Below are 123,646 nucleotides of genomic sequence, written 5' to 3' on the forward strand. Positions count from 1 at the left end.
GTCTCTGTTTTCTCCCCACCAAATCACACTCTCTAAATCCTACCCTCTCATTCCCAGTCTCAAGAATCTTCCATGCTCCCTAATACCAAAAGAATGGAACGCAAATGCTCCATGAGGCTCTCTGGGATCAGAACACATTACACCTTTCCAGACCCACTTCCTTCTGGATTATCACACACATTTAATTCACTACAGAAGTTGTTGCAACTTTGTCTCCTGCTCTCCCTGTAGACCCCGAGTCCTCGTTTCTGTGTACCAGCGATGACAGTTCACATCAGCTGAGCACCTTCTATGCTCCAGATCCTGTGCTAAGGTCTGAATACCTACATGTCCAACTAATCCTCACCGAGTGCACCTAGCACTCAACGCTAGGAAGCTGATACCATCCTCAGACTCATCTTACAGATGGGGAACCAGAGGCTTTGGGAATCAAGAAATTTGTCCAGCGCCAAATAGGTACCAAGCAATGGTGCTGGCCTTTTAAGCCAGACCTGAGCCTGGAGTTTACACTCTCCAAGATTCTGCCTTCCCAGGGCACTTATGTGGTCTGCACTGCAGATGTTCATTAATCAATATGTAAATAGTTTACATTTGTACTTTGAGAAAATGTGGACTAGAATCATGAAAGCAAGACCTTAAAAATAAAATTTTATTATTATAAAAACCAGACTTTCTCCTTTTTTAGTAAAGTATCTTCAATATTGCTTTGCTTAATTTCAAAACCCTTATTTAATTTATTCTATGCACAGCTCCCTGGAGGTGTAAGATCGCATTTCTTTTCAAACATTCTGTCATTCAGATTGCTCCTCCCCATGTCCCCAAATTAGTCTGAATTATGAGGTGTTACTATGAAGCAATCTGCAGCTGTCATGCCGCATGGTGTAAGAATTAAGTGTCTTCACTCCAGAGTTCGCCTTCTTCAGTGTACAAGTTGGCTCTACCATAAAATTTCTGGGTGATTTTAGGCAAGTTAACTAACCTCTCCAACCCATGCTTCTGCATCTATCAAATGGGGATGATCGTTACGGACCAACCACCCTTGATCGGGGAGGTACGCAGATGACCAGGTATGGAATGGCACAGAGCAAACACTCAATACCAGCCACTGCTATCCTATGCTTTTCCTGGAGACATCGTTAGAACATTTTATTTGTATTTCAAATGGAATGTAAGGTTGTTTTTGCTCAATTTTAGTCAAGAAATTCTTGCAAAAATTGTTTTAAATGAATAAAGTAAAGTAAAAGCACATGCTTGCTTAGACACATGGCCCACTTTCTGTTTCTTCCTTTGTATCTCTCTGGGAAGAAGGGGTCCATTGTGCATCCATGCCGTACTCAGCAGCATTGACTCGTGCTAGAAGAGAAGAAAGCTCAGAACTCTAAATTTTGAGTCTTTCCGACAGTCCTACCATTTTCCAAACATTGTACCAACATCATGAAATACTTTAAAATCAATAGAAATGGATCTGGCAGTAGAAGGTAATCGTTCACACATTACCTGAAAACAATAATGTAAAATATACATTCCATTCACCTTTCAGGACTATATATATTACAGGTGAGTATTTATTTTTAGCTGACTTGTCCCTCCTTCTCTCTTTTTGCTCCAGTTGTTGGTTGCAGGGGGTCAGAGAGAGTTCAGTTGTATAGAGAAGGTACTAACCGCTGAATGGCTCTGTCAGGTTCCTGTATTTAAGGAGACAGAATTGCATATTACAAGAAAATGATTGTTCAGCTACCTTTTCATTAACAATTTGTCTAGAAAGCGACATACTTAACTGCTTCTATTGAAGTTGGGAAGCAACAAATTGAATGTGTTCCATACGGATTATGTCATACTTCAAACATATGGTGAGCTACAGACACCAAGATACCACATTCGGAAATAGCAGTGGGTTCCCGGTCATTTGGTGGCTATTTAATTGAATAGCCATAAATACTACTAAAAAAAAATGGAATCCATCATTATCTGAACAATAATCTCAAGTGAAATACTGCAATGGGTTTTTATATATGTATTTGGTCCATGACACATTAAAGAAATATTTGTTTGGGGGATCTATACCTAAGATTATCAAGAAAACATCAACTACAAAATGCATCCCATGTCAGTTCCAGTAATAGGTTTCCACGTGAAAGCACAGAGAGGACATCCAAAGACGAGGTGGGGAAACTTCAGAATGAGTGCAGGGTTAAGGCAAAAAGGGACTTCACCAAGTACACCGTGAGACTGAGGTCCTGGGGCAATCAGGTCAGCCAGGCTTGTTTCTACACCCATCAACAGAAAGTTCAATCACTTCCCATCATCCCAGAATGTTCTATCTTTTTAATGCACCAAATGAAGGCATTAGCTTGTGTTGTCATAACCTATATGGCCAAAAAGTCCACAACACGTAAAAGCCCCCAAACCCCAACCACCTCTGGCTATATATCCAAAGGAATTGGAAGCAGGGTCTCTAAGAGATACCTGCACACCCATGTTCATTACAGTATTATTTACAATAGCCAACAGGTGGAAACAACCCAAGTGTCCACCAACAGATGATGGATAAACAAAATGTGGTCTATAGATACAATGGAATATTATTCTACCTAAAAAGGGGAAGAAATGCTGTCATATGCTACAACTTGGGTAGCCCTTAAAGACATTATGATAAGTGAAATAAGCCATTCACAAAAAGACAAATTCCGTACAATTCCACTTGAATGAGATATGTAAAGTGGTTGAATTCATAGAAATGGAAAGTAGGATGGTGATTGCCAGGGTCTGAGGTAAGGTAGGAATGGGGAGCGGTTTAATGGGTATAGAGTTTCAGATTGGTAAGATGAAAAAGTTCTGGAGATCTGCTTCACTATAGTGTGAATGTATACTCAACACTACGTATTGTACAATTTAAAATGGTTAAGGTGGTAAAATGAAAAAAGATACACATGTATCTCCTAACATAAACATAATTTAAAAAATAATCCACACATTGCAATGCCTAACTGTAGTAAAAGGGGGAAATAAATTTGTAGTAAAACACACATATACGAGAAGGGGACCCCAAAAAACTGGAATTTATTTATAAAAACTTATGTATCTATTCTTGCATATTTAAATTTCAGTAGCCTTCAAAGTACTTTCCATTTCATGAAATACACCTATAATGACATTTTTTCCACTGCTCAAAACAGTTTTTGAGCTTGTTGATTTTGCTTCCTTTTAGTGTTTCTGCTATTTTTTGTTTCACCTCTTCTACATCATAAAAACATTTCCTTTTGAGGACTTTTCTCAACTGGGTAAATAACAAAAAAAAGTCACTTGGGGTGAGATATGGTGAATAGGGAGAGTAAGGCACAAGGGTCATGCCCTTTTTGGTAAAAAACTGCTGAACAATCATCACAGTGTGGACAGGTGTGCATGTAAATCACCCATCATGAAATAGGCAAACTCATTGAAAGAGTCTTCAAAAAAAAATTCACTGAAGCTGACCGCAGCCTCTCACAACAACACCAGCTGGTACACTGATACAGGTGTGTTCTTAGAACACTCACCTAGCAGGGCAAGCCTGTACTACAAGGGGCCTGTCCTCTAGAAGATAATTCTAGTTTTGAGGGGTCCCCCTCATAGTTCCACATAGAGATGCTCAGAGAACGCAACACTAGAGGATGTAACGCTGCAGCCAGATGCCTACTGCTGTCCCTGGAACATGACAGCCACTGAGGCAGATGGACAGAGGTGGCCTACACGGGTAATTGAACCACCATAAGTGACTTTCCAATCGTTGGTAAAGTTCCAAGTAAAATGATTTACATGGTGGTTGTCTTCCTGGAAAATTTAGGGTACATCATATCTGTGCACATGGAAAACAGTATTTTCACCCATGTGAAATGTCCACCTCATGTGAAAAGTGACGAGACACAAAGCAATCCTTTGATGGCAGTGCCGCCCTACACAGGGCTCCTTGGCTGTGCACATTAAATGCTAGCAGAGCCCCCAGCCATTGTCACAGCAAAACTGTGACAATGGCTGGAACATTGTCACATGCTCCCCCCAGTTTCCATTGTGTAGCCCCCCAGGGAACACCACCCCTGGAGGAAGCAGTGAGAATTGCCCAACTAAATCATGGGACTCAGAGAGAACATCAAAGGGTGGGGCCTCTTATTTGGGGTTCTGTCCCTTGCCAGTCACATAGCTCAGTTCCCATCCCACCCTGCTCCCAGGCTCTTGCCACAAGTCTACAGACCAAAAAGTATATATAATAGTCTTCTTGGTAAAGCCATCTTAGAACAAAATTTAGGTTTTGTGTTTTTTTAAATTGATTTGAGAGAGAGAGAAACATCGATTTGTTGTTCCACTTATTCATGCATTCTTATACCTGCCCTGACCAGGGACAGAACCCACAACCCTGGTGTATCAGCACAATGCTCTAACCAACTGAGCCACCCAGCCAGGGCTAGATTTTTTTGTTTTAATTTCTTTGACACTCAGTTTATGCCCTCCCTACACACATGTCCCTGAAATGGAGCTGTATTTTACTTAGGACCCTTGAAAACAAAAGGCTTCAGCCTCAATGGACTGAAGTACTGTTGGTGAAAGTGGTTATGCTGTTGGACCAGTGAGGAAACCACCTTTGGTCTTCCTGATGATCCCCAAATAATCCCTTGCCTGGAGCCACCCATTCTGCCAACAGTTGGCATTGATCCTGGATTGAATGCTAATGTCCATGTATTTTCCCTCTGTGATGGGCATCTTTATCCCTGCTTTGCTGAACCATGCAGCTGCCTGGAGGCTGAAGAGAAGTGCCACAGCTACAGTGGCACCACCAGCCTCCCCCAGCTCCTATGGCACATGCACTCACTAGTGTTTAGAGGAAACAAAGGGCCTAATAAGGAGTCTCATCAAGGAGAAAATAATCATCAAAACACCAACAGACATTAGTGACATCTTAACCACATGCCATACACATAAGGAGAGGGACAATGGGCCCTCTTCAGAGCTAAGGCCACATAAGAAGGCTCTTTAGAAGTTTCCATCCCAGCTGGTTCGCCCTGCACTCATGTATTTAACATACATTTACTGAGCTCCAACAGTTTGCTGTTACTAATGAGAAACACTCATTACTAAGAGGAAAACCAGTCCCTAAACCCAAGCTGTTCCAAATCAGGGTGCCGATTGCTGAAACAAAGGTAAATGCCACGTTGCCGAGGGTAGCACACAGAGAGGAGTTGACAGCAGGCAGTGAAAACTTACCCCAAACAAAATGCCCTGAAATGATTGTGCCAAACGAGTTTCATATGCCTGAATGACCAAGGACATTAAAAACTGGGCAAGTCTTGTGTCTAGACAGAGCTGAGTCTAGGAACTGTCAGCTGATATGCAATTTTCTACTTAGCAGAGCAGGTACACAGAATTCAATTTGGGGGTGATCTGTATTCTATTCAGTTCCACAATAGCATTCAAATGTAGGCAGGGACAGGGGAATTTATCTTCCTGCTAATCCACTCCCTAGGGGTCCACTGGCTAGCAGCAGGTTTCAGTGCTGGCTAGGTGGGGGGCAGAACAGACAACAGCAAGAAAGTACAGCCACGAATGGCCCTGCATGAGCGGCTGGCTTCTGCCTGCTCCTATAATTGCAGACCCAAAAACACTGCCGGCAAAGGGATAGCCAACCTGGGGGGTGGGGACAATGCTTTTCGAACTGCCCAAGGAGCAGGTCTTGCTCTAGTCTAAAGCAGAAAATTACAAAAGATTTTCTTGTAATATATGTCCTTCAGCTAAAGCATTTTACCATTTCATCGCATTTTATCATTTCTAAAATTTGAAATGAGTGTTGCAGTTAAATTGCACATTTCAAATAGGACTTTGTTTTCCTCCCCACATACAAAAATACTGTTATTAAATTGAAAATGTGTTTTACAGTTAGTGATATCTTTCTATCCATGACTTAAAACTATAAGTATTCTATAGAACAACTAAAAACAAAACCGAGAGGCTAAGCGTTGCTTCACACACACACACACACACACACACACACACACACGTCCATGTCATCAAATATCTTTTGTTCAAATCTCAGCAACCCTGCAGTTCAACTTTTGGAATCCCTGGGGCAATGGCAGTCTTCTGAGACCTACTTCACACTAAGCCCTTGCAAGGTAAGTCCCCTGGCCAAGCTCTTCCCAGGTGGGAACAGCCAGCCTCTCATTAGTCTCGGGGAACACTCAAGACCAAGCCAAGACAGAGGGATGGGTAGACTTGAACCCCTGAGCTCAGCCAGTGTCCAAGAAAGACATGGCCCTAGGCTGCCTCTGACTTCTGCCTCTGGTGGGGGTGGTAAGGGTGGGAGTGAGTTAGATCAGTGGAGGCTAGTGTGTGTCCCAGCACCCCTCCAGTGCTGCGGAAAGGTCAGCAGCCAAGGTTCGTGAATGTCCAGGGAAATAGCATATTTCTTGAAAGTAGTGACTGGTAACTGGAGGACAAGTATGGTGATGGCTGGTCCTGAGATAGAGCCAAGTGGCGGGGAACCACTCGTGACATGGTGATTACCTTTAACCTTTCGGCCTCTTGTTCTCTCATCCTTCATGGCTGTTTAATCCTAGGCCCCTCATCTTGGGCCCCAAAGTGGGTCACTAAGAAAAAAATGATAACAGTAACTTATAGACATTTCTTTTCAAAGTCTTGATCCTAGAACTAGGTAGAATTTTTTTTTTAACCAATCTAGGATCTCCATGATAAGCACCTGAATGTGGATCAAGGTTCAGAAAGCCTTAGGAAGTGCTAGAAATATCAGCTCTGCAACTGACAAACTTGAAAAGGCCAGGGGTGCCTTGAGAGCTGAATTTTGGTGAACCCATTTAAGGAACCATTAGCAGCCTGTGCAGTAACACGGGAGAGCGGAGACGCATCCAGTCTCCTTGGGAGAAGGTCTGAGCCAGACATCTGCCAAACACTGACAGACGCAAACTCCCAAGGTGGGAAATGAGAAGGGGAGTGGTGCTAAAACACAGACACTGTCGGGAAATGCCTTTGTACCGAAAAAACGCTAAAGAGAAATGTAAAGCTAATAGGTGACAGTCTGAAAATGCATTGCTTCTCTGTTTTTTTTTTTAAGTAAAATGGGGAAACAAAAATTGCCAACATTATGTTTTACAAACTTTGCTTTTTAAATGCAGTTAATAGCATAGCACCATATCACAGTACCAAGGCAATAGGAAAATATAAAAATCACCACATGTGGGCACATCTGTGCATATTCATAGGAAAAGGTAAGATTCCAGAATAATAAAAGGCATGAGCTTAGGTAGAAGCCAAGTAGGTACTCCAAGGCCCTAGAGACTAGCAGATCCACAAGACGGAAGGACCCTGGGGACAAAAGAGTCACCCACCAACTTGGAACCCCCAGTTGGGCTATCCCATGAGTGAGAAGCTAAAGTCTGTGTTCAGCCCTGATATTTACAAGTATACTTATTCAGCCACTAGTGTGACCCTAGCAAACATGCAGCTCTGTCTCTATTAATACACGAACTTAATGACGTTTCCTAAGTTCTCTGAGCCTCCACGTCCATGTCTGTAAAATGACACTAATAATCCCTCTTCACAGGTGTGTTGTAATTACATTGGCAAGGAGGTGGAAATATAAACCTGGCAGATTATACACCTTCAATAAATGTTTGTATTTATTTGTTTTTCTCCAAGGAATAGATTGAGAATGACCAGGAACTGCAATGAAGTCAATAAAATTTAACAGCATCACTAATAACAAGAAATCGCTTACTAGAAACAGATATAGGGGAATAAAATTTTTTTAATATGCCTGGTTGGTGTGGCTCAGTGGATTGAGCACCAGCCTGCAAACCGAAGGGTCGCTGGTTTGGTTCTCAGTCAGGGCAGATACCTGGGTTGTAGGCCAGGTACCCAGTAGGGGGCAAATGAGAGGCAACCCACACACTGTTTCTTTTCCTCCCTTCCCCTCTCTCTAAAAATAAATAAATAAGAAATATTGAAAAAAAAGGTTTAAATATGCTTTTGCTCCACATAACAGGAGGTATTGTGTTTCCAGCTTAGAGCTCTTTTCCTGTGAGCAGTTCACAGTGTTGGGGCAATTTGGAATTGTATAGTACAGGATGTGAGGCAGAAAAAGTATTGCTTGTGACCGATTCCTCCTCTTTGGTTCATGTGCTGATCTTTCCCAGCCAAACTGAGCACATCCTGAGAGTGCAGACAGGGACTTTGGAAGGAGGAAGGTGAACAGAAGCAACGAGTGTCACTTCCAGGCCTGGCCCCTGAAACCTTGCATGCCCCCCCATATTCATTCCCCCTTTTACAGTGCCTTGAGTGCCAAGATTAGGGTGGCCTTCAAAGCCACATGTTGGAAACTGCAGTCACTGTCAGCCAAAGTCCCTGAATGACCACACGGAGCAGAGCCACTAACCAACCTGAAAGGCTCCCCTGAGAAAGAAATGAAACAAAACTTTGATATGTGTAGCTTCTCTAGTCTGAGGTCTTTTTGTTACAGCAGCTGGTGTTACCATAACTAATACAGACTTACCCGTATTTGTATCCCCAGTGCCTACAACAAAGTGTGGCTCTGTTATTAATTGAATAACCCAAATGCAACCTGTGAAGCAGAGCTATCAGAATTCTACCAGTTCTAGGAAAAACAAATGAAAACACTGAAGTCTGCAAGTATTTGGTTAAGCCATCTGTAGGTTACATATAATCTAGAAAATACCCATGAATGAAGTAGATACCCCTAATTTCTTCCCTCAGCATTATTTCCATTTATTCAAGGTATAAAATCTCAAAAGTCTTCACAAACCTCCCCTCCACCACTCAGCTCTGCTCCATCCCCATTCAAGGTTTGTGCTTGACTGGCCAAAGTCAAATAGATTATTCCACCCCCCTAGTCATGGAGATTGATTTGGGCATGGTTTTGGGAGCTAAGCCAGACCACAAAGTCTAGCCAGTGTATTAAGACTGACTAGAATTGAAAGCATTAATTCAGTCCACTTCAGTATACTACTGAGACAGCAAACAGTGCAAAAGATATTCCTGAGATTAGGTTATATGCAGGAGAGCAAGACACCCTGTGCTTTCCTGATGTCTCATCCTACAGGGCTGTCAAAGTGGGGGATGATCTGGCCCTTTTGGTTTCCTGCACCATCATCATCTCCCCTGGTGCGGTCTACCCTGAGCCAACCCATCAGAGATGGGAAAAAGATGGCTACAAGATCTAGCGAGCTGTCTGATTTCTCCAATGAGTGCATAATTTAAATGATGCCCTGGGGTGCAGAGGGGGTGAGGCCTTCCGCACAGTACCCCTTATAGAATGCTGTCATGACCAGGTTTGGCTCCGGGCGTGCCCTGAGCTACTCAAGCAGTGAAACTGGGGAAGTGGGAGCAGGGAGACAGGAATGCTTATGTTGAAACACTCCACAGGGAATTCTGAGAGCAATTCACCCCTAGGTGAGCTCTAGGGATAAAATGCAAAATCTTACTTCCTGAATCTATGCTTTATATATTTGGTTTTCTTCTGATAATAGGAAGATACATGTTCATTATGAATTTTAAAAATTAAATAAAGTGTGGGTGAAGTAGAAAATGAAAAGCCTCCAAAATCTGCCCCCACCAAAAAACCCCCTCAAGTAATAGGTGTATGTATATTTTATAGAGCTTTCTATACCTACATAGATATGTGGCTTTTCTAATCAACCACTTAGCCAAGCTATCATTGTGCCTTAATGTTCCAGCAGTAATGAGGGCTTATAATCCACTGAAAATGCAAATTAATTATTACTATTCATTTAAGGGTGGGTCAATTGTTTTGTAATAATGTTCTGGCTTCTGTTATTTCCCACTTTTGTTTTTGTTTTTTTTTCTACCCACCTCCCCCTGGAGTAAAATTCTCCCTGCTCTACACATAGTTTCCTAACTTCCCTTGGGTCAAAGCGTACTCGGAAAACCACTGAGGGTGGAGGGGCTAAAGTGATGAAACCACTCTCAGCAGGAGGACATCCAGGCTAACACACATAACAAGCGCGACAGCTCTCATCTGTGTGGCTGCTATTTATTTTTCTACTTCAGGGCATTTATCTGAACATATTTTCCTTTTCATTTCCAGTCAGTATATGAAAGATGTTTTTGGCTTCATAATTTAAAGTGTTTGAAATTTTGGTATAACTGTATTAGCCATGATATCCTTGTGCTGAATCTTTCCCATAGCAATAAATCTATTTTTTAAAAAAGTAAAATGATGCAGTATAGCATTTCTGATTCCATACTATTCCTGGTTTAACATATGACTCTTACGTCCTTAACATTTTTATCTAGCTTTGTGCAAATAGATGGAAAAATATCTAATGTGGTACAAAATAGAACTGTGAAATAAAAGCTCTAGGTAAAGACACAAAGAGGAATAATCAGCTACAAAAATACCTCTCAAGTTGAATAAAATAGTTAAAGTTTTAGCTGAACTGTCAATGTTGAATACAATTACAGCCCAGTAGTTAGCAGCTCACTCAGAAATGGTATTTTAGTGTGCTACCTCTCATTACAATGTGGAACTTGCAGCAGTAAAGGGCAGTTTGTGAAAGTGAAAAGTCATAGATGGGAAATGTGACACATCTAGCATGAACATGGAAGGTCGGGGCGGGGGGGCAGTGTGTGGAGTTTTACATGGGACTGCTGTCCCTGTAAAATACTAGGAACAGCAACACCTCAGATCTGAAAGTCTCGAGACAGTGAACCATAAGGGAAGGCTGGATGAGTTGAGTTTTTTAAAAAATAGAGTAAGTACTCTGAAATAAACACTGAGGATACAATTACAGACAATGTCTGCTAAAATTAAAATCTGGGCTGTTAAATGGAAATTATCAATAGCCAATTGTTTTGACAACAGCAACTTAAGGATTATTCACGCTACCACAAAAAGTGATTAAATATTCAAGAAAGGCTCATACAGTGATTATTTACTTAAGTTTGGTAAACTTCTTATGTGAATAGGAATGTGTTAATGGATTGAAAGTTAAAATTGTTAAAATATCTATACTACCCAAAGTGATCCACAAATTCAGTACAATCCCTATCAAAACTCCAATGTCATTTTTTACAGAAATATAAGAAAAACAATCCTAAAATTTGTCTGGAACCACAAAAGGCCCAAAATAGAAAAGCATTTTTGAGAAAGAAGAACAAAGTCAAAGACATCACACCTCCTAATTTCAAACTTTATTACAAAGCCAGAGCAATCAAAACTGTATCACGCTGGCAAAAACATATACACATGGATCACAGGAAGAGAATCAACAGCCCAGAAATAAAGCTACACATACACAGTGAACTCATATGTGACAAGGAAGCCAATAATACCCAATAAGGAAAGAATAGTCTCTTCAATAAATACTGTTGAGAAAACTGGATAACCCCATGCAGAAGGATAAAACTGGGCACTTATCTTACATCACTCACAAAAATTAACTCAATGGACTGAAAATTTAAACCTAAGAACTGAGACTGTAAAACACCTAGAAGAAGACATAGGGGGGGAAAAACTCTGTGATATTGGTCTTGGCAATAGTTTTTTCCTATGACAGGAAAAGCACAAGCAACAAAAGCAAAAATAAACAAGTGAGATTACATCAAACTGAAAAGCTTCTGAACAACAAAAGAAACAATTACCATAATGCAAAGCCAACCTTGAATTGGGAGAAAATATTTGCAAACCATCTATCTGATAAGAGGTTAACATCCAAGATATATAGGGAACTCATACAATTCCATAGCAAAAAACACACAAATAATTCAATTTAAAAATAAGCTGAGGACTCAAATAGATATATTTCCAAAGAAGACATAAAAATGGCCAACAGATACATAAAAAGATGCTCAATATCACTAATCATCAAGGAAAGGAAAATCAAAACCACAATAATATCACCTCACACCTGTTAGGAATGGCTATTATCAAAAAGACAAGAGATGAGTATTGGTGAGGCTGTGGAGAAAACGGGAAGCCTTGAGCACTGTTGGTCAGAATATGAACTGGTATAGCCATTATGCAGAACAGTATGGATCTCCCTCAAAAAATTAAAAATAGATCTACCATATGATTCAACAATCCCACTTGTGGGTATATACCCAAAGGAAATGAAATTAGTATCTTGAAGAGACATCTGCACTCCCATCTTTACTGCAGCAGTATTTACAATAGCGAAAGTATGGAAACAACCTACACAAACACACAGTTTCATGGTTAGTAGAGGCTTGAAAGTATTTTTCTTTCTGTATTGGTTAATATAAAATATATACAGTGTATATAGTGGAATGTTATTCATCCATAATAAAGGAAATCCTGCCATTTCCAACAACATGGTAGATGAAGGATGGACGGACCTTAAAGGCATTATGCTAAGGGAAGTAAGTCAGAGAGAGAAGGACAAATGCCATATGATCTCACTTATATGTGGCATGTAAAGAAGCCAAAGTCATAGAAACAGAGAATACAATGGTGGTTGCCATCTGGGAGCAGGGGAAATGGGGAGATGTTGATTGAAGGACACAAATTTCCAGTTATAAGATGAGTAAGTTCTGGGGGTCTAATGCATAGCATGGTGACTATAATCCACTATGGTTGATATTATATACTTCAAAGTTGATAAAAGAATAAATCTTAAGTATCCCCACCCCCCAAAAAGGTGTTTATATGAGGAGATGGGGGTGCTAATCAACCCTGTGCTGGTAATCATTTTCTGACACAGAAGACACTGTACACCTTAAACTTACGCAATGCTTCATGTCAATCACATCTCAATAAAGCTTGGGGAAAAGTCTGCAAAATTTCAGTCTTTTACCAAAGCAAACATCTGAGAGATCTGACCTTGTGGAAAGTTGAAATAAAAGTTGGGGGAAAAAAGAGCTGGTTGAGAGTTTGGAAAGGTAACATCTGAGAGGTAAAGAAAGACAGAACAGGGAGAAGAAACAATAATTTCTTACAGAAGGAACAAAAACTGCACCGAGTAGTGCCTCTGAACTACTACAATATTCTGCGGTACCTTTGTTCATACAGAATTTTTCACACTTTTGTGATTTGTGCAACTGCTCTGAGATGAAATGCTTCAGATTTAGTAAGCTTTGATTTTGATGAACACCAGGAGGACCATACATGGATCTTGGCCAGTTTTTAAACTTTGCTCTATGGAACCCTGGGGGAAGGAAGGAGGATACATAGAAGGAAAGGCAGTACATCAGTTAAGGCATTTCTGCTTCCACAGGTGTGAGTTTATTTTATATTTTATCTCCTGGACTTCTGCAAATGATTTAATATGAGCCAATTTCAAAACCCACACACCCAAGTGCTATGTCAGTGCCAGGCTGGCGAGAGAAACAGGATCCACTTGGGGATGCCTCCAATGTTCATGAGCAGGTGTGATACATTACAAGATACCAAGACCTCAAGGAGACAGGCTCACAGATTCTCAGAGGATAAGCAACTGCACATTTGGAGCAAAGGTCCCAGTTGCAAGCTTGGCTCTCTCATTTCTCTCAATAACAGCTCTGCCACTTTAATTGCAGGTTGTGGATGGTTATAGCAAGGAAGAGAGCACAAAGGTTAGAGAGCTGCCTGTAGAGAGATGGAGGGTGGCAACCTACACAAAACCTTATCCAAATTTGCTCCTTGCACCTGGGCTTCCGATATTTCATCACTGACTCTTAAGATGCAAGCACAGAACTGGAGGACAATGAAGTATTCTATCCCAAGTCTCTACAAGTGTCTCTTGACACATTGTTTCGGGGCAGGAACTACTTAATTTGGGGGGCCCAGTGCAAAATGAAAATGCAAATTTCCGTGTTCAAAAACTATGAAGAATTTTAAGACAGTGAGAGCAGAGCATTATTCAAATTCAAGCACGGTGCCCTTCGAATCACAGGACCCTGTACCACAGTCCAGGCGGCATGGCCCCGTAGCCAGCCTTCACTCCAGACCACAGAAGACCACTGCTAGTGAAGGAGAGAGTACTAGCCTGCTAGGAAAGTGCCTAGAGACCGAGATCCCTCCCTTTTATAATAAATATGGTCAATTCCAGGACTTTGGTTTTCTTATCAAATAACTGCACAGAAATAGCAATTAATGTGAAGGATAAACATTACTAAAAGTAGCCACCTTTTCTCCTCCCACATTCCAGAAGAATAATCAAATCTCTGCTTCATGTGCCCTGCAGAGAACATGCAAGGCAAAAAGGAACAAACTGTAGCCCTAGCTTTAAACCTCCTCTCTCATGAAAGCCATCATTTCCCTTTAAAGGAATGCAGACACCATGTAAGCAGGTACCCACTTAGACTAGAATGAAGGTCAGTAATCCACAATTACTTCTTTGTACATCCCAATGGCTAGGTACATTTCCAACTTAAAATGGCACAATGTATATATGAACATAAATATTTGCCCTTTGGTCATAACCAGTAGCAATGAAAACCTTTTGTTGATGCTGAGTCACAGAGATATAACTTGAAAGTGGCTAAGAGCCCCAGTTCTGGAGTCAGAAAGACTCTTCTGCAGCCCAGTTCTACCATTTTTAATACCTGTGACCTGAGTGAGTTGATAGATCCCGTTAAGCCTCAATTTCCTATTCTATGAAATGAGCATGATAGCAGGTGGGGATTAAATGAGATGGTACATTTAAAACTCACCCACAGACTGGCACATTGTAAACAACCAATAAAGAAACTCTTTCTGCTATCAATTCTCAAGGGTCAACTCAGAAGCAGAAGCAAAACACAACATGTCCAAGTACCTGGGGATGCTCCATTTTGGCTCCAGGGATATTACTCAGAGTCCTGCCCTGAAACTTGCCCCTGGCCCTCAGCCTCCCACTCAACCCTAAAATATGCCCAACAAGTGCTGGGCTCAACCTGTGGCTATAACAGTCACCTCCACTCAGGCTCCCCTGCTCTGTCATCTGACCTCTCTAATCCTTTAGCAGGCCAAACTTCCCAAAACCCAAAGACTGCAGATCTCTATTCACAGGCCTGTTCCTGGTTGCCTTGGCCTGGTATTGAGGGGCTTCCATAGTATGACTACCCCCTTATAAGGGCCAACCTTATTTCTTCTCCTACTCTACTCCCTGCTGTGAACACACCAAGCTCACTCTTGCCTCCAGCATTGCCCCTACTAGGAAAGTCTTGCCCAGTCCTCTGCCTGCCCATCTGGACAAGGGACTACTAGAATCTATGGGTGGGACATTTGGAAATTGTAACTTCTAAAAATCATTGGAAAGAACGTAGTTTCACCTAGAGCCCTCTGTGTCCCTTTAATTCATATAGAAAATATTAAGTTGGATACGTAACACACTCGTCACACAAAAATTACAAATATGTCAAAGATGTAAATTTTTAAAAATCTAAAAATATTGTAGAAGGAAACATAGACAAATTCCTTATGTTCTCAAAGTAAGGAAGGCCTTATTATGCGTGACACAAAATTCAAAAGCTATAAATAAAAACATTTTTTTCCATCTGAGTAAAGAGTATTAAATGTTCTGCATGGCAAAAAAAAAAATTAGCAGTACTGGTGATATATGCTTGCAGCACTATGACAAAGGGCCCTATAAATCAGTTAGAAAAGTACAGCCACATAATGTAAAATGGGCAAAGGATATAAACAGACAGGTCATGGGGGGAAAATGGCTTTTAAAACTACAAAAAATACCCAATCTCATCACGTAAAAATATAAATTACAAACTACAATTGAATATTATTTTCCATTATTAGTTTAGCAAACATAAAATTTTTATGTAGTCCATGGTGTCAGCAAGAGTGGAAGGAAAGAGGCATTCTCAACCTTTATCCTCTTGGCTGGGGAATGTAAATTGGTACAACCTCTTTGAGCAGCGATTAGCCAGCAGTGAATTAAAATTTAAAGTTCACTTACCCATTGACCCAGCACTTCTCTGCAGGTTGTTTGCACTGAATTGTCTGTTGTCAACTCTTCATCACCACCACCCCCTTCTAAAGTCTCTGCATCACAGAAGAAAAGCAAGGACCCCCATTCCCCAGAAGCCGCATCCCAACTGATTGAGTTACTCCTCCAAAGAGGAGCCTTGCAGGCAAGGTGCAGAAAGAAGCCTCCATTATTTGCCAGACACACTGGAAGATGAGAGACAGGTTGATGCCCCTGGCAAGCTCCTGAGAGCCACCCACAATGCCCTGCACATTGAGCCTTACTGAGAGCTTTGAGAGTCCTGGAAAGTACAGCAGTTTTCTAGCGGGCTTGTAAGAATCACCCACTCAGGTGCTTCTGGCTGAGACTCCATTTACTTCTTCCCTGATCTTTGCTGCCCCAGATTTGCCAAGGATGGTTAAGCCCTCACTCCCTTTATTAAACCTTTAACACCAGAACTACATAGACTGCCTTCGGTTTTCCTACCAACCTGTCTGACACATATATCCTTGAGGAATTTATCCTATCGATACTCTTACACATGTTTGAAATCATATATATACCATCCCCCAGAAAATTCATCGTTTCTAATAGGAAAAATTGAAAACAATCTAAAAGTAAATCAATGGTGTATGATTAAAACCATCACAATACATTTGTATGGTAGAGGTCTACTTCCCATTAAAAAAAGCACTTCATGGATTCATATGGACCGATTTTCAAGGTGAGAAAATTCAAATTAGTTTATATTGTATGTTACCATTTGAATAATAAAGAAATGCACAGAATATCATCAGGTCTATATATAAAAAAACAGTGACCATGGGTTCTCCTGAAGAAAAATTAGACAATCCATAAAGGGAGATAGAGCTACATTACCCAAGTACCCTCTTTATTCTTGCATATTCTATCATGTACATATATTTTTTAAACTATTAATTAGTTGATAAGATACCATAATCATTATGAAATGCCAGAGAGGTGTGAACAAACAAGACACTGTGTTTTCTTTCCTTCTTTCTTTCTGTTTTTTTTATTTCTTCTGAAATTTAAAACAAATTAGAAATAAGGAACTTGTAATATAGAATTTTACACCTGAAAGCTATATAATTGTATTAACAAATGTCACCCCCAAAAATTTAACTTAAAAAAGAGAGAGAGAGGGAACCCCTACTCTCATTTTGAGGGTGGGAACCAACAGCAACAACAAAAAATTATTTGTTATTGTTTATCAATTATTTGGTATCGGGTATCAATTATTTTGTCTTTTTGCCTTTATTTTGTCTTTTTTTAATTTCAATCTTATTTTTTTAATAATTTTTATTGTTATTCAATTACAGTTGTCTGCCTTTTCTCCCCATCCCTCCACCCCACCCCAGCCGATCCCACCACCCTCCCCCACCTCTAGCCTCCCCCTTGATTTTGTCCATGTGTCCTTTATAGTAGTTCCTGTAATCCCGTCTCCCCACTGTCCCCTCCCCACTCCCCTCTGGCTATTGTTAGATTGTTCTTAACTTCAACGTCTCTGGTTATATTTTGTTTGCTTCTTTCTTTTGTTGATTATATTCCAGTTAAAGGTGAGTTCATATGGCATTTGTCCCTCACCGCCTGGCTTATTTCACTTAGCATAATTCTCTCCAGTTCCATTCATGCTGTTGCAAAGGGTATAAGCTCCTTCTTTCTCTCTGCTGCGTGGAATTCCATTGTGTAAATGTACCATAGTTTTTTGATCCACTCATTTGCTGATGGACACTTAGGTTGCTTCCAGTACTTGGCTATTGTAAATTGTGCTGCTATGAACATTGGGGTGCATAGGTTCTTTTGATTGGTGTTTCAGGGTTCTTAGGGTTATTTTGTCTTTTTATTATTGAAATCATCCATGTTACTTATAAAAATATTGTAAAGTAGGAAAAATATAAAGAAATAGGAAAATTATTTATGTTCTAAATAAATAAATAAAAAGAAATAGGGAACTTGACTTTTCTGTTAGCATACTTTGGAATAATGTCTATTTTGCCTTTTTGGAAATTAATTTCCTATATCCATCTATACCCATTTAGATTCTAAAGCTCTCTCCTTATACCCCAAAAGATGAAGTAGAAATGTACTGAGATTCAAAAGTTTGTGTTATTCAGGGTGGGGTGGAGGGAAGGGGAGAAAATGCAGACAATTGTAACTGAATAAAAATAAATTAATTAATTTTTAAAAAATTTTTTAAAAGTTTGTGTTATTCTAATATAGGATTACTTAAATTTCAGAATCATGTGCTTTATATATTTAGCTGATGTGGCTACTGTCTGTTGGTTGATAAATTCTAGAGATTGATTTGACTGTCCTCTGACCTTTACTCTAGTTAAAAAAGAATAAAGAAAAGGGGGTACCTTGACTACTTGAGAATAAAATCTACATGTTTTACATTTGCCACCATTCTCACCCTTGTCTAGAGATTAGAAGTGTGAGAAGGGATGCCCTCCGTTGAATAGTGACTACTTGAATTCCAGTAACACTACTGAAACTGGGGTTCAATATAATTAGCCCCCAAAATTCCAGCTTCAAGTCACAATTCACCAAATACAGTTGCTACTTTAACTCCTCCATGAATCCTTTTCTAACTATTCCAGCAAAAATTCCTTCTTCTTTCATTAGACCCCTGCAATACAGGGTGGGGCAAAAGTAGGTATACAGTTGTTCATATGGAAAATAAACCAATAGTTAATAAATAATAATACAAGAATAAACTGTTTATGCACTCACAACAGTAAAGCTACTTTTACTGTTTACTTGTATTATGTATGATTTTGGTAATTATTTCAGTGTCATATCAGCATAAAAATTGGCCATACACCAATATGTTCAAATACGTTTGGGTGACCCCTTTTAAAATGTTATCACTGCTATCATTAATTTCTAGACAATGATAAAGAGAAATTTCCTGGTACTTCCTGATATGTCCACATAAAGACCAATGGTTGTGTTTTATTCTGCTTTATATATAATGTCTCCAATCTTCCCAGTCAGATGTCAGTAATTCCATCTCTCTTTTTTGACTTAAGCCATTTTATGTTGAATTTCTGTGCCTTCCAAAGCTTTGCAAGAGTCCCAACAGTGCTAATTGCATCTTACTGTGGAGCGAATAGTATAAGCAGCTGCACTTACCTCTCCTTTAAGCCATTCTTGTAACTCAGATCCTAATCAAGTATTTCCTCCTGACGCTGATTAATCCTTCTATAATTCATTTCAGTGGCCCTTCCCTCATCCTCACTCTGCCTTCAGACCTCAAGTTCTGCCTTAGGAATCTTCTCTGATTATCCAAGTGAAATTGCAAGAGAGAGAAATTACTTCCAAGAAGCTTAAGGAAGAAAATATAAGACAAGGTGTTATGGATTGAGTTCTGTCCCCAGCACCTGTGAATGTGACCTTATTTGGAAACAGGGTCTTTGCGGATGTGATCAAGTTAAGATTATGTCATTAGGGGGATAGATCCCTAACCCAAAATGACTGGTGTCATAACAAGAGAACAGACAGAGAAGAGACCCACAGCGAGATGACAATGAGAAAAGGCAGGGGAGAATACCATGTGATCCCAGAGAGAGAAACCGGAGTTATGCATCTCCAAGTCAAGGAATTGCCACCATCCCCAGAAGCAAGGAGAGGAGCATGAAACAGATTCCCTCTCTCAGAGCCCTCAGAAGGACTCAGTCCTGACAACACCTTGATCTTGGACTTCTAGCCTCCAGAACTTTAATGTAATAAATTTCTGTTCTTCCAGGCCACCCAGACTACGGCACTTTCTTACGGCATCCACCAGACACTAATACACAAGATACCGGGTTGTCTTGGGATCCTCAAGGACAGGACCATGTGAAGCTAGGCCACTGAACACTGCCAAGCCTCTTTCCCTGTGTCCATCTTTTCCCCTCTACACACCTGCTTTATTCTTCCTTCTCTCACCACAGACCTTCCAGAGGGGCAAGACAACTCTGTCCGCAACTCCAAGCTTTGTCTCTTATGACTTCTGCCACCTGAGACTGGCTCAATTCTCTAGGCCCTTGGTCAAAAATCCTGGGGAAGGGCCCAGTTTGGGTCAAGAGTTCCGCTGCATCAATCAGTTCTGGGCAGAGGAGGAAGGGTCACACCACACAAAATGACGGATTAAGAAAATGTGGCAGAAGACAGCTTCCAGAAGAAAGGGACAATGTAATTCCTTCCAAGAGTTCAAGATTTCTCTCTCTCTCTCTCTCTCTCTCCCTCTCTCTCTGATATGTACACACATACTCAAGAATATGCTTTCTGAAGTACTGTCAGAGAACAAACACCCAACCATACAACAATCAGACAATAATTCATTCTATTTTATAGGATATTTTAAGCTAGTGTGAACTCCCTATTATAGTAATGCACCAGACAATATTCTTAGAGTTTATCAATGAGTTATTGGAATTGCATGTGGTGAAAGTTCCTTGGAAATCTCACTATTCACAAAGGCATACAACAGGAATTCCTCAGGCCACTATACAGCTGGCCCTTGAATAACATTTTTTCATTCAACATCATTTTGATATAACATTAATAAGATGCCATGGGAACTTAACTCTTGTTTATAGCAATTAGCCTATGGTAAAACTGATTTAATATACATTATTTCACGGCAGTTCTAACAGTCTATTGATGACATTAAGTGAGAACTCACTGTATCTTGTTTATAATCTGTGGGTTGCCTGTCCCTGTCCCTGGTTTGTGGTGCATTTTTAAGCTAATCATGATCTGAAGATTCATTGATGATTCTGCCTTCTTGCTGTCAACTGTTCAGGCCCATTTGCTGCAGCACCAAGTGAACAGAACTGATGTGGGTTTGAGGCCCAGGCTTCTTCTAATCGATGAGTACACGTAACCCTTGCCTTCCTAGAGACAGCTGAGTGGAGAAGCGTGCATGGTTTTCAGAGAATCCATTACCACTACTGACAAATTAACTTAAAACATATTCTTCCAACAGTGATGCAGTAGCATCACCTTTGAATACAAAGGACAACTCAGTGATTAATGGGCATCTTCTGATGTCGGCCCTACTTCCTCATCTAATAAAGGACATACTGCAATATATGTAATCGATTGATCATATTACACAATCCAATTCTATGAGAATTTTGGAAATTTTGCCCACTTTTATCGCTGATTAGATCAATCGATATAAATGAGATTATGTCACAATAATAAACAGTCCTGAAAATCTCAATGGCTAAAAACATTATGTCTCACCCATGCTCATGATTATTGTTGATTGGCTGGGACCCGGCTCCACGTCATTTGCATTCAGGGACACCGTTTGACAGACACTCGTACCATCTGAAACATCATGGATGCTATGGCAGAAGGAAGGGGAGATGGCCAATTGCGCATTAGCTCTAAGGGATTCTGCCTAAAGGAAATACCTGTCACTTCCACTCACATTTCATGGGACAAGTGAGTCACATGACCATGCCTATCTTCAAGGGTCACAGATGTACAATCCTACCATGCCAGAATATTGGTGAATAGCTAGAGTCCTAATAATAACTGGAATCTAACTCTCCCTAGTTGCCAAATAATCAGCTTAGTCCTCTTCCCTTAAACAAAATTAACTTATTTCCTACCCAAAAGAGACAAAAGTTCCATCCAATCATAGATCAAGTAATTCTGGGTGATGCACAGTAGTCTCTTCATCAGGAGCTGCATTAATCTGCTTGGGCTGGCACAAAAAATTATACAGATTGGGTAGCTTAAATAACAGAAATTTATTTCACACAGTTCTGGAGGCTGGGCATCCAAGGTCAAGGTGTTGGCAAGATTGGTGTCTCTCAAGGCCTCTCTTCTTGGCTTATAAGATACTACCTTCTTGTGGTATTCTCACATGGACTTTTCTCTGTGTACATTCCTGGTGTTTCTTCCTCTTTCTATGAGACCAGTCCTGTTGGATCAGGGCCCCGCCCTTTTGACCTCATTTAGCCTTAATTACCTTTTTAAAGGGCCTATCTCTAAATATAGTCTCATTGGAAGTTAAGGCTTCAACATTTGAATTTGGGGGGACACAATTTGTCCATAATAATAGGTGACACATAGTGACTAAATGGGGTTTAGATGTAGCTACTCTTACTCTGGAAATTTATAAAGTAATAAGAAAAGTTATCTATCCCATAAATATCCAGTTTACAAGGGTGAAGGAAAATGGGAGGTCTGGTGGACACTGGTCTTTGCAATTCTGGAATCCCCTAGACAAAAACCATGAGGTCTACCCTGGGTGTGGGGGACATTATTTCCTAAATACATTCCATAGTCCTCCAAGGCCCCTGGCTTCTTTTTACATTATGCTCTTTGACATTCTGATGTAGGCATTCTGATGTAGGGAATATGCTTTGCTTGAGGGCTGCATAGCTTAGCTTCCTGCCCTAAATCTTTGGGGACCAAGGGTCATTTTATGTCTTTCATAGTTACAGTCTCTTTTAGTTCAACCTAGTGATTCTTTTGGATGTGCATCTCTTGCAACAGCTTAACCTCTTATCTATTTGATTCTATCTGTCACAGTCACACACACAGCCACCTTTAAGACATCTTATTTGGATCTTTATTCTGATGCACCTCAGTCCTTGCAGAGGGTAGTAAGGGTGTGATAGCCAAGGAAATATAATCAGTTGAATGGTTTTTAACAGTAGGCAGAAAGGTCACATGCAAGACTCAGATTTAACATTTTTTTATCACCATAAGGCTCTGTCGAATTTATTTTCTGTTGTTTAGAACCTAAAATCAGTCAGCCTTTCCCAAATTTCAAAGTCTCAAATTTCCCATCAACTCCTACTTGGAGTCCAGCTAATTCTCTTCTGATTTTGTCTTTTATAAACCTTGGCAAATGCAGCCAACAGAAACCAACAGACATTACTAAGATTTTGTTCTCCTGTCTCTCTCACTAGAGCTACAAATTCATTAGGCCTTCCAAATTACTGTGGGCAACAGTTAACCAAATTCTTTGCCACTGCCTTATGTGAGTTGTCATCTTTCCAGACTTTATATCAATTTTTTCACTGCCTATAACTTGGTTCTTCATGCCAATAACAAATCATAATTTTCTTGCTATATTAGTACCCTGCTCCTTGTAGCAAATTTTCTATCAGAATAAGCTCAATTACACCACGGTAAGAAACAATCCCACAATTTCATGATTGGAAAAAAATAAATAATTGTTTCTCTCTTATGTGCATGCCCATTATGTATTACCTGGTGAGGAAACAAAGCAGGCTCTGCTCCATGTCACCTTCACTACAGAATAATCTGACAAAGACTCTACCATCTGGAACTGTTAAGGCAGGAAGAAGTGAATGGAGTATTTGATGCACTAGATCTCAGCGACATCTGCCCACATTTTATTGACCAAATCAAGTCACATGGCCAACCTAACTTCAAGGGTTTGGGAAAGTCCAATCCTACCATGTGCCTGGAGAGAAGAACATCAAAGTAATAGTAAACAGTCCTTACAATTATCACACTCACTCATTGTTTTTAGATCAAGATACCTAAGAATAAGCTCCAATAAACTTTCCAAAATACCACACCCTAAAAGAAGACACCAATTTTTGTACGTGTTTTTATATATGAGGGAACACTTTAGGAACTCTTCCAGGGTGATCTTCTAAATGCAAGTTCCACTGGATTTTTTTTTGTATCCTTACCCGAGTACATTTTTTTCTTGTTGCTTTTAAAGAGAGAGGAAGGGAGAGAAAGAAAAACATCCAATGAGAGAGAAGCAACAACTTATTACCTCCCGCACATACCCGGACAGGGGATCAGCATCCAGACTGGGGGTCATATGTGTCCCAACCCAGGGTCGCACGTGCTCACGCCCAGATGGGGGATCAAACCTGCAACCTAGGTGTGTGCCCTGACTGGAGATTGAACCCGCAAACTTTCAGTTGCAGGATAATGCTCCAACCAACTGAACCACACCAGCCAGGGCTCCACTGGACCTTAAGAGATGCCATATGAAAAAAAAAAAAAAAAAAAAAACACCTGTGTGTTCCAATAAAAAAGATGGATAAAAAGGTTAACAGCTTTCTTCACTGAAGAACTTCTCAGGAGCATCTCATGGAAGTAATGTAGCTTGATATACACTTTAAGGGGAAATAGCTTTTATTACTAAAAATATATTGGGTTGGCCAAAAAGTTCATTTAGTTATTTTCCATACAATGGCTGTAGTAGGGCTCAGTTGTCTTTAACTTCATTCAAAACAATTATGTTAGATTGCATTGTGACAGCTGTCATACCAGCATGCATTTTTTAAAAACTTATCAAAATTAGTCAATTTTTTGTGCAGCCATTTTAATATTGAAGATGGAAGAAAATATGCAACATTTTCTGTGTATTATGCTTTATTATTTCAAGAAAGGTGAAAATGTAACTGAAATGCAAAAAAAAAAAATGTGTGCAGTGTACGGAGAAGGTGCTGTGACTGATTGAACATGTCAAAAGTGGTTTGTGAAGTTTCTTGGTACTATTGACATTCTGGCCAAATAATTCTTTGCTGCAGGGCTGTCTTATGTACTGGAAGATGTTTGCAGCACCCCTGGCCTCTACCCACTGGAAGCCAACAGTAGGAGATACCTGATGTACTCAAAATATCCAAATCAATAAAGTTATCAGTGAAAATGAAAATTGTGTCTTTTATGGAAAAAACTAAACAGACTTTTTAGCCAACCCAATAATTCAGTAAGTGGATTTATTCTGTGTTATGTCTAAGTTTGTGTTGATAGGTGAATTACCTCTAGGCTTGGTTATTTTAGAGAATATGAGCCATGGAGTCCAAAGAATTACCTCCAATTAGAGAAGATACCTAACATATCTCTATGTTAGGAACCCAGCTCTAGAACTCCAGAGTTCATACTCTGCATGTCCATGGCTCATGGAGACAGCTCACGGCTCATTTTGGAAAGGCTTGATATTTCATATAGATAATTCTATCGCTGAGTCTCTCTGCTCTCAACTTCTGACCATTGATCAGGCAAAGCTATGAAGTTGTTCTTCCCTTCTACACGATGCTCAGGTTTCCCTTTTAGGAGTTCCTTTCCTATAAGCACAATCTTGTCATCCATATTAATTCAACTTGACTCACTTAACAATAGAAGCTACATCTAGATTCCATTACCTCCATGGGCCTGACTCAAACTTACCTGTGCATCCATCCTCATTGATTCTGACCGATTCCACTATCTTACCCAACTACTACTGGAGATTTCTTTACTTTCAGCCACAGTGTAACCCATGCCCTGGTTTTCTCTATGGAGTACAAAGAGGCTCAGCACCCACTTATATCTAGTTCCCATTATGTTTATAACTTTAGAAATGCAAGACTGATTTATCTCCTGATACTAAACTGCATTATAAACAATCTAATCTTTGAAACATTCTCAAGAATGAGTGTCCTCTCTTCTTGCTCTCTCGCCTTATTTACTTCGAGAATAATACTGGGAGCCTATTCAAGGAAGACAACACTCCGTGGTTATGTCTTCTCTGGGAGTTGCAAACAAGACTTCCTCAGCTTGCCAAGCATATGCACAAGTATTCCAATGTGAAACAGAACCTTCACTGATCAGTGAACAGAACAAACCACAGCTGCTAGTTTAGTTCTGGCTCAGATCAGAAGCTGTGACTTATACCATCTCCAAGGGCTGGTTAAAGCTCTGATTCATGCATGAGCTACCCAGTCCATATGGGGTAGGCAACACAGCCTGAGCTGAAACTTCCTATTAGAGTTTTATAGAGCTCAGAAAAACTGGGCTTCTGAAACCAATCCATTGCCATTTTCTGATCATTGCTTGCATAGCATCATTTAAAGCCATACACTTTTAATCTCGAAGACACAATCTGGCTTGCTGTTAAGTAAAATTTGTGGAGAATAGCTAAAAGTTACCCTCCCCACCAAACTGCCATCTCCATCTCTCTTTTTAAAAGATTTTATTTATTAATTCCCACAGGGAAAGGGAAGGAGAGAGGGAGAGAAACATCAATGTGTGGTTGCCTCTCAAGTGCCCCCAACTGGGAACCTGGCCCACAACCCAGGCATGTGCCCTGACTGGGAATCAAACCAGTGACCCCTTGGTTCGCAGGCCCACACTCAGTCCACTGAGCTACACCAGCCAGGTCCCCAGCTCTTTAAATGAAGGCATTAGTTGCTGGGAGTTCCCCATCCTAGCTTTAATATGCCCTCGGGAATAATTCATTAAATCTATGCTTCTCAAACGTCCCCACTAACAGAAGACAATGAAGATGTCCACAAGGGAATGTGGAAGGAATTTCTGAAAAGAAGTGAAATTCCTTTGAAGAAGTCCCTGCTTCATCTTTTAAATGTCAATAAATTTTGTGTTCCACTCCAGAGATTTTTATAATTATTTTAAAAGAACAGTAAATACTGATTGAAGTACTTGTATTAGTCAGTGTCTGAAAAATCAGACCAATTATTGAAACAGAAAATTTAACATAAAAAGTTGATAACCAAGCATTGGTGACCTAAAAAATGCAAATAGGGGACACTGAGGTTCACAGAGATCATAATGGAGAAAACAATTAACATACCAGAAATGGGGAACAAAGGGAAGAGGTTAGGATTGTCAAACCCTAAAAGCAGAGGAAAGAGCCACATAGAAGACCAAGGTCCCTGAAGAGGGGACACGAACCACCCATGTGGCCACTGCCAAAGAGACCAGTGAGACTGGTTCTGGGCACGTGGAAAAAACTGCAACTGAAAGCAATCGTCACCACTGGGACGTCTGATGCTCCAAGATAAGAACCCTCATGGGTAGTCAGTGATAGGAAACAAATGGAAGAAGTAGGGCCCTCCTTCCTCCCCCAGGCTGGCCGGCACCCTCAGCACTACCCCTTGGCAGAGCCTACAAGGGAGCAAATGACGAAGCAGTCCCAAAACCACCACACTGAACATGGAAGGGTTGGGGGAGCTGAGAGACAATAGCTTACTCAGCACCGTACTTATTTTCCAATAATGATTGTAGTTGAATTGATGCTCTAAGATGTGCCGTATTAATTCATCCAATGGCTTTACATACTTCAGCAAAACATTTTAGAGACTTGACACGTGCCAGCATTGGCTTTCAGCTTACTAGTGTGAATTAACCCACCAGGGAATTAGCAAGGTCCAAGACACCTGCATTCCCACTCCAGTCCAGCCACTTTTTGTACGGCCTGGAGCACATCACTTCTCACTTACCTCTCATCTAACATAGAGGAGTTGGATTAAATTTCCTTAAAGCCCATTCCAATTTTATAATTACTGGAGATTAGTATGAGAAAGCTCATCTTTTATAAGCATGGTTTTTGCGGAGAGAGGAATCCAAAACAGTGAGATTTCTAAGATGTTGGTGGGCATCCAGAAGTCATTTGAGGGTTCTGGGAGGAGGGGAGCCTTGGAGAAAGGAGATGAGGGAGGAGGAAACAAACCAGGAATGGAAGAGTGCTGAGGAGGTATCTGTAAGGGATAAGTGAGAACAGACACACCAAGGAAAAGAGAGCACCTGGCACTTCTGTGATTCTCATTACTTGAATTTTTCTCAATAGTTCATCTTATGCTTTCTGGTGGTTGTGATATGTAAGCTTTGTGTGTTCTATAATCCTGTGTGGAAACAAGATAGAATGGGTGCAAGTCCACTCAGGGGAATTAGAATCCAAGGTTGAACACTTAATCTTTTCCCTTCAGGACTGTAAAAATGGAGGGCAGGAGATCTGTACATATTGCCACCTGGCACAAAACATTTCTTGACATCAAATTGCCTTCATATAGATGAAATACTTTGTGCTGCTTGGCAGAATGTTGGTGTTATTTCAATGCAATGTACATGTAACTCACTTCCTTACAGAGAAAAGAACTGCTTGTAACTGAATCACAGAAAAGCCAGGTGAGTACTAAAGGATAGACAATGTTTGTGGTTAGACTTTGTGTATGTAGTGTTGATGTCTAACGCTTACAGTTCCTTTATAACTCTCCCACGAATCTGGTTACAAATCACCCAGTAATTAAATATACTCTTTCAGATATCATGGCTAATTTAATGAGGGCCAAATCCATCACAGCAGACTTTTAAACCACCCTGACTGGTGTGGCTCAGTGGGTTGGATGTCATCCCACAAATCAAAAGGCTGCCGGTTCAATTCCTGGTGAGGGCACATGCCTGGATTGCGGGCCAGGTCCCTGGTTGGGGACATGCAAGAGGCAACCTATTGATGTTTCTCTCCCTCTCTTTCTCCCTCCCTTCCCCTTGATTTTTATTACAGCAAGATATTTGGTAATATTCTTTATTAGGCTGATGAGTTTTGAATTGCTTTCCATTTTATTATCACATTAGTTCCTTCTTAATGGTTTTACTAGAACTCCAATGTCTCCTGAGTTTTAATAACCTCTCTTTTTTCAGTGCTCATAGTCATGAAATTAATTGTATAAAATCATGATCCTTCACTGAATGTGTCACTGGACCAAATCATGATCCTTCACTGAATGTGTCACCGGGCCAAATTTAGTAGAAAGAATTAGACCTTGAAAAGTGATTGAAAATTCATCTTGCTACAGATTTTTCACTATAAGACTTTCATTTGCTTCTCAGTAGCACAATTTCCTTTCTTTCCACCTCTAAGAATATCCTTCAGACTAAGGAATACTTTGCAATTCTCTGAAACTGGATTGTTAAAATTAAACTTTTTAGAGATCAGTTGACTTTTTAAAGTCTATGAAAGACATGATTTTATTCACTTAAGAATACTCTCTTTACAGTTAGCTGTGTTTAAAGGAGAGATGATGATAAAGTGAACTATAAGAAATTGTCAAATTATCAATTAGAAAGTTTTCTTAATCTTATTTTCATATTTATCTTACTTGATCCATGGTGGTAGCAATTCTCTTAAAAATAAATGTCTTCTAATTAAAGTCCTGAGGTCAACTTACCTTTGTTAAATCATAATTAATTACCTAAAGAACAAAATGTCAGATATAACAGACTCAGAAAGAACAGAAATTCTAAATAATCTTTTATCATATATTTTGCTAAACAATGAGGCTATCAAGTAGAAATCAGTGGCCAGGTTTTCAAAAAAGAAAAAATAATCAAATACCCAATAATGAGATAAAGAGTAGGGCAAATTAAAGTCATAATTTTAAAAAATTCATTATCAAATGAACAATTATTTGGGGTGATCAAAAATTTCCACTTTCACCAATGTACAATTAATTAGATCTCAAGTCTCTCCAGCAGCAGCAAATTAGAACATTATCCTCATGTCAATAGTTCTCTTCTAAATTTAACACATAATAGATGTGCAATAAATGTCTACTGAATGAATGGATTTGTTCAATTAATGGTTTTAATCAGTTAAAAGAGAACCAAGTCTATCAAACATAACTCCTTGGTCTGACTAAATTTTGTACCTAGTGAATTACTGATGGATCTGATTTTTTTAACTATTCATTTGGGAAATGAGTTATTTCTAAAGATATTTAAATAAGCAAATTATTAAGGTAATAACCAAACTATTCCACAAGCTATTAATATGTTGATCCTTGATGTATGTAAACGTAAATGCAGACTTTTTCAAAAGCATTGGGTAACCAAATGGCTTCACTGGTGAAGTCCACTGAATGTTTAAAGAAAAATTAACATCAATCCTTCACAAACTCTACCAAAAATTAGAAGAGGAAACACTTTCCAAACTCAGTCTATGAATATAGTTTTACTCTGAAAACAAAACCAGACAAAGCCATTATAAGATTAAAAAAACTACAGACAAATATTCCTTAGGACTGTAAGTACAAAAATCCTCAACAAAATACTAGCAAACTAAATAGTGTAGCATACAAAAAATCACCCCAGGAAGGCAAGGTTGATTCAATACATGAAAATCAATCATTGTAAAACAACACAATAATAGAATAAGAAACAAAGACAATATGATCATCTCAACAGATATTCAGAAAGCTGACAAAATCTAACACTCTCTCATCATAACAATGCAATAAACTCAGAATAGAAGGAAGCTTTCTCATTCTGACAAGTTATCTACAAGAACCCCACAAAAAGCATTATACTAAATGCTAAAAGACTGAAAGTTTTCTCCCTAAGACCAGGAATAAGACAAGGATGGCCAATCCCGCCATTTCTATTCAAAATTGTACTAGAGGTTCTAGCTAAGGCAATTAGACAAGAAAAAGAAATAAGTGTATCCAGGTTAGATGATAGGATCTTGTGCATAGAAAATCCTAAGGGATCCATTAATACACTGTTAGAGCTAATAGACAAGTTCAGAAAGGTTTCAGGGTACAAAGTCAATAGACAAGAATCAATTGCTTTTCTATACACTAGCAATGGATAATCTAAAAATAAAATTAAGATAGCAATTCTATTTATAATAGCATAGAAAAAAATAAAATATTTTCCAGTCAAGATGACAGCATAGGTAAACATGGCTTATTTCCTTGCACAACCACGTCAAAATTACAACTAAATGATAGAACAACCATCACTCAGAAATCATCAGAAATTGAGTTGAATGGAAAAGTCTGACAACTATGGAATTAAAGAAATCACATCCATCCAGACTGGTAGGAGGGGTGAAGACACAGAATGGGCTTGTTCCAGAACCACATGTGGTAGATAAAAATTTGGGAGGGATATCTCGGGAACAAGGAGTCCCAGCCTCATACCAGGGCCATAGCCTAGGGTTCCAGTGCCAGGAAGATAAGTCCCCATAACTTGTGACTACAAAAACCAACAGAGATTAAGTCAGTAGAAGAAACCTCTGGAGTCTCAAAAAGTTCCTCTTAAAGAACCCACACATGAACTTACTCAGACTCACCCCCTCTGAGCTCCAGCACTGGGGTAGCAGCTTGAAGGGCACCAGTGGCATACAGGGAGGAAGGAACTTAAGTGCCTGGCATCAAGGCAAGAGCTGGGGGACAACTTTCTCTCAGACATAAAGGCAGGCAGAGGCCACTGTCCCTTTTCTGAACCTTCCTCCCACAGACCACAGAACCAGCAGGTGGGTACCATATCAGAGAATCAAATCAATGATTTGGAGCATAAGTAAGAAAAGAACAACCAATCAGAACAACAAATCCAAAAAAAAAATGAGAATAGTGTAAGGAGCCTCTGGGACAACTTCAAACATACCAACATTCACATCATAGGGGTGCCAGAAGGAGAAGAGAAAGAGCAAGAAAACTGAAATCTATTTGAAAAAATAATGAAATAAAGCTTCCCTAATTTGGTGAAGGAAATAGACATGTAAGTCCAGAAAGCACAGAGAGTCCCAAACAAGATGGATGCAAAGAGGCCCACTCTAAGACACATCATAATTAAAACGTCAAGGGTTAAAGATAGAGAGAGAATCTTAAATGCAACAAGAGAAGTTGGTTACCTACAGGGGAGTTCCCATAAGACTGTCAACTGACTTCTCAAGAGGAACTTTGCAGGCTAGAAAGGATTGGCAAGAAATACTCAAGTCATGAAAAGCAGGGACCTATACCAAGACTGCTCTACTCAGCAAAGATATCATTTAGAATTGAAGGGCAGATAAAGAACTTCCCAGACAAGAAAAAACTAAAGGGTTCATCATCACCAAACCATTTTTATATGAAATGTTAAAGGGATTTATTTAAGAAAAAGAAGATCAAAATTATGATCAATAAAATGTCACAAAATACAAATCTATCAGCAATTGAATCTAAAAAGTGAACTAAGCAAACAGGAACAGAGATGGAATCATGGATACAGAGAGCATTTTGATGGCTGTCAGATGAGAGGGAATATAGGGAAATCAGTGAAGAGGTGAGGGGATTGATACAAATAGGTAGTTACAGAATAGCCTTGGAGATGTCAAGTACACTGTAGGAAATGGAGTAGCCGAAGCAAGTATTTGCATGACCTATCTGTACGAACAATGGTGTGCGGATTGCCTGAAGGAGTGGGAGGCGCTGGGTGGAGGGGGGCAAAGAGGGAAAAATTAAGACAACTGTAATAGCATAATCAATAAAATATAATTAAAAAATTTTTTTAAATAAAATAAAATACTTAGGAATACACTTAACAAAAAAGTATAAGATTTGAATGTAGAAAACGCAAAACACTATTGAAAGAAATTAAAGATCTAAATAAATGGAACAAGATCCCATTTTCAGAAAGCAAAAGACTTAATATTGTTAAGATGGCAATATTACACAAACCAGTCTTCAGATTCAATATAGTATCTCCTTTTTTGATCCTTAACATTTTACAATCTTGGTCTTCAGTTTTAAATGGTATCCTTCGACTCCCTCCTATTACCTACACAGCAATCAATGATCTGATACCATTTTCCCTCTTCCTCTCCTTTCTTTCCTATGTGTTAGTAACATTTTATTTCAACTTTGTCAGGAGATGAGACTTTCACATATTTTTCTGCGCACATTTCCACTCTTGATTTTGTCTGGATCTACAATGAAATTTATCAAATTGCCTTCATCAGCCCTTTTGCCAAATGTTCCCTGTTTCTTGTGGGTTTGATGACACTCCTCCTCTAGCAGGAGCTGGGGAAAGGTTCCTGGGCAGAACCCAACCCCTGCGACCTCGCGCTTTCACAACAGTTGTTCTGACTCTTAAAGAGCAGCTCAACTGGGCGTAAAATGCTTGGCTTGCACTTTCTTTCTTTGAGTTTCTTAAAAACAACGCTTCCCTGTTAACTCTGTTTTGTGTGTTGCTCTTGAGAAGTCTAATGCCAGCCCAATTTTCTTACCCTTATTAGTAATATTGTCTTTTTTGCATGGAGTCCTTGAGGAATTTTTTTTGTCTTTAAAACTGACTAGTTTTACTAGCATATTACAACCCAGAGTTGGTTGTTACAGTTTATTGTCCCAGACATACAAGGACCATTTCAGTGCTTAGATTTAAATTTATTCTTATTTCCAGAAAGTTGGTATTCACCAGCTTTAACAAAAATTTATATTCACAAAAGAAAGCCTGTTTACAAATGTTTGTAGTGACTTTATTCATAATCATCAGAAACTGGGAAAATCCAAATGGTTTTCTACCAATGATAAAGACAGGTACATTCATACAGCCTTACTCAACAATGAACAGTAACAAACATGCAACAAGTAGGATGAATCTCAAATGACAGGAAGTGAGAGAAGCTGACTCAAAGGGTTACAATCTGTATGATTCCATCTCTATGACACTCTTGAAAAGGTAAAACTACAGGAAAAATGAACAGAGCAGTGGTTGCCAGGCAGTAGGGTGGGCAGAGGGGCTGACCACGAGGGAATTTTGTGGGTAATGGGATTATTCTATATATTGATTGTGTGGTTGATATGGGACTACATGCATTCTCAAAACAGCACTATGAACTAAAAAGGTGAATTTTTATGTATGTAAATTATACCTCAAATTTTTCAAAGCATATAGCTTTCATACTCTACCATTGATACCTTATAATATTACATTAAAATATTTCTGTACTTACATATGTTATCATTATCAGCCTACACTTGAAAGATATTTCTTTCCTTAGGCAATAATATTGGTTTTTCTGAACAGAGGAAAGAAAACTGAAAGAAAAATGTATCAAGCCCACTTTGAAACTTTCTGCTAGTATGGGGGTGAAATGTAAATAGGAAATCATTGTCCTTCATCATTTTCCTCCACACACTAACTGAACTGTAAAATTCTCTTTCTCGTTTTAATTCCAGCAATAATTCACTTGCTTCTGGGAAAGATTTCATCACGATTGGTCTGAACTATTTTCATGTTTGCTAGCAGTTTGCAGGATTGGACCAAGTCATATGGATAATTTGAAATATTTGTTTGTTCATATCAGTCTAAACATAAGCCATTGTGTTCTGTAGCAACATAATTCCTTATGCCTGGAAAAAAATTGGAACCTTGTTTTAATGGAAATTCTCTTTATATAGGATCAAAATTCATATCTTAAAAAACATTGAGTAAAATCCTGAACAAATAATCACCAAACTACTGAAGATACAAAATGCCGACATGTGAACCAAACCATGAAGCAGAGTAAAATGTAAATCCATCATATACTTATCTCAGAGAATTGCTGAGCACTCAAGCTTTTTTCCTTCCCTCTGCCTAACTACTAAGTGGGTGGCAATGTTTTCCTTTCATTTACTGGAAACAAAAGTGATGCTGCATCAGCAGATGGGTTACAAAATAAAACAATAAAAAAAAAAGATGACGCCTACTTAAATGTGAACAAAACAAAATGACAAGAGGCTTTATTAGGGCATGAATTTTGCAATTGGAAATTATATTTGAAAAAATTAAATTGTGGAAGGAAAGGGCTAAAGACCCCATCGAAGGCAGGAAGAGCACGTGGCACGAGCCGGAAACCACAGGGCCCAGGGCCCGGGAGAGTCAGGACGGCAAACACATGAAGGTGTGCGTCAGGGGGGACAGGAGAGAGGTGAGCCCCACTGATCTGATGGATGGGGGAAAAGCTATTTAAGTGGAGCCATTTAATAGTGATAAATGCGTAATTCATGGTTCTATATTTGAAATCCACCACTCCCCAAAAAACTTAGTCTTTAATTGACATACTATAAATGTGAAATTATTAGTAGGGAGAAATGTTCTCTCAATGAGTGATTATGCTAAGAGAAAACTTTTTCATTAAAAATTAAAACTTAAACTCATTTACCTAGGAAGAAACCAGCACTGTGAGAATTTCATAGGCATAAAAAGCTAAAGAAGTTTAAAAAAAGAACTGAACAGATAGCAACATATATTTCAACTGGGTTTTCTTTTTAATCCACCGAGAGACACCTATGTCAGTTAACTGCTCTAAATGAATCCAATTCCAAGCATATAAGGACAAAATATTACCCAGACAACCAAGAGACTGTGTAAAGGAGACAGCCAAATTTTTACTGGGGTACTGGAGACATTGTGTAGAATAGGAGAGGGAGGAGCCACAGATCTACAGTGGCATGCAAACATTAGTGTGAGCTTTGAAAAGGTGAGGACCATCAATTCTGAAAACTACTGACCAGAGAGCTTGACGTTACCTCAGGAGAAAGACTGGCCTGGAAGGCGCCTGCAAGCCTGCAAAAAGGAAGCAGAGATGCCAGCAGTAAATGACTACCTGGGTGAACCGGGAGGACGCTATGCTAAGTGAAGTGTGCTAGTCACAGAAGACAAACTGCACGGCCTCACTTCTATGAGGAATCCGAAACAATCAGACTCAGAGAAACACAGAGTAGAATGGTGGTTGATGGAAGCTGGGAGAGAAGAAATAAGAAGTTTCTCTTCAATAGGTACGAAGTTTCAGTTATGCAGGATAAATAAGTCCTAGAGATCTGCTGAACAATATAGCACCTGGAGTTAACGATTCAGTATTGTACACTTCAAAATTTGTGCAGGGGGTAGATCTTACATTGTGTTCTTCCCAACAACAATAAAAAATAACAACAAACAAAAGGGCAGGAGGAAAAGTTGGAGGTAATGAATATGTTTATGACCTTGATTGTGGTGATGGTTTCACGGAGGTATGCCACGTTCCGATTCACCAAACTGTATGTACATATGCTTTGTAGGGTGAGGAGGTATCAGACAGAGCTCTGTCTCATTTAAAGTTTGTATCTATTTTTCTCAAACAATATAGATGAGGACACTGACAACATGATTATTAAAGTTGTGTGTGGCATAAAGTCCACAGGGACAACCCATTAGGATCCCAGAGTCCCATGAAAACCTATAGCAGTAGAGCAAATCTAACATGACAAAATTTATAAAGGAATATATGTGAGGTTCTTCATTTGTTTCAAAAACATAAAACTCACTTGGGTCAAAATAAATAACTACACTGATGTGTTTTGTATTAGACTATGAGATGGAACAGATGACTTAGAAACATAAGTAAAACTTCCATGTGAGGCAGGAGTGGCTATGACAGTCTCATTTGTAGGCAGGTTCAAGTGCAAGAAAGAGGGGTGTCTGTTCTCCCCTGCACCTGTCGCTGGTTGGACTACACCTGGGAGCTGTGTCTGCCTCCAGGAGCCACAGTTCAGAAAGATTGACATTGAAGTTAAGAACAATCTATCAATAGCCAGAGGGGAAGGGATAGTGGGGAGAAGTTTTCAAGAACCACTATAAAGGACACAAGGACAAAACCAAGGGGGAGGGTAGAAGCAGGGGAGGGAAGTGGGTTTGGCTGGGGTGGGGTAGTGGGGTGGGGAGAAAATGCAAACAACTGGAATTGAACAACAATAAAATAATTTTAAAATTGAAAAAAATATAAAATAAATAAAAAAATAAAACCTACTTCTGTTAGGAGGAAAGTCAGCAACCTATGGACAGTTGAGTTATATGGAAGATTCGTTGGGGACAACAAACTTCGAATCTTTTCAGTGCCTTTATGCCATAGAGGAAACATTAGGTTGGGTAAGGGTGGTCCCCAGAGGGTAAAATCAGAGCCAGTGGGTGGGAAGAGCTAGGCAGACAGGTATACAGAAGGCATTTTCAACTGGGGTGCACCCAGGTAAAACAGGCTGCAATTAGAGTTGGGAGTGAACTGCGAGTCCCCGAAGCATTCTTGCAGGGCCCCATACCACAAAGGAAATGTTTCCCACCAAGGATGGGGTAGGAGACAGTTGGCAATTGGCAGTTATTTAAAGTCAAGATCCTTTACCCTTTGCAATGGCATGGATGGAACTGGAGAGCATTATGCTAAGTGAAATAAGCCAGGCGGTGAGGGACAAATACCATATGATCTAAAGTCAAGATCCTTTACCCTTTGCAATGTCATGGATGGAACTGGAGAGCATTATGCTAAGTGAAATAAGCCAGGTGGTGAGGGACAAATACCATATGATCTCACCTTTAACTGGAATATAATCAACAAAAGAAAAAAGCAAACAAAATATAACCAGAGACATTGAAATTAAGAATATTGTAACAACAGTCACAGGGGAGTGGGGAGAGGGGTCTATAGGAGCTACTATAAAGGACACATGGACAAAATCAAGGGGGAGGGTAGAGGTGGGGGAGGGAGGTGGGACTGGCTGGGGTGGGGTGGAGGGAAGGGGAGAAAATGCAGACAATTGTAACTGAATAAAAATAAATAAATAAAATTTAATAAATTTTAATAAATTTTATTAATAATTTATTGATAAATTAATAAAATATTTTTAAAATAATTAAAAAATAAAGTCAAGATCCTAAAGGTTCTATTCAGCACTGTTTATGTTACTTGCTATCTACCCAATGTATCCCTTTTTCAGACAATATAAAAAGCAAAAGAGCCTGACCAGTGTGGCTCATTTGGTTGGGTGTCGTCCAAGTACAAGGTTGCCAATTTGATTCCGGTCAGGGCATATACCTGGGTTGCTGGTTTAGTCCCCAAACATTTGAGAGGCAACTGATCAATCAATGTTTCTCTCTTGCATCAGTGTTTCTCTCCCTCTCTTTCTCCCTCCCTTCCCCTCTCCCTAAAAATAAAAAATGAAATCTTTTATATATAAAAATATATAATATATATATGTTATATAATATTTAATATATCTACACATTTTGTTATAGATGTAATATATTTATATATTTATAAATTCTATATTTATATATAACATGTATATGTTATAAATATATAAGTATTGTATTACATATATAATATTATATATACATATATATTATATTATATATATACATATGGCAAAAGAGAAAGCACTGTGGCTTTTAACTTGCTGTCAAAATTTGGTATTGGTCATAACCAGTCCTAAAAGTTAGTGGCAAACTCTCAGAGAAGGCAAGAAACGACAATGAGGAAGACCAGTGGGAGGGAGAGAGATGACCTTGACCTAGAGCAGGCAGGGAAGAAGGATGGAGGGGGAGGTATGGCCAGGGAAGAGGCACTTTCCCAGAGCTGCCCCTCTCACCCCTCCACACCAAGTCCATGCCATGGCCCATCCGCCGCCTTCTGTCTCAGTGTCTTTCTAACTTTGGGTTCTTTAAGCTGCTGACCTAAATCTTACAAATCATGTGCTTCTCTCTTTCAGTTTATGATAAAGACATACATGGGGCCGGGGGGAGACTTGGAAGTAGAAAGAAAAATCAGGAACTAACAATATTTAACTAACATCAGTCATTGAAATTCAGGTCTCCATCTTCATAAAAGCTCTGCATGCTGGTGTTATTTGCTCTGAAATGCCCCAGATCTCTGATTTTCCAGAGTCTTATTTACCAGTGTCCACAGTCACAATAGCTGAGCATATCTCAATCCCACGTCATCACTAAGTAGTTCTCCTATATGTTGTTTAAAATGTGGCATCTTATATGTGAATTGAAGCTAAACTTCCATCTGTATATCTGACCTGAAAAATACTGACTTTTCCTTGAAAAGTCATATATGTAATAAAAAGTGCAAGAAATATTCTTAAATGTATAATGAAAGGTATCTTCCTCTCACCTCACATCCCAATCCTCACCCTCCCTCCATACAGGCAACAGCTGTTACCAGTTTCTCGTATGTTCACAGGTTATTTCTGGCAGGATATGCTCACGTGCACCTTGCACAGTCCTGGGCTTGCGACGGGGTGGAAGGCCTCAGTGTTCATCTGCATTCTGTCGATCCCCCAAACCAGACTTCCCACGCTATTTTATTTTATTATTATCCCCTCGGGCAGTCTGCAGCACCACAGAGCTGCCTGTCTGCATTGTCCAAGTAATCTCTGGGTACCAATGACTGTTCCCACTAGTGCTGTGGTTTCAAGGCTGCACCCTTTCTGAGTGGCCTCCTATTAACCCTCCTTTTTCCATTAAGCCAGTTATGTTTAATGTGCATGGTTGCAGAACATGTTGTTACAGGAGAGGAGCGTCTACCTGGCAATCACACATGCATCGGCACAAGTCACTCTGCAGTCTTTTTCACAGCTGTTCCACACAGATCCACCAAAATGTACTTAACTAGTCTCAGCTGATGCACACTGAGGCTGAGCCCAGTTCTTACAGACTGAATAGTCCTCCCACAATTTGTATGTTGAAGCCCTAATGCCCAGTACCTCTGAATGTAACTTTATGTAGAGACAAGACCTTTAAAAAAAAGGTAATTAAGGTTAAATGAGGTCATATGAGTGGATCCTAATCCAAGAGGACTGGTGTCCTTATAAGAAGAGATTAGGACATGGATACGCACAGAGGAAAGGCCATGTAAGGACAGAGGGACAAGGCAGCCATCTGCAAGCCCAGGAGAGAGGCCTGAGGAGAAACCAGACCTGCTGATACCTTGATCTTGGACTTCCAGCCTCCAGACTATGAGACATAAATTTTTGTTGGTTAAGCCATACGATCTGCAGAATTTTTTTCTATGGCAACCTGAGCAAACTAATACAGATGTGTACTTTCACAAACTGCTTATTTTCCAGCATAAATGTTACATTTGCACTAACCTACCCTTAGGTGGGTAGACCTAAAAGGCAGGTGGTAATTCAGGTCTGCTTGTTGGAAGATACTATTTATCTATTTACTTCTGAGTGGGTAGAACAAAATTCTGCATAATCTGCTGCTTTACCCTTCTTTCAGGCTGATGCTTCCAACTCAAAGACCACCCTGTGCCTATGAAGACGGTTATTCTGATTGAAAGAGGCATGAGACTCAAGCTTCAGATTATTCAGATGTTGCTAATGTCTACTGTAACTGAATATATGGGATCAATTCCAGAGCAGAAGAGTTTTTCCCACAAATACCATATCTCCCATGCAGAGCTAATATAAGCATTAAAAACAATGTACGTGAAAGACCTTCAATGTGATAGACAATCAATATATGAGAGCTAGCCTTGTTATTGTAGTTTCTGGACTATGAATATCCATTCATAATTAACACTTACAGATCAAGAGAAACTATGGTAACTACAATTTGCCTTTCCAAAGAGCCAGGTAGAAACAAACAATCTTACATTTCTCCATTACAAACCCATCTCTTTCAGTCTCATGAAAATTCAAACTCATATTAAAGTGCTTCTTAACAGAAGGCAAATGCCCTTGAAAGTGGCAAAACATAATGTAACACTTAAATCAAAGGTGAGTGGACAAGTGGGGAAAAGGCCAGGTGATCACATGATCAAGGGGAAGAGCCTGGGACAGGTAGGTGTGGGGGGTGGGGAAGCAAAAAGAGAAGATTGCCAAAACTGTAGAAAGTTCACCTGCCTCACAACTTTGCTGACTGCTGCTGTGCCGTACCTGCACTCCGCCTAATGCCTTACGACAGGGTTCCTTCTTTAGCTGTGACGTTCTCCAGGAATAACATTGCAAAGTTATCTTCACAGCAAACCCTGCCAGACCTTCCCACTCAAATGTACCCACCAAGTGTGGGATATACGTACCCTCATAAAGTTTTAAATTATTCTGATACTAGAATTCATTCTTACAAAAAATAACTTCGCAGCCCAATTTTTCATCCTACAATACTACAGAGAAGAAAACTAACTTGATTGCTCCCTCCCATCCTTGAATTAAACCTAATGACCAAGATATTGTTTTATCAATCCTTCTTGGATACTCTTCACATCATAATATTAAATTAGAAAAAATAAGACATCAAATTTCCCTCACCTATAAAAGTTATGTGATTTTGTTCATGTTCAATTCGCACCAGTCCATTAAGTCACAAGTGTGCCCATTCCCACATAATTATGTCGTTACAGGAACACTTTACTCTAAAGGAAGAAGGTGTTCTGCCTAAGAGAATCAGACGTCTGAAGTCTGCTATCTGAACACAGAAACTTTGTTGTTTCGATGGAGATTTCCCTACATTTATACAAATAATCCATTTTTCCATTTAACTATACGGCCCATACCATCTTTGGGGATAATAAGTTCCTTGTGTTTAATACCTGTTATGACAATACAATTTTCATTTGTCATAGAATAACCTATTTCCTAAATGGAGTTCTTCAAGGAACACGACACAACAGAACACAAAGGGGAGGCAGGCTGAGACGTTCCAGGGACAGCTCTGCCCCGGCTGCCCCAGCCCTTTGGCCATACTGACAGTGGGTGGGGATGGGCCTGTGGCAGGGCCCTACCTCTCCTGACTGGCCTGCTCTCTGGGCTGAACCCTTGACCCAGAGAGAAACCTGCTATTCTCTGCTCTCTCACAGCTCTCCCAGTGCCTCTGATCTCAGCTTCCTGACCTTAACTTCCACCTGGATGTCCCCAATCTTCCTGTTCCCCAATTTAAATTCTCAGCATGAACTCTTCGTCTCATCTTCACAGCCTGCCGTTGGCTCACATGCCCAACCCTGGTCCTGTCAATGGAAGAGGGGTCAGGGAGCTCTGGATTCTCATAAAGCTGCTCCCTTGACAAGGTTATGGGTGGGGCAGTGTCACTTAGAAGGGGATGAGGCACTATTAGGGACATGTTGCTCCCAGGGCTTCAAGAACTGTCTCTGGTTCTAATCAGTACTGGGGGGCACAACTCCTCTCTGGCACAGCCCTCTGGGGCTTTACAGATTCCAACTTTCTTCTCTGATCATTCAGCCTTACGCTGTAGTTTAGACACAGCTTGTCTTCATTCATCAGCTTCCCCAATATTCTGACTACAGGCATGTCTTGGAGATGTGGGATCAGTTCCAGACCACCACAATACAGTGAGTCTCACAATAAAATGAGTCATAATCTTCTTGCTGGTGGAGGGTGTTGCCTTCAAATTGTAAAAACACATCTGTGAAGCATAATAAATTGAAGTGCAATTAAACAAGGTATGCCTGTACTTTGTTTTGCAATATCAGAGTCAAAAGTTACCACAGCCTCCTCATGCTCAGGGGATGCTAAGTTCTGTTGGAGTTGAACACTTTACTACTCGCGACAACGCTGATGGCTCACAAACCCACAGAGGTCGGCTAAAAGGATGCAGGCAGGTGGCCCTGAGAAGGTTGGAAAACTCACTGTCATTTTGGGTCATTTTAGGACTCTGCACCTGCCTGCAGATGGATCCCTTCTACAACATCCCCACCAAGTGGCTGCCTGGCCTCTGCTCCAATGACTTGAGCGATGAGGAGCTCACCCTGTCCAAAGGCAATGCATTCTAACTTCCAGTGCCTACGTACGACTGCATTACAGACTGAGCTTAAACTTCAGGTCCCTTTAGGACCCACCTAATGACAGAGTTTACAGCCACAGCTGGTCAGAGCACGTGTAATTACAAGGAAGTGAGTGTAGGAAGACCCCGTGCTCCTGTGTTGATGTGACTGAGCAAAGTGACAACTCTCCTTGGTTAAAAAAAATAACAAAGACAGTGTCTCCTCCCCGAGGATGGGAACAGGGGCACACAGTCAAGTTCCTTTCTTCTGCTGCTTGGCAACCCATCAACTATTGGAAAACATCTGTCCTGACTTCTTCAAACATTCTCTCCTCCGGGCAAACATGCACAACCTCTTTAACTGTGCCTCTTCGGGTACGTTTTCAAGGCCTTTACTACCTAGAATTCATTTCAGTTTTTCATTGTGACTTCGTCTGTTCCTTTATTTCCTTTTTTATATCATCCACGTTAGTTTAGGGACAGACCACACCAGAAGCATCTCCTTATGAGCCAGGAAGGGGAGGCTCAAAGGAGATCCCTTCTAGGAAGGCCTTCCCTGTGAGCGTGGCGCCAACTGCACCCCAACTCAGCCAACCAGCTCCCCCCACCACATCAGGGGGATGGTGCCTGCCCTGCCCAGCCATAAATCCTCATGAAGCTTGGCTCCCCTCCCACTACCCTTCCCCATGCCAGCTAAGGAGGTGCTGGCTGGGTCCCGGACAAGTCTGGGTAGTGCTGGCGGTGGCTCTTCTAAGTTTCCAGCTCGACTGCTATAGCAGAACACCAGACCGGGACTCTTAAACAACAAGCATTTATTTCTCACAGTAGAGGGCCAAGTCTAAGATCAAGGCACCAGCAGATTCAATGTCTGGTGAGAACCCACTTCCTGGTTCATAAATGGCCGGCTTCTCCCTGTGTCCTCCCTAAGGTAGAAAGTGTGAGGGAGATGCCTGGGGTCTCTTTATAAGGGCACTAATCCCACTGATAAGGGGTCTCCCCTCATGATCTATTCACCCAAAGGCCCCCTCCTCCTACCATCACACTGGAGGTTAAGCAACATACAGACTTCTCAGGACACAAACACGCAGTCCACAGCACAGCTTCCCTACTTGGCGACCCAACCTGCCAAGGACAGTCTGAAGGTAACCTCTTTCCTGCCTTTTCCTAACTCCTTACTGATCCTGAGAACTCCCCCCTCCCCTGTAAACTCCCTGGGTGTAGGGAACCAGCTGCAGCTCTGCTGTTTCTCATCCCTGCCCACATCTTCAAGAAGGTGATGCCTGCTGGGATGACTCATGTCAGCTCTGAAGGCCCGGTCCAAGCTCACAGCCCACCTGACTTGGTAATTTCCCAGACAGCACTCTGGAAGCTCCCCTGGAAGTAGGTATCCCCACCTCAGAGCTCTCCAGCCCTCTTGTACACTTCAGATGCCCCTTCTGACCTAGCCAACAAGTGCCATCTCCTCTGGAACAGGCAGGGAAGGTGGGCTCACAGGTGCCTGCCTCAGACACTGCTGGGCTCCTCTCACCCCAAGTCAGCCTTACACCCTCCTATCCCTGTCAGGTTACTGCATGGGGCAAATAACACAACACCAAGTCAAAGCAACTTAAAAACAACACATGTTTATTACTTCACTTAACAAGATGTCTTCAAGTCGCAGGCTCCAGGTCAGTTCAGCAACTCAGTGGCATCATCAAAGACCAGAGTCTCTCCTTCTTTCTGCTCCATCAGTCTCGGCACCTTGGCTTTCATCTTTACTGTCCTCCAGTGGTTACAAAGCGGCTGCTAAAACCTCAGGTGTTACTATCCTATGTAGAAGGATGCTCCCTCCTCAAGCATCTCCTTCTATTAGCAACAAAACTGTTCCCAAAGCTACCAGCAGAAGTCCCTCAAACCTCACTGGCAGGAACTGGATCACATGCCCACCACCCACTGTGATGCCCAAGAGATGGGACCAAAGGACTGGCAGGGCCTGTCATCCCTGAAGACATCAATGCCTCACACCTGAAAAACTGGGGATTCTGTTACTAAGGAAGAGGAGCAACGAGTGTTGGGTAGGAGGGAGTGATGTCTGCACACTACCGGCTGGCCCGCTGGCATCCCCTGCTCCAGGACAGGTGGCCTGGGTCAGAGGCCATGTCTTAATGAAGAGCTGGGCATACTGCAGCCCCAACAGGCGAAAGACACAGCACACAGCTAAATTACGTGCTTCTTGTTTGTCGGCTGAAACTTAAGTAGACTCCTGTAGTATTCACTGCAATGACTTGGAAGTCTTTCCTGGAGTGTGCTAAGCCAGGCCTATGCTAGGAAATTCAGGTTATAAGCTTGGAAGACTCCTGGACTTGAGAACATCTATTTCTTTACAGCATGTCTTTGACACAGGCCCTCAGGGAAAGTACTTTGGCACAGGGGTAGTACCTAGACGTGTGGTTTAAATGTCAAGAATCTTGCTTTTTTTTCTATTCTCGTTGGCTGTGACTTGTCATGGTGTACGCCAGTAACCCAGCAATGGTACACACATTGTGTGCAGAGGAGAGTCTCATTTCTTAAACCTTTTCAACTTGGTTTCACACGCACATTTGGAGCTAAGCATTTCAAGAAGTCTGAGTGCCAGACTGACTGAGGGTCTCGTGAGGCCCACCTGGCAAACCTAGGTTGCAATCCTGGGGCCATGCTTTTGGAGAACATATTCAGGTGGGAATGAGCTCAAATCATTGACCTGAGTGTCAAGGGACCCTGCAGGTCTCTGTTTACAACAGCTTCTGTTAGGCTGCATCACCCCTAAGCTGTATTGCTATTTTTATTTGTTTTATTTGTAACTTTAAATTTTATTTATCCCAGATTTCAATCTGCACAGACATTTTTAAACCCTATTTTTGACATCAACATAGTAGCTGTCATTCCCTACCTTGTGTCATGTGCAAATTTACTCAATGTCCTTAACCTACTAACTGATCAAAAAGCAGCCAGTCAGGGAAGCTTCAATAACCTCCACTGGAAAAATCTTGTTGAACAGTTCTTACTTAAAGGCACAATTAAAGATCTTACAGATTCTGTGAATCACAATACTTCTATGAAATGGTCTGTTTTACTCTGAGGTGGCAAGATCACGCATCATCTAATTCTTGGGAAGCTAAAGGAAAAACTCAAGTGGCAACTATCCATGACTCTGCATACAAACCTGATGCCTCTACAAATGGACCAGGAATATAGCTGCCTCTGTCCACCACACTGTCCTGGCAATGAGTTACAATGGGTCCCTCTCCAAAGGGGCCCAGCCAAGTTACAGGACTGGCCACAGCAGAGGTGACAGTGAGGAGCAGACACCCAAGTTGCACGCCAGGGCAGAGAATCTGTTCTTCATCAGGAAATCGGGGCCTAGTGGGAAGGGGAAAGATGGTGGCAGCCAAAAACCTGACAAATGTCCACAACATCCCATCCCCTCACCCGTAACATACACAGCTGCTCTTTGTACCATCACACTGTTACTTCTTTCCAAGAATTTCACACACAGTAACATTCGCTCACCTTTTCTTTGTCTCCCTACTTCCAGAACATACGTTCTTTACAATTAGGGGCCTTGCCTATCCATCCACCATTGAATCGGAAAAGCTCTTTACACAGCAGACACTCGTAAGTATTTGCTGAATGAATTAATGAGTCCCCAGGTGCTTCTCATTTAAATAAAAATTATCAAATTGATCATATTTTTATCAGTTTAGTAAAAGACACAGATCATCTCATTTTATCAGACCTCTAAGACAGTTTGGTATTTAGGTTACAAGGGGTATGGCTGGGAGTTCAATTGTTTTCTGTGAATTAGTCGAGCCACCACTCAATATTAATTTTTCAGATATATGAAGCCTGCCTACTCAAATTCAAAAGTTTTCCTTAACTTGTCTTTATCTAAATCAGTCGTCTCTTCTCATAAATGAGAAATATTCAATAAATGGCTGCTTTCATAAAATAAAGAAGTGACTAGCAGAAATAATCTACAACTTCTGTGAATAAGCTTTTCATTAGCATCTAAAGTAATAATAAATACTATTTACAGACCAAAGACTACACGCCATGAGTTTTACAGATTGGTCTCCCTGTTGAGTACATCATGCCAATGACAAGGGCACGCAGGGAACCAAGGCTCTGGGAATGTCCAAGGCCTCCTGCTGCGGGACCAGCAGGGATCTGAACCCAGGTTCGGCTTACTCCAAAGCTCACGACCATTGCCATTACTATTAAATCATTGCCAGTCACTCCGCTGCATCATTTCCCTTCTCTGAATACCCTATTTCATCAAACCTGAGGTTCTAGCAGTGGTAACTGATTATGCACAACGCTGCCCAATACAGCTGTAAAACATCATCATTTGGAAAGTACCTCGCAATTTCAAAAATGTTAAAATATGTATACCTACACACACACTTACACATCTTAGATTCTATAAAATATGGTAATCTAGCCCAGGAACAAACCATTCCTGATAAATGTTATAAAATATAAATGCCTGTCTAAATCCCTTAGAAAATCAATGTTGCCATGAACATATAGAGAAGAAACAAATCTTAAGTATGAGTAAAGTCAAAGGAAATCCAAACATTTATTAATGCACATCTTTTTAAAATTGTTTCTTCTCTTTCCCACCCACCAACATCCATCACTTACTCATTTCTTCATATATCCAAGGGCATAAAAAACTATAAGCATATTTTTTAGAATATACCATGAAAGGGGACTTCAAATCTACCAACTGTTCACAACTCATTTGTTTCCTCCAACAATTAAGGAAATAACAGTAATTTCTCATGCCATGCCAAATAAACGTACATACTCTTTGCTAAACACACCGCTGTTACGTCTCTGTAGCCTGTCTGTAAAATCAAAGATCACCAACACTGTAGAAGAAGACTGGCAGTAAGTTTTATATTCGAATGACCCATTGAAAATGCACCGACCTTCACAGCCTCTTTTCACTCCCTCTAAAAGTGCTCATGTCATATGCCCACACAGTGTCTATCCCCTCTCCAGTGACCTGGTCTGGGGTCCAGTGTGGGAAAGGAAACCGGCAAGCGATGACTCTAGCATCATCCTGAAGCTCCAGCTCAAGTTTCTTCTCCAACTGCAGCATCTGTGGAGAATCACAGTCACTATGATAAGCAATGAGTCACAGGAAATGATGCCTAAATGTCCTTCTCTATTCGAGGCCCTAAAAATACCCATGCAAAACTTGTTAATTATAAAAAAGATCACTTCAGGGCAGATACGTTTTCAAACAATCCATCAAAATACAGGAGTCACACTGACAACAATTGTAAGAACTTCTTCTGGTATCAACTATGAAATATACCGTTTTTATCACAGATTTCTGGTTTTCTAACTAAAATCATGATGTCACAACAATTAAAATGAGAAGCAGGTTTCAATTGCTTACCTACCTAAACATTTCGCTCTATTCTGTGTCAACTATTTAACATATTTTTCCACATTTTAACATCCCTGAAATCTTACTATTAACATTGTCTTAGAATTGTAATTGGCAATATTTTTCTTTCTTCAACAGCAAAAGTGCACCTTAAAATTAATAACACCTAGGTTCAATAAAATATAAAATAATAAGACTTAAAATTATACACGTTCAACCAACTTGAAATATAAAATATTTCATACTTTTAAAAATATATATAAATAATATACTAATAATTGATTTCTTGATAATCAACATATAAACAGTAAAATCCTCTTATATTACTTTTGTATCGTCTTACTACTATCTACCTGTGGAAAAGTATTTTATTGTTTGCTGAAAGTACTGACATTATAATTATATCAGCAAATTAATAACCACTTAAAATTTATCTTCAGGTCCTAAAAATATATTATCAACTTCACCTCCCAAGAATATTTTTCCACTCTCTCCTTTTAACTTATTTTGCAACAATTTCAAGCTTACAGAAAAGTGGCAAGAACAGCTTGTCATGTTTGCTCTATCCAATTTGCCCTCTTGGAGAAGAGTGCCCTCTTGCCCTCTATGAACATTTTTTCCAATTGGAGAATAGGTTGAATTCAACATGCTCCTTTATTCCTTCATACTTCAGTGTTTTCTAAGCAATAGCCCCAGTGCAGTTGTCGCATTCAGCAGATTTGGCATTATATTCCAAAAATTCCAAAAGTAACATTCCAACTTCATGAAGTGTCTCAGTACTAAATGCCCTTTACCAGGCTTTCCCCCCGTCTAGGACTCCATATTGCACTTAGCTGTAACGTTTCCTCTTTTCATCGAGAACAGTTCCTCCACTTCTCTTTGCCTCTCATGACAATAACATCCTTTGTAATATGGGCCAGTTATTTTTCCAAACAGCCCTCACTGGGGTCCCTCTGTCCCTCAGTGTTTGCTCATGATGACTCAGTGGGTGAGTCTTTGGCAATGACCCATTAGTGGGGCTGTGAACATCTCAGGGCCCCACAGCCAGATGCCCAGGGGGTCCTCCTACTTTGAGGGTGAGGGCCACCACTCGGTTGAGGTGGTGCCTGGTGTCTCCACAGTGTGATCACTATTCTTCCTTTATAATGAATAATTATAATAATTATTATAATGAATAATAATGAATAATGAATAACCTTGAGAGAGAGGACATGCATACCCTACTACTACTCGTCAAGCTGTCCCCCCAGCTAGCTGTAGCACTCGCTGACGATTCTGGCCTGAGTCCATTTTTGAGGTAATGGTTGCAAAGTGTGGATCTGCTAACCCCATCACTCGTTCCAGATGAAATTCCACTTTCTACTGCAAGAAACAGCTTTCCCTTCTCTCTACCTACCTAGCTAGCTATCACTGTAGGATAAACTACTAGATTCCTTCACTCAATGAGTGATAATCCACTACTGTTCCATTCATTCTAATGCTCAAACTGTCCCAGGGAGCTCTTCAAGCGGGCTTCTCTTTCCTTTGGACCTGCTCCTATAAATATTTTGAGCACCCCCTTATATTCAGGCTCAACAAAAGGTTGCAGGCTTTTGAATCTTTCCTTCCTCAGCACGGAATCAGCCATTTCTCACACATTCCCAGCTCCTCTGGGTGGGAAATAGTATTTAGAAACCAAGATCCAAGCAAAAACTACTCCCCGTACAAGTACTAAAGTAAATCAAGACAAACAAATTGACAGTACTTCTATGAAGATTTTATATCTTTAAAATTGGCTTGGAAAAACTTCTCTACATCACTGATGGCTAAAGTGAGCCAGAATTGATTCTTCATTAGCATCAATACCAAGATAACAAAGAATAAATTCCATTAAGGATGGAATATTTCTATTCTTTTAACAGCCAGATAAGGATGACTAAAAAAGAAAAATTTATTCCTTGAGGGAAAAATTAAATAAGCAAGGAATGAGACAATACATGTTTTTCCAAAATATCAGGGGTTTCTTATGGTAATTTTGCTCATAAAAAGGATAATTGTAAATGTATTCATATTACCATTATTCTTTTCTCTTTTACAGTCTCTTTTATTTCCAAATGACTGTCATATGCTAAGTCAAGATAAACCTAAAAGTGAAAGTAGCTATTTCAATCATAAGAAATTAACTGACTAAATTGCACATAAATATGCAACAAATTTGAGTCTTGATATCATACACAAAGAGAAGCAGTGACATGTCATGTACGTCTAATGGAATTCAAACTTACTCATACAATTACAGGTCTCAAAGTAACACGAACTCAACGTATTTTAATTACCTCTTCAAAACTTTAAACCTAAATTGAAACCAGCTCAAAGGCGTATGCGATAAATTAGACATGGCCATGCAAAGCTTTGAGCCCCTTCATCGTGCCCTCCTCCCTGAGGTAGTGGCTTTACCTGGCTTCTTGGTAACACCCGCACTGCCCAAAACCCCAAACCCACTTCATCCTTCCCAACTCCGTCTCTCCAGTCCTTCACTGAGTCCTTCACTGAGTCCTTCACTGAGTGCCCCTCATCTGTCAGAGGTCAGGGCTCAGGCCTTGGGTCGCTCTGCTCCCTGAGTGATGTCAGCCAACCCTCTGCTTCAATATCCTTTGGGCCTTGATGCCTAAAAACCTGATCTGCAGCCCTCTCCCCTGAGCCTCAGACCCCTCCATCCACCACTACCAACCTGACATTCCCCACACACATCTCAAACGTCACTAGCCACCCAGAATTCCTGATCCTTCCCCCAAGCCACTCCACCTGCACCTTTTCCAGCTCTTTAACAACTCCACACCTCCATTTGCTCAGGACAAACACTTGGGAGTTGCCCTCGACTTCTCTTTCTTTCTCTCTCTCTGTCTCTCTCTCTGTCTCTGTCTCTCTCTCTCTCTCTCTCTCACCCCCGAGCAGCCAGTGATCCTTTTCAGCCCTAGTCTGTTCCTCCACTTCTCTGCTCAAACCCCTCATGGCTCCCACCTTACAAGGGTCCAGGGTCCTTCACATCCTGGCCCTATTTTCTCTCTGACCTTACCTCTCCCCAGCTCCCCTCACACACCCTGCCCCTGCCACCCCACCTCCCTGCAGTTCCTGGAACCCAACAGGCACACACATCCCAGTGCCTTCAAAGTGGCTATTTTTCTGTATGGAATGCTGTTCCCCTCTTCTGGACACAAACACACAGCTCCCTCCCTCACCTTCACGGGTCCTTTTTTCAGGGACACTGTCTCTGCCCCATCTCTCTCTTGCTTTAGGTTGCCCCAGAGCACTTATCCTATTCTTTCGCTTGATATATTTTACATAGGCTTCTCGCTTCGTATCTCCCCACTGGCATATAAGCACCCAGGACAGGGAGGTTTTTCTCTTTTATCCACTAAAGTATTCCAAGTGGGCCCCGAATGAATACTGGTCAAATGAATGATGAAGGATAAATAATTCCATTGTGAATGATTTTTCTTCATCAGAACATGCTGATAATATTTTCATTCATCATTTCAAAATAGGATTCACAACTAAAATTAAATTAGTCATTCTTGGAAGTTACGAAATTTAATAGCCCCCTGGGAAAAGTATACTTAATGGGTATGTATGTTTATACCATATTTATTCATCCATTTAGCAAACACGCCCTGAGTGATTACTCTCTGCTGGGGCTGCCACGCTGGAGGCCTGGCCACCAAGAAGACAGGCTGGCCTTCACGCTCAGGCTTGTAGTGCGGGGCCGTAGCCACACTGCCGAAGCCACCACACAAGGAAATGTGCAACGACTCCTGTGAGGACACGGGAGCGGGCGCTGTGCGAGTGAAAAACAAGGGGCACTGGAGCTCGTCGCATTGGGGGTGAGGGACTGTGAGTGGTCAATAGGTGTCCGCTAAGTAGGCCCAGAGCTGGGGGACTGAAGTCAGAGGAGGGACACGGCCCCACACACAGTGGCGTCCAGGGACTGAGAGAAAAACAGGGGACAGGCAACTGAGAGAAGCAGGGGCTATTCCACGCCAGGCCTCAGGGCCATGCTGAGGGTTCAGGCCTTATCCTCACTGCTCTGAAGTAGCAAGTAGCCATAGAAAGGTTTTAAACAAGGATACAAACGATCTGTTGCATATTTTCAAAAGATGCTCTCAGTGGATAAGCTAGTCTTAAATGTGGGTATTTACAGTCCTGCTACAGGATTTACCAGGTCCAGTGGGATTCCTCATTCCTATATGTTAAAGACACACCAGGGTTGAAATGTTAGGCCACCTCTAATTTTGAGCTATGACTGCAAAGAGCTGTTAGGAATAATCAGCCTGCTATCAGAAGCAGGGTGAGGATTTATAACACCAGGGTTTCTACCTCTGAAGTTCCCTAAAGGTCCTCCTGGCTCTCTGTGACCTACAGGTGCCTCAGCTGCCCAGGAAACATTTCACGCCACACTGGCTCTGCTGAACCACCTAGGTAGGACCAGAATACTGACACGTGCTCAGGGAAGCGAAACGCATTTTAATAGAAGAGTGAATGATGGGGCCCAGAGAAATAAAAGGACTTTTCAGGGCTCACACAGCTCACCTCTCTGATGGCAGACCTGGACCCTGGCTCCCCAGACACTGCTCTCCCTCCTGCTCACATCCTCCATGTAGGCAAAGCTTGATGAAGGCAGAAAGCGGGCCCTCCACACATGAAATTGGGCCTCCTGACCCAACAGAAGCCACCTGAGCCTCCTCCACCTGTGATCAATCCACCTTCGTGTAAAACTGCAAGGTGGCTGAATCCCTGCCATCCCAGGGAATGTGGGTGCTTCCTACATGTCAGCTGCTCCCCTTTTCCTTGGTAATAATACTGTAAGTTCCTTATTTAATAAGTTTTCTGTGTACAAAAAAATGGACAATAATTGCAAAAGCACTCATCAAAGTAATAGGACTCTCTCACCAAAATAATAGGACAGCTCCAAAAACTGTCTATACTTCAGCCATGATTAAGAGAAAAGCACAAGGAGCTGGAGCACACAGGTTATGCGGTGACAGTGACTACCAAAGGCCACTGCTGCCCCCTACTGGGACAGAGCTGCTGTGGCTTCATGAGCCCACATCTCAGGCCATCATTTAGCCTCTCAACATTGCATGGAAGTCCCAATAAAAATCAACTTCCTATTTTTAGAAAGCATGGATTTCAAATTAGTTATTTTCCCCCAATGCTTGTTATTCTGAACAAATGCCCAAACATCATAACTAGTAAATAACCATCAAATTCCATAGTAATTCTATGATCCTGAATAGTTTTGTTTTTAATGGCCAACAATCATGCCCTTCTACCTCTTTTCATTTCTACAACAAAAGTGTAGACACCCAGGTTTCATCTTAATTTTAGGCTTAGTGAAAACTACAAACATACACAATCCTGTCACTTTCAAGAATATGTAACACAACACTCCTAAATCAACTTCAAAAAAATAAAAGAAAACGGCATTGCACTGAAGGTTCTAGTGATAACAATAAATTTCTCAAGCATTAAAACTTCTTGAACAAAAATTAAGATATGAAAAAGAAAACAAAACTACAAAAGGGTAAATTTCCCTTTTTTTTTAAACTGAAAACCATATCAGTTTTATAGTGGCATTTCAACAAACATCCAATTTCACCAAGATTATTATGGCTACAATCACAGACTGAAAAGTGAAACAGGATTTCTTTCCATGGTCTGTAAACCAACAATTACAACAAAAGTATCCCATCCTCGTTATCTTCCTCAAGGCTAAACTTAGGACCATTTTTCAGTTCAATGCTGCAGCATTGTCACTTTTGAAAGTACATAATCAAAGTTCAGTACACATCAGTCATCTGAGGTCAACTGAAACTAGTCAGCACTCATCTGCCCTGAAAATTATCTTACTGCAAAATCGGAGGAATGATCAATTCAGAGGGAGCATCCCATTACCTTTCCCAAGTGATTTCAGCTGGACAGAGTTGAGTGACCATGAAAACCTCCAACTACTTCAGACACTGGGAGCTCATAAAGTCTCCGGAGTTTTTAGTGCTTAGATAACTGAGATTTTTATCTGCAGCAACAGTTTAAAAATAAGACTAAATCATTTATGATTAACCTTGTAAGACTCTGAAGTATTCTGTTTAACCAATAAACTGAAATCCAGTGTCCCCTCCGGATATCTGGGAGACCCTCGTTTTGCACGTGAGTTGGAGTTGGAAAGGCCTTCAGGACCTAAAACCAAACAGATGGGGCACAAGTGTGCATACTCACCATCTGAGGCACCCCAAAAATAACAACATTTGAGTACTGCGAAAAAGTAACCTAAAGAGAAGGAAATCATTCATAGGTTAATTTTTAAAAACCAAATATCCAGCTTAACTTTTATTTCAAAATGAGTAGCAATTTTATATTTCACCAAATACTAGCTTTTCACAAAGAGTGGCCTCCTTTTAGATTTCATAAGGAAAAAAGTACATGCTCACTTTCATTCATGTTAGTTCAATCCATCAGTTTTCCAAATGCTTCCAAATGTAAGTCATCCCATCCATCTTCACAGTGACTCCACGCTGGACCTGACCCAGGGGTCATTTGTCAGGTGGCCAGTGACTCAACCAATGACCAGCTGGTGGCCAAGACAGTTGGCCCTGGGCCACTTGTACCCCTGGTCCACACCTTCCTACTCTATACCAAATAGCTTTGAAAGAACTTAAGGGATCTCAGACTACTGATTTTTTATGTTGAACTATCCTTAAAATTCTGTCTCTGTCCTCTTCTCTAAAATAGTAAGTAAAAAATGCAATAAAATAGTCTTTAGTTGAAAAACTGGGGGGGAAGTGCTTTGCCAGTCAAAATTCTTATTGCCCAATAAAAGTCGTCTTTACACAGAGATGTTTATGTATATGGTATTAAAAAAAACTGCAAGCAAAACGCAAGTGAATTTTTAAAAGCTACTGATGACACTATTACAATGGTAAATTCTTATTTAAGAAAAGCTATTTTATGGAGCATTCCTAAAGCAAAATTACAAAGCTTTTTTTTAAGAGTACTAGTAAACTTGGAAGTGTCCTACACTTTATGAAGACCAGAAGAAACCACAGCAACCATGGTTGGTGGACTCTTTCTTTTCTTTGCCCCATCTCTGCCTCTCTCTAAATACACACACACGTGAACACACACAGAAAAGTCCACTATTTACCAAGAATATTAATAAGTTAATACCTATATTACAATTTATAGGATTTCCAAATGAGATCAAAATTTTGAAATCAATAGAAATGAGAACCTTTTTAGTTGGGCAAATTCTTGGGGTTCACACGCTCAATCATGTTGTAAACCTTAAGCTTGTACTCTAAAGTAGCCGATATGCAAAGCTCTCCATTTAAAAGGTGTTCACATTTCATTATGCTAAAATATACACTTGTATTTTAATTATTTTTATACATTTTTCAGTTCGCAGTCATACTAATGATGAAGTTAAAAGTTTCAGTTGGAGTTTCCTGGGACCATTCTCTGCCTTACATACCTTCCACAAATCTGAAATATAAAATTTGGCCAAGTGCTGTACCCCTTCTCGCCAAGCACGGTATCTGGAGTACCAAACTAGCCATGGGTTTAATTCATAGCCAACAGCTGTGAATCCTTCCTTTGCAGCTGCTATCACCTGCAGAAAGAGGTCAGTATTTATTCAAGATAAAAAGATAAACATCAACGTACCTGGGAAATGATATATTTCCTATTTATGGACTACAACCACAAAACATCCAATCAAAAGGCACCTCCTGTGTTCAAGGTAGCATTTAAAGATAGATCTCTAAAATTATGCAGATTTGTGGACAAGATAATGCCAGCCAATTTTAACCCCATTTCCATGTTTTGTCAAAAATTTCACTTCAAGCATCAGAACAAATAGTCAGGTTTGCTTTAGACAACTAATTAATTAATTCTGGACTGGCCAACTTCTGGGTCAGTCGGACAAAAGCTGCTGGAAACCCACAGTCTCTCTCCATCAGTGATATCACACCAGCAGGCGAAATGAATGTATTGTGAACTAGTTGGAATATGCAATAAAAGTAACCTGTCGGTAAAGAACCTGCAATTTATTACATATTTCCTTAGTATTTAAGATGGCTCACTCAAAATGGAAAGCAGGGTAAAGTAAAATGGAACAAATCAGAATAAAGTCCACTGCCAATGCCACCACCTAGGTAAGGTGACAGGGAGAGTGCGCTAGTCTCTCAGCTCATTTGGTCTTGCCACCACTCTCCAAGGCAGCATCCCTGAAGGAGCGGTACCACCTGTAGTAATTTCCAGAGTAACTACAGTGTCGCCCCTTAAGAAGGAACCATATTCTGAGAAATCATAAAGATGCTATTCAAATATGTAAAGCATTCAAATCTGGATTTTAAAACTTCTTCCTGATTAATATACACATCTTCTGATTTCTTTAAAAACAGAGGGCACTTTTTAACCTCTTCCTGATTATTCTTAGGTCACCATGATGAAACTGCAGGGACTATGTGGGCAGGGGCTGCTGAAAGGCATCATGGCAGCCTGCTGGTCTCCACACAAAAGGTCCCCAGAATACTGGCCTTGGCTACTGCTACCCTCACTGTTCAGCTCATTGAATGGAGGCCTAAATCCTTAGGTGTCACCTTGTCCATGAAGGAACATGCTCTGGGACACCCGTTTGCCAGTCACTGACCTTCAGTAACACGGCTTCCCAGCGGTGAGTTGTGGGGGGTGGGTTCAAGTGAGCCCAAGTCACTAAAATCTGTCTGACCTTTCAAAAAGTGGGGGTTAATGTTCTTCCCTATTTTACTGTTACCCCATAGGAATTATACATGTGTAAGTACAGCTCAATGTAGGAGCAAACATACATGGTGAAAAATGTAAAACAGTGAAACTCCATGATTTAATGTTTCTTCCAGTTATACCACCTCTGTTGGCCCAAGTTTCTTAACAGGCAATTTCATAATTACCAATTAATTGTTCCTTTTTACCTGGCATATCTACAGAGCACTTTTTCCTTTAAGAAAAAAAATTAAATCTAAGAAAAATACACTCCAAATTCACACCGGAAGGTTTGACAGTTCAGCCAAATACAAAATGAAATGACTACTTTATATTAAACTGTCAGGTCTAGCAAGTCTTTCCATAAACCTCATAAGAAACGTGAAAGAGAGATTTTAACAATTCTGGCACTAAATCTTAAAATGCGTTATGATCATAACTCACAATCCGTCCGTCACCACTACCGATGTCCACCAGGGGTCCTCTTCCGCTCCGCAGCATTTTCACAACATTTTCAATCTGCTTTGTAGTTGCAGGTACAAAAGGCAAGCAAATTTTTCGGAGGGCCGGTGTTATAAATGGAGTGGCCACGGCATACACAGCCACCAGTGTCCCGCCAACAATCCCAGGGACTAAGAAGCCCCAGCTGCTCTTCTTCAAACTGCTGGCTTCAAGACTTGTAGGGAGAGCACATCCTGACTGACTTTCTTCTGTAAGTGTTTCGGGGGGTTCACCTAGATTGAGAGCAAGCAGAAAATATATAGGTAGCCCCGAACCTGAAATTTAAGGCAGTATTTTTCTACATTTTTTCTGAGTTGTAAATGCATGCTTTTTAAACAAAGATAATTTAGCTGAATACAATTTAAATTACTAGTGTGGGATTCCATAATGAGTTCTAAATTCCATGAACTAAATTAAGGTGCTTTAGACAAAATTATTTGATACTAATGGAAGACTAAAAACTCTTTTCTTTCCAACATTTTATTTTTTGTCTCTAAGAGTCAACTTCGGGAAACAATGTATTTGTACCTATTTGATATTTTATGAATTCAATATCCATCAATACAAATGTTAACCAAAACTCCATATTTTTATGGTTCAGAATGAAGCCTCATAAACAAATAAGCATGAAAATATCTAATTACTACCCTGTTTCAAATAGGATGAAAAGATTTCATATCAAAACTGGTCAGGCATCTCTAGTCCACTTGTGAACAGACAATTTTAAGTAATAGAAGAGACAAGACTCAGGTTTCACTAAAAATCTTGAAGAACTATGGTAATAATGAGATTTTTAAAGCAGATCTAAAAAGAACAAAAAGTAAAATTATCATTTCAATGCTATCACAAGTAATAAAGCAAAAAAATTCCAATCACTAATTACAGAGATAGAGATATGAATGGTATCTTACATATCCTCCTCTTGAGTTTTGTCCTTTAAAACACATTCTTAATGAGATCTCAGGTATTTTAGATCAAAACTGATTCAAAATTAATTTTGAAATTAACGAGGAGCACAGCATACAGGTAAGCGCAGGGGCCTGCTAGCCTGGGCGTGTAGGACCCCAGGCACACACTTCGCTAACAGTGTGATCTCCCCTCTCTGAACCTCGGTCTCCTCATCTGCAAAGTGGGGATCACGACATCATTGTGAGGATGAAACGGCTGGGTGCCCGTAAAGCACTCAGAACAGTGCCTGCCACTTGAACCCCACAGGGAACAAGACTGTCTTGCCCTGAAGAACTGAACCGTCTAGCTGAGGAGCTACGATTAAAAACACAGGAAGCCATAGGAAAGGAGAGAAGAGGGAGGGAGGACAACAGATTCTTGTCAGCTTCAGTAATTAGCAAGCCACTCAAAAGCCCACTGGCTTAGCTTCCTATTGCCACAAATTTAGTGGGTTAAAACAATACACTTTTATTATCCCACAGTTCTGAGAGGTCAACTGTCTGAGATGGGTTTGCTTGCTTCTTCCTGCTTCTAAAGGCTGCCTGATCACATTCCTTGGCTGGTGGCCCACAACACTCCGACTTTTGCTATCATCATAACATTTTCTCTGACCCTCCTGCCTCTGGTTCCTTTATAGAGACCCCAGTAATTACACTGGTCCCACCCTGCTAATCCAAGATAATCTCCCCATCTCAAATTCCTTAACTTAATCCCATCTGCAAAAACTCCTGTAACATATTCACAGTTCCTGGGAATTAGGACATGGGCCTATTTGGGAGTGGGGGTCATTATTCCACATACCACACCCATGACATGTGCTGATGTTATAATTTGGGGAGGTACAAATCTGAACACAAGACACACCAAAAGCTGGGTCCTGGCAGTGTGAGTCTACACTCCAGGGCCGGTGACCAACCACCTGTACCTCTCACACAATGGAGCTTTGTTCTTCTTGATGTCTAAGCTTCCCTAAAGTGAATTTTAAAGCTGGTTCGTGGCAGAAACCAACTCGGAAACAAAAACAACAAAAGTCTACTGCTGGTGCTAGTAATGGAGGTAAAATAAAAGTAAAGTTTAGGAAGATGATGGTGTTTGATAGAAAGCAAGAGTTTTATATACATTTACAGTTAGACTTTTCAGCATTGTATGGAGGACCTCACACACCACAGAAGTCATGGACTTGATTATTTTTTATATACTCAAAGCACATCCATCATGCTTTGTATAAAATTATCCTGGGGGCCTCCCAATTGTGCAGCACCACAGTTAAGAGAATTCGAGTCACACAGTTCTGGAGTCTCAGAACTTAACGAGTTGTGTGGCGTTAGGTAAGCTGTTGCTAAGGCTGGGTCTCCTCTCCTGTAAGATTTGGAAATAATACCATCTTCATAGGGTTATTGAATCAGTTAAGTAAATAATGCACATAAAGCCCTTAGCACAGGCCTGAAAGAGTGGTGACTATTTGCCATTATTATTCTCAATACTATCATGGGTTAGGGTGGGGGGAATTAATAATTTTTAACAACTTTTTTGAGGTGTAATTCATATAAAACTTAATATGCAGAATTAAAATTTTTTTACTATATTATGTCACAAATTTAGAATATTTTCACCACTTCAAGAAGAAACCCCTTAACCTTTAATTACTACCCCTCCCCCTCACTCCCTAGCCCTATGCAACCACTAATCTTTCTGTCTCTATGGAGTTCCTATTCTGGACTTGCACAAGAGTGACACCATATAGTACGTGGTCTTTTGTGACTGTCTTCTTTCACTTAGCATAATGTTTTTAAGGGTCATCCATGTTGTACCGTGTATCCACACTTCATTCCTTCTTATAGCCAAATACTATTCTGTTGTATGGATATACCACATTTTTGTTTACCCATTTGTCCATTAATAGACAGTTTCTCTAGTCAGCATAAGCCAGTAGACAGTTAATTAGACAACCCAAACTCTATTTCACCTGTGTAGACTTGTACCCTTCAACTTAACCAGCAAAAGCTATAAAAAAGAGCTCCTGTCTTCAGGGCCTCCCATCCAAACTGTGTGCATGGTAGGATCCAGTTGAGACATACACAAGACAGGTTGTAGGAAATGCTATGAGGTGTACAAAATGTTGCGGGAACACAGGGGAAGGTGGAAGAAAGACTGATCCCAATGATGGAACCAGGCAGATTCTTATCAGTAAAAAACAGTCCCTGATAATTCAAAACTAAAAACTGTTTGTACAAATTTCTAATCCTTTTTTTAAAGATTTTATTTATTTATTTATTTATTTTAGAGATGGGGGGGAGAGAGAACAAGGAGAGAAACATCGATGTGAGGGAGAAACATCAAGATTGCTTCTTGCAGGGCCCCACCTGGGGACCTGGCCAACAACCCAGGCATGTGCCATTACCAGGAATTGAATCTGTGACCCCCCAGTTTGCAGGCCAGTGCTCAACCCACTGAGCCACACCAGCCAGGGCAAATTTCTAATCCTTTTAATGGAACACATTTGCGGCCATAAAACCATTTACTAAGATATAAGTAAATGACAAAGACTTCTGTCACATGTGCCCTTTGGAACATTGAGCCATTCCATTAAATGAGAGCTGTGGTGACCACCAGCTGTTTTCGTTGAGCACTTGGGAGGGAGTCGGTCCTTGAAAGTAAAGAACTCAGAGGTGAACTTCCGGTGTTCCCACACTTGCCTAGTTACTGACTTCTGTTAATGGTTGAAAATCTGTTTTCAGGGACAGATCTGGGTTACCTAAAGCTAGAGGCAGTGACAGAGATGCACGAAAATGTAGACAGAGTTCTCATCTAAGTTCAAGAAAAAAAGGAGGCTAGAAAAAAAAGAACAAGACTGTTTGGAATTGTGACCTACCACATTGTGTTTTAAACTGGGGTTTACATTTTAATGTCACAGTATTTAAGAGCTATTGTGTACTTGTATTCACATACCAGTTGAAAAACTACAGCATGTATTTATGTACCTTTAACATATTTTTTAACCCTTTAAGAAGGCTTTCTTGTACTGTTCTAATGTCATTTGTGTGCTTTTGACATACAGCACCTAATGATAGTAGGACAAACCTTTCTTCCCCCATGTTTTGACAGGAAATAAAAATGAACTGTATGGGGAAGATCTTTAGACATTTCCTATACTTCACAATCTAATGAGCCAAAGAAATTGCAGAACTCACCATTTGGAATGAGAAAATGCTGAATGGGCCAAGTTGAAGTGAACTGAGATTTGCCTCCAAAATCTAAAATGTCCTTGGACCAACACTCTGTCTTGAGAACTTGAGAGTAAGTGAGCTAAGCACTAGGAGAGGTTAAGTGATCACCAACTTTCCAGTGACAAAGCCAGTTCTTGACTTTCAGGCCAGGGTTAACCATGTTGTAATGCATCCATTCAACATTTGAGTATCTAATAAAGACTGGGAATAAACAAGGGTAAGTCCGTGTTCTTTGGCAGTTGGAATACAGGAAGGATGAAAACTCATAACCAATGTCCATAAAATATGTGGTCATGATCAGTGCTCTTAAAGGAAAAGCAGCCCTGGCTGGTGCGGCTCAGAGGTTGAGTGCGGGCCTGGGAATCAAAGGGTTGCCAGTTTTATTCCCAGTCTACGGCGCATGCCCGGGTTGTAGGCCAGGTCCCCAGTCCGGGGGCGGGGAGAGGCAACTACACAAATTGATGTTTCCCTCTTTCTCCCTTCCCCTCTCTAAAAAATATAAATAAAATCTATATAATAAAAAGAAAGAGAGAAAGAAAAAGCAGTGTAAGGGACTTAGGGGACCGGGTACTATTCATTTAGGGTTACCAGAAAAGAGCTTTCCCAGGCAGGGCAACGCAGGCTTCACAGTGGGACCCTGAGCCCAAGGCTGTGCAATTTTGCTTCTTACTAGCTAGCTGCATAACGGGCAAGTTAGTGGACCGTATAAGCAAAATGGGCATTTCTTAACAAACACTTAAACAGCTTGCTAAGTGCCAGGCACTGTTTTCCCTGAATGCGTAGAGCAGCTACGTAAGATAGATCCTACAATATTATTGCTAGAAGAGCAGACAAGAAAACAGGCACAGAGATGATTAGGCACTAACCCAAAGACATAGCTAGTAAAATAGCAGACATGTGATTCCCACCCAGGCAGTGGGACTGCAGTGCCCATAACATGTTAAGATCGCGCCAAGCACTGCGTGACCTACTCGCCCTAAAGTGTTCCGAACAGGTCCTGGCAGCTAGATGCCAGTACAAGCAAACGCACCCGTAGCCCACGACCCCAGACGGGGCAGCCCGGCAAGCCTCGAAGGGAAAAGGGGCGCGGCGGGCAAGAGTACCGCGCATCCAACGCCAAACACAGAGCTAGTGAAGAACAGCGCCAGGGACTCCCGCTCCCACCCGCACCCCACAGGGACGGGCTACATGGAGGAGACTCTGGCCAACGGCGAGCCCCACGGGGCGTCTGCAACCCGGACAGCATCCAAGGGTCCGCCATGCCTTGTCAACCTCACCTCCTCCTCCTTCCATCGAGAGATTTCGGGCACTGAAACAGAAAGACCCGGAAGTGGATTCTACCATCTTCTTGGAGTAGGGGGTAGGAAGGAGGGAGAAAAGAATGCTCTAAGTAAATGAGTTGCTTGTTGGAATTCAATATTCAAATGCTTTCAATTGTATAACTTCCTGAAATGACTAAATTCTATCACCTCTTGGCTTGTAGTTCTAAAGTTCTCGTCCGTGATTTCGAACTTCCACACCCCTCCACAGCTTTCTAGATGATAGAAGTTTCCGAAGGCCGCCGATTCCAGAAAGTACTGTCTGGCGTTAAAGGAGTCTCAAGTGAAAAATAAGTCTCACTGAGCTTGCACTGCGCACGCGCGAGCTGTGAACCGCCCCCGAGCGGAAGGTGTGTTCTTCGTTCCGGAGTGAACGGCGGGTTGCGGGGAAGTAACCTCTGTTCTACTATGGCGTCCGTCGGGACTCTTGCCTTCGATGAGTATGGGCGCCCTTTCCTCATCATTAAGGATCAGGACCGCAAGACTCGTCTTATGGGATTGGAGGCTCTCAAGGTAACGGGACTGGGACCTACTGGCGCCGGGATGCGAAGAAACGGCGGAAACCCGTGGCTCTGCGCGTGCGCAAACGTAGCAGTGGTTCTGCCATGTGCTCTGGGTAAAAGCTTAGGGAATTTCTCTCGTGAACGGTTCCGCACCCCGCTCCTAGAGTTTGGGACAGGCCAGCCTGTAAGCCTTCAGTGGTTAGGGTGAGCCACAAGCGCCCTTCACAGTTGGATGGGGCAGTTTTTAAGTCACAAGCAGTGAACCCGCGTCTCGCTTGTTTCCCAGCCTGCAGCTTGACGGTTCAGTGTTTTTATCACTAAGATGCAGAGAAAGTATTCTCAAGTCACCAGGACGTTTAAGACTCTGATGCTTAATCTTCTGCTAGTGTATCTGTTAGCAGCCCTAAAAGAAATGAAGGTTCACTTTGTCACTTCCCAAAGGCTTAGTCATTTACAGAATATTTCATTTTGGGTATCTTTTGGGCTTGGCGTTTACTTGGATGCAGTGTTGTAAAAGTGTTCAGTGTACACCCTCAAGGAAGGAAATACAACCTTCCTTAACAATAGCAGTGAGAAATGGACTCCATTAACCAAACTACAAGGTAGTGTGTGACCAGAATCACCAGTAATCAGAGGGATGCAGATAAAAGTTAGAGGTGTCCTTCAGACATTTGATAGAGGTGGCTTTGGATCAGGAATAGAGTCATGTTTTGAATGAGATTGAGCCAGCCTGCTGGAAAAGGGAAACAGTAAAAGCAAAGACCTAGGAAAGAAATAGGAGGGCAGGTTGTAGAGGGAGAGCACATCCTGGTTTGGGTGGTGCAATCTACTTCAAGTTGTGCTCATTTCCAAAGATGGAAGCCCTTGAATGCCCCACAGTCCAGGTGCTGTCCTGTGGGAAGGAGGGGGCTTTGAGCAGAGTCTAAACGTCGGTAGCCCTGTGCCTTAGGAAGGAGAGTTTGGGCTGGATTGAAGGGAACAAGGAGGAGCCCGGGAGTCAAACACACCATTGTGGGAGTCCTGGTAAGGACTGGGCGTCTGAGCACAGACACTGACAGAAAGCACGGAGGAAGCACAGGAGGGCACTGGCTTTAGAGTTTGTTACAAAGGGAAGTGACCCACGAATTGGTATGTGTAGACTTTGCCACCAGGTCTGAGGTGTCCCTGTTCATTTCGTGTCTTGGGGTTTTACTCAGGAAACAGTGCAGGCCTTCCACAGACTGACTTAGAACAAGTTGCGCCACCTCTGAACCTCTTCTCAGGGGAGGTAATGCACCTCTGTCAGGCTGAGAATGAGTGTTCAGTGGGGTAACCTGAGGAGTGGCCACGCAGTATTTGATTCATGGTAGGTACTCGGGCCGCTTGTATTACATACTCAATTCCGTCTTCCTCTGAAAGGGACCAGCAGAGAAAGTAACACTCAACACAGGCCCCCGGTAAAACAGGACAGTAGAAGCTACTGGTTAGTTTTGCATTGGCCACTGTTAGCTGTGTGCATTATGTCATGATAACCCTCACACTCTGAAACAGATACTGTTTTACAGAATTGAAAACTTGGCCCAGAGCAGATAGGTAATTGCTTAAGGTCAGAGAGCTAGTGAAGAACAGGGCCATGATTGAAGACCACCTCTGCCTGACTCCAAAACCGGTGGTCCAGACCCGGAGTCTCAGCCTTGGCGCTTTTGACATTTGGGCCAGATTACTGTTTGTGGTGGGAGCTGTCTTGTGTGGGATGTTAAGCAGCATCTCTGGCCTCTCTCGACCCACTGCCAGTAATAGCTCCCTCCCCAGTTTTGACGACCAGAAATGTCTCCAGGCATTTCCAGATGCCTCCTGGGGGACAAAGCCCTGCATTAGGGACCACCTCCCTATGATTATTATCCTTCAAAAATTCCATTAGACAGCTATACCGGTCAAGTATACTTTCAGGATCACAGCATTTTCACAGATCTAATGAACTTTATGTCTTGTTACCTGTCAGACGGGGTGACCAGGGAAGGCCTCACAGAACATACGCCTTTGAACTGCTTTAAAACTTGGTCAGGGTTTTGGTGGGTAGCAAGAGGGCCTTTTGTGTGTCCATGGTCCAGGGGTCAGAGGATATGTTTGGGGAACAGACATAGACCGTCCTCACTGGAAGGAAACTAGGTCTCAGACTGTGGAGGACTTCGAAAAGCTGCAGCTTTTGGACTTTATTGAGACACTGGGCAGGGGGAGGGAGCCAGTAAGGTTCGGGGACTGGAGTGACAGAACAGTGGATGGCTTAGATGGGTGTTGGATGAATCTGAAGGAGAGGAGGTAAGATAAGAGACCCTGGATTTCTGTAGGGTCCTGTGGATCTGGGTTAGGTTTGACAGCAAGAACAGAAAGGAACCGAGACACGGAGCAAAAATGGATCTAATTACGTGTGGAAACAGGAACAGGTGGTTTCAAGCTTCTGTTTCTCTCAGTATTGATACCCTTGGCAGGTGACAGGCAAGGATGAGTTTTTGTGTACGGGTTATGTATTGGCTGGACCATTTGAGAGAAGAGTGTATTTCGGCGGTAAACCATGGTGTAAGCATTCACGGTGCTGTATGTTTACGGCTGGACTCTCACCTGAAGTTAGCATTGCAAGGTGGTCTTAAAATCAAACATCAGCCGTATGCTTTGAACTATTAAAATTATATGTAACATGAATATTCGCTTTTTCTATTTCATTTAGTCTCACATAATGGCAGCAAAGGCTGTAGCAAATACAATGAGAACATCACTTGGACCAAATGGTAAGAGACTAACATTCTGAGTTCTTTTAACAAAAGTTTTAAATCAGAGACTAGTCAATAAAACCAATTTACAGAAGAGGGTGTCCATTCCTCTTCTGTAGTAGGGTGCTGTCCTGCTCCGCTACTACATCCAGACTTTTGGTGTATTCCATACTCTAAACGTGGTTATGGTCATGACGTGTACAATTTTAGGTCAGATTTGTTTATTCCCACATAACATCGTTTCATTTCCAAATCACGTGTATATGTTACATGCCGTTGAGTCAGCTCTGACTCTTGGCGACCCTATGACGGAGTGATGTCCTCAATGTTCTGTCCTTACCTGCTCTGCTCAGCTCCTGTGGACTCGTGCCTGTGGCTTCTTTTATAGAATCAATCCATCTCATTTGGCTTCCTCTTTTCCCCTTTTTGCCTTCTGTTTACCCAGTATTATTGTCTTTTCCAAAGAAATCTGCCTTCTAGTGACATGCCCAAAATAGGACAGTGGCAACTTTGCCATTTTTGCCTCCAATGGTATATTTAAGGCTTAATGTCCGTTAGAACCCACTTACTCATCATCCTGGCTGCCCAAGGTATCTGTAGAGCTCTCCTCCAATGTCATAATTCAGATGATTTCAGTATTTTCCTGTCAGCCTTCTTCACTGTCCAGCTTCGCGTCCATACGGTAGTAACTGGAAATGCAGGCATTTAGCTGATCCTCACTGTGGTCTCTAATGACGCATCTTTGCTCTTAGGGATCTTTCCTAATTCTTCCATTGCTCCCCTTCTGAGTCTCAGACCTTGATTTCTTGGCCAAGTCTGCATTTGAATTGATGGCTGGGCCAAGGTAAGCAAACCCTTTAACAGCTTCAGCCTCTTCATTGTCTATGTTAAAGTTGTGCGTTTCTTCTGTAGTCGTGGTTTTTGTCTTGGTGGTCGGACGCAGCCCTGTTTCGGCTCTTCTTTCACTTTCATCAGAGGTCCTTTCAAGTCATTGGTATTTTCTGCCAGTGAAATGGTGACATGGATGTATTAATATTTTATCTATCGATTTTCACTCCTTCCTCTTAATCTAGCCCAGTCTGCGGGCAGAATAAACAAATTGGGAGATTAAATGCACTCTTGCCTGACACCTTGCTGATAGGAAACCATTCTGATTCCGTATTCTGTCCTGGCAGCAGCTTCCCGCTCACAGTGCAGGTTATGTGTCAGGATGGAGGGCTGAGGCGTGCCTGTTTCAGAGCAGGTCGTAGCTTTTCACGATTGATGCAGTCAAAGGCTTTTCTGTAGTCTGTAAAACAGAGTAACCTTCTGAAATTCTTCGGAGCACTCCAGGACCCAGCAAGTGCTTGCAGTTGAGTGTGGGATTAGAGCAATGGTCCTATATAGCTACCGCACTTCTTGGCATCTCCTTTCTTGGCGACCGGGAAGCGTATTGAATGTTTCCAGTCTGTAGGCCCTTGTCTTGCTTTCCATGTTGACCTCGTCTTGTTAGGGTTTTGACACATTATCTACCCCTGGTGATTAATTTCTTCCCAATGCTTTCAGGGCAGCTTTCACTTTGCTGTGTAGAGTTCTTCCTCACAGGGCTCTTCAGAAGCACCTGTCATTTTTTTCGCCTCTTCTGTGTGGATTTTCAGGGTACTGCTTCCACCTTGTCTTTATTTTCTCCTCACCAGATAATGTGCTTCGTCATTGGTCATGCAGCATTCCTAATCAAGATTTGAATTTCTCTCTTTTAGTTCTTGAATCTTCTGGTAGAGATCTCTTGTTTTTACTTTTTTGTTCTCTTCTATCTCCTTACGTTGACTGTTTTAATACTGTAATAGTTTTCTTTATTTCTGCATGATAGTCATTGAAAACCGCATTCAGGATTCTAACCCTGCTTTTGTCGCCTTTTGCCTCTCTCCTGTCTCAAACAATTTTCAGGGTTTTTTTCTGTCATCCATCTCAAGGGTTTTTTTTTTCCTTTTTTACTTCCAGCACTGTGTTTTCGCATTCTCTCCATAAAAATATTTCTTGCTTCAGTTCACAGTTCTGGCTCTCAGGCAGTTAAGTCTAACAGTGCAGATCTGTTCTTTATGTGGACTTGAATCCATCACGAATGTTACTTATACTGTATTTTGGCATTACAATCTCTCTTACTGCTTTTCTGCTTTGCCCCAGTGTTCAATATTAACAGTTTGTGGTCAGTACCGCAGTCTGCTTTGGTTTTGTTTTGGCAGAGAGAATACAGCTTCTCCATCTCCTGTTACTGATTACATAGCCTGTCATTTCTATGTTGACCATCTCTGATGTCCACGTGTACAGTTGCCTTTTCAATGTTCGAAGCATGAGCTTGTGGTGGACAAGTTGTTGGTTTTGCAGAAGTCCACGAGCCAATCTCTTGCTTCATTTCTGGCCCCTAGTCTGAATTGTTCAACATTTGATTCTGCTTTTATAAGGATGTCTTATTTTCGTGTGTGATCAGTTTCTTCTTGAATACTTGTATGAAAGTTTTCAATTTCATCTTTAGCCTCTGTAATTGGAGCATAGGCTTGAGTAGTTGTTATGTTCATAGGCTTTCCTAGAAGTCTGGTTGATATTATTCTGTCAGACCTTGCAAAGTAGCCCCTAACTGCCTATGCTACCTCTTGCCTAGTATTAAACCACTCTTTATTCTGGGCTTGTCATTTCCAAAGCAGAATGCTGCTGGAAATGTCCCATTCCAGTCGATTGTAGTTTGCCAACACCTAGCAGTGCAGTGGTGAGGTGTCCATTTCTTGCTTTACAATTTTGTTTACTTTGGTGAGTGCTTCCTGACGTTCCATGTTCCTGTTGTATCTGTTGTGCAGCATTGTAATTTCTTTTGCCTTTGTGCACATCAGCCAATAGGCTCCCTTTCAGCTTTAGTGTGTAGTTGCGTCATTAGCAACAGTGCTGTTGGTAATTGTTCTCTGCTCTTCCCCATTGAGTGTCTGAGGACTTTCCATCCTGGAAGTCTCATCTTTCACCACTGCCTTACATTTCATTTTGGAATGTCTCATTTTAGGGTTTTCAAGGTAAAACGAAAGACTTCTCTTTTTTTTAATGAGAAAATAAGAGCCAGGAGTACGCTGTTGCCCTCTGCTGCACAGTGTGTGGTCCACACCAGAGGTGCTGGGGTCCTTGGTTTTGTGACTTCCGAATGCCTATGAAATGTAAGCATCCCTGCAGGGTTACAAACCAGAGCTGTCCTCTAGTGATACTGCATTTACTGGTACTCGATAATTTTTCTGCCATTTCTTGTGTTTTAGCCATTTTTAGCCAATTTTAGATGGTAATGTTCTGTTTATGATAAATTCCTAGATAGGACCTGGGTTGAGACTTTTAGCACTTTTCTTTAGAGATTTTTGTATAGGCTACCTCTGCCCCTACCCCCTCCCAAAGCCATTCTAACCACTGTCTTTTTAGGGCTTGATAAAATGATGGTGGATAAGGATGGCGACGTGACCGTAACCAATGATGGTGCCACCATTTTGAGCATGATGGACGTTGACCATCAGATTGCCAAGCTGATGGTCGAACTGTCCAAATCACAGGACGATGAAATTGGAGACGGAACCACAGGAGTGGTTGGTAAGAAAGGGCAAAATGTCTTTTCTCGTTCAAGAGATGTTATTTAAAATCACAGGGCTAACATGCCTACCCAGAATCAAATTATGAGGCGACAGACAAGTCCAAGTTGAAGGACACCCTACAAAATAAGTAGCCCAGACCCTTCAAAGCTGTCAGTATCGTGAAAGAACAGGAGGGGGATTAGATTAAAGGAGCTAAAGAAAAATGACAACCAACTGTAATGCATAAAACTTTATCCAAACTAACAGTAATGCATAAAACCAGATGCCAAATTTTATTTTAAGCTGTGGGGGATGTGTGGAACATTTAGGGGGTTTGATTGTGTGTCCTTTGTCACAACATAGTAATATTTTCAGTGTTAAGTTTCCTGAGTGACGGGCACAATACATTGTGTTGATGTAGAAATGCCCTGGTTTCTGCAGCGGTTCTCCAACAAGAGCTGAACAGGAAAACCAGTGCATATACAGAGAAAACGTGTGACAAAATTTTATTAATAAGTAGTGTTCATTTTACTGTCTTCCATTTTTTCTGAGGTTCTGAAATGTTAAGAGGTTGAGGAAGGTTAAAGAATTGAATTGTTTACTATTTATCTGCAGATGGAATTTTAATTTATTTATTCAAAACTCATTTGGGCACCAAACACTGTTCTAGATGTGTTAGAGTGCAGCGGTATTACATAAAACATCTTTGTGGGACTGAGGGGGTGGGAGTAGGGAAATAAACAAACAATTTTTATCATGAGCGTGAATATCACAGAAATAGAAATCCCTGGCCCAGGAAACAATTTTTTTTTCCCTTGTAATGTTTTCACATTATATTCTTTAGTTACGTTCTTTACGTCACTGACAGTTGAACATCCATCTATAATGGGAGACCCCTTAGATCTTTTCCAGAACTGAAACAAGAGGTTCTCTTTTTAAAAATACCTAGATGGTCTCAGCATCTAAGATACCTCCAGCTTAATTGTGGAACCTTCAGGTTTCCGGGGCAGCATCTAATTTGTATTGATTGTACAAGTTTTAACGTTTTCCTGAACCAGTTGTGCGCTGTCTTGTCTGCAGTCCTGGCTGGCGCCTTGTTGGAAGAAGCCGAGCAGTTGCTGGACCGCGGCATTCACCCGATCAGGATCGCTGACGGCTACGAGCAAGCCGCCCGCATTGCTATCAGTCACCTGGACAAGATCAGCGATAGTGTCCTTGTTGACGTAAAGGACACTGAGCCCCTGATTCAGACGGCAAAAACCACGCTGGGCTCCAAAGTGTACGTTTTCAGTGTTATAGGTAGCATTTGTAGAGGTGGCAAAGTTTGTTTGCTTGTTCGTAAAGCGACAGGAAATGACCTCAGTGGTTTTGTATTGATTTGATGAGTTTCTGTTTCTGTTGTTATTTTGGTTTTGCTTTGTTTCTAATGTATGTGTAGACATAACATAAAGTAGAATATTGTAAATCACCTGCTTAGGATACTAACAATACCAAATATATTTTTTAATATTTTTAAAAGATTTTATTTATTTATTTTTAGAGAGAGGGTGAGGGAGGGAAAAAGAGAGAGAAACATCAATGTGTGGTTGCCTCTCACATGGCCCCCACGGGGGACCTGGCCCGAAACCCAGGCTTGTGCCCTGACTGGGAATTGAACTGATGACCCTTTGGTTCACAGCCCGTGCTCCCACTGAGCCACACCAGCCAGGGTGGATACCAACAACATTTTTAGTTTCCTGGTTATCTTCCTAAATGTTGAGATTTCAGACACCATTTCAAATACTAGATTTACCTTGTGGCTTTTCCAGGATCAAAAGTAAATTTATTGAGAAGTCTATTCAGATGTTTCAAAGCTTTCCAAAAGGTAACACCCCACACCTCTAACCATTGTTGTGTTGGAAATTTTTGCAGAGGTAAAACACACCGACTCTCACTTCTCAGTCAGTGCAATAACCTCTTTCAGATAATGGACTTTTCCTGAGTGATTTCTTATCTTTCCCATTCTGTTTTGGACTTTTAAAATATTAATAGTATTCTTAAAAAGTAGCAAAATCTTGGAACAGTCTTTGTTATTGCCATACTTCAGTAGTCTCTTGTGGACCTCCATGTGGAAGGAAGTACTAAATTTAGAGTTAATGAAAATAAAGATGTAAATTTTTCCCATCCAAGTTTCCAGTTCCTGTTGGGTTCTGGGTTAAGAACCCATGTCCTGGGCTATTTAAAGTCTGGGTTGTGGTGGCATTCCTTTCTGAGACTCTGAATGTTGTTAGTTTAATAAAATACTTTCCTGTTACACTATATTAATTTGTATTTGAGTTACCACATTACATTATGTGATCCACTTTGGTGCAGTAACAGTAAGTGAATGCGAACAGTGTGTTTTGTGTATTTCCTTCAGGGTTAACAGCTGTCACCGGCAAATGGCTGAGATTGCTGTGAACGCTGTCCTCACTGTGGCCGACATGCAACGCAGAGACGTTGACTTCGAGCTCATTAAAGTAGAAGGCAAAGTGGGCGGGAGGTTGGAGGACACTAAACTTATTAAGGGCGTGATTGTGGACAAGGATTTCAGTCACCCACAGATGCCAAAAGTAAGTTGTTGCCTTTCACAGCTTCAGGCTTTTTTAATCCTTAAAGCCACCAATTCAAATGTTTCTATTTTTCCCCATAGCAAGTAGAAGATGCTAAGATTGCAATTCTCACGTGTCCATTTGAACCACCGAAACCAAAGACAAAGCATAAGCTGGATGTGACCTCTGTGGAAGACTATAAAGCCCTTCAGAAGTACGAAAAGGAGAAGTTCGAAGAAATGATCCAGCAAGTGAGTCTTCCCATAACTCTTGGTGATATTCAAGCTTCTAAGGATGCAGTTGGGTAGCTGTAGGTAATACCTGTATGTGGTGCTAACCTGTACTATCTTGATATTTCATTGTGTGGCTATAAATAACATTAACAGGCTTGCTTCACTTCTAAATTATAAAAGGAGTAAAAATATTCACAATGAGAACAAATCAAATGGCACAGAAAAGCATAAGGAGAAAGGAAGTCTGATTTTGTCTCAAAATGATAATGTGTCTAGGGTGCCTAAAAGAATGGACTCAGTTACCTTGAGCTGTGCTTTTTATTTTACATACTTTCTTTCCTGAACACATCTACACTAGTAAGTTCAAGGTTCGGAAAATTTTAATATGGCTTACCACATATTTGAGACATCTAAATAGAACTCTTAGACAAAGAAGTGGAGTTCCTGGATACCTGGAATTACACCAGAATGCAATCATAGAAATCCCAGTTCTTTGCTCATACAAGTCAGAGTATTACGTTATAAATACCTTCCCTCTTCCCCCTCTGGCTGTTGCTGTTCTACGTGTGTGCTCTGTGGTGTAGCGGTTCTTCTTTGGCACACCGTCCTTGGGAATTTAAAACAGAACTCAAAGACACATGAACGTGGACATTATCATAGCAAGCAAACTAGAGGATAGTTTGGTATTTGTTTTTCGGAGGAGTATGAAGTCATTCATTCTTTCATGGTATATTTCTCTGTGCCTGCTTTGTATCAGGCACTGTTGTAGGCACGAGGTGCAGCAGTGAACAAAGTGGAGCTCTTGCTCTGTCACAGACACTGATCAGACAGGGCCTATAAAAGGTAACATGTGGACAGGGGCATGAGTGAAGTGAGAGCAGCGTATCTGAGTGAGGAGCTTTCCAGGCTATGGCGGGGTGGGGGTGGGCAGCATGGACAAAGTCCCTGAGGCAGCACTGTGGTTGGCACATGCAGAGAACGACAGGACTGAAGGCTTGGAGCATGCTAGCAGGAGTTTGTAAATAATGGTCCATAACCCGGGGTGGGGGCATGAAAATGCTGGCCAAGGTGCAGTGGAGGAAGAGCAGTAGGATCTGAGAGGCACCAAGGGAGGTAAGAATGAGAGGGAGTGACCCAAGAGAAACAAAGAAGGGCTCCTCTCCTGTTTTGAACATGTGGAAGAAAAAAACAGCCATTTGAGGAGGAGTGCAGGGGACAACCAGGGCCTGTTCCCAGCAATGATGTAATGGGAACATCGCAAGAAGGACTTTTCTGTTCATGGACTAAGTTCCAGTGAGTTGGGGAAGGATGGAAAGAGAGCCAGGTGTGGTAGATTGCCGGAGAGTCTTGGGTGAGAACAGAAGTGAATGGTGGCTGTGGGCTGTGGCACCGTTACAGCGGGTGATCCCCAAAAGGAGGGGTGGCTCTGAGCACTGCCGTATCGGGACCAGTCATGAGCCATTTGCAAGGGGTGGAAGAGGGCTGCTTCTTAGAGGCAGGGATCCCCGTTCTTGGTCTCTCAGTAAGCCTGTATCTGGGTGCACAGAGGCGAGGAAAGCAAGTTGCAGAGCAATGTGTGTGTCACACTTTTTGAGTGAAGCTGCTTCACAGGTGTTTGTGACAGCACAGAGCTGTTAACTTTGATTTCCTGGGAGCTAGCAGGGTACTTAGCTTTGGTGACTCTTGCTTTGATTCATGATAACAATTGAGTTCCATATGAATTACTGGTTTTCTTTCTTTCTTTTTTTTTTTTTTTTTTTAAGATTTTATTTATTTATTTTTGGAGAGGGGAAGGGAGGGAGAGAAACATCAATGTGTGGTTGCCTCTCACAGGTCCCCTAGTGGAGACCTGGCCTGCAACCCAGGCATGTGTCCTAACTGGGAATCGAACTAGCAACCCTTTGGTTCGCAGGCTGGCACTCAATCCACCGAGCCACACCAGCCAGGGATGGATTACTGATTTTTAAAGACTAGTTTAAAAATGAGGTGATTCCCATTGATACATGTTCCTTATTTACAATATGGAGCTGACAGAAAGTAGGCAGTTGTGTCTTTCCTTTCCTGTACTTCACTTCAATGCACCCACCTTACCATCTGTGCCTCTCACCTTTTTTCAAACATAGAGCACAAAGAATACTTACTTGTTCTTAACATGACTGTGGCATTTCTTTTCCCAGATTAAAGAAACTGGTGCTAACCTAGCTATTTGCCAGTGGGGCTTTGATGATGAAGCAAATCACTTACTTCTTCAGAACAATTTGCCTGCAGTTCGTTGGGTAGGAGGACCTGAAATCGAGGTAGGAAACTCCGTGGAAAGAGACTTCTGAACTTACCGGCGGAGCTTACAATGCATTCATGTATCTTGGGGCTGCTTTGATAGGACCTGTCTTAAATTACCACATTGTGCTAAGGCTTTATAGGTGAGAGGATGCTGGGCTGGGAGGTAGAAGTGCGAGAATCTCATTACTAGCAGTGCCGTTTCCAGTGTTCTGTAGCGTGTGCTTTCCTAATGCTATTTCACTTGGCCTCGACTTGGCTCTCAAAGGTGGTCTCACCCACTTTTGTGTCAGCCTCCTAGACACGGTCTAAACCTGGACATACGGCCTCGGTCCTCACTGCAGCCCCCTTTGCAGAGGGATGGCTGTGCAGGGCTCTGGTGCAGGGGCACAGTCAGGAGATGAGGTCCAGAACTACGGGGATGTGTGCAGGGTGTGAGTCAGGCAGCACCAGAGCCAGACCAGGACACTCAGCTCTTCAGAGCCTTGTTCTTTTAGCAAGACTTTGTGGGTTGAACTTGAATGGCCAAAGTGGGGCAGCAGTTCTAGTGAACAAGGTGGTTGGGTTCAGCTCATTTGTGATCCAGTTGTGAACATTCATTGTCCACCAACGGTGTCTTCCCTCTCTGCCGGACTCACCCCAATTAGTTGATTGCCATCGCGACCGGAGGGCGGATTGTCCCGCGATTCTCAGAGCTCACAGCTGAGAAGCTGGGCTTTGCTGGGCTTGTAAAAGAGATCTCTTTTGGGACAACTAAAGACAAGATGCTGGTCATCGAGCAGTGTAAGAACTCCAGAGCTGTAACCATTTTCATCAGGGGAGGAAATAAGATGGTGAGAATTCCGTTATTTTTCCTACATTTTTTCTATTTGTTGATACATGGTTTCGCTTTGCCCATAATATATTTTAACAGGGACACTTTAACCATAAGTAAAACAGGATCATTCTTCTCAAAGTAAGTGACGTATTATGATATAAAATCGCTGAAGACCATGTTTCATTGTCAGTTTTACAGGGCACATTTGCCTTTCTTCTGTCCCTTAGGTAAAAATAGGAAGCCTAGTAAATGACTCATTGTGAGGTTTTTCTTTGTCAGTTTTGTTTTGTTTGACCCTTTGCTTGGTCACGTGTTCTGGAATGAGTCACTGGCTGCCTGTTTCATGCTTTTTGACTATATTGTACGGAGAAGAGCTAAAGATAGAAACCATCTAATAAATATTATAACAAGCTCTTCATTTGTTTGAACCAAGCTGGTTTAAAAATGAGGGCGTTGGGAATATTTTTAGCAAGCACTTTGATTAAACCAGAGGTGCCATGTATCTGGCTCTAAAATGAGTAAGTCGTGAGCACATTAATTTAGGCAGAACTGTCTCCTAGATCATCGAGGAAGCAAAGCGGTCCCTTCACGATGCCTTGTGCGTCATCCGGAACCTCATCCGTGATAACCGTGTGGTGTACGGCGGAGGCGCTGCTGAGATCTCTTGTGCTTTGTCAGTTAGCCAGGCTGCAGATAAGGTAAAATGCATGTGGGACTCACAGAGGGCTAAGGCGGTCTGGACTGTATGTGAGGCAGCGGTGCTGCAGACAAACCAGGTACTGGACTCAAAGTGAACGAAAGCATCAGGAGTTCAGCAGGTGTTCGATGTGGGTCCATTCTCACGCCCATGGAATCAAATTCCTTTGCCTGTAAATTGATTTCTCAGCTTCATTCAGTCATTCCAGCCTTCACAATTATTATTTTGTGTAAATCTCTACACTTACTGTTATTTGAAATTCAGAATTAAGTAATTATTTCAATAGAAACAAATCATGCAAGGCCGGTTCTCAGACTTCTCCCTTACATGCACCTTCCCCGTCCTTACTCTGCAGTGACATTTTAATCTAGTGGATTAAAAGTAATCCACATAGCCTTCACAAGTGCTCAGAATTAATTCTTCACAAGTTTTGGGGGTTGTTGACTTTTTTCTCCAAAGTATGTGGTTGATAATCATGTTTCTAAATTGCTCCTGGGGGTTTGCCAAGCACACTTACCCTAGCCCTGTGCCCTGCAGTGCCCGACCTTGGAGCAGTACGCCATGCGAGCATTCGCTGACGCCCTGGAGGTCATCCCCATGGCCCTTGCTGAGAACAGTGGCATGAATCCCATCCAGACGATGACCGAGGTCCGAGCCAGACAAGTGAAGGAGATGAACCCTGCTCTTGGGATCGACTGCTTGCACAAGGGTACAAACGGTGAGGAGCTGTTGGAGCTGCGGGGCGTGGGATACTGTGGTTTGACTTTAATTGAGCAGTTACACCCTGCATGGCTGTGTAGTATGTTATGCTTACTGTGAGGTGACTGTCTTTTTAAACACTAAACACACTTGAGATACTCAGGTCCTGAATTTCAGATATTTGATTTGATTGCACCTGCAGTGTGGTGTTTATACCAAAGATGGCTTCCATTTTCATCTCTGGTCTTAGAAAGTAATTCTTGTCTTGGTTTTTTTACACAGGTGTTCAAAGTGCTTTGGTTCTGGGTCTCATGAAAGAGCCCTAAAACTGACTTTTAGTTCACAGTTTATTCTGTGTTTATGCCCAATAAATTATGGAGTGTTTTATAAATGTGATGTACTGTAATCTCTGTGGCCATGGGAATAGTTCACCTGCTGAAAGGTAGTACAGCATTAGCTTGTCGAAACACCATGTTCCAGCTGGTCTAGAACACCATATCTGGTGCAGTCGGTCGTGGCCACAGAAGCACCTTTTTTTTTTTTTTTTTTTTTTTACTTAGAAGTACGGTATGTTCTGTCCTCTGTGTCAAAGTCCAAGGATGTTTTAACAGCAGATGTTTAAATTTTAAATTTTCCGGTTTAAATTTTAATGCCTGATTGTGCTTAAATGTACCATTTTTAGGTCTGTCTTGGAATTATCTTGCACTTGAGGTACAGTCAGATTTTGTTTATTTCAGGTTTACTAAATTACATGGTATTAGACACTTTGTGAGGAGAGGTTCCCCCACGCCCATCCCCCCAGCTTCCTGGTAATAACCATGTTCAAATTCCAGAACATCCTTGGGAGTAATGAAATTTATTCCTCTGAGAATTTAACTGGCTTCCAAATTTGTGATTCCTAAGTTTTCAGTATGATTCCATTAGTCAAAACAAGTTTTCAATCTTAAATGTATGCTGTTTTAGAATAATCAATTTATTTGTATTTTTCAGATATGAAGCAACAACATGTCATAGAAACCTTGATTGGCAAAAAGCAACAGATCTCTCTAGCAACACAGATGGTTAGAATGATTTTGAAGATTGATGATATCCGCAAGCCTGGAGAGTCTGAAGAATAAAGAAGAGATTCAGAATAAAATGTGGTAGTAAGATCCACTACTGTGATTAAATAAAAGGGTGTCGTATGATGCATCTATGGTTATTTATTATTATGTTCTTTTTCAGACACTGTAGATGCTGTAATGAAAATAGTTGTTTGGTAACCATAGTTTCACTTGTTCCAAGACATGTAATTGTAGGGATGCTGCCTCACAAGTATTTGTTATATTAAAAGGATCTCTCTTAAAACCACTTTTATCTTTTGCTCTTTAATAAGCATTCACTATAATCAAATGCTGCCTTCATTTGAGAAGTTTGTTGTTTTTAAAAAGCTCTAGGAACTATTTTAACAGCTTAACCGTTGATTTTGTTCTTGGGATTGATTTTAACATCGAGATGAGGATGGGCTTGATCCTACTAAGTACATTTACATGCGCCTATCTAATGGGTGGATCTTCTGAATAGAGACCTGTCGTAGGTGAGAGTTTCTGTCACCTAATTATGGTGTGTCTTAAGTGCCATTAGGTTACAGTTATACCAACATAACCTTGGACATTATCACAGTGCTGCTAAGACTGGCATTGAAAGTTTAATCTTACAGTCCCTCCTGGTCCCACCCTGAGCGCAAGCCAGCTTGTGTGTTGGGAAGGCCCAGACTCCTACAGCACCCACAGATGCTTAGAAGGATAAGTCAGAACCAATTGAGGCTTTCTTATCAGAGGGACAGAACTAGTGGAGGTTAGAGTGAATTCTAGGAAATAAGGGAGAAATAGAGTGCAAGGAAATGTCGTGGAGTTGCCATGTGTGAGTAAACTGCTACTGAATGAATTTTATAGTAAAATAACACTGACCAACAGTGGCTGCTATTACCACAGGCTAGGTCTCGTTTTGAAGAGTTTACTAAAGTTGTCTCTGTTACCCTATGAAGGAGATACATTTCTTCTCATTCACATCCTATCAGTGAGATTGGATCATTTGCCGGACAATGTCATGGCTGGTAAGTTGCAGAGCCAGGTCAAACCCTGCCAGTCTGACTCCACCTAGCTCCACTCACCCCCTGTAATGTCTTGCTTGTGTATGGTTCTCTAGATTGTCTACAAGAATGCTGCTTACAGAGAATCATGGTGATAAAAGTTAACTTACGTGTCACCAGGGGTAGAGGATTGGCTTGTAAGGCATGTCCGATTTCCTAAAACTAGGAAATGGTGATTCTTCCTGACCAAAGTGTCAGGGTTACCTCCTGCGAACCTGGATGCAGACCAGGCTTTAACTCCTGGGTGGTTGTGCTTTCTCTACATGAGTGTAGTGTTGTTTTGCTAAACAAGCATACTGAGGATTTGGGAATAAGTGCTAGTATCAGTCTTCCTAATTTTAGAATGTTTATAGAACTAGACAATTGAGTATGGGAAGCTTAAAACCTATTAAACATACAAACTAGTGTGTATTTCATCATATAATGGACGGTAAAGTCACATTACTATAATATGTGCTAATATGTCCACAGTGCTGCATCAGGATGCACCTGTTCCAACAGCAGGATCTTGACAGAGACCTTAGATCATTCATGTGGTAGGGTGAGTTGATTTACGAGAACTGATGCCAGCCGGCAGAAAAGGTAGAACAGCTGGCTTTGGACCACAGCCTCTTGCCTGAAGGAGTTTGTGCTTGCGTGAGAAGAGCCACTAAGCCAATACGGGAAACCATATAGAGATGTTGCATAACTATTGATCTTATTTCAGGAAAAACACCTCTTCAAGGCAGCATTACTTTATCTTCAGATTCCAAACCACTTGTCAAGCGTCGCCCCCCCCTTTAAGTTAGATTCCCCCTCTCAGGTTAGATCCCCGCTCTCATCTGGTGTGTGGCAAGAGCAACTAAAGGCGTGTGAGCCTGAGGTCAGATTCTCTCAGGACCCACCCTTTTCCTGTGGGTTCCCAATGCCTGCGCTGGCTGGATTTGTTTCAGGTTTAAGTAAGAGCCTGGTCATTGTAAACAAAAGTGCAAATGTGTCTGGAAGGGCCAAGCTAGTCTGTTACATATACCTGAATTCCTTTCATCTTCTTGCCTTGCTCTGTTCTTATGAAATAGCTCCACTAAGGGGTTGGGAGTTTGGGGGTGGGAATGGCAGTAATTAAACAATTAATCATTAGATTGTAAGCACGGAGAAGTGTTTCTCCATCTTAGGTGATCTTGCAGGCAGCCTTGCAAGATGGGGGTCACCTAAGTCACCAGAAAAGGAGACGTCAGAGGCAACTGGCTGCTTAGAAAATGGCCGGTATAGTGAGGCTGTCTCTTCAGTAGAACAGCTGTCTTAGCTCAGGCTCCTGTGACAAGTACGGCACAGACTGAGTGACTTAACCATTAGACATCTCTCACAGTTCTGGAGGCTGGATGTCCAACACCAAGGAGCTGGCTGATCTGATGTGTGGCGAGGGCCCACTTACCGGCTTAGCCAGCCATCTACCTACGTGCAGTATCCTCGCATGGCCCAGAGAGAGGAGAGGTCTCTTATCTCCCAGTGAAGTTGTTCCCAACGCCCACCCCGCCCCTGACTTCTTTTTTAACTTTTTGAAACTCCCTGTGATTTTCATGCAAGTTCTAGTTGTCCTCGTGCATCTCTGGCTGGGATAGAGGCATCTCACTTCTCTGAAGGTATATGAAGTCCCCACCACGACCCAAGGACAAAGCACACCGATGATACTTCCCACAGGAGACTGTTCCCCCAACAACCCCACCCACAAAGAGATGAAGTGATGTCATTGTCCTCATTTTATACATTTTACATGGAGAAAACAGAATTTAGGTATGCACTAGGGCCTGGGCAGTTTGAGCTCTTGCCCTCTACGCCCATCCTGCCTCCCACCTCTTTCCCTCTGCCCATATCTGGCAGGTGGCTCCCGAGCCTATTGGTCCACATGGGGCTGCCTCTGCTGCCCACCCACCAGGCCTCCACACCTCCTTTCTTCCCTGTGCTCAGCCTGGGGACCCAACCAGTTTTGGCCATGGACTTGCCCAACTTCAGCTTATGCTCACTCCCAGCCTCTTTCATGACACTGGAAACCAGCTGGAGGATTTTGAGAAAGAGTTCCCTCCCTAACAAAAACATGCAAAAAGAGAGCCCTTCCCACCCTTCCTGCGTTGGCTGGTGTTTTGTGAGGCGGAGGCCCAGGGCCGTGCAGGTGAGCCGTGCCTGGAATGGCAGGCACCTAATCATGCTTTGACGTCAGTAAAGCCTTGAGCCACTCCCATCCATTTAGGGGTGTCGTGGGACAGACTTCAGTGTTATTCTCTTAGCCACTGCTAGTCGAGCCACTGTTAGTCGGCCTTTCCATCCTCCGCAGCCCAAGAAAGCCTAACTGATTCTCTGGAATGAACCAAAAAGCAAACTTTTCTCCACAGTTGTGCTTCTTTCCTGGCATTCCTTGTCCTGGATTATCTTTAAGATGACCTCAGATACTTAGTTCACTGTGTCAGATGGCTTCCACTTACGTCACAAAATAAGTCAGATAGCAAGTGGAGTCAGGCACTCACCCCTTCCTCATCCCTCCCTCTCCAGAGGGCCCATCTGTCACTCCTGCTCTCACAGAAGGAGCTAAAATCATCAGCAAGCTGGGACCCTGCAGCCCCACCCAGCAATGAAAGAGGAATGGGTACGGGCCCCTGAGGCTGCAGGGCTCCTTGCCCCCATCTTCCATGATTTTCCCTCCAGGAGCCCGAGGGCTAAGAAGGAATGGCCCCACACTAGCCATGGCACATGGGGATGAAAGCCCCACCCTCCACCCAGGACCCAAGCAAACCCCCTTCCCATTCTCCCCGCAGTGGAGGGAGGCTCCTGAGGGCACAGGCCTGAACAGGCTGGACACTAAGCAGCCCTTCTGGTGTCTGCAGACGGAAGAGGGTCCAGTGGGAGGGACTGGGCTAGGCCTGGTGAGCCTTCCAAGTAAACATTCTCAGTAGGAACTGAGGGAGACCAACCACCAGGCTGTCACATGGAGGAGTAACAGAATTAACAGAGAGTCAACAGGAGCAGCTAGAGGATTCGAAGCACCTTCATTAGTGTGCGTGAGCACTGCCCAATACTGTTCCCAGTGGCCACATGGCTACTGAGCGACCAACAGTGGCAGGGCTACCTGGAAGCTGAATTTTTTACTTGATTTAATTTTAATTCTGATTGCATGCATGAGGGATTTTTGATAAAGTCCTAAACCCTGAGACTCAAAAATGCCTAGGAAACGGCTTTTAGGAAAAGCCACAAATGCAAAAACTCAAAAAGTTTATTAGCTTGATATAATTAGGCCCATGAAACCATATTTTCATCTTTATTTTTATAGCGCCATATATGAACATGAAATTTATTTGTATTAAGACAAAGATAAACATCTAATTAAGCTGGGCTTTCAATCGATCTGAATTTACAGTTCATGTCGTCACGGCTTTGCAACGTTAGTCATTTGAAAGGTGGTCCTCCGTTACGGCCCAGGAAAGCCACACCTGGGCCGTCAGCTGGCCGGAAACAGCCCTGGGTCTTTACTAACAGGATATTACTCTAGCAATCAAATTCTTCAGGTACTAACCTACTTTTAAAATTTTTACTTCCTCCTGAATTTGTTTCAGATGAAATCATGAATTTCAGGATTCTTTGATTTATTTTATACAAAGTAGAAATTAAATCAAATGATCTAAGCATTCCCAAGCCCATTTCTGAACAAAAGCTATCCTGAGAAAAGTTTGCACTGGACACTCCTAAACATACTTGTTCAGCCATTCGAGTAAATTCCGTCTTGCCTCATCAACATAGGGCTTGTCTTCGGGGGAACAATCTTCTCTCTTTCGATGCACGAACCCATGAGTTTGCCCAGAAAATGTTTTAATTTGATATTCCACTTTGCAATGTTCTTTCAACTTCTGGGTCAGCGAAGAGACCTGGTATGCAAACATTTTCATGATGAAATGATTCTAACCCTCTAGTAATATTTTCCAATCTCTAAATTTTCTGTAAATGCTCATAAAAGATTTCACATCAATGCTGTAAATTGAGTTCCATAGCCATAATGAATTTTCTACTTTTAATGTTATAACTAACACAGCCCTTACCTCTGGGAAAGGAGAGAATTCAGGGCAATATAAAAATGATATATCAACTATTTGAAATTGTATTAATATATATATTTTTTAATTCTCACCTGAACACATTTTTTTCATTGCTTTTAGAGAGAAAGGAAGGGAAAGAGGAAGGGAGAGAGAGAACCATCAATTCAAGAGAAAAGCATGGATTGGATGCCTTCCACAGGTGCCTGGTCAGGGGATCGTACATGCCTAACCAGGGATCGAACCTGCAACCTTTCAGTTATGGGACAACCACTCCAACCAACTCAGCCACACTGACCAGAGCTGTATTAATATAGCTTATATCATATATTCTATATAATACAATAGTCAATACATAATTTCATTTATTCAAATGTATAATGTTTAGTATACTGAGTATAAAATTCACTATATTCAAGTATAACTATTTGAAATGTATATTAACATAAAGCATGGGTTATGAATAACAGCAATAATTTCTAGATGACTGCTTTTGGATCAGTTTTCTTCTGCATTCTCCTTGTCATCTTGAGGATTGCACATGTGAGGACAGGAGGCGGGGCCTCAGCCATGTCCAGCTCGGGCTCACACCAAGAGCATTTGGGGGGAAATACAATCCCACTCTAAGTCCCCAATGAAATCCAACTTAAAACTTAATGATGCCCCCGGCCAGGTAGCTGTCGGTTGGAGCATTACCCATTCGTTCACCAAAAGGTTGCAGGTTCGATTCCCAGTCAGGAAGCAAATGGGAGGCAACCAATAGATGTTTCATTCTCTCTCTGTCTCTCTCTCTACAAAAAAATAAACATATCCTTGGGTGAGGATTAAAAATAATTTTTTTAGCCCTGGCTGGTGTGGCTCAGTGGATCAACTGCTGGCCTGTGGATCAACTGCTGGCCTGTGAACCAAAAGTCGAGGTTTGATTCCTGGTCAGGGCACACGCCCGGGTTGTGGGCCAGGTCCCCAGCTGGGGGCGTGAGAGAGGCAGCCAATTGTAAAACAATGCTGAAAAATATTCCAAGCAACAAGTGAACCTTTCAGTATGTTTCCGCCAAAATGTCAACTCGTGTTATTAAATACAGGAATGCAAAGAGGAAAGATGCCAACTTACTTGCTCAAGAGGAATCACAGCATCATTCTCAGCAAAAATGAACAAGGTGGGGTTCTTCAAACTGTACACATCTTCAGAATCTTTGACGATGCCTACAGGATGGGGGCAGGGACGCAAGGTATGACTGCCATCCATGCACGTGTCACAGAAAACTACCGAATTTTGCTGTGCATCATGCACTCCTGTGTATACTTCACACCCATATTTTGGCCCAAACTTTCAGGAAAAAAATCTTTCATTTTAGTTTTTCAAGTCAATTTTTTATTTGTTTATATTTAGAAACAAACCGACTTTCATATCCCAGGGTATTATTTTGCATACGGATATCGTTATTGCTTTCTAGAGTTACACTTTTAACACGTAAGCATAAATTAAAAAATTAAAAACATTTATGTAGATATGGAATTAGGACTACTCATGTATAACACGTGTCCTTAGATTTCCATCAAAAATTTGGGCAAAAACACGCACATTATACACAGCAAAATACAGTACATGGCTTTTCTTTGATTTTTCAAAGTAAAACACATGCTTTGGGGGGTTTATTTTCTTTTTAAAAGCAATTCCACAGAACTGGGCTGCACTCTAAAATTAGTCTCAAACAGAAGCTTATCTAGTGGGGATCTGTGGCCAAGGAGCAGGGTGGGGGGCGGTGGACGGATGGAAAACTAAGAGGAAGCATTAGGGTAGGGGGATTCCGGCCAGACAACTTGGTAGGATTCCTGCTGAAGGCAGGCCCGGTGACAAGGTACAGACGATGGCGGATGGGGATCTGATCAGATATCAAAAGTGAGGGATTCTCACTACACTGACCCAGGAGGCCAAGGGCCGGGTCCAAGCTCACAGCCTACACAGAGAGGACTCACAGAGGAGTCTGATTCAAGTGTGGTAAAGGGGAGACCTAGTCAGTAGGTGTGAGAAAATAATGGGTGACTTTTTTTCCTTCATTTCCTGTTGGCAGCACAGCAAAACTAAGTAATCTGGAGAGCCTACCCTCACCTATAAATTCTTTCTAGGAGGCAAGGAGCCACAGGAAAGATGGCCATGCCCCCTGCCCCACTATGTAGCTGGACAGTGATTTGATTCCCCTAGGCCTCAGTCTGCCACGCTCTGCAGCTTGTGCATTGCACAAGAGTCGCCAGAAGGGTGCGCCAGAGAGCTATCCAAGCTCGAGCACCTTTTGCTAATTCGCCGAGACTACTTGTTCTAGCAACCCTGATGACAACTGAAAATTTATTTCTTCTGTGTAAGTAAATACGTAAAGGGATATTTTAATGCTAAAAGGAAGCAAAAATGCCACAGTGAGGAATCAGTAAGCCAAATAAGAATCATTAGTATAACTATGATACACATATTATGAAAGAAGGCCGAATATTTTTTAAACTTTGTGTGTGTGTATGTGTGTGTGTCTGAATGTTTCCACGAGGAGGGCATCAAAAACCCCGTAATTTATTTATAAAAAAGTGAGTACTTATTCTTACATGTTTAAACTTCAGTCACCTGTCAAAGTGCTCTCCATTTGATTCAATACATGTGTCAAGACCTTTCTTCCACTGCTCAGAATAGTTTCTGAATTCATCAATTTTGACACCTTTTAGTGCTTCTGCCATTTTTCGTTTTGCCTCTTCCACATTGGCAAAATGTTTCCCTTTGAGGACTTTATTCATCCAGGAAAACAAAAAAAAATCGCTTGTGGCGAGATCAGGTGAATAGGGAGTGTGGAGCCCTAGGGTCATGTCATTTTCGGTTAAAAACTGCTCAACACGCAGCACTGTGTGGGCAGGTGTGCTCGTTAATCACCCATCATGAAATGGGCAAACGCGTTGAAAGTCTTTAAAAAAAAATCACTGAAGCCAAACGCAGCCTTTCACAACGGCCACCTGGTACACTGACACAGGTGGGTTCCTGGAACACTTAAGCATGGAGGAAGCCTGTACTACAAGGGGCCTGTCCTCCAGAAGATAATCCCAGATTTATTCGGGTCACCCCTCGGATATCATGAACTTAGTATGCCATTTCTACACACAGATGTAGTGTTCTTATCAGTGCCGCGATACCTGTGGATTGCGTGGGCTGACATGTTCATGTTGCTATTGACATTTTAGAGTAGGTTTTTCTTCTTTACAGAGTGTGTGTGTGCATGTATGCACATGCACGCAGTTGAGAATAATTGTGTCTTGGAAGTCTTTGTGTAGCTATTCCTCATGAAAATATTGCTTGGTATTACTAACCACTATCACAGGAATAAATGTTATCCCCTTCATCCTCAGTGAAGAAACTGAGACATCAGGTTAGGTGACTTTCCCAAAGTAACACCGTTGGGACCCAGGTCTCCCCACTCCAAGTGGCATCCTCTGGTTCCTGCATTGCAAACCCCCATCTCGACTTTCAGATTTTTAAAGCCACTTTCATGGCTATTGGGTTTATGTTACACCTGGGACCCTTAGCTTGGGAAGAGGCTCATGGTTATGGTCACCCACAAATCCTGCTGTTTTCACTCTGTAAATCCGTACAAGGCATGTTTACCATAAACGGACACTCCTGCCCTGAATTCTGGGTATTTCATCATCACGTGATGGACAGCAACTCCTCCCCAGCAGAACCCCACGACGCCGATTTTCTGGGCGTGACACTGCTGCTTCAGATACCTCAAGACAGCATCAACCTCTCTAGAACAGAAAGAAAAGTTATTCGAGAATCAAGAGGTCTTGTGTGAGGCCTCAGGAAGGGCACTGGGCAGCTATCAGGACTCTATCACAGCAGCTGTTCCTTGAGGCTCTGAGAGTCTGACTTTTGGAGCTGTCCTTACCACCCCCTGCCCATGTGACCAGTGACGTCCGCCTCTCCTGGGAAGTCTCCCTGCCAAGCCCAGCTCTTCAACCACCTGACGGGGCTGCAGGCGGGCTCTTTCCAAAAGGCCAGCAAATCGGACCAGCTCACTTCCCAGATGAGAGATGAGTGACAGCCTCCCCAGCCTCAGCATGAAGGCCAAAGGCCAAAGGCCACAGCATGGCTCTAAGACCTGGCTCCAAGATCTGCCCCTGCCCAGCACCCCAGTCTCCTCTCGACAGGCACCAGCCACAACTGGGCAGCTCCCCCAACTCTCTGACTTGGCACATTTGTTTTCCCTGTCTAACACTCCACTCTGCATCGCTTGTCTCCTGTATCAAAGAGCAGAGAAAGATTTGGAAAGCCACCAGGACTGTTTACGCCATGAGGGGACCAAGAACAATGGTCCTTGTCTTACAAATGGTTCATTTGCAAATTGGCTATTTGGAACTCAGAAGGCATTTTCAGCTAGAAGCAATGATCCTATTTTGAGGGTCATGGTTATCTGAGTCCTACTTGGAGGAGGGTAGGGGTTTGGACAGTGAAGCCTGGCCCACTTTCCCCTCCGGACTCTGGACTCTGCTCTCCCTGGTGCCCTGGGGGCACCACAAACAGCCACACCCGCCCAAAACTTACTTATCGATATTTCTGGCATTTCTTGTCTTCAACCACTCCGGAAAGGTAGACCAGTCCCCAGAGGGGTGCCAAGGCTCTTGCCCTACAAAGAAGTCTGGAAGGATGGTTCTGTAAATTAGGGACATTAACTGATGTTAGTTTCGTTGCTGTTAGGACTCTGTATTTGTTTATATTCATTAAAAAACTTGCTATGTTGGCAATTCGTGCTCACAGGAAAAGTCACAGCCACAAGGGCCAACTTTGATCGCAGCAAAGAGGCCAAGGGCACTAGGCCAGACCATCTCAGATGTCACAACCAAAGGTGCACGGCCTCTGGCAGACTGCTTATAGCCCAGCCCACCTAAAATGACAAGGCTACTCAGCAGGGCACATACCCCACAAAACAAGGGGACCAGCTAGTGAGGGCCTGGAGCAAGGTGGCTACCAGAGTCCCTCCTGTCCCCAAACCTCTCAGCTGGCCTTTAACATTAGCCTCAGGTCAGAAAGGCACACCTGGTTAGCAAGTCCAGTCACTGTGACCAAGCAATTTCCCCCGGCTCTGCCCAGTATGCCAACAAGGCACAACTTCCTGCCCAGACGGCTCAGTTCAATGAGGGTTCTAAAAGAGGCCGCAGCAGGTAGACAGCCAGCTTGCCTGAGCCCGTGGCCAGTGTAGGGGTGGAAAAACTTTCCTTCCTTCCTTTCTAGGTTCTTTGGGTGGTCTAGTAATTAAAGTGACACAAGACAATGAACAGGTGAAAACAAATTCAATTTTGTGGATGAAAAAAGGAGTTCTATGGGAAGTAACTCCATAGGGTGATCTGATCATAAATTCCTAACTGGGCAGGTCCTGGTGGGTAGTCACAGCCCAGGCACTTAACATTTTAGGAAAAGGTTTACCTTTGCCTTAAGCAAGTCCTGGCCTTTGTTTCTGTGCATCTTGTTAACATCTCTTTGAAATACCCACGACCCACCCTCAAGAGAGCACGTACTCTCCTTATCACTCTTGTAATTCTGTCCCCACCTTCATGGAATTCGCTACATTCCCTTCTTAATTCCAAATGTATAAACAAAGGTGCAGAAGTGTTATTCTGAGAAGCATTTAGATCTTGCTCCCCAGTACATCTTCAGTTTGGCTCAAATAAACTCAGAAATTATCTACAGGTTTGAACGTTTCTTACGTCAACAATTTCAGACCTAGGAGAGCCCCCATAAAAATAGGAGACCCACAGGCAGTGAAGCAATTGAGGCTTAAATGCCATCCTGAGCTAAGGACCAGGTTATGGGTCTGGGGCTTCAAAGAGTAAGTCACAGGACAATAAGAAGAGCAGATATATGGTAATTAGATGTTTGTCCTGCCACACAGGTAGGGCATTCAGGTAAAAGTTATCTTTGGTCATATGTCTCTTTCTGGATCAGGCTCCCTATCTAAAATTTTTTAGGTAGTTAAGGGAGGGGTAAAATTGTTTCTTGAGTCTGCGGGATCTTGATTGCCTTCAGCTCAAAACAATCCGCATGCCCAAGTGGCATAATTGGCGGCAGCCTAGTCTGCTCCCTTTCACAATCTTCCGTGCAAGTCAATCAAGGAGGATGAGGCCAACGCCGATCCAGCCAGAGACCTGTTTCCTAAAATAAAGGGTCATGGCCACGGACAGGGGAACACAGGTCCCCCTGCAGGGGTGGAAAGAACACTGAAATTTGGGTCAAAAGAATGTAAATTCCAGTCCCAGTACTGCATCATCTGCCCTGTATTCCTAAGTCATTTGACCCCTTTTAGCCTCATTTTCTCCTGATAGAGACTGCATGCAGCACCTCACGGTGATTTTGAGGACTCTACAAGTATGAAAGGGCTTTGTAAATCCCAGGTGACCTCACTGTTTTGACGTCAGCTAAAGGAAGCACCTGAAACAACAGAAGCCGCAATCCGGTTCCATCTGCTGGTAGCTTCAAGGTGACCTGAGGCAACTAGACCTCTCTCACCATGCCTCGGTTTCCCAATTGGCAAAACAAAGACAGTGCCTCCCTAGAAAGGTCGTTGGGAGAACTAAGGACAACAGTCTTGGAACTGCCTTAATGCAGGGTCCAACTTAGCCAGAGGCCATCGGGACCTGTTATCTTTTTTGTTGTTCTTTTGTTTTGGTTTTTTTTTGTGTTTGTTTTTGTTTTGTCACTGGGCTTGCCCCTGAGAAGTTAAGTTACCTCATCCTTAAAAAGAAATTGGGGGCTTGAAAACGTGAAAAATCTAATGAAAGTCCTCTTTTTGGTAAACACTAAATGTGCATCCTACGATAGGGGGTCTGCTTCCTTTAAATCGGGTCTCCTTCTTAAGAAACGAGGAAGGTGCACCCTTTGGTCTCCAGCTTCTCTTTTGGAGAAAACAAAGGAAAGTGGAGTGCTCCAAACTCAGGGCTTGCTGGGGTTCATGCTTTCTGAAGCTGGAGGGGAAGGAACGGTTCCTATTCTCTGAGCTTTACTGAAGCTGATAGCAACACCGGGGCTGGGGAAAAGCAAACAGGTAACAGTGTTAGCCCTGCGAATGGACAAAGGCACAACAACATTTGGGGGAGGAGGGAGAGCTCACTGTGCCATTCTGGAATCCGGTCTAGCTCAGACAAGACCCTGACAGTTCGTGTGGGGACCAGGGTGGCTGCGGGTGCCCTGCCCATGAAACCTGACTCAAGGCCGACGTGCTTCAAAGGCCAAGTAATGGGTCCATTTCAGAGCTGGTGACGTCTGCCCAAGGGCACGTGTCCTGTACCTGTGTCTGGCAGGGCCCCACTTTGAGGTCACTCCTAGGAAGGTCTGAAGCCCAGGGATTAGGTTGGGAGCAGGTAGCTTCCGTTGGACAGCAGGTGAGTGTTTAATTTTTCATATGACATTTCCCATTCCCCTGCACCCCAGGGACATAAGGAAGTAGATAATGTAAATTAGAATACAGCCAGGGTTTTTTGGTTTTGGTCTTGTTTTCTCTGAAGGGAACAAAATATAGATCACAGAAATTTACATGGATTTAAGTGAAGGAACAGAACTTTATACGCACGTGTATCCGTTTCCGGCAATCATGTCAGCCATATATCTGGTATTGGGCAACTGCCAGCCGAATATATCTTGAATGACAATCACAGCTTTGCCAGCATCAACAGGGCATCTGGTGACATAAGCCTTGATGTGCTCAACTTGAACTTCTTGCCCCATCCCTCCATACTCTATCTTATGGCCAATGTCACAGGGACAAGGATGAGCTTCGTTAGCCATTGTAGGTAGTTATGTTGGGCTACAGAGAGAGAAACATGCCTTATATTCTTAATGGTGCAAATCTGAAGATTACAAACAGTACATAAACTAAAATCAATATTACAGAAAAATATTAATTTTAAGTGTACTCATGGAAGAAATCAATGATGATATTTGGTCCATCTGAAGACATTATGGGAAACAATTTTATATTAGCTTAACATGTTCTCACATATCTTTAATATGTGTAATATCTACTGTGTAATATGTGTAATATGTAATATCCACATAAAGGTGCACCTTTATGGATTTTCTGGAAAGGAAAGAAAAGAAATCAGTGGTCACTGCTCATTTTGACCACACCACAGATTGGAGCTAATAAGATTCCATCCCAAATGCAAACACTAGAAATACCAGAATGAATGTAACCATCAAATAAAAACAAAAAATGGTGGAGCTCATAGGAAAAGGGAACAGCACCCGAGCCAGGACTGGAGAGGAAACTGAAACCAGGGTCAGGACGGCGGGAGTAGATGCCGATCGAGCCTGGCAAGGCTGGAGACAAGCCAGACACGGGTCCAGCCGTAACACAGCCTGGATTCCGAGTCCGTGAGACGGGATTTGTAGCTGAAACGTCTCCATAAAATGCCAGAGCCCTCAAAGGTTCAGAGTTAGTGGGGAAAATAAAAAGCAAACAACAACAAAAAAGGAAAAATCTGCCAACCAGGACTAGGAATACAGTAAGGAAGCCCAGAAAGGGGAAAAAAGGAAACAGTCCCCCAGTTTACAAGGTCCTTTCCAAGTAGCAAAACCTGGGCTGAGAAGTTAACATAACAATTGGCCCTGGGCACCCCACAGAAGCAAATGCAAATCCACTTCACAGCGAGACTTTCACAATCCAGACCAAAAACACTCCCCACTGAAAAGGAACTCACCACAAAGTGCTACATACAAACAATGATCAGGAGAAATTACAGTGACAGCGTGGGGAGAAATGAGGAAGGGACCTAACAAGTTTGACCAAATGAACAGAAAGCAGGAAAGGAGAAGAAAGGAAAGTTAAAACCCGTCAACTACAAAGGGAGAAAGATTGAAATAGATCCAAATAAATATAAATAGATTAAATCCACTGTTTGAGACAGATTCTCAAATGGAATTTTTCAATGGCGAGGCACCATTGGAAAGGAGAACCTGAGAAACTGAACCCAAAGGTGTCCATAAACATAAGGGACCAGATGTCCAGGACTTGCTTCAGAGGAGCCTGGGGTGGTGAAGGAGGGAGGGAGGGTATTCCTGTGTCACAGTGTTGGAACGGGGGCGCGAGTGCAGGAGTGTCTTTTGTACCAGTTTCTCTACTTTTATTTTTCTTTTATTATTAAATTTTTTTTTCTTTCATTGATTCCACAAAAAAGGGAAGGAAGGGAGAAAGAAAGGGAGAGAAACATCAATGTGAGAGAGAAATCTCAATGGAGGTTGCCTCTTGCGTGCACCCCAACTAGGGACCGAACCCACAACCCAGGAATGTGCCCTGACCAGGAATCGAACCCTTGACTTCTCGCTTTGCCGGACGGCACCCAACCAACTACACCACACTGTCCAGGGCTCTGTACTGTTATATACGCTTAAGATTTTTCTCAACAAAAAAATATTAAATTTCTTCAAAATTTAAAAATGATATGATAAAAGCCTCCATAAACAAAGCAAGAAAAGATACAGCCTTGACTGGTGTGGCTCAGTGGGTTGGATGCCGTCCCACAAACCGAGGGGACTGGTGTTCTTATCAGAAGAGGAAAATTTGGATATAGAGACAGACACACTGGGGAGAAGACAGAGGCAGGGGTTGGGGTGATGCACCTATAAACCAAGGAACACTAAGGATGGCCAGCCACTGCCAGAAACTAAGAGGCAAGGAAGGATTCTCCTTCAAAGGTCTGAGGAAGAGCATGGTCCTACCAGCACCTTCATGTAGAACATCAGGCCTCCAAAACGGAGTAAAAAAAATTTTAAATCCTCACCCAAGGATATACTTTTTGATTGCAGAAAGAGAATAGGGGTGGAAGGGAGGAAAGGTGAGTGGGGGAGAGAGAGAGAAACAGAGAAACATCAATGTGAGAGAGAAACATTGTTCGCTTGCTCCCCGCCCCATGTTCCCTGGACCAGGGATGCAACCCACAACCTCTTGGTGTCCAGGACGATGCTCCCACTAACTGAGCCACCTGACCAAGATCAAAATGGAATAAATTCTTAGAGAATAGATTTCTGTTGTTTTAAGTCACTCAGTTTGTGATAATTGGTTATGGCAACCTTAGGACACAAAAAAATTCATGAAAAGAATATTCTATAGCAGTTCAATGAACAAACTATATATCAATATGATAAATCTTAAAAACACAATGCTATAAAAAAGATAATAGCTTTTTTGATGCTAAGTAAATACTAAAACCCAGAAATAACACTTATTTTATTAATAAATATAGGATTTTAAAAGTATAACTCAAGAGAATAAAACACACCATCATTATTAGACAGTGGTTATTGGTGGGGGAAGGAGATTGCTGATTTTAATTGTATTTGTTATATTTTATTTCCCTAAAAACTTTCAATCTAAAGTACAAGGGAAAAAATGAAAAAAAATTATATTTTTTAAATATTTTATTTACTTATTTTCAGAGAGAGGGAAAGGGAAGGGAGAAAGAAAGGGAAATGTGTGAGAAAAACATCAGTTGGTTGCCTCTCCCATGTCCCCAATGGGGAATCTGGCCCATAACCCAGGCCTGTGCCCTGATAGGGAATTGAACCAGCGACCTCTTGGTTTGAAGGCTGGTGCTTGACCCACCAAGCCACACCAGCCAACCAGAGCTGAAAATCTTTTTAAAATCTAGGCCATGTGAAAATAGGTGGCAGCTATATTTTATCATGTACTTTCCAGAACATTCTAAATGTTCATAACTAGAAATAACATGACTAAATTTTAAAGAGAAAGAAATGAAGAGCTAGCTATTTGACCAAAGGAAACTTGACTCCATTTTCCATTGTTTTGTGTTCGTAAACTACGTAATAGAACTATCATTAGTAAGAGAAGTCAGAAGAGTCCAATTATCAGTAGCAGTAAATTTTATGTCCACTGCCCTCTTGTTGAGAACTGATTCCTTGGGCTGATTTCTTACCTGGGCTGTCCTGAGAATGCAGAGACCACAGAAAATCCTGGTCATTCCAAATGAGCCCTGAATCTGAAGCTGAATCTTTTAACTTTATCTTTAATTGATACCCACATTCCAAAAGGAGTGTTTACAAACAGGAGACCCCCCTATGGACTGATCCTACAAAGGTATTCTCCCGCAGAAAGGGTGGTGGCCAGGGAAGGCCTGGGTGTGCTGTGTATGGAAGGCTGGGCTCCTGCCAACCCTTCACATGGCACAGCAGCCTGGGTGACCAGGGCCAAGGTCACAGTGGGCAGGGCAGTTTCTTTGGACTGTACCCCCTTGTGGGGTGAGAGCCTCAGGGAACATACCCTTGACGCTTTACTGATTGACTATACTAAGAAGAAATTTTCTACCTGCAAAATATACCTTTCAGCATTTTGGCTCTTTCCCCCTACATTTGTTAAAAGATAATTTACAGGAAAAAGTAAAACCATGACCCTAATATAGATATAAATATGAATATAGTAGGGATTTTATTTTACACATACGATAGGAAGAAGTGAGACAGATGTTATAACTGTACAAAGGACAAAAGAAAAGAGCACAAGTTTATGTGAGGTCAAGGAACATTGAGATGAACTGCAAATTGAGACAGGGCAGAATTTACAAATCTATCAGTTACCCATGATTTTCAAAGAATCGCAAAATTGTTCAAATACGATGAAAGCAGAAGGGTGTGCTGTGGACGATGGAACTGTTGAGCCTTTCCATTGAAAGCGTTTTCTCCATATGTCCTTTATAGAGTCATTCATTGCGAATGGTCAGGTTTCTGTTTCCTCCCAGGAGGGGATGGGACTGTGGGCCTGACGTGTGTGGTGGGGCTCTCATAGAATGTGTGTGCAGAACAGCTTTTCTGTATCACGGCAGGTGGGTTTGGCAGCACATCCTGGTCACCCTGAGGTCAGACTTTTGGTCCCCACGGGCGAAGGCCTCTTGGTGGCACCAGGGTTGGCCAAGATATGCTTCTGCAAAGTACACCCTAGTGGGTACCTTCTTTGGCAATGTCGCACTAAATTCACCACTCATGCCTATGATCACCCCATAACACTCATGCAAGCTGCCACTTGGGTGTGAACAACTGCAAAGCCCCCTCCCCTACAGACTGATGCCCCTTGAGGAAGCTTCTCTCCTTGACCAAACTCCTCTGAACCCTCTTCCCAACTGGGCTCTGACTTTTGGGCTTCCAAGTTCATCTCTGCATTGTTCTTTTTAGTAAGAACCTGCTAAGTCAGTTTAGCAGAATCCTCCCACTCTCCGTATCAGATCCGAATCCTCACCCTCCACTATCCCCCAGGTGATGTCTGATCACCTTGGCTTTGTCTTCTGCCAGAATCCTGTCGAGTCAATTTAGCTGGATTCCCTTAACCCTGATGTTTCCTTAGTAATTTTCCATCCACTGACCCCCTACTCTGCTCTTTGGCTATAAAGTCCCAATTTTTCTCATATTCAGAGTTGAGCCCGTTCTCTTTTCTACAGCAAAATCCCATTGCAGCGGTCCCTACACCTACGTGATGGTCCTCAATAAGGCCTGCCCTGCCGTTCTTCAACAAGTGTCTTGAATGAATAACTTTTTCCTGAACACCCTCCAACCCCAGCTTCACACAGCAGGTGCCTCCACAGAATCACAAGTCAAGCCCCACGGGGATCACTGGTGCACGTCTGATCCGCAAATCCGACAAGCGGCCAGTCCTGGCTCCTCTCCTGGGGTGGACTTTGCTAAGGCCGTCCTCTACTCTGCATAAATTTGTGCTTCTTGACTTCTTTTTTGAAACAGTTATCATATCTGCCTGATTCCCTCTTTAATGAATAAAACAGAACCTTTAACGGTGCTCCTATTTATATCTTCATGAGAGTCCTGACTTTTTACCTTACACTGAAAACTATCTTCTAACAATATAATCGAACAATATTCCCTTTTTCTCACCAGAAGTCAGAAAGGCGAGAAAAGTGCGGTAAAGTATGGCGAGCAAGTGTGGTATTCCTACTTTCACACCCCCAAGAATTTAAATAACTCAGAAGTCATACTTCCCAACAGAATAACGATCTCTACCACAAATGTAGAGAACAGATTTTGACGAGCGAAGAAGATCGGAGGAGATGGGGCTGTAAAAAGCAAAGAAGTCTGGGGATAAATTTCTGGAAGCTTCGGAGATTTAGAAATAGAAACCACCTGCAAGCGCCACAAAATCAACACTGAAAGATAATACACGAAGGGCGTCGGCTACTGGGAAGGCTCCGGTTTTTCCCTTGACTGGGTAAACACTGGAGAACGTGACTGGGAACCAATTTTCAATCTTGCAGGGGAAGACAGGGCCCTACTTCTCCTTAGATGATTATGTGAACGTCAACTCCCCCCAATTACTTATTTTTCAGCAATCATGTTTGTATTTTCTATAGGGTACAAGGTCCAGGCAGTATTAAGTAGAAAGCCAGAGGTGATGAGCACACGCTGACCTGGGAAGGTGCCAATCACTTGGCTGCCTTTGACCTTCCCTTGGACGGCTTCAGGCCTAGATAGGATTTCCCCAGATGCACGCAGGGCTCGCTTCTGACCACCTTATTTTAAATGGGCTATGAAGGCGACAGGTGGCATTTTCCATCAGCAAGAAACCTAAATGGTAGTACCCAATGTTAGCAAGGTGACACTCCTGCCTCACGACCTATGTGGCCGTGGGTGTGTACTGTGCAGTCTTTCTGGGCAGCACGTACCCAGCGGCCAGGACATCATGCTTCTACACCCAGTAGTACCTCCTCTCTTAGTATCCACCCTTAAAAAAGTACTGCCAAATGTGGCCAATGATCTGGACTCAAATATGCGCATGTTTCCCCATAGCTTTATATTAGCAGTAAAAACGATACAACCCAAACGTTTGACTGTAGGGAAAGAGTTATAAGGAGTACTCGATGGCACGAAGGAAAGCTTCTGGCAAGCCTTTGGGGAAAACGAACACAGGTTTATATACAGTATGATTTTAACTACTTTTGAAATGTATGGCTAAACAATACAGGAAAATTTGCCCAGGTGTAAGGGGCGGGGGTTGCTTTTCTGCAAAGACAAGGTTCTGCTTTGGTAAAAGCCAGGTTTTGAAAATGGACATCGACAGGCTTATCACCCGCGCAAATGGCAAAGACCTTCCTCGCCTCCTGAGAACACCCGATCGATCGATTTAGAGCTGAGCGGAGCTCCCAGCGCGGTTCCCTCTCGGGAAGCGCACGTACCTCTTCCGCCGGCTGGAAACTGCCTACCGCGCAGAGCGGACGACACCGGGAGGGGGCAGCGCCGCAGACCCACCGAGCCCCGAGCCACGGTCGGGGGCGAGCCGAATGGGAGGCGCCTCCTTCCCGGGCGGAAGTGGACGCGGTGACCGAGGGCAGCGGGATCGCTGCGGGCCAGTGGCAGTCCGGGATTCCCAGCGCCCCGGGAAGGCGGGGCAGCCGGAGCGGGGAGGGAGGGGCGCCCCGTTAGGAGAGGCGAGGGAGAAGGACGGGAGGAGGGGGGGGGGGCTTGAAGAAGGAAGAGTGTGTGCCTGGCTCCTAAGACCTGTAACTTCTGCGTTGTAAATCAAAATTAGTCTATTCTTAAAAATAAATTATTACATATTCGCACTTGCCCCCTCCTTACCCCCACTCCATATTTTGTCTGGTCATCTAAGGTTGTGATAACTGTCTTTATAAAAAACCTCTAAATCTGTACAGACTTTTTATGAGTTTATTTGAGCCAAACTGAGGACAATTGTTGAAAAACGAAATTTCAAGGGTATTGAGAAAATGCCCTGGAGAAGGGCAGTTTTGCAACTTATTTTGTACATTAGAATAAAAGGAGGAGACATAAGGAGGGTTCCCTGAAATCCATCTGTGGTGGATTAAGGGGGCAGGAGAAAAGCGAAGTGGGCAAATGTCTGGGATTGAATAAAAGACAAAATGGAGAGACACACACTTCTTTTACTCCAGTGGGTACAGGATGAGTTAATAACACAGCCCACAGAGAGGGTATAAGGGCGGCATACTAACCAGGTGGGGTTCTGGGCCTCCTGCTCTGGTGCTGGCGGTTGTGCCTTCAAGGGGTCTGGAAAAGATTACTCTGACGTTTCAAGGTATTTTATCTTAGGTGCATAAAGACAATAGACAGGCTCACTTAAGGTAACGACTGATGGTTGACAAGCAAGCCATAGGCCTAGGAGATGACTACCTACCACCAGCCGCTTTTAGTTAGGAATTGAGGATCAGACCATCCTATGTGGTTCCTTTCAGCCTCTGGGTTTTTAAGGCCTGCCCCAGGTCTATAACTTCAGCGAGAAAGTTCTTTGTTTGTTTGTTTGTTTGTTTATGAGAGGGGGAGGGAGGGGAAAAAGTGAGGGAAGGAAACATCTTTACAAGAGAGGAACATCAATCCATTGGTTGCCTCGTGTGTGTGCCCCCAACCTAGGCATGTACACTGCCCAGGAATTGAAACAGAGACCTTTTACTTTGTGGGATGATGCCCCCACCAGTCAGGGCTAGTGGAAGGTTTCAAGTCAGCTGTGACTGTTGTTCTTGTGCATCTGGGTTAACACCCCTTAGAAATGCCAGAAGGAACAGTGCTCAAAAGGGGTATTGACCCTCAGAAGAGTACATAATCTTGTTAACTCTCCTGTAATCCAATCCCCGCCTGGCTTTTTCCTACCTCCAAGTAATCTTCCTCACATTCCCTCCTTAATTCCAGGTGTATAAAAGAGGTTGCAAAACTGGTGTTCTCTGGAGCATTTGAGATTTTTCTCTCCAGAATGCGTCATCAGTTTGCCTAAAATAAGCTCATAAAAATTCTCTACAGGTTTGGACATTCTTACATCGACAGGATCAGGAATCATCTTCTAATTGATGTGCCTTGTTTTCACATATAACCTAAGGTTTCTCAAAACAGAAGCTGTAAGCATTCTCCCCTTTCACACCAGAGCTCAATGAGTGGATGGCTCCTAGCCCCATCAATTTTTGTTTACCCCAAGACCTGTCACTTCTATTTTGATTCAGTTTCCTCAACCATAAAATGAGAGATTCGACAAGATTTGGTTCTCAGACGCTAGCCTGCATCAGAGTCCCCTGGAGGTCTCATTAAACCACAAGGTGCTGGGCCCCTACCACAGAGCCTCTGGTTCAGGACGCCTAGGGTGGAGCCCAGGAATCTGCATGGCCAACAAGATTCCAGGTGATGATGGAACGTTCCTGGTCCTAGGACCACACTTTGAGAGCCACTAGACCAGAATCACAGTCACTAGCAGACTCCCTTGGTTGATCATCAAAACCACCCAGGGAACTTGTAAAATTCAGATGTCCTGGGCTCACCCACTGAACCACAATCTTCAGGAGTGGCACTGGGGAATCTGTATTTCAAAAAATCTCCCCAGATGACTCTTATGATGGACCAGGTTTAACTAACTGAACTAGAAAACTTGGACAGGGCATGTCACTGCCAACCTTACATGATTTTGTGTTTTAGGTTCAGCTGAAGGAGGGAAAACACAGCTCTCGGGATGGAATATTCCTTGTAGCTTGCTCAAACTGGAAATATACAAGAAAAGGGAATTCTGGGAAAAACAGCTCAACTGAGCTAAGTGGGTGCATTAGCGAACCATCACACCACAGTGGGAGCTCTCCAGTTCTCCCCACAGCAAAAGTGTGATCTTGCTGGAGACACAGAGATTGACCCCTTTCACAGCCTATTCAGAAACATACGATGACAAGCTATTTTTACTGCCTTCAGATTTTCCCCAAATAATTGGTGTTTTATTTTTACATCTGAATAATTAAAAGAAGTCACCGGAGTGTTCTCCCCCAGAGCAAATTGAGGCCCACGAACAAATCCTTATTTCCATCCTAAAATGAACAAAACTGTTTGCAACACCCAAAATGACAGTTTTTCAGCTTCACTGATTTTAGTTCCAAACTCCTGTGGAAAATTCGTCACACAAGTTAATATTTAAACCAGGGTCAAAAAAAAAAAGAATTATAAGTCACATTCTAAAAAAAAAAGTTACCTTCTTATAGAACTCAGTGTAAGTGAACACTAGGGTTTCATGGAGTTCCATAACAAATTAAAGAGCTATGACTCAGCAGTCACAGCTGGTTCTCCCTCCAAAGTTGTTTTATTTTTCATTATGAAATAAGGGACTAAATTCCAGAAACTGAATGAGCCCAAGCTGAATTAACAAACAGAGCAAAGGCAAAGTTAAACAAAACTGCTGACTCTGCTAAAACCTTGTGATTGACACTAGTCTTGAAGGTAAGGTCAGGAAAAGTATTTCATGGAACTGCTCCTCTAAAGAATTTTGGACCAAAATCAGAAAAAGTGCTGGTGTGTTTCAGAACATCTCAAAATACCTGAGGGAGAACCTATTCCAGCTCATCTGTTACCGTTTATGGGGCGATGTGCTGACTCAGCCCTCCACCCCTTGAATGCAGCTGTACGGAGCCAGCAGGAAAGCACTGAGTCTCGTGTGCAGGGCTGGCGTTACTGGTGAAGGCAGGTCAGAGGCTGGATAGAAAAGAAGGTAACCGGTTTTTAGAAGATTCTTCAGCCCATAGGCCATCATCTCCAGAGAGACAGAAAGCTTAAATTCGCTTTTTTCCCCTTTTTATTATGAAAATTTACAAATACAGTGGCACCTCGGTAGTCATTGTTAATTTGTTCCGGAACTCCTGAGGGTTTCTGAGTGCCGAAACCCAAAACCGAGGGGTACCAAACGATGAAGCACTTTCTTTTTCAGGGCAGTGTTGTGACTCATACGAATTCTAGCAAGTGCCACAAGTCCCGAGCAAGAGCCAAGTGCTTTGAAGAGACACATTTTTTTTCTCTTCAAAATGTGACAAGCACAGGGTTTGACGAGCTCTGAAGCTGACAAGAACCAAGGTATAACTGTAGGTAGAAAAGTAGTTTGCTACATATGCTTCATCAATTTCTTTTTTTTTATTTTGCTGCAGTATGTAAATTGTAGACAACATAACATTTCACCCCTAACTAATTTTATGGTAGTCAGCCTTCAAGATGACTCCTAACACTTCCTGCTTCTGGGAATCCACACCCTTCTCACGTTGTACAAGGTCTAGTCCATGTGGCCAGTAGAATCCAGAAATAGAGATGGTATGTCTCTTCTAGTATTCGGTTATAAAAGACACTGTGGCTTCCATAATACGTGCTCTCTCTCTCTCTCTCTCTCTCTCTCTCTCTCTCTCTCACTTATCACTTCCTCTGCGGGAAGTCAGCTGCCATGTCATGGGTATGACCACAAAGGCCCATGTGGCAAAGAAAGCCTCTGACTGCAGCCCTGTGCCTGGGCCGTCATGGACAAGGATCCTTCAGCCCCAGTCAAGTTGCACATGACTGCAACCCCAGCCATCTGAAATATAAACTTGACAGTAACCTCCTGAGAGTCTCTGGGCCAGAACCACCTGGCTGAGTCATTATTATCTTGACCCTCAGAAACTGTGCAAGATAATGTTTTTTGTTTTAAGCTGCTAAATTTTGGGCTACATCATTACACAACAAGATATGGTTAATATGCATTTTGATACCTGCAAGTGGGATGCTCCCTGACAAAACCCCTAAAATGTGGGAATGGCTTTGAAACTGGGCAGGGGCTCCATGGACAGTGTGAGTAAAAGCCTGAAGCACCTTGAAGAAAACATTAACAGAGTCAATGTCTTTGAAGAGTCAGGTCAGAGCTTTGCAGGAAAGTGAGGCAAATGTTGTTAAGAACTAAAGGAAGGGGCCCTGGCTGGTGTGGCTCAGTGGTTGAGTGCCAGTCTGTAAACCAAAAGGTGGCTGGTTCAATTCCCAGTCAGGGCACATGCCTGGGTTGTCGGCCAGGTCCCCAGTTGGGGGAACGTGAGAAGCAACCACAGACTGATGTTTCTCTCCCTCTCTTTCTCTCTCCCTTCCCCTCTCTTTAAAAATAAATAAATGAAATCTTTTTTAAAAAAAGAACTAAAGGAAGGGGATCCTGGTAACGCTGTTTCCTGCAGTTATGTGGACAGAAGAAAAACACATCTAATGAAGTTGTGATCTGGTTCAGGAGCTTTTGAACCTGAGTGTTGAAAATGCTGCCTAGCTTATTCTAATTGCTAGAGGAGAGAGATAAAGGAAAGGGATGGATATTAAGCAGAAAGGAGCTACAACTGGATGAGTTTAAAAATTCTCAGCCTTTCCAGATGGCAAATTATGCAAGAATTAAGGAATGGATTCCAAGCAGAGATGAAATTCAGGGCTCTGCCAGAAAAACTGTGAACCAGAGATAAACCCTGGTGTGCCTGTAAAATCATTTTTAAAACATTCAGAAAGATATGAGGCAGTATTCCAGAGTACTATTCAGTGAGACAAGAAGGGCCTCTAAAGAGAGCAGGGACATGCCTCACTGCCGTGGTCTGAATGTTTGTGTTCTCCCAAATTCATATGTTGGAATCCTAATCCCCGGCGTGATGGTTTTAGGAGCTGGGGACTTTGGGAGGTGCATAAGTCATGAGGATAGAGCCCCTCTGAATGGGATGTGAGTTCTTATAAAAGAGACCCCAGAGAGCTCCCTCCCCCTTCCACCATGTGAAGATACAAGAAGTCTGCCACCCAGAAGGGGTCCTCACTCAACCATACCAGAACCCTGACCTCAGACTTCCAGGCTCCAGGACTGTGAGAAATAAACTTCTGTTGTCTATAAACTACCCAGTGTGTGGCATTTTGTTACAGCAGCCCAAGTGGACTAAGACCCTCACAGACCCTCTCAATCAAAGGCAGTGCTGCTACAAAGCAGCTTTATTATCCCTCAGCTGTCTGCAGAAGCCCTACGTGGAGAAGGGCTCATCTTAGTCAGAAAGAACTGTGAGTGCTACCTTTGGCTAATGGAGTGGATCCAAATGAGATTCACAGAAAATTCATAAGGATTTTAAAAGAATTATATGTACAGAATCACCACCAGCTTGGACTGAAAGGGACAGTGACAGTACCAAATAAAAAGAGGCCTTTAGACCCTCAAAATTCGACTGACAGGAAGCAGATTGAGGATATTGCTCAGAGACAAACACATGATACCTTTGTTGAAAAAGGACGGATGACTCACAGGGAAGAACCAAGAGCCCAGAGAGCAGAGTCTGGAGCCTTGGAGCATTGTGCCCAAGCCTTCAGACAGAACTAAGGAATTCACATTTGCCTGGCTAGAATCTAGAATCTATATGGACCAGCAACTTCTTTATGGATCTCATGGCCTCCCTTTTTGAGCAGGAGTGTCTACAGTGGTTATTCTATGTCTGTCCCATTATGTGTTCAGTGGGGGGCAGGGTGTAATGTACTGAAAATTCTTAAGCTGAAGCCCTACCCCGTGCTATAATGACATTTGGAGATGGAGCCCTTAGAGGTAATTAGGTTTCAGATGAGACCATGAAGGTCAGGTCTTCGCAATGAGATCAGTACCCTTAGAAGGAAATACCAGAGAGCTAACTATCTCTTTGCCATGTCAAGATATCAAATAGGCAGCCATCTCCAAACAAGAAGAGAATCGTCACCAGAACTGGACCATGCTGGTACCCTGCCTGATCTTGGAATTCCAGCCCCCAGCACTGCGAGAAACAAATGTCTGTTGTTTGAGCCCTCCAGTCTATGGTATTTTACTCCAGCAGCTCAAGCTGACTACTACAAAGGGGGTGGTGGGAGGCAGGTAACTCGTCAAGAACTGTACTGAGGGAACTGCATTTAAAGAAATATAATTATACCTGGAGCTGATTTAGATGATGAGATTCTGGACATTGAGCAGATGCTACAATGCGATGAGACATCTGGGGACTCTGGAAGAGTCTGTATTTCACACGTGGGGAGGACACGAGTCTCTGGAGGACTGGGTAGTCTGCAAGTTGGTTCACGTTGACTCCCACCTCCTGCTATTCACATTCTATGTATTCCTTTTCCACAATCACACCACAGTTAGTCTGTGTGACCAAGAGCATACAGAGGAAGTGATGGTATTAACTCTGGATATTAATTTATTTTTACATGTGTGGCTTACTTCTCTCTTTTTGTCAGATCACTTGCTTTGGGAGAAGCCAGCAGCCCTAGGAAGAGGTCCATGTAGCTAAAGTCAGCAAAGAATGGAGGCTTCTTTCCAATAGCCATATGCCTGAGCCACCTTGGCCAAAAAGCTTCTAGCCCTGGTCAAGGTTCAGGTGATGGCACCTTTGGCCACATCGGGACAGTAGTCTCCTGAGAGACCCTGAGCCAGAACCACCCAACTAAGCCTCTCCCAGATTCCTGACTCTCAGAAATTATATAAAATACTAAAAAGGTTTTAAGCCACTATATGTATCAACCATGTGATCCTGATACTTTGACATCTGGGGCCTTGCTGACCCTGAAGAGACTGTTCCTCCCAGGGCTAGCCAATTCCAGAGAGATACCACGAGCTTTCCTAGGCAAACCCTCTAATCCAGAGCCCACTCCCCACCAGTCTACTATCTGTGACTCTCACAGAGCTGTCACACTCTGGGCCACTGTCTGCCTGCAGTAATCACCCCGAGCCCGGTAGCAGACAACCAAAGACAGTCCCTGTGCCGCAGAGACACTGAAATTATTCAGACTAGCCAACCCTAAACCTGCCTGCCCTGCCTCACCTGTTCCTCCCTGTGACAGCCACATTAAAGGCTCTTGCCCACATTTTCCCCTGCCTCTTTCTGCCTCTGAACTGACCCTGGCCTCTCGTGTAACCTACCTGTAGCACGGTGTGCCCCCTTTACCTGGGATGTGTGAGTATAATAATAAACTGTCTCTTTGATGGCAGGCATCTCCTGATCTGTTGGACTCGCCACATACCTAAATAATAATAAAGCCTGCATTGAAAATGCTATAGTGATTTGGGGAAATTTGTTACATAACCCTGGATCAGGGTGTCAAACTCATTTTCACCAGGGGCCACATCAGCTTTGCAGTTGCCTTCAAAGGGCCAAATGTAATTTTAGGACTGTATAAACGTAACTACTCCTTAACAAACAACAAAGAGCTCGGTGCTGCTTCTGGGTAGAAACAAGGTGCCGGGCCAGATAAAACAAGGTGGAGGGCCGGGTTCAGCCCGTGGGCCTTGTATTTGCCCCCTGTGCACTAGATAACTAATTACATACATTTCCTTCATAGCACAATGCCATCTTCACACCTAACAAAAATTAATAATCAATTCTTAATAGCATTGATAACTAGACCACCTTATAATTATTCACCATCTCCCAAATAAGACCCACATATTGCACTCAATGTTAAGTTTTTCAAGTATCTTTTCAAACTAGAATTTTTTTAAAGACAAAACCTGAGTCTCCCGTAAACATAAAGGAACTAGGTATCAAATATTTCACTCACTCATAAATGAAGGAAGCAGCAGTATGACTAAGATGGTTAAAAGAAGCTTTCTTTAAGAAACTGAATAGACATAGGCATTGGAAAAAAACTGCTCAGTTAAAAACTGACTCATGACCTCCAAAACAATGAAACTGATCATCATGTTTTTGATTTTTGCTACCAGACAGGAATCATTTGTATCTCTACCCCACAAAATGAACTCAGTTGCTGTAAGAATTACTTGCACCACTGTCAGGTTCGTACCTGTTATCATCTTCCCTCAAAGAATTGTAATGTATATGAATTAATCTTAAATAGTCTGAAGTAAAAGTGCCGCCCCTAGATTGTTAGTGCCCAGCACGATACTGAAAGGACAGGCGTTGTCATCCGTTTCTATTCCCAAGTTTTGAGATTTTATTTTCTCTTAACACTCTTTTAATCTGGAAATTGAGTCATTATCTTCCAGAAAGTCCCACATTCTGATCTGATTTGCTTGCATCTCTCTGGTGGACTTTAATCAAATGTGATTTGTAAAGCAGTATCTAGTTGCTAAAAATAACACCATGTTACTAAATGGATGAAATGGTTTGAGGTCAATAAGATTTATTAAACCCTGATGGGATATTGAAATGTGTTATTAATTTATGCATTTTCATCATTAACCATACAATTTAATGCATAGGATTTCCTTTGAGTAATCTTAAGTAAAGGATGTGGGCTTGCTTTTGAAGGCATAATCCTGAGGTGTTCATTTGATTGCTCACCTAGGACACGACTCTCCCCTCCTGTTCCTCCAGGAGACCTTCAGCATCTAACAGAAGTTTCCTGGTGTTTTTCTTTGAAGCTCTGGGCTGCACATTTCAGGGGCTCTCCTTGCCCGCCTCTATAGCCCACTGTTCTTTCCCCTCAGACTTTCACTGACAGTCTGGGAAGTTCTGATTTGTAAAGTATATTGGCTTTTCTTCTCTGAAAGGGTCAGGCCAGTGTCCCAGCCCCCCAGACTGCTCATGACCCAGTCAGGCCAGTTTTCCCACCCGCTGGGCTGCCCATGACTCAGATGTCCCGACTCCCTTGATAGCCCGAGGCTTGATTGGAACTCTATCCCACCTCACATAATAGACGTCAGGCGCCAGCCACCGTGGCAGGTGGTCAGACTGACCTCCTGTACCTGGGAACAGCCGGACCTTTACCTGGACCTTTACCTGACCCGTTGTCTCACTCACATCCTGAAACCCTGAGGCACCCGGCCAGAAGAACAAGAGAATAATCTCTCCCTTATCCCCTCACAAGCCCCACACTTTTTCTTTTAAAAACCCCATTCTTGCCTTCCCCACAGGCTGCGATGGGTCCAGACTCAGCCCGACTGTAAGTGCAGCGTCAAATAAAGGCACTTGGATCAGATCATCCGGTTCCTCCCGCCTGTTTCTCACGCATTTCTAACATTCTCCACACCAATTTCTGCCTCATTCTGCTTCTCCTCCGTGTCTTTGATGACTTCAGTATGGCTCTGTCCCCTGATTTAGCAGAGGGGTCCCTGCAAACATACCAGGGCTGTTTACACACTTCCTGTGTCTCCTTCAGGAAGAGAGTTCCCCGAAACTAATGTGGTGCCCACTTGCCAGGAATATTAAATCAAAGGACATTTACTTAGAAAGACATGTTGTCACTTTCCTTATGGACAAGCCAAGGATGACAACCTAATTCCTCAGCCCTGAATTTGAGATTTCACCCTGGATTCAACCACAAATTATCCTAATATATTTATCTACTTTTTATTTTGAAAGTATGAAGAAGTTAACAGTTAGCGCAATGAACACATTTTATAATTCCCACTGAAATTCAAGTGTTGTTATTTTGCTTCATTTGCTTTATCTCCTTTTTTTCCTGACCTGTTTGAAAATAAGTTGCAGCCATCACGACATTTTACTGCTGGTTTCATCTGTCTGCACCCTGTAAGAATAACGACCTTTTCCAACATCATCACATTGCCACTATCACACCTATAAAAATTATCAACAACTTACCTAATATTTATTTTATATTTAGGTTTCCTCAATTATCACCAAAATGACTTTTAGGGCTTTTAAAAAAATCCAGGATCCCATCAGTATTCACACATTGCTTTGGTTCCTTATCTCTTTTAACTTAAAATAACCCTGTGGTGATTTTAAAATTAAGTCCACAAAGTCTTTGATTTTATCTATTTAAAAGATGGAACTTCCTCTTGAGTGCGGACTCTACTTAGTGACTCATTTCTAATAAACAGAATGTGGCCGAAGTAAGAGCTTGTACCTTCTGAGACTAGGTTATATAAGGCAGGGTCTGGTCTGTGGTCTGCGGCTAGGAACCTGGCCACACAGCAAGAGGTGAGCAGGGAGGGAGTGAAGCTTCCTCCTCCTCCCCATCGCTAGCTTTTACTGCCTGAGCTCCATCCCCACCTCACTCCCACCCACCATCCCCCCCCCCCCCCCCCCCCCGCGCCCCCCTTCCCCAAACAGGTCCCTGGTGCCAAAAAGGTTGGAGACAGCTGATATAAGGCACTGTGGCTTTCTCCTTGCTTTCTCTTGGACCACCCTGTGAGATACACCCTGTGTTCATTGTTGCTCAAGTAGCTGTTTGGGGGCAGTTTGTTACTCAGTAATAGACAAGTAATTGGTCTACCACTCCCCTATTTCCTGTGAACTGGGAGGTAAGTTTAAAGGCTTGGTGAGGTTCAGGTTAAACATTTTTAGCAAGAGTCTTTATAGGTTGTGTTAAGAAGTTCATGTTCTAGTACATCAGGAGGCACATGTTACTGTCCCACTATGAGAAGTGTTAAGTGTGATCACTTGGTTCCATTACTCAAAATCATTTTTATCATTCTACCACGTGGTAGATTATTGTTCAAAAATCCTCTCCCATTCACCCAACCTCCATAAGAGGAGTGTATTTCCCCACTCCACTGAGTCTGGGCCTGACCATGTGACTTGCTTTGGCCAATAGGATGTTAGCACACATGATGTAAGAAAAGGCCTGAAGCACGCTTGCAAGTTGGGGCCTGCCTTCCTGTGCTTCCAGCTCTATCTTCACCACAAGAAGAGCTTCTCCTAAATGTGAACTTGAGCCCCAGACAGCCGTCCATTGAAGCAGTATGGTCCAGCCAAGCCCACTCTAGATCAGTCAGCTGGCCTGTAAATCTGTGAAAATAAATAACTCTAGTTTTCAGGTACCTCATTGTGGGTTTTCTTTTCTTTTCCTTTCTTTTTTTAGGCAGCATTTTTATTTGCGGGCAGGGAGCCCTAGGTAACTGATACACAATAAGACTGTGGCTACAAGCAGACATTGTTCAATACCTGCTTTTCTCAGAGAACCAGCCTCCTGGCCCACAGACGTAGGCACCCACAGTCTTGTTTAGATTGCAAGATCTTGCCCCAGGGCCACATTGGACCAAACCGGGGGCTCCTAACCCAACCAAACCTTTGCTTTAGGGAAGAATGAAGACTAGCTAGTTGCTGTATATGGCTGGAATAGTAGCACATAAGTGCAGGAACTATGGAGTAGCAGCAGGTCTAAAGTGAGAAAAACAATGAGGCAGACACAAAGATATATAAGGAGGGTCCTGCCAGTATTCCAAGCCCTGGTTCCCATCCCTTTCTGAGGCCCAGATACCTTTTTTTTAAATCCTCACCTGAGGATATGTTTATTGATTTTAAAGAAACAGGAGAAGGAGGAGGAGAGGAAAAGAGAAACATCCATATGAGAGGGAAACATTGAATCGATCTGTTGCCTCCCTGTGTGCCCTGACCGGGGATTGAACCCTCAACCTTTTAGTGTACAAGACAATGCTCCAAGGAACTGAGCCAGCTGGCCAGGGCCAGACTCTTATTTGACTGTCAATTCTAGCAAACTACATCCTTACAAGTGCCCATTTTATGCATAAGGTAGTGTCACTGAGTTTCCATAGGAACTCAACAGTCTTAATGTGCTTCGCCCAGGTGTGCTTCTAAACATATATGTATTAGTTTCCTGGGGCTGCCACATCAAATACCACAAACTTGGTGGCTTAAAAGAGTAGAAATGTATTCTTCCACAGTCCTGAAGACCAGAAGTCTGGCGGGGCCACACTGCCTCTGAGTACCCTAGGGAAGAATCCTTCCTCATCTCTTCAAGCTTCTGGAAGCTGCAAGCATTCATTGGGCTTGTGGCTGCATAGTTCTAGTCCATGCCTCTGTGCTCACACGCCTTCTCCTCTGTGTCTGCATCTTCTCTTCTGTCCCTTATAAGGACACTCATTGGATTTAGGGCCCACCCAGATTATCCAGGGAGAGCTTATCTCAAGATCCTTAACTTAATTACATCTACAAACGGCTCTTTTTTTCAAATAAGGTCACATACACAAGGTCTGAGTATTAGGTCCTGGACCTCATACTTCATGCAGGCTTTCTCCACAGGCTGGTGGAATAACCTCACAAACTGGTACCTCTATGATATCCAGAATTCAACTGGGTAACATTTTAAATACCCCGAGAGTTGTATGTGGCCTGAAAAAATAAGACAAAGCAAGATTCCCACAAATTTAACATTCTTTCATGTTGAAAGAAGTGGACATTTACATCTCTTGGGATCCCTGTTAAAGTCAACAGTGTTTGAATTAGCAACTTGTTTACCTGAAGCATAGGCATATGGGTGACACCAACACACCTTCTCGAGGTTATGGAGTCACTGACAAAACAACTGTAGATAGGGCTTTGCATGACTGTGCAGCACTGAGAAGAGCCACTCAAGGTCTCAGCAGCATCAGGACTCAAGGTCGTCTGAAGCCTGTGGCCTGAGTAGCCTCAGTTAACTGGGGTGGCAATTATCCTCTCTTGTGAGTGAATGTTTCTTAGGGAAATTTGTAATTATCAAAACCTTTATGAGAATCAACACCATAGTGTTACTATGAAATTTGTTAAGTAGGATATGTGCATGTTTGGTATTTTACGTTCTTGGAAGGATGAAGAGAATTTCACCTATTAGAAGGTCAACCACGTAATGCCAATTTAAAATGTGCAACTAATAGACCTGGCCAGGTGGCTCAGCTGGTTGGAGCACTGTCCTCAGTTCCTGGTCAGGGCACACACCTGGGTTGCAGGTTCCATCCCCTGTCGGGGTGTGTATAGGATGCAACTGATTGATGTTTCTCTCTCATATCAATGTCTCTTTCTCCCCCACTTCCTCTCTCTCTAAAAGCAATAAAAGCATATCATTGGGTGAGGATAAAATAAAATAAAAAATAAAATAAAATGTGCAACTAATAGTTAACTTAGACCTGTGATTTGAGGATAAAGTCTTACTGAGTTTATTTACTATGTTGAAACAATTAAAAGAACTGAATTTTTCGTCCTTCATAAATTTAATTTATTAGATTTCCTATAATTATTTCGTATTCAAGGATGTTTTTTGTTGTTAATTCAGTTGACAGAAATGTTTTAAAAAGAATATCAGTTACATTCCATTTATAAATGCAGTCAAAAGATTTGAAAATGGTTAAGTTAGTATATGTGACCAAGCATTATCCAAAAACTTCTTAAAACTGATGCCTTAGGTGTACTAGATATATAACAAGAAAAATGAGATGTGTGACATCAGTTTTAACAACCAATAAGATAATAGGATTTAGGATTTGTAACTTTCACATGTTGGAAATTAAAATGTAAAGCCCAAACAAACATCTGACAGTTTTTTATGTACCCAAAACTACCACCAAGAATGCCAAGGACCATGTCAACAGGTCCGTGTCATCCTTTGCACATTCCTAGCTGCCAGCATATTGAGTACTTCCTGAGGTCAAACCAAAAATGCATCCATCTAAAACAAAAATTTATTTTTATCTCTGTCTACAGATCATGTGTAAAATTGACCTGCTCCGAACTACCACTTTATTCTCTTTGTATTTATTACATGGATTTGATCTTACTTTTCTAGAGTTGTCACAATTTGTCGGGGCATAGTAAGTCATGGTAGTTATTTTTTTAAATAATATATTTTATTGGTTATGCTATTAGTTGTCCCACTTCCCCGCTCTATTCCCCTCTGCCCTGCACACCCCATCCCACCCACATTCCCCACCTTTAGTTCATGTCCATGGGTCATACAGATAAGTTCTTTGGCTTCTCCATTTCCTATACTATTCTTAACCTCCCCTATCTATTTTCTACCTACCATTTATGCTACTTATTCTCTGTACCTTTCCCCACTCTCTCCCCCTCCCACTCCCCTGCTGATAACCCTCCAGGTGATCTCCATTTCTGTGATTCTTTCCTGTTCTAGTTGTTTGCTTAGTTTGCTTTTTTGTTTTAGGTGTGGTTGTTAATAACTGTGAGTTTGCTGTCATTTTTACTGTTCATATTTTTTATCTTCTTTTTCTTAGATAAATCCCTTCAACATTTCATATAATAAGGGCTTGGTGATGATGAACTCCTTGAACTTGACCTTATCTTGGAAGCACTTTATCTGCCCTTCCATTCTAAATGATAGCTTTGCTGGATAGAGTAATATTGGATGTAGGTCCTTGCCTTTCATGACTTGGAATACTTCTTGCCAGCCCCTTCTTGCCTGTAAGGTCTCTTTTGAGAAAGCAACTGACAGTCCTATGGGAACTCCTTTGTAGGTAACTGTCTTCTTTTCTCTTGTGGCTTTTAAGATTGTCTCCTTATCTTGAATCTTGGGTAATGTAATTATGATGTGCCTTGGTGTGTTCCTCCCTGGGTCCAACTTCTTTGGTAGTCTCTGAGCTTCCTGGACTTCCTGGAAGTCTATTTCCTTTGCCAGATTGGGGAAGTTCTCCTTCATTATTTGTTCAAATAAGTTTTCAATTTTTTGTTCTTCCTCTTCTGCTTCTGGCACCCCTATAATTCGGATGTTGGAACGTTTCAAGATGTCCTGGAGGTTCCTAAGCATCTCCTCATTTTTCCGAATTCTTGTTTCTTCATTTTTTTCTGGTTGGATGTTTGTTTCTTCCTTCTGGTCCACACCATTGATTTGAGTCCCAGTTTCCTTCCTGTCACTGTTGGTTCCCTGTACATTTTCCTTCATTTCAGTCAGCATAGCCTTCATTTTTTCATCTAGTTTGCGACCAAATTCAACCAATTCTGTGAGTTTCCTGATTACCAGTGTTTTGAACTGTGCATCTGATAGGTTGGCTATCTCTTCATCGCTTAGTTGTATTTTTTCTGGAGCTTTGATCTGTTCTTTTATTTGGGCCATTTTTTTTTTTGTCTTGGGGTGCCTGAGCCACGAAAGGTTAAGTGCCTAAGGCAGGTTCTGCTGAAAGGACCGATGTGCCAGACTGTCTCGGAACATGCAGGTAAAAATGCTGGAAGAACTTGTCCCCATGTAAAAAGCCTACCCACATCCACACAACTGCGGTTCCTCAGAAAAAAGTACGTTCTCGGTGGAAGGGATCACTGCTCTTTTCTTTCCAAGTTTTCCGCCTGCTGCATTTCTTTCATGGTAGTTATTTTATAAAAGATATTTACCTAATAAAAGTGATAATGCAAAGGAAATGGTCATTTAACCCCTCTCCCCCCCCCAAAAAAAACTAGAATAAACACTTTAAATAAATTTCAACATATCAAAAACTATGGTTTAATATTTCTACTGATAAAGTAGTTTTGAAATATACAGCATGACAGTTTTATGAATTAAAATGAAACCTGTATAGCAGCTCTATTCATAACTGCCCCAAACCGGAAACCACCCAAACATCTTTCAATGGGTGACTGCATAAATAAATGGTGGTACATCCATACAATGTAACACTACTCAGATATAAAGTGGAACAAAATATTTATACATCCCAAAACATGGATGGGTGAGTGAAAGAAGCCAGTCTCAAAAAGATACATATGACATGACTCCATTTATAGGACCTTGTAGGAAAAGAGAACAGACCAGTAGATGCCAGGGGCTGGGGGTTGACAGAGGATTTCACAACACGAGGGCACATGAGGGAGTTTTAGGGGGGAAGGAAAGGTTCTTGAACCTGATTGTGGTTGTGGATACACAGCCTTGATTTAGGGAGGAGCAGCAAAATCACATTGCAAAGAAGTGAGAATGTGGAGACACCATTTGTTTGCGGGGTCATGACTGTAACTGCCCCACACCATCATTAATGATGTTTAATGCTCATGTAAACATTAATTATATTAGCTCTTGGCTCTGGAACTGTAACTTCCATATATGTTAAAACAGAACTGTGTGCTGAAATAAAAATTTACAGCATGAAAATGTAAAATATATAGAGAAAAATATCAGAAGTCTAAAGAGTAATTTCTTTTTTTAAATTTTTTTTTCCATTACCACTTATTCCCCTTATTTCCCCCCTCCCCACAATCCTGGACAGTATTTTCTTAACTGATTCTTTTTCTCTAGATATCTGTTGCCCAGTATTCTGTTATCAATTCCTTAATTTCAAGAGGTCCCATAAAAGGAGTATTGTCCAGTCATGTGTTTCTTCTTCAGTAGAAGAGCAAAGAGGTCATTTCTGAAATCCTGTTGGGAAATAAGTTCTAATTTAAATTCCCACAAGAGAGAAAGGCCGTGGTGCCGGGTGAGAGCGCAGTGTGTGCCTGTGTGGCGAGAGCTGCTGTGAAGGAAGTGTTAGTCTTGGAAGGCTGCAGAAAGGAAAACACAGTTTTGTTAATGCAAAGCCAAATGCAAAGAGGACAGATACAAACTTCTTTGAGTTAGAAGAAAGCAAAGCACCAATAAGGTCAAAATGAGAAGCAATCAATGAACTCATTTATCAACTTCTTCTCCTTCCTCCCTAAGTAGCTCTTAGACTGAGAATAAAACACCTCAGTTTTTTTCCAATGGATAAACATTATTATACTTTGGCATTCAGATCTAAAATCACAGGCTTTCTTGAACAACTCTGCTTTATTTCAAAGGTGAAAACACTAACTTACTGTTGTGAAAAATGGGAAAATGTCTCATATGTTTTTAAAGTTGAGGTCAGTTTTTATAGAAAAAGACCCCATTATGTCACCATTTACAGTACTATTTGTGTTAATTATCTTTTGCTGCATAACAAATGTCCCTAAAATTTAATGGCTTAAAGCAACAATGTTTTGCTTCTCAAGTTTCTACAGATCTCCCTTGGTTCAGAGAGCTGGTGGAAAGGCTGGAAAGTCTGAGATGGCCTCGTTCACGTGTCTGCAGCCTTGGTCTGGCTGTCCATTGGGCTTCCCTCCCCATGTGGTCTCTGGGTATTCCAAGAGATTAAAAACGGATTTTGCAACAGCTCTTAAGACCTAGGCTCAGAGGTTGCACAATGCCACTTCTGCTGCCTTCTATTGGCCAAAGCAAGCCCAGGGGCAAGGGGTGGAGAAATAGGTTGAACTCTTGAATTAGGGAGGAGCAGCAAAATTGCACTGCAAGGAAGTGAGGATGTAGGGACACCATCTGTTGGGGGGCCATGACTGTAACAATGTGCCACACTATCATTAATGATGTTTAAGGCTCATGTGAACGTTCATTAAATTAGCTCTTGGCTCTGAAACTGTCAACTAAATGAAATTAAGCTAAAGATATATTTTGGGCCCTGGCCAGGTGGCTCCGTTGGTTGGAGCATTGTCCTGTATGTACACCAGAAATTTGCAGGTTTGATTCCCAGTCAGGGTGCGTGTGGGAAGCAGCCAATTGATGTTTCTCTCTCACATCAGTCTCTCTCTCTCTCCCCCGCTTCCTCTTTCTATTTAAAAATCAAGGAGCATATTCTTGGGTGAAGATGAAAAAAAAAATTGAAAACATATACAAGGTCCAGCATAAATACATTCTTGTTTAATTACAAAATCTTTAATTACAAAATCATAAGCATGTAATTCTGTAACATAACAATATCACACTCAAGCTCGCCATATGACATTTTAGGTGAAATGTTCAAATTAAAACTATAAATTATTACACCCATGTTGTTACCCTACCAGCCACACTCAAGCAGGCATTACTTCTGCCGGACCCTGTATTTTGAGTCAGAAGTTTGTATTCATTTCAGCTTTGATGCAATTAATCCTTATTTTAAAAACTACCATAAATCACTTATAGGTGAGTAAGAGCAATCTGACCCTGTGGGTTTTATGTGGATTTTAGCCATCAACGGAAGGGAAAAGTAATGTGGGATCCATTAGCTATTTTACAATGCACTATTATTATCTAATTGTATGGCAACTCCCTCCAGTTTCTTGATGTCTAAACATTTCACAATGTTGTAGAATTATGAAAGGATCCAGTTCCCAAGAGGATGTGGGCAGACCTGAGCATAAACGCAAACTGGAGCTGGAAGGCTGGCAGGTCCCTGGAGCAGAAGGCACAAAGGCCAGGATAATAACACTTGTGCACGCAGCTCAGACTTGGCCCTCTGCCACTGCAGGCAGCCAAACCTGCATCACTGCAGCGATAAAGAAGGATGCTCAGATGGGGACAAGGGCCAAGCAGAGCATCTGCAATTAGGCTAATTCCAAGAATTCCCTGTGAAGAAAGTGCCTATAGGTTCAAGTCCAAACTCCCTGGCATGAAAGTCAGGCCTCAGTTTATACTTCGGGGCCTGTTTCCCCCACTCCCATTCTCTTTTCACCACTGCCAAGTACACCAATCATTCTCCCACAGCCAGGCTTTACCCCATGCTGGTCCCTGGTCCCTGCTGTGAAGTCTCGAGTCTGGAGATGGAGGTAAATATTATTTCAGCTGTAAAGCTGTGCTCCTCCGCACACCCTCACCAGAACTCCCACCCCAACTAGCCACCCCTGGGTATTCTTGCGGACTCTGGCCCTCTGTATAAAGCCTCTGAAACAGGTTATATAGCTGGGAGTTAGGATGTCTGTCTGTCTCTCTTCTCACCCAGAGAAGGATGTCCTCACTGGGTCCAGCCCTTCCTGAGCCCTATCTATTCCTTTCAGTAGAGTGAACAATTTCTCTCATAAGTCTCCATATGGGGCTCTCTGTATAGAACATTCTTCGTCAACACCTGGGTTGCAGATCGACTCAATTGCTTTTTGAAATGGCCCCACATCCCTTCTCCAAAATATCTAAAATTAGGTCTTTGATGGTTCCTTGAAATGTTAGGCTTCGAGTTACTATATAAGCCAGCAATTCTACTCCCAGGTATACAGCCAAGAGAATTGAAAACATGTGTCCACACAAATATTTTCACATGAATGTTCATAGTTGAATTATTCACGACAGCCAGAGTGGAAATAACCTAAATGTCCACCAACTAACGAATGGAGAAATAAAATGTACTATAGCCATACAATGGATTGTTATTAGTGATAAAAAAAGGAATAAGGTACTGACATAGCTACAATGTAGATGAACTGTGGAAACATTGTGTCGAGTGAAAGAAGGCAGACACAGAATATCACATATTATGTTTCATTTAGAGGTTGCCAGGGGCTGGTGGGAGCGGAGGAAATGGGGACTGACTGCTAATGGGTTCAGGTTTGTTTTTACAGAAGGGCAAACGTTCTGAAATTCGTTGTGGTGATGGTTGCACACCCCTGTGAATACAGTATACTAAACCGTTGGATTATACACTAAGTGGACGAATGGTTTAGTATGTGAGTTACAGCTCAATAAAGAAGTGAAAAATCAATGTCTTTTGAGTCCTGTCAAAGGGAAGCCAGTCCTTAGAGGCTCGTATATTGTATGTCATTTCTGTTCTAAGCGCCAAGAAAATCGTCTTGAAAACCGCTTCCGGCACTTGGCCCCTGTCGCCTTCTCCATTTCCTTTCCTCTTCTTCCCCTTTCAAATGGGGTGGGGTGGAGTTTTCAGAGTCTCAGGAGCTGGTGTGGAGCCTCTTGTCCCCACCTGCAAGGGAACGCTGCCCGCGAGGCCGTGCGCACCTGCGGCCAGCGCACCTGTCCAGCTCCCAGGGGCTGCCGTCCTGGAAAAGGGTGGCACTTAACACTAACGGAACTGTTTGGGTCAGACGCACCCCAGCGGCCCAGGGAGATCTCCAAACCAACCACAACCGAACCCCCAGACCAGAGAGAGCGTTTCAGAGGGCAAGGGTGGCGGCCAGCAGCCCGCTCCGCCACTGGGCACCTGACACCTGAACTCTGTCCCACTGGAGTCGCTGCGGATCAGGCTGAGGGGCAGTTGGGGCTGGGGACAGAAAGGAGAACCTCAGTCGCCGCAGCGGGGATCGGGGTGGGGCGAAACGTGAGGTGTTCTGGGGTGGGCGCGATGTTCCCCAAGGTCCGCCCGAGATTGGGGATGGGGGAGGACGGAGAAAGGAAAAAGGAGCAACTAATACGAGGTGCTGAGTCAGGGGAATCCGTCCGACTCTCCCCGCCAGACCTGGCTCAGAATCAAAGGGGCGGCAGGGGGCGGGAGTCTTGTAAAATGGCAATATTGTTGTAACGGAGAAAAGCAAGTAAGTGTCGGAGCAGCAGAGGTACCGGGGCGCGCGGAGAAAGCTGAAACGGGGTGGGGGGCTAAGGCAGGATCACGAGGGACCCCAGCCTCGCGGGGTGGACAACGTGGACAGGGCTGGCGGGGCGTGCGCCACGAAGCGGAGGGGGTACGAAGGAGTGCGGCGTTGTAGACGCTGCTTGCACAACGTGCTCCGACACGGGTTGAACACCACCACCGTGTGCTTGTAATCCATCCACTCGAGCGGAAACCGCGTCCCGGGAGCCCCATGGGGTCCTACTGTCGCCTCTACAAATCGTGCCAGATGCACGAATCGCAGAGACAGGCCAGTGAGAGACATCTTGCCCCCTTGGGGGCTTCCTTGGGCCACCTTGTCACAAGTTGCTCCCTCTGTTGCCTTCTGGTCAAAGTGGCAGGGATGTTTCAAGAGATTGAGGCAGATGCCAGCAAGAGTTGCATGAGTGAGCAAGAGGGTAGCCGCCCACCTAGGCCTTCTTTCTTATCACTTTTTAATTGCCAAAATAATTTATGTTCATTATTTAGCAATATGCAAAATGCATTGTGATAGAATGATGGCCCTCCAAACATGTCCACCATGTAATCCTAGAAAAAGGACTGGCTTCAAATATTATAAATAGGTTATATGGCAAAAATAAAAAGGGGCGGGGTAGGCATGTTGCGTGTGTAGCTGGAGGGAACAATACGGAGGATTTCAAGGGCTGTTGTGATGAGTGAAATAGGTCAGACGCAAAAGGTTCTTACTCTCTGATCCATTCAGATGAAGTTCAAAAGCAGAACAAATTGATGGTGATGGAAGTCACGTTCACGTCCGCGGGGATTAGGTATTGAGTGGGAAGGGTAGAAGGAAAGTGTGTGCGGTCCTGGGTGTCCTTACGATTTATCAAGATGTGCAGTTAGGCTTCGCGCACTTTTTACAGTGTGTGTTAATCCTACATTTAAAGAGGTTTAGACTGCCCCACCCCCACCTTGGTGCTGCAGCACTGAATTGGCGACCACGTTGACAAAGGCTTTCACGCAGATTCAATAGAGATTCGATTTACGTTGTTTGTTGTGTCGTTGCTAAGCAACACACTCTAAGCTGCACAACCAAGTGATGCCAACCATTAGCAGTCGACGTGAGGGATGTGCTAAGCCCAGGATCCAAGAGCAATTGACGTGGACTATCCCTAGCCCCAGCTCCTTTTTGCTCTGGAGGAGTGGGGTGGAGGTAGGAGGAGGTGGGGATGGGGGATGAGCAGCCGGGACTGGCAGCGGGCCCGGCCTCTCCCTGACGTGGGCTGGCTGCAGTGAGCCACCCTTCCTCCCGACCGCCTGCTTCATCTATCCCTATGGCAACTGCTTCCCAGTACTGGGGCTAAAATGAGGCTCTGTGGGTGTCACGGCAGTCATCGGAGATCTCACCTGCCCTGGAATACAGTGGCCTGATGAGGAAATTGATGAGTCACTACAGGAAAAGTCTGAAGCTTGTTGGGCAGGGCCATTCCCCTCAGAACTGAGACAGATTTGAGGCTGGGGGGCAGGCCTCAGAGAGAGTAGGGAAGGTTATCTGAAGGGCAGGACACTACAGGAAGATTTAAGGACCAGTGAAAACTGAAACGATGTGGAAATAAATAGTACCAAACAAGAAAAACAAAGTCTGTTTACTCAACTTGCTTAACAAAAGGAGTTAGCCACCCTCTGGTGTTTGGCAGCGACTCAAAGGCGGGCAAAGGAGTGGGGGAAGCTTCAAAGTGGAAAAAGGACCAGCTTCAAAAGTGCTGCTGATTGGTGGCTGTTGGCCTAGGAAGCTGGAGGCAGCTAACTAGAAGAGGAGGGACATCCTATATGATTGGTTAGGGGTACGCATTTGTCTTTCTCTGGTTGGTTCTAAATTGGAAGTGGAGTCAAAAATTAAAGAAGTTGACAGTTATTGATTAAGGTGTAGCCATTCTGGCCTGATTGCTTCAGAGGTTGTGGTTTGGCTTTCTGGGCTGGTTGCTGCAGACTGTGGACCCGAGTTCTGTTGTCATTTACCGTCTGGCCATTGTTCATTTGCATATTCAGTCTCTCAGTGACTACCCGAAAGTTACACACGTCAGTGGAGTGGTCCCCATGGTCTCACTGACAACGAGGTGAGGCACTGTGCAGGGTATGTACACAGCTGTGAGCCCACCCCCACCCCATTCAAGAAGTGGGGCATGGAACATCACAGGGAGGAAAGCAAGGGGGTAGGTGAGATTGAACACCCATCTAAACGCAAAAACACTGGATGCAGGGGCACCTCTGATGGAGACTCAGAGTTTCTCTTGTGAGCCTGGGAGGTGTTCCCAGCAGAGCCTGGAGCCAGACACAGAGTGCAGCCACGGCTGAAGTGTGGGAGCTGGGTTGCTCACTGAACTTGAGTGTTTGCCTCCTCAGCTCCTACTCATCTGAGTGCTGAGAGCTGAATGAATTAATATGCATCAAGTTCTTCGGATAGTCCTTGGACTCAGCTAGTGCTTGGTCAATGTTAGCTATATTATTTTAGAGCTTTTGAATAGCTGCTTAAAATTTTAATTTAAAATATTGTTAGGACCAGTGTTGAACTGTGTTGATGTAACTGTGAACTGAAGTGTCAGAAACCTGCTCCTCAGCCAGTGGAGAAGTTGGGCTCAAGTGTATTGAAGAAGTCAGCAGTCAAAACACAGCACCCACGGGCCCCCAAGAGTTGACATGTAGTCCAGTCCTGACTGCATGCACTCCCCAAGGGCAGAGGAGGAAGTGGGGTGGGCCAGGGGAGAGATTGGCAGCTCCTCCAGAACTCTGTGTTTGGGGTGAGGGAGAAGCAGTTCTTTTAAAAGCGAGGCAGATAATGTTGCCTGGAGGAAATGGGATGGAGGACTTCACAAACAAAAATGGCATGTATGTGTATTCATAGGCTTCCCATTTGTGGTCCAAAAGAAGATTTAAACCTAAGAAAGCGAGAAATTACAGTTAGACTTCAAAGTTCCATCTCAGCAGTCAGAATGATTATAATTACATGGGCCCCCACGGGAGGTAGTAAAAAAATTCATTCTTAGTAAAATTAGGCCGTACCCCGTAATTCATTGCTAACTTTTTTGGGGGATAGAAACCAGGGTTTTCACTTGCCTGACCTGCTTGCTTATCTCCCAGATGTAAGACAGCATACTTGACAGAATAAGCTGTCTGTAAATGTATAAGGAAGATATACAAGAGGATGACAAGAAAGTCGGCTTTAGAGCTTAATGGTTTTTTCACACATACAGGAATGGGAGGTGCCAGATAATCCCTAAAGATTCCTTAGGAGTCTATGCATCTAAGATAAAACCTCTAAGTCATAGCTTCACTTTACATCAACTACACAATGTCAGGTTAGAAACCAAACTATCAGGTGGAAATGTATATTTCAAGAGACTCATCAGTAAGAGAGACGCGCCCTTAGGGTTCAGGACTGTGGCAAGTGTGGCAAAGGGGGTTGAAACTGGAGACTTGTCCACATTCTCTGCAGCCAGCAAGTCAACGCTGAAGTCTAAATTGGTGATTTACACAAGTTGCTGGTGGCTGCTGTGACAAATGACCACAAACTGGGTGGCCTCCAGCAACAGTTTATTCTCTCTCAGTCCTGGGGGTGAGGAGTCTGAAGTCAAGGTGTAGGTGGGGTCCCATTTCCTGAAGAGGTTCTGAGGAGAATCTTTGTTTGCCTCTTCAGCTTTTGGTGCCTGGCCCCCTTCTCTACCTGTGGCCGCATCACTCCATTTGCTGCCTCTCTCCGCACATGGCCTTCCCCTCTGTGTCTCAGATCTCCCTCTGCCTGTCATTGGATTTGGGGTCTACATGGCAAACGCAGGATGATCTCCTCATCACAAGATCATTAATTACATCAGCAAAGACTACTATAGGATTTTAGGGGTTAGGGCACGGGCATCTCTTGGGGGGCCACTATTTAGCCCAGTACACCATATCCCAAAGGCAAGAACATTAAGAAGTTCACTCCTGAAAATGCTTGTTGATGGCCATGGATTTCCTATAATGTTTTGGTGCTGAGCCCATGAACTCACAGGAGTCAGCCTGGATTCCACTCTCGGAAATAGGATTCATTGCCAGCCTGGGATGACCTAATATGGCCTGGGAAATCGTTGTTCAAGGCCAGGTGGTTCCACAGCCAATTAATTATTTTATTTTTAAAGATTTTATGTATTTATTTTTAAAGAGAGGGGAAGGAAGGGAGAAAGAAAAGGAGAGAAACATTGATGTGAGAGAGAAACATCTATCAGTTCCCCCTCACATGTACCCAGGCTGGGGATCAAACCCGCAACTCAGGCATGTGTCCTGACTGGAATCGAATTGGTGACCTTTCACTTTGTGGTATGTTGCCCAACCAACTGAACCACACTGGTTAGGGCTCCACAGCCAATTTAGATGCTTTTCTACTTTCAAGGGTGGACCTCTGGGTTCATTTTTCCTTAGGTCCTTAGGCTCGCCTGTTCAGCATTTTGTGGAGTGCATGGTTGGGCACTCCAGTTATGAGAGATGGCTTCTAAAGAAGGTTCAGTGGCTAAGGACATGCGGACACCACTGGTGACCATATTCCCCTCTTGCAGATCCTCAACACATTTTAATAGATTAAAGGCTCTCAGAAATCCTATAGTAGAGAAGCCTAGCATTTCCCAACTTGCCTGCAACCATTTATAACCCATAAATCACACTTTGTTTTGAGAGGGAGACCTCTGCAAAGGAAATATATAGGCATGTGTTTGCATTGTTTTCTCTGGGTTGGCAGAATGAGGGAATGTCAGGTTATGCACCTTTTTGACCCAATCTGCAATCCCAGGGCTGGTGCAACTGCTGACTCTAATGGGCCCTGGTCCCTGGTAGGCACCTGCTCACTGGCTGATGTTTTGCTTCCTTGCAGGGTTCATCCGTGTTTGCCCAGGCTTACTGATCTTGCATGATGTTATGGCAGCGAATCTGTGCTTGCTTCTACCAGGTGCTAAAGGTCCTAGCAGTCCAAGATAATTTGAACTAAATTCACTGTTTGAGATTATTTAGTCACTGGAGTGACCTTAGTTTGGGGTATAATCTATGCCAGGGCTGGTCCATGAGTACAATTTTTCAATAAGTTTCAGCTAAGACAACTTTTTCTACAAGTTTTGGAGAGGGTTAAGATTTACTTTTGGCTCATTATCCTTCTGACATAGCAGTCCTGTAGGTCTTGGAGGAGGATCCTGGTGGAGGTCTCTTAACAAGGTCTCTCACCTTGGCAGGCTCTAGGCTTCGATAATAATTCTCCTTGTCCCCAGAAGCTGTCAAAACACAAGTTCAAGTCTGCTTGGATCAGTAGAGTAAACATAACTTTCATGTTTTATTCACCTCATGTCCTTAAATTTTGGCCAGGTAATTGCTTTGCTGTTTTTGTCAACTCTTTTGTGCTTTTAAGAATATACTTTTTATAGTTTTTCAAGTATTTTTAACTGTTGCTCTAAATAACCTAGCCTGCTATATATATATATATATTTTTATCAATTCTTAAACTGAGAGGTTCTTTCAACCTGGGATTTGTGCATGGACTTGAAGTCATCCATGAACTCCCCTAAAATTATATGCAACATCTTGTGTTTATGAAATTTTTCTGGGGAAAAAAGTCCATAGATTTTATCAGCTTGTCAAAGGTATTTATGACTCCAAACCAAATTTGAGAACTATTGCTTTGGATTCCCAACATCACTTAGTAATTTTAATTAAAAAAAGGAATTTTAGCATAACTTTAAACTCATACAAAAGCTGCAAGTACAATACAAAAAAACTCTCATATTATCTTTGCCCAAATTAACCAACTTTCTCTCTCTCTCTCTTTCTCTCTCTCACACACACACACACACACACACACACCTTTTTTCTGAACCATCAAGGACTTCCAAGAAATCAGGAAATCAACACTGATACTCTATCATTCAAAATCCCTATTTAGCCCTGGCTGGTGTGGTTCAGTGGATTGAGTGCCGGCCTGTGAATCAAAGGGTTTCCAGTTTGATTCCTAGTCAGGGCACATGCTTGGGTTGCAGGCCAGGTTCCCTCCAGTGGGAGGCACGCAAGAGGCAACCACACATTGATGTTTCTCTCCCTTCCTTCCCCTCTGTCTAAAAATAAATAAATAAAATATTTTTTAAAAAGCCCTATTCAAATTTCAATTTTGCCAATTGTCCCAAACAAGTCTTTAAATTATCAGGTCCAGGACTCCATTCAGGGATGTACACTGCATTTTGTTGTCGTATCTCTTTGGTCTCCTCCAATCTGCAACAGTTCTTTAGGCATTCTCTATCATGTCCTTGACAGTTTAAAAGAATACCGGCCCTATATTCCATAGGGTGACCCTCCACCTGGGTCCACCTGATGTTTCTTCATGCCCAGTGTCAGGAATGTATTCTTGGTAAAC

At 42.5% G+C, this 123,646-nt stretch overlaps 3 protein-coding genes across 4 annotated transcripts; 1 reads left to right on the forward strand and 2 right to left on the reverse strand.

Moving 5' to 3' along the window:
- Window positions 1-46,572: 46,572 nt before the first annotated feature.
- ATPSCKMT (ATP synthase c subunit lysine N-methyltransferase) lies at window positions 46,573-62,185 on the reverse strand. 2 transcript variants are annotated; one of them, XM_024578592.3, is made up of 5 exons: window positions 62,144-62,185; window positions 56,635-56,924; window positions 54,923-55,060; window positions 53,671-53,721; window positions 46,573-47,124 (listed from the first exon to the last, which is right to left on the reverse strand). In XM_024578592.3, the coding sequence occupies exons 1-5, from the start codon at window positions 62,157-62,159 to the stop codon at window positions 46,954-46,956; spliced, it is 666 nt and encodes a 221-aa protein (XP_024434360.2). In that variant the 5' UTR covers window positions 62,160-62,185; the 3' UTR covers window positions 46,573-46,953. The 2 variants fall into 2 exon arrangements, with proteins under 2 accessions (XP_024434360.2, XP_024434361.2); XM_024578593.4 differs by having other exon boundaries at window positions 46,962-47,124; window positions 53,671-53,723; window positions 54,969-55,060.
- A 244-nt stretch (window positions 62,186-62,429) lies between these two features.
- CCT5 (chaperonin containing TCP1 subunit 5) lies at window positions 62,430-77,653 on the forward strand. The gene is made up of 11 exons (XM_024578538.3): window positions 62,430-62,698; window positions 65,393-65,453; window positions 68,865-69,029; window positions 70,091-70,289; window positions 71,409-71,601; window positions 71,682-71,831; window positions 73,991-74,110; window positions 74,738-74,923; window positions 75,468-75,605; window positions 76,142-76,322; window positions 77,294-77,653. Exons 1-11 carry the CDS (start codon window positions 62,594-62,596, stop codon window positions 77,419-77,421), a joined length of 1,626 nt encoding a protein of 541 aa, XP_024434306.1. The 5' UTR covers window positions 62,430-62,593; the 3' UTR covers window positions 77,422-77,653.
- A 4,004-nt stretch (window positions 77,654-81,657) lies between these two features.
- CMBL (carboxymethylenebutenolidase homolog) lies at window positions 81,658-96,888 on the reverse strand. Its single transcript, XM_024578554.3, has 6 exons — window positions 96,701-96,888; window positions 90,085-90,318; window positions 87,066-87,173; window positions 86,127-86,269; window positions 83,601-83,692; window positions 81,658-82,324 (listed from the first exon to the last, which is right to left on the reverse strand). The coding sequence occupies exons 2-6, from the start codon at window positions 90,297-90,299 to the stop codon at window positions 82,145-82,147; spliced, it is 738 nt and encodes a 245-aa protein (XP_024434322.1). The 5' UTR covers window positions 90,300-90,318; window positions 96,701-96,888; the 3' UTR covers window positions 81,658-82,144.
- Between the last annotated feature and the right edge of the window lie 26,758 nt (window positions 96,889-123,646).

The sequence above is a fragment of the Desmodus rotundus genome, chromosome 1 (genome assembly GCF_022682495.2).
Source record: "Desmodus rotundus isolate HL8 chromosome 1, HLdesRot8A.1, whole genome shotgun sequence".
NCBI classification, from domain to species: domain Eukaryota; kingdom Metazoa; phylum Chordata; class Mammalia; order Chiroptera; family Phyllostomidae; genus Desmodus; species Desmodus rotundus.

Bases quoted from the DNA above. Each gene is read 5' to 3' on its own strand.
- ATPSCKMT (XM_024578592.3), bottom strand. The intron at 55,061-56,634 runs GTGAGTTATGAT...CTCTTTCTGCAG, and splicing joins GTAGTGGTGACGGACGGATT to GTGATAGCAGCTGCAAAGGA. The intron at 53,722-54,922 runs GTATGTAAGGCA...CCTTCTCTTTAG, and splicing joins ATATTTCAGATTTGTGGAAG to GTTACTTTTTCGCAGTACTC.
- CMBL (XM_024578554.3), bottom strand. From the start codon at position 90,299: ATGGCTAACGAAGCTCATCCTTGTCCCTGTGACATTGGCCATAAGATA. The intron at 86,270-87,065 runs GTAAGTTTTGGG...TTTCTGTTCTAG, and splicing joins AATGCCAGAAATATCGATAA to AGAGGTTGATGCTGTCTTGA. The intron at 82,325-83,600 runs GTAAGTTGGCAT...TTTGCATACCAG, and splicing joins CTGTGATTCCTCTTGAGCAA to GTCTCTTCGCTGACCCAGAA.
- CCT5 (XM_024578538.3), top strand. From the start codon at position 62,594: ATGGCGTCCGTCGGGACTCTTGCCTTCGATGAGTATGGGCGCCCTTTC. The intron at 69,030-70,090 runs GTAAGAAAGGGC...TCTTGTCTGCAG, and splicing joins CGGAACCACAGGAGTGGTTG to TCCTGGCTGGCGCCTTGTTG. The intron at 75,606-76,141 runs GTAAAATGCATG...TGTGCCCTGCAG, and splicing joins TTAGCCAGGCTGCAGATAAG to TGCCCGACCTTGGAGCAGTA.